Raw genomic sequence first — 109,475 nt, 5'->3', positions numbered from 1 at the left:
TGTATATCTGTATATATAAGTTATATAAGTATAGATGTGATTTTTTAAAGTTAATATAGTTGAAATCTTAGCAATTTAATTAAAGAATCATTATTAGTCTAGATCTCTTGCAGGAAAAAGAAAGAATTATAATTCAGTTGAATTGTTTTACAAACACTTTTTAGCTTCTCCCTATTTGGGGCAGTTATGCTCACCCTTACACTACTCCTTAGTGTCCCAAGGTCAGTGGTTTGGTTCTGGTGGGGTTGTCAGCAACTGTAGTCCTGCCCTAGGAAGAACAGGATGTTCATATTGATGGCTCCATCTTCCTCACCCTAGGATCCACCATGCAGGATCATTTTTCTACATTTGATAACACGCTTTTACTCCATTTCCTTTCTTTGTTGGTTTGCAGCTCCATGAGATATCTGGAATTATACTGTATGGTGCATTTTCCACGTACTGGATACTGTTCCGTTGTTCTCTTAGATACCTCTTAACCCAGTTTTGTCCAGATCTGCATTTTGTTGCTGATCATGGCTGAAGCTGTTTATAGTTACCAGAGCCAAGTCTGTGCCACATCTCTTTCCATCCCATAGCTGAATTCCTCTGTACCACATCCTGTGTTTTAAGGCACAACTCTCTTAAGGACCCTGCTGTCTGACCTGGCCTGTCTGTGTCTCTTCATACTACGTCCTCATGTTAGTCTTGTAAGTATCTCAGTATACATTGAGTAACCACTTTTTACAGCTCTCTGCATAAAACTATCCTTGTTCAAAGACAAATCAAAGTAAAACAATTAGCAGTATTGAACTGGTCGGTTGGAGGAATCACAGACACAGCTGTTCCAATTGAAACAAAGATATATTCAGACAAAGCACAGCTGACAAGCCTCAGGACGTGTGAAGCCTTTCAAATTAAGTGTTCATGACCTGTTGGTGGTAGTGGTACTGCTGTATTGCAGAGCTCTAAGACTGCAGCTTCCAAAGCTTTTAAAAAGGCACTGACTCTTGTTCCTGTACCCTGTGTACTGCTCTTAATGCCGTCAAAAGGTACAAGTCATTAACACCCTGGCAATATTCCCATGTGTCAGAAAAGAAGGAAGATCTTGTTGCTGAAGTCTGGTGTCTGTGATCTGTCTGTTGTGTGATCAGCAATACTCATTTAAAGAGGACTAGTGTCTCCACGCTTGCTGAAATGGTGAGTTTCAGTTGCCAAGTGTGTGACCGTGTGGCTGAAGAGTGGCCAAACAGCCACCCTTTGGAGCAGCAAGCAGTGCCTCTGCAGGGTAAAAAGGAATGCATGAAAACAGGAGATGCACCTCACCAGACAGAAAATTAGCCTCTTTGCCAAAGGCATGGTTTGGATACAGAGGACTCTCTGCCTGTGCATCTGGTGCAGCCTACACTGCCGTGCTGGTGGATGGGAAGAGACCACTGACTTTGTGAACTGAGCAGAACATGTTCATGGTGTGGGGATCTTGGATCCTTGGTGGCAGGGCTCCATGAGGAATAGTTTGATTATTACTGGTTGTAGCTACTGAAAAGATAATGACTATGAGGGTGTGTTATTAGAGAGTGGAATGTCAATTTGCTCTCTGAGCTTGCTTATAGCTTTCTTATTTCTTCTACCTGGTCCTCAGATAGCGAAGGGATGGAGTTGTTCCACAAAATACTTTCTTGACTTTCTGCCACAGTGTAATATGTATAGATTAAATACATGCAGAAAAGAATTGAAACAGTAAATAGAGCCATTAAAACAATGTTTATTGACATTATTTAGAAAGATTTAAAAAATTTGTTTTAATTAGCAGTATTTGGAATCGAAGTCTTGCCTTTCTTTAGCATGATCATGATGATTAATTCTTTACCTTTTCTTAGGTAGGTCATGATACAGTGGAATTATACAGGATGATTTATGGTAGCAGAACATGCATTTTGATGTAGTGGGTCTGACACTCTGGCCCACAGCTGATGACACAGCAGATACCTGAAGGGGTATGGATCTACTGTCAGTTGTGATCCTTTGTAATCCAGTTGCAGCCAATGAAAATCGACTGTGAAAATAGACACAGACCAATGTTTCACCTGTTGGCAGTGTTGGTAGGAATGATCCTCTCCTGAAGATCTGTAGGAGTCAGCAGGAGCACAGTAAACCCCAGAGACTTCTGTAAAACTCTACAATGCTATCTGTTAGTCCTAAATTATGTTGTGCTGAATGGATCATTTCTGCAATTAGGTTTATATTGCAGAGAGTCGGCATTAAATAAATGAGTGAGGTGTAGCACTCTGTAACTGCAGACAGCTATTTTTGAAGATGTCTTCAGCGGGGCCTAAATTAAGCTTGACCTATTTGTCATCTTCACTTGTTTGAGACAGACATTTACCATGCTCCTTTGCATACAGTTTGAATACCCTTTCTGAATAAGAAAGCCTGGCAGTCAATTAGAGCTTTGCCTTGAGTGACCTGACCACTGACTTTCAGAAAGATTAAATGATGATGCAATATAGTGATATTTTATTGAAAAATAATTATAGAATGGATGGAAATAGATGTTCCTGAGATGAAAGAGTAATGGACAAGGAAAAATATCATGTTCCAGCTAATCAACAGTGAACTAACTTCTCCTATTCCTGTTCTCAGTAAGAAGTCACTGCTGCGAGACACTCTGGTGAAAATCAGTGGTAAAACCCTTTTTTTACCAATAGGAAAATCATTTTATGTTCAGATTTCACTAGGTGGAACTGAGTGGACTTGACAGAGCAAAAGTCTGGGACAACTGTTTAAAAGGTTGAGTAAACTCAAAAAAAGGACAATAATTGAATACTATTCTGCTATATCACTATATATATATAAATCACTATACAGTGTGGAGTATTTGAATATCTGATTGGGCTACTTCTCTGCAATTTCATTTATTGAGACATGAGACTGTCCATACTGACAAAAAGGGTATTATTAGTATTCCTAAGAATGCATTTTCTGAACCACATGACTTTTACATTGCATCTAGCACTGAGGTCACACAGAGAATCAGGATGAATTGCTATAGAACCTGGGGGTCAGGTAATCCCCAGGTGGTATTATGAGGGAGGTATCCTTGCAGATTTTTCTTACCAATAAGAAACATAGAAAAACAGGTAATATTGCTGAAATATAGAGCTATAACAACAAACACTTACCATACTGATACTATCCTGGCGAGTACTCAGGGAAGACTTTGTTGAAGCTGCCACTATAGAGGCGTTTGGGAAGCTGTCCAGGACAGAAGCTGACTCTGCCCTAATGCAGGAAGCCTGAAAAATACATATAGCATCTAATCAAATTGAGTTTTCTTAGAATTAGTAGCAGGAAAAAGATAATCCCCACATAATCAAAGCTATGCCCATATTTTTAACCTAATTTTTTATCACTTTCTCTTTCAATTGCTTCATGCACTCCTGCTTGTTTCTGTCAGCCTGTGAAGAGAAGATAGTATACTAATATGTGGGAGAGAGATTAATTTCCTCAGGCTATTTTTCAAGATTTGTTATTTGATTTTGTGTATTCCTCTGTAGCTGCACTGTTCTTTTGTATACCTCAGAAAGATCTAGAAGATATTCTTAGTTCTTCAGCCAAGCATGTTTGGCAACAAGCTGCATCTTTGTGTTTAAAAATGAAGAGGGTTACCCATCTTTTTTGAAGTGTTTGATTGTTACCCCTCTCTTGTCTCATTTCTGTTTTTCAAGACTGCACATTGCAAATGTTCACTGTTTACTGTTTCAAAGAGACAAGCTGAATGCACTGCATTCAAATAAACTTAAAAATAAAATATTGAAGGGTATCCTAAAACACGTTTCAACATAATCTGTAAAAGAAAGCCCAGTGAATTTTGTACTGTAATCTGTAATTCTGTAATCATCACTGCAGCACATACTGCTGGTTTTTTCCTAAAGCAAATTATATCCATCCTCTTCACTAAAATGTGTTAAGTGCTTGACAGTAATTATTCTACATGTTTGCTTCATTAGCAAGTAAAATATTAAGTCTTAAATACCCTTAATGGTAGGGATTGACGTCCTGTAGCTTTGACTCATTTGTATGTTTTTAAAAAGCCTTCAAATTTCTTGGTATTTCAGTACTAGTCTTTCATATTTGAGAAAGTTTTTTTTTTTTTTTTCCCATTCAGTTTTACAGGAAGGTGAAGGTTGTTACTGTGTGTCACTGGGGCAGAGTAGATGGAGGAGGAGGAGACAATCATGGGAAATGTTTTGAATTTTCATTATTGTGTTGGAGAGTTTTGTTTGGATGAGAAAAGGCAGCTGTATTTTTTGCAATGTATCAGAGAATGTAGTGATAATTTGCATCCCTGTACAGCTTTCCATTTAAGGCTCTGAAGTGCTTTATGGACATCAATTAACTAAATCTTTTAGCACCCAAACTAGGTAAATATTAAGATCCTCATCTTATGGATGCAAAAGCTATGCAGGGACAGATGAGCTAGCAGTATCTTTATTCTTTTACTCATAAATCAGAACAGTAGTGGAAGGTTTTGTTGAGTGAAACTGCATGTCACAGATGAGAACAACAAGTTCTTGAAAATTGTTGCAGACCTATTTCACTTCAGGATGTAAGATCAAAGTTTCCTGGAATTTTGACTTGTATTTTAGCAATTACATCCTCTTTATTTTCTCAAAAGAAGATACTGTCTTATATCTAAGAATATTATTATAGTTATTGTCTGGAAAAATAAGCTTTTCTATGTGCTCCTGAAGAGATCAAATCCAGTTTCTGTGAGATTGGCTCACTTTCTGGTCCTACTACTTACACCACGGTTGATAATTTATTTAAAAAATAAAATCTGGAAGCAGAAATGTAGTGATATAAAGATGCCTTTTCACCTCATCCCTAGCTGCTGTTGATGCAACTGATTGCATGGATGTCCTAGTACTACCTGAAAAAAAACTGAAACTGAAAAAAAACCCAAACAGCAAAAGGGCAGAAATGAGAGTGGTGAATGAGGATGTGCAGATTCATTTCTACAGAAAAGGACTCAAGTTGAACATGAGCCAGCAATGTGCCCTTGTGGCATAGAAGGTGAATGAGGTGCATTATGGGCAGTTTTGACAGCAGGTCAGGGAAGGTGATCCTTCCCCTCTGCTAAGCACTATGGAGGCCATACCTGGAGTGCTGCATCCAGTGCTGCACTCCCTGTGCTGGAGAGACATGGACATTCTGGAGAGAGCCCAACAAAGAGAGGCAGACAAAGGGCCCCAAAGATGATGAAAGGACAGGAGCATCTCACGTAGGATAAAAGGCTGAGGGAGTTGGGCTGTCAACATGTAGAAGAGGAGGGTCTTATCAAAGTGCATAAAGGAGGACAGAGCCAGGCTCTTTTCAGTGGTGGGAAATGGTACAATACACTATTGAATAAAATAGATAAAAGATATACAGATAATGAAATGAAATGTGCTATTTAGGAGGATTGTCTAACAGCAGTCATTAAACCAGTCTTTTTTTCCTTAGCTTGTTATAGTCTAAACAATGGTTTGTAAAGAATATTAGGAATGGGGAAAAAAAATCTGCAAAATGTAAAATCAAGAATGATGCCACAATTTGGTCTTATATTGCTCATAATATATTTTATGACACTGAAAATAAACTGATAAACAAAGGAGCGTGGAATTGGTAACATATCAGAGGGCTGAGAAAAATTGCTCATAACCTGCTAAAACAATGACCCCAAAATGAACACTTCTCATATTTAATTTTATTTATTCTATAAGGGAATTTATTTATTAGATAGGGGAAAATGAGAAAGTAAGCTGTGTCTCTGTATTAAGGATTTTCAATGTATTAGTAACATATTTTGTATTAACGCTGGTTCCTTTTGTATTACTTTCATGACTTGTTTTTCTGTGTGTGTGTGTGTGTGTGTATTTCTCAGAGATGGCATTAGGGCCACTTGGAAACATTCAGCTTTAGTGATCCTGTAGAAATGTGCTCTCTGCAGGGAGCTTTGGATTGCACACAAGTGTGTAGACTTTCTGTCTTCCAGCTGAGCTTATCGGAAAGTGTCATCCATTGCTATACAGTACTACCTAGCTTTTTTCATTGATGAATTTTATGTTATTTGATCAGTTTCTCTGTATCCTTGGGATTAGAAAATTCATGTGAGGATTCTTTTTTTCTCGTTGTGCAGTAAAACCATCTATTTTACATGATGCCTGGAACAGGCTAGTAAAATTTGATCTTTGTGTAGTTTCAATCTCTTATCTTGGAAATTCCCAACTACTGGGGTATAGTTCCCTTCTTCACACACACACATCTCCTTCCTTATTTAGGTGCACTTTGTTTACTCAAATTTTTTATACCATAATTAATTTCAGAGCTGTATGATCAAAATCTTTCTGTGTAATTCTTCTTTCTAAAAGTTTGGGATGTTTATTTGTTCACTTACTTACGGAAAATATGTTGCTGTTTCAAAAAATGCTTGTTTTGTTCTCTGTTACTTCAAAAGTTGCAGGTGTTCCAAGGTGTCATCAGATGCTCTCCAAAACCTACTGACAGTCATGCTTACTAAAATATCAGAATTTTTATTCACAAAACTTAAGGGCATAACTAAGTTTTTTTAGAATACAATGAGGCATGAAATGTTATTTATGCCTTCTACAAAAGTATGTTAGGTATACAAATGCTAACTCTCCAGTTGTTTTGTATATAATTTTGCTTGCTAATGCTGACAGAAATGTCTTTGTTGGCTTTCTATAAATTTGCATTAGCTTGTTAGCATGCTCCTCAGGTCCAAATGTAATAATGTCTTATAAACATATTTAGACTTCTGTATTTCCTTTTTGATTATGGACAGTGTCATTTGCTTCCTGACTGTTAGACTTTTTATTTAATATGCATTCGCCTGAAACATTCCATGAAAAATGTGTTGAATGTGAATTTTAATATATTTCAGAGACTTAATAGATATTAATAGAGCAATAATACAGTAGCAGACACAGACCAGATTACAGCTTGTAAATTACAGCCAGTGTACTGAGGGCAAACACTATTAGGAAAACATAATTTGAACATTAAAGAGATTGTGTTTGTAATCAGGACATCTGCCAAAACCATATCCAAAACGTAGAGGTCCTCTAGAACACTTCTTTTGCAGCTTGCATCTGTACAACCTGATGTCTTCCTCTGTCCAATTGAATTAAGTATTCTAAAGTACAGCCAGGATAATTGCTACAGGAATACCAGATACAGATGCAACTTAAGTGGTGGTAATGTTTGCAAAATGTGGTCTGCCGACAGGCTTGCATGTGGAACTCTTTATCTACAATGGCCAATGGAGTGATTCCTGTCCCATGTAGGGCCTCACAGAGAATCAAGAGAACTGGGTTGTTGCTTTGCTGTTTTCAATCTCTTCCTGAGACTACATTGGCTTGTGAATCACCTGGATAAAAACAGATATGAGCTTTCTGTTGCTTGAAGAGGAAAGTGGTCTTCCTAGCTGGAGACTAAGTGTGGCTGAACATCAGAAGGAGAATCATTGCATTTTATATTTTGCCAAGGTTTCTGACAGTTTGTCTGCTTTAACATTTCTGTTAAGCAAAGCAATCAGATCTTCCCAAGTGTTTCACTGGTCCCTGTCATGAAATGACAGTTTTCCCAACACTGTCAACATCTCCAAACACTTAAAAAACCCCCAAACCTGGGACCTAATTCCATGTTGCTGAAGAATTTTGAAAAATTATTCTGGAAAGAAAGGGTGAAACTTGAAATGCAAGATTATTTTGCATTGGACAAAGTGCCTGAAATTGATGAAAAACAAGGTATTTTGTATCTGTTCTGTCTTTGGTTTGTGTAATGCAACAGATTTGCATCAGTTCCGTTGGTAGATTTTGACATGATATCTATCAGTGGGGAACAATTTCTTTGAACTAAAAAAAATTGCTTCATAGGAGCGGGAATTTCAGATTATTAACAGGTCATAGATGGTAAATGACAGGCACCACTTTTATAAAGATCCATTTTCAAAGAAGTGACTGAGAACAGAAAGGCCAATTAGAAAGCTATGGACCAGTCATCTAGCTAGAACATCATCACAAGCTCAACAGCTGTTTCATGTCTAGCTCTGCAAGTCATCAGGGACTTAGCCATTGATTTTCTTGGCAAACTGCTGCAATTCTTGACTTTGCTCTCTACGTGATTCAAACTCTAATCATGTATTGGTTTATTTGTGTGAATCCTGCCTCTGTTCATGCAGCATCTTTCTGCAGTGGCTCTTAGGCACCTCCTGCTGTGTTTTCTTTTATATTTTGTTTCTGTTGCTTTCTAACACTGGCTGTTGTAGAGTGCTTGTAATCATTTTCACCAAAAGTGAACTGTCTGCTCAGCTGTCTTTTAGGGGCTCCACATGCTTATCACAAACCAGGTCTTCCCCACCTTGAGGAGTAAAGGGCAAGACCATTTTCAAGTTGTGTGATGCTGATGGACTTCAGCATTTCCAAAGAACTTACCCCTTTTTTGGCAATGACCATGCTAAACTAGTTTTACAATTTTACGTTGCACCAAAGAGCCATCCAGGACCTTTTGGCCCAAAGTATTCATAACTCCACATTTTACTTGATTGACAATATGAAGGCATTTAAATAACCAGTTGCCAAATATTCTTGCCCAACAGTAGTCTTGATCACGGGTAGAAGGGGACAGTAGAGGAAGTGCCACAGTTTTACTTCAGGGTGTTTTCTGTAGATATTCTGCTGTATTTTGTCTTTGGGTTTTGTTACAGGCTCCCACTCTAGTTTCATGCTATTCAACCTATTCATGAACCCAATTTTTAAAGTTTATATAGAGATCATGGCAACTTACCAGAGTGTGAAGCTGTCACTCCATCCATGCTCTGGCTCTGCCTGATTTATAGAGACAGCTTTTCATTATGCTGTACACACACCGTGACCAGAGCAGAAATTCTAGTGGTGCATTGAAGCTGAATGTTTGGTTTGGAAGTGACAAAAGAAGGGTTCTCTGTTGTTCAGGCACCACAAAAAAAGGAAGATTTCATATCCTTGAGGGTGCTGGACAAGGAGCATCATATTTGCTTTTACCCTACCTCAGCAGGAAGTACTCAGGAGACTCAGATGCCAGAACAGCAGACCTGAATAAGGTCTTCTTCTGATGCCTGGAGCCTCCAGGTTGTCAGGCTCCATTCCCAGACTTCAGTTATCATGCATTCGTTATCACCCATACAATTTCCTATATGCTGGAAGCACCAGTATCTCTACAGAAAAAAATACGCCGTGAATCACTTTAAGGCTTTGCAGCCCTTTCAGGTTCCCCTACATTAATATTTGTGTGTGAAGCTAACTCATGCAGTAAATTAGGCAACTCTTAATTAAATTAGAGTGACCTGAGAGAAAAAAAAATAGAACCTCAGGAAACTTTCTTAAAGGAAGTGTTTTTAATGGCTCAAAATCTTCAAACTGCTGTGGAGCATGGCTGGAAAATCAATTTGGAGTTTCATTTGTTTCTCTTCTCAGAAATGACACAGCTTTGGCAGTTGTGCTCCAACATTAATGATTTAAGGGACTCAACCTTGCTTTATGAATAGAATTCAATCCAGCCTTAAGGCTGGTTGGCAATTACTGCAATAGGCATCTGCATGACATGCCTTAAAACTCTATAAACATTGCAAAAATGTGGTGAAGGGTGGAGTTTGTAGGGATACAACAAACTCAAAAGGAATTCCTAATGGCAAAACTGCATGCTAATCTTTATCTAAGCACATAGGTCATGTAGTGCAGGACAAGATGTTGGTAATATTTGTCTCACACTAAGAAGGCACCATATCAGGCAATGCAGGATAAATTAATATTCTTGAAGTAATCAGACTGAAAGTGTTGGTGTCCCATAAAGTCCAGCCTAAAATTAAGTGAATTTTCTGAGGACAGTGGTGGAAGTTGACTACTACAATTATTTGGGTTTTTGATGCGGTGGGAGAAAAATCAAACTCTTGAAGACCTGGAGCAAAATCAAGGAGTTTAAACATAAAATACTGAAGGATCCATTCCTGATCTTAGCAGTTATTGTTCTCCCAAAATTTTAGGAAAGTGATGTTCTTGATTAATATAAAATGATAAAATGGTACAAAATTATCCTACTAAGTTTTGATAATCTTGTTTGTATAGGCAAAGAACAGAAGAAATATGCCAACTTTTTGTTCTCGCTGCCATCTAACAGGTTCTGGAGGAATTTTTCTTGTCTGTTAGTGCAAATCTGCTCTGGATCCTTTTAATTTCCTTCCCATGTATTCTTATAGGAAGTGTTAGATATTGTCTTTGTAACAGAAGTGTTGGACTGAGATGGTGCTATCTTTCTAACATTCCCCTGAAATATTTATCTGTTGGCTGTCTGAATTGTAGCTTGTCTTCACATTTTATTAGTGAATGCTTGTCACTTAAAAAGGCAGAGTAAGATGGAAAGAAGTGAAAAGTTTCAACAGGAATGGTAAAATAGAAGCATCTGTAGACAGTTTTCTGATCTTTATGTCATGAGACCATTTCTCAAGCCATTTCAGAAATTTTTTAATCAGTGTTTCAAATACTCAAATTCTCATTTTAAAGAAGGCCTTCTATCTTCTAACTATGCATATAGTTATGTTGGAAGAAAACTCTGGATTACTTGCATGTGTTGACTCTCATTAATGCAGAATAGGAGGCCCTGATCTCTTGTAGATCAAAGTATCTGGAAAATAATAGCTTTAGCAATATCCATTTTCATAAAAGCAGTGATATATATAATTATATCCTGCAGCTTGTTTGCTAGTGCAATTCGTGCAAAACACATTTTCCTCTCTTTCTTTCTCTTAGCTAATCATTAGAATAACCAAAAATAAGGCTGGAAAGGATTTTGGGATTGGACTTTTGCCCTGGGGTAGGATCAGTTAAGCTTGTTAAACTTCTCACAGATTATTGTGTGTAACTAATTATTATTTTTACTTTTTTTACAAGTTTCAAAGGTCAGCCATTTACCAGTCTCTAAATGAGCAAAACCTCAGTAGTTCTGAGACAGAGAAAGAACCAGATAGACCTGCTACCTTTATAATTTATATTTTCTGTCTAGCTCTGGTTGAACTGGTGTTAGTAATTCATGGACTAATGGTTTTGGTAATTCACTTGACAGCTAGCAGTTTTGCTCTATTCTCAGGAAGACTCAGGCTACTGTGTTGAGGGTTACCCAGTTGCTGCTGACTATTGTTACTTAATATTTGCAATTACACTGATTTTATCAAAATCTGTGAGGTAGTCATGTGATCAAGTCGCATTGAAACAAAATCTCACAAAATTTAAAATCTTTCTAGGTGATTCAGCCCACTCTTTCACCATTGTTATCATTAAGATTTTTTTTTTTTTTGTGGTCTAAGTTGAGCTTTTTAATTTAAAAGTCTAGTTTAGATTCTTTATTTGTTATCCTTTTTTAAAATGAATGCTGTTTTCTATTTGAAAAACCTTTTATATTCTCTTTCTGTGTTCTTTTGGGTCATCTTTAGGCTGAGAAGTTTGATTTAATTTTTTCTTAGAACCCACTGTCTGAGAATAAGAATGTATTTAAGTCTTTCTTTCCTTATGAGTTTTGCCATTGGTTTCTCTGGAAAAAAAGAAGTACAGAATACTACCAAATTGTTACACTTTGGATATTAAATAGCCCTTGAAATTGATTTTAAACATTAAATAGTTGTTTAAAAAAAACCCCTTCTTACACATCCTTGTAGAGATTATCATGTAAGAGGTAGAGGCCTAAGTTTCTGATAAGTAATTAAAAAAAAAAAAAAAGGGAGAAAGTTAGTGGTCATAATCTTTAGTTTCTGAAGTAATCTTAGCCTGTCTGTTTCACTTTGCTTATAGGCTAGATCTTGCTTTCAGAGCTGTGATCTGCTGTAATGACATGATGTACACACTGTTGTTCCTGGTTGGTGCACTTGTCTCTTTTCATTAGCAGATTTTTTTCTAGATAGTCTGACACAGAGTTATTGTTTATTTTCACAAGCATCATTTCAATACTGTTGCAGATAATTATGGCTTCATGACTTTAGATAGTGCTGCTAATGACCTCTAATTATAGTAGCTACAGCAATGTGTTAGTTGGCCTTGCATGTTGTGTTCTGGCATGGTTGGATTGCTCACAAACTGTAAGAATGATTCTGAAAACTTTTAAACAAGGTTAACAATCTTTTTAAGGTTAAACAGTGTAAAACTGTTTTGTATGTGAAGTCTGACACAGGGTGATGTTTAACATCAAAATATGTGCTTGCTACTTCTGTTCTGTAGTAAACTGGTACACAGTTCTGAGGCAGCTTATGCAGCTGCAGAACCTGTTTAACTGATGGACTGTTGGGTACAAATCATCCTTAAATTGATTAGCTCATGGTCATTACAGTGAAAAAGAGCATTACCATATGATCAGTGCTTTCCACAACCCAGCAATCTAAATGAAGATCAAAGCTCAGGAAACTAAAAGTCTATGAAAAGCGAGATGAAATGCAATGTGCCATGTTAAATATTTGAAAACTCTTTTGTCAAATGATTATTGATGAAATAATAAGATCAGAGCTGGAATTCGTCACACAAAATCAGTTTTAAGTAGTCATGGGAAAGTATCTTACTGTCACAAGGTGAAACTAGAGCTATGGTTGATATGGGGAGTGGGCTACAGATTTAAACACTGATGAAATTAGGATGATAAAAGGTATACAAAAAATTAATAAATATGGGACAACATATTGAAAACCAGCTAAGTGTCAAGAATGGGAAAATAATTAGATATTACAGGGAATGGCATAGGCCAGCACAGGTTGTTAGCACAGGAGCTTGAGACAAATGGTAAGTGAGAAATGGAAAAATAAATCAGAGGAGTAAGAACAAGGTAAGGCAAAGTAAATGGGAATGTTGAGAAAAGCAATGGCATGAAACTTGGCAGAGGATTGTGAACTGTGGAAGTTGATGTATATAATCAGTGTACATTCCTTTGCACCACATAATCAGTTTAAGTACACAGATTATCAGGTTTTTTTACTATTTACTCTCATTTATCAATCGTGTTGTTTTTCAGTAGTTTGATGGAGTTTTTCTAATTTGTTTTGGTGATCTAGATCACACCAACTAAGCAATTAAACTTTTAAGCTTTTACTATGAATCAGAAAATTGTTCACTTATGCTAGAAAATGCTATGTATACTCTAAAATATGAAGTAGTGTGAGTCCTGTCCCTATAGGTCCTCAGATGTGTCAGAACCCAAACCTAAAAGAATTAGATTATACCTGGCTTGAAAGCACTTCTCTTTCTTTCTTTTTTTTTCTTTCTTTTTTTTTTCTTTTTTTTTTTTTTCTGGTTTCCTGCAAAGAACTTCAATTTATTAGGTCTTACCCATGGAAATATTCCAATAAATTGTCATCAGATTTCCTTTCCTCTGCTCTTCAGACAATATGTCTGATTTCAGTGAGGGTTTGCATCTCCCAATTAATAGCTCAATTCCTTTAGGACTCTTCAGAGTTACCTGCTTTTGGTGCATTTTTTTGTGCTACTCCTACTGATTCTAAACCCTTTTCACTGTCTCTTCAGTTTGACCCAGCTCTCCTAATTGCCCCTGCAAAGCACTGTGTGGCTGAAGACATGTAAGCAAGCTCATCAGTGCAAAGCATTCATTCATCTGTACCCCACCAAGTGTGCTTTGTTGCACCCCTTTGACCCAAAATTCTCCTGTTTCTCATGCTATTGGGTTTTAGCCAGTAGCAGGTTGCAGCTGTACTGTCATGTTCTATACTTCTAATGTGCCAATACTAAATGCTGGGTTTTGCATGGATATGATTTGCTCTCTTGGAGATTTTTTTCAATAATCATAATCACATAATAATCAAGACTCTCTTGGAGTCTTTTTTTTTAGTAATCATGGTCACTATGTCAGTATCATTTTGATCCAAGTCCAGTAGTGTACTCAGAAAACAGTCAAACATTGCTTTTCCTTTTCTGCATGTTATTTGTTCCAAGAAAATATAGTTTAAGTAGTGTAAAATTGTTTCTTAGGTGCTATTGTGACATTTACTCCATATGTAGAAGGGTAAAACTCCTCTTCCATTATTAGTCCTCTACACTCACACTCTTCCCAGCAGCTCCTATGGATAGTTAGGAAAGTAATAATAAAAATAACAATAGCAACAAAAACAATAATCCTTTTCAATTTGGGCATTAAAAATTCAGCCAGAATGAATTCAATGTTTCTGACTGACACTGTTAATTTTTGTGTCCTGTCTGACTATTGACTTTTTAAAATATGTAAATACTCCTTCACAGATGTCCCTACTACTATAGCATTTCTATATAATTAGTTCATCTTCAGTATTCTCATGCATCACGTATTGAACTTTTTACCAACTTTTTTGAGTTATGTTATTATCACATAGAGCCAAGCATTTAAGACCACCACCTTATTTTTAGGCTCTTGAAAAATATTTGAAAGGATGATCTTGAACTGATTATCTCTTTTTATAGACCTGCTTAACAAATTTTTTTGGCACTGTAATTCACTGTTTCCTGTTAGATGTTTATCAACTTTTATGCTAAATTTTATTTAAAAATGTTATCTTTAGTTTAATGACTTAATCCCTTAAATATTTTTTAACATATTATGTTGTTCTTCTTCACATCTGTTGGCTTTTTAAAAAAAGCTGTTCTTATTGAATTTCATTTCAGTTGTGAACAAATTGTTTTTGTTGTGCAGTGAGACATTTCTTTCTTTGTAGGCTCATCTACCCCAAACATTCCCAAGTAACAGTAAGTTAAACCCACTCTGTCTATTGCTGTTTTCTGTATTATGCCTTGAATAACTTGATGGTACCTGTCCTCCTTGTCTTGTCCTAGTCAAGACACAAGAAGCACCTCAGAAAATTGCTCTCAGAGAGATCTAAGGCTTGAACTGCCTTGTAGATTTGCTTTTTGCCTTGAGTGACTCTTGCACCTTCTTACTTCTCATTGCACTGTAGTCCCTTCCCACAGCCCAAAAACTTATAATTTTATTGTCCTCTACCCTGACTGTAGTTCCTGTTGCATGTTAGTTTGCCACATTAGTTTACTTATTTTTAGATTGTTCCAGTATACACTTAGCATAATATGCATGGCCAAAAAACTTGTGGAAGGATGTTTTCCACCTGTGATTTTTATGTAAAAATGACATTTTGCTGGCTGTCCAACTTGGGATATGAGCCAACAATGGAGATACCATCCCTTGAGTTAGTTGTGTTTATTGCTCCCATAATAATTCTGTGATTACATGGTTTTTTTTCCTTCCAGGTCAGTTGCCAACTAAAAGAATTTAGTTCACCAGGAAGATGGTAACTTATAGAAAGTGGATAAATAGAAGGATCAAGAAAATCTTTGGGGGACTGTGAGAAAGCTCTAGAAGATTGTGACAACTGAGATCTGAGACCCAGGAGTCAGCTGACAATACTGAGTCAAGGTAGGCAGACAAGCTCAGGTTCAGGGGGCATTTTAGCACAAATGAAATGATTTTTTATGGCTGCTTAAGTGAAGCTTCTGTTAAAGCCTTGGCAACAGCCCAAAGTAAGTCTGTGTTGAAGAGATTTAACTGCAGTTGGAACAAATAATCCTTATGCAACAACTGAGTCAGTGCTGAGGAAGGAGTGCGTGTTTTTCACTTGTGTATACAAGAAAGAAGGGAAAAATCTCTCATCTTTTGCACATCCAGGAAAAGCATTCAGGATGTCAATACCGTGTTGTTTATCTTGAATTTCACTTGCAGTGCTGCTTCTGTATGGTGAAACACTCATAAGAAGTTTACAATTGCTTTCTTGAGATCATAAACTCTGAACCTGCAAGTTTTGTTTGCCAGAAGGCAAACTAGTTTGCCAGTTTAAATCCCTCTGACACATGGTGTGTTTCTGCCAGTGTTCTTCAGGCAAGCATTCTCTTGCATTGTGAGGTCTGTGCAATAGAGATAAGCCCAGCCTCACGCTCCTGACCAAGCTTGAAAAGACATTTTTTCATCAGGAAAGAAGGGATGATTCTAAATTGTAATCCAGACTGCATCTCAGTCTGGAAGCTTGAACCTATCTTCAGTTTACATCTAACTGACCCTTGCAATAGCCAAAAAGATTTATGTTTCTTCAGGACAAGTCAGGTCAATGGTTCATTTGGCTGGCTTTTCTTTTGAGAGCCCCTGACCATAAGAGGCATCTGTAGCTCACAACAAAGCTTCTCTTGCACGTGTGACCTTTTTGACCACTATCAAAATGTCCCTGCCACTGGTCAGTGCCTCTGGTGCTTTGTTTCTGAATGTTTTGTTGTGAACTGGTTATTGAACTTCTGCCACTGCCAAGAGATCTGTCCTTGTGAAACTGGTGACACAGATGGATGTCTGTCACCTGTGCACCGGGGAAACATTGAGCCCAGCAGGCCATGAGGGATCAGAGTGCTCAAATGTGCTGTGACAGCTGTGGAGTGTGATGGCTGTGGCCCTGCTCTCTGGCTGACAGGATGAGGAACTCTGCAGTATATAAGAGAGATTTTTCTGCCTGCACAAACAAAATCCTGAGACACAAGCTTTGTACTGCCTTGGAACTTAAGACTTGAATTTCTTTGTCTATCCTTTTATTAGTATTAACATAAAGCAGTGTCATTAATGTGGTTTGCATTTCATGTGTGTACATGGCATCACCTTGCCAAGACCCACAAGTAAGTTTTATAGCAACATCTAAGTATTTCATTTTTGAAATCTGAAGAACTTCTAGTGAAATTAATCACAGCATAGCCTTCTAAATTTGATATAATTTGATATTAATCAGATTTAGTAAGCAAGAGGATGAATCAAGGCATTGCTAATAGAATACAGAATCTTTAGACTACGATCTGAAAATCAGTGTTACTTAGAGATTAGTGAGGTGGTTTCTGAGAATTGAACCTGACAATATCTTTGCAGTGTCTCTGGCAATACCTGGAGTGCATACATTCTGCAGTTCACTCTACTAAGTCTTCATTATTCATATTCAGTGACTGGTATGAAAACTCTGCATGAAAATGAGTGCATAAGGTGGGATGGTGCACCCAGCTATGTGGTGGAACAACTGAAATGCTGAACCTCAGAGCACTTTGCAGGGGGCATAGGTTAGTCTGTGACTGCAGATAAGATATCTCCAAATTAGCTCAGGAAGTGGTTGCAAGAATGGTTGCACTAACATGTCATCTTTGCTGCTGATCACAGTTTGTAGTGCCCTGGGCAGATGGGAACTTCACAGAATTTTTTGCAGTTCTTCCATGGATGAAAGGAGATTTTCTTGGGCATCAGCTTAAGGACTTCTGTAGACATTCTAACAGTTTTGGAAATAACCAAGGATAGCATGTAGAAAGATCGCAAAAGAGTGAAAACTAAGGTTCTTGTCTGTGAATATATTTTTACTATTTTGGTTTCTACAGGCATTCAACCATCACCACAGTACCTAAATAACTTCCAGCAATATCTTAACATGTGCAAATAGTCTCAGTCAGGAGTAGCTTTTCCTTCTTTCATATTCTTTTCAACTTGAAACTTCAGGACATATTTCTTTAAGGAAAAAAAAAATGGTATGTGGTGTGTGTAAAAAGTGTACATAATTTTTTTCTTTCATATCATATATACATGAATGTGTAGACATAAAATACTACATCTCTCTATTACAAAGACTATGTCTTGTAGGTTACTCTATTTTATATATATTTATATATTGCCTTTTTAGAGCAAATAATGAGGGGATGATTCTGCAGATTTTGAGAAGGAGATTCTGTTTAAGGTAGTGATCAAATGTAATGAAAAATTTAATATATGGAGCAAAGACAGCACCGAAGCAAATGTCTACTTATTTTCATGACCAGTATGTCAGCTGAGGCTGCAGGCTGGGGAGCCCAGAGAGTGGTGGTGAACAGAGTTATATCCAGTTGGCAGCTTGTCACAAGTGGTGTTCCCCAGGGATCAGTGTTGGGGCCAGTCCTGTGTAATTTCTTTATCAATGATGTGGATGAGGGGATCCAGTCAGTCAGTTTGCAGATGAACTAAGTTGGGCAGGAGTGCTGATCTGCTGGAGGGTGAGGAGGCTCTACAGAGGGATCTGAACCGGCTGGGGTGATGGGAAAAGACCAATTGTGTGAGGTTCAACAAGGTGAAGTGCTGGATTCTGCACTTGGGTCAGAACCCCATTGAACACTGCAGGCTGGGGAAAAAGCAGCTGGAAGCCTGCGTGGTGGAAAAGGACCTGGGGGTGCTGCTTGACATCCAGCTGAACATGAGCCAGTGTGTGCCCAGGTGGCCAATGGCATCCTGGCCTGTATCAGTAGTGTGGCCAGGGCAGTGATTGTTCCCCTGTGTTCAGCACTGGTGAGGCCACACCTTCAGTGCTGTGTCCAGTTCTGGGCCACTCACTTCAAAAAAGACATTGAGGTGATGGAACAGGTCCAGAGAAGGGCAACAGAGCTGATGAAGCGTCTGGAGCACGAGTCCTGTGAGGAACATCTGAGGGAGTTGGGGGTGTTTAGCCTGGAGAAAAGGAGGGTCAGGGGGGTTCTTATCACCCTTTACAGCTGCCTGAAAGGAGATTGTAGCCGGCTGGGGTTGTCTTCTTCTCCTGGTAACAAACAACAGGATGAGAGGAAAGAGTCCCAGTTGCATCAGGGGAGGATTGGACATTAAGAAAATGTTTTCATTAAAAGGGTTGCCAAGCATTGGAACAGGGTGCCCAGGAAATGATTGAGTCACTATCCCTGGAGGTATTTAAAAGACTTGTAGATGTGACACTAAGGGAGATGGTTTAGTGGTGGACTTGGCAGTGTTGGGATAATAGTTGGACTCAGTAGTCTTAAAGGATTTATCCAACATAAATGTGTGCTCTGTGATTCTGTCATGTACATGGATACCTAACTTCTTTCATGGATGTTTGTTCAGGATGTGAATGAAAAAGCAAAGAATGACTAATCCTGGGCGGTTTCAGTATGTGTATGCTTTGTGTGTCTGTACCTAACAGAGGCAATACTAGCGAAAAAACCAAAAACTGCAGGGGTTGGAAAATGGCCAAGCATGAGGACACTTGTCAACTGCTTGTGGTGTTGTGGAGGGGAGATTCTAAAATCCAGCACTTTCCTAGAAGGCATACTAGTCTTCTCTATCTGTGTGTAGTTTTCTATGTCCTCTATTTCATGCAACAAATGCCCAGTGTAATAGGAATCCAATCCCAGCTACCTCCAATTTTGTTAAAAAATTCAGTTGTAGAAGACTGGAGCCAGGAATGGATACAAAGGGCACAAACCAACTTCTGCTTTTATGTCCTTTCCTAAAATCTTATTTCAAAGAAATCAGAATTGTATTTGACACATGAAGGAGAATTTATCTTCTTTCCCAATGCTATCCTCTGCCAGCAAAACCATAGTTTAAGTATCATCATGTGAGTGAATTTGCACAACTAACACCTTTGAAAAGATGTTGGGTTGTTTCTCACCAATATCTTGTTCTCTTCTACACTTAAACTTTAAAGGTAAGATGTGGGTATTTATCTCACTTCTCTTTTGGGCTCTTTAGAAAATATGAGAGGATAGATTTTTGTACGATCTGATCCTCAGATGAGCCTGATAGGCTCAGCTGCCAGAGTTTAGTTACTGTCTCAAATAAGTCACCTATTGAGGTAGAATGTGTAGAAGTGCCCATTTTCTCAGATTACTGAAATTCTTGCTTTGCTTGTTTGCATACTCCATCTAGACCTTGTTGTGGAAGAAAGCCTGAAAATGTGAAACAAACAGCTGGATAAATTAGAAAATATACTATTTATTTTTAATTCAAAATACTTTCAAACAAAAAAATTCTACCTTGCTGAAGGGCCTGATCCATTGGCTTTACATACTTCAAGGGTGTCACACTGAATGTGTGTTCAGATACATGACTTGAAAACTTTATGTGAAAAGCGTTGTAATAGTGAGATGGCCAAGATGGTTCTGTAGCTGCATGTGGCCTATGGTGCCAGGTTTATATCGTGCAAAGACTGGGCTGACATGGAGTTCTTGAACTCCAGTTTGGTTTGTGGATGTGGAATCAGGGAAGGAAACATAGGCTGTGAAAAGATTCTTTCCAAGCTGGCCAAGAAAGTCACCCTTTGGGTCTGAGATACTTGAATGTGTCCTGTGAGGATTTTTAAACATATAAAGGGTTTGACATGTAATTGAAAGAGGAGAAAGACTGGTCATCTCCCATCAGAAAATATGCTTTCCCCATGTTGCCTAACTCCTCCTTTTGGCAATGCATATTCTCACTGCTTCAATTTGCATTTCAGTAATGTTTCTGTCCCTGTATAGAAGCACTTCTCAGGCAAAGCTGGAAGCTGCTTCTGATAGTAGTCGGCAAGCTTTGTGCTTTTTATTTGGGAAGAGGCCAAAGGTAGTGATGATTCTGCTGTGGTAAGAGCCAGTTTCTAGGGAGATGAAAAACCTCAGTCTCCAATGAATGGTCAGCTCAGTTTTTGGTCAGATGTCTGCTCCCCTTGTCCGGCTCCTGGAGGAGAGCAGACAGACAAAGTGAGCAGAATCCTTACTCCTTTCCTTAGAAGGAAGGGCAGGAAGGTGCAGAAGCATCCCAGTACCTGTAGTCCCTTGTGCCTGTCCTGCCTCGTGTCACCCTGCAGTAACAAGGATGTTTGGTCAATTTTTACAATGCTAAGACTTGAAAGGATGGAGTATGGATCACAAAGCAGGAACTGAAGGTATGAAACTTGGGGAAAAGGTGGTGGTCAGGCTCTTTTTGCCTGGAAATTACTTGGAATGAGAATAAGGCTCCCTAGAAAAGGCTGGAAGTAAGCAACTGCCACTCCCATCTTCAAGGAAAAAAAAATCTGGGGCACTACAGGCTGGTCAGTGTCACTCTGATCCCTGGCAGCATGAGGGCATGAATTACTGTGGAAACTGTTTCCAGACACTTGAAAGACAAGAAGGTGGTTAGGGAAGTAAACATGGATTTATAAAGGAGAAATTCTACCTGACCCAACCTGATGGTCTTCTGTGGTGATCTGGCTGGCTTGTGGATGAGGGGAAAGCAGCACTGTTGTTTGTCTTGACTTTAACAAGGCTTCTGACATTGTTCACTAGCATCCTTAAGACAAAATGGTGATGGATAGTTGAGGTAATCAGACAGTGCAGCACATTGGAAACTGGGCTCAGAAGGCAGCTGTCGCACACAGTCCAGCTGGAAGCTGGTCACTAGTGGAGCATTCTAAGGGTCAAAACTGGGTCCAGAACTGTTTAAAGCTTCACTAACCACCTGAGGGATGTGACAAAGTACACCCTCAGCAAATTTGCAGATGATAGACCAGAGGGATGCGTTCCTACTCAGAATTGCAACAGGCTGGGGAAATAGACAGGAACCTCATGAAGTTCTACAAAGGTAAAAGCAAAGTCCTGCATCTGGAGATGGGTAACAGCATGCATCAGCTGTGTTGGAGGCTGACTGGCTGAAAAATAACTTTGCAGAAAAGGGCCTTGGGGTTCTGTTGGACACCAAGCTGAATATGAGTCCGTAATGTGCCCTTACAGCAAAAGAGACCAACAATAACCTGAGTAGGAGGAGTTTTGGCAGCAGGTCGAAGGAGGTGGCTCTTGCCCTTTACTCAGCACTGGTGAGACACATCTCCAGTATTTGTCCAGGTCTGGGCTCCCCCATACAAGAGAGAAATTGACACACTGGGGAGTAAGAAAGGGAAGTAAGAAAGGTTGAGTCAAACTCTTCTCAGTGATGACAAGAAAAAGATACAAGAGACAATGGGCAAAAAAATAAAATGCAGGGAATTCCACTCAAATCTAAGGGGAAAAAAATAATTTATGGTTAACTGCAGACTGGAACCAGGTTGGCCAGAGGGGCCATCTTTGGTGATAGTCAAAACTCAGCACAACATCCTGTGCCCCCTGCTGTAGGTGACTGCATTGACCTAGATGACTCTGTAGATATTTTCTTCCCACCTCTCTACCATTTCTGTGATCTTTTCAATCAATATGTGGAGTCAGCTGTCCCAATTGTCAAAGAAAAGTCTGAAAATCCCATACAAAAACATCTTGCTATTTCAATGTCAGTGATATTTTTTGTGTGAGGGTAACTCATATTTTTTTAACCTTTGGGGTTGTCACTAAAAACTAAGTATAGATGTGCTTTGATGATGAAGCCTGGCAACTTAGAAATGGTTTCTTTTCTTCAAGTATAAATAAAGATAGAACCTTACCAACTGTTTAGCTGGCTGTTGAAACTCCTTAGTTTCTGGGAGTTGGTATACACATGAGAACATTTTGCTTGGGAGATCCACTAAATGCCTGAACTTCTAGGACATTTAAACCTTGGTGAATGTACCTAAAGAAAAAAATTAGCCTTCACATTACTCATGCAAGATGGGGCTCTAAACGGGCTATTGCTCTGTTGAAAATGAATTTTGCTATCAGTTTTTGGCAGTTTTCATAAAATCACACCTCCATGTTGCTGTTTTCTTATGAAGAAAAGTTCAGAGAATGACACAGAAATTACCCCTAGATGACTATATCAGTTGCAATAAATACATGTCCATGATGGTCAGTGCTTTGGTTTGACTTTTTAGACTGTGTTTCTGTCCTCAGGTAGGACAGTATAGCAGACCTCAGAGCCAGTCCTCTCATGAGCTGTATTTCCCAGAAGATACCTAAATCTTGTTCTTAATTATGCATTTTGGCAGTAGGAGCACAATTTCCATTGAATTCAACACAGATCAGCACAACATATTTTAAAACCTCCTAATGCAATTAGAATTGTATTAAGGTTGTAAAATCCATTGTCAGGACACAGGAGCTAAAGAAAGTGCCAGCAGCAGGAACAGGTTGTGAGAGCAGTGACATGTGACATCTTTTCTTCCTGCTGTCACTCCTTGCATCCCTAACTACTAGCATCTCAATTATTTAGCGTCACATGCCAAATACTGATAGAGTGTTGCAAGAAACTGTGGAGGTAAAGTTTGGAATCCTCATTATAACAAGAATGGTTAGGCAAGCTTTCTGTATTTTTGCCTGCAGCATTATTTGTCCTGAATAATGTCTGTCATCTTTCCTCTTGGCGATGCTGTCATTGTATGATTAGGCATTGAAACCCACTGATTACAGCAAATAATGTGGAAAAGCTCCCAGATATATGCCAGTCTTCATTTCACTATAAATAATGAGTAGTCAGGAAGTAGAAATGTTTATTTTGTTGTTTCTTCCTGCCTCTCAAAGAGCCTGTTTCATTGGATTCTGATTAATGTTTCTAAGTCTGGAGCCAAGAATAAATCAAGAAGAAAGATCATAACTGGAGGGATGCCAATCTGTCCACAGGTAATTTGTCTATTCTGTTAACAAAGGTGATTATGGTCATGACTAGTAATGGCATTCTAAGTGATCTTTTCCACTTGAACAGACAACTTAATTAACTTAGAATATTCTGAACCCAAGTAAGTGGTGGATATGTCATCAGAAAACTACGCTTTAGTGTTTCCTGAGGCACCATATCATGTCAGAGCAGGATTTAGCCATGTTCTGAGACAGTGTCCCATTTAGAAAAGCGTGAATTTGCACATGGTTATTCTGCTCTTAGGGATCTCACCTAAACTTTAGGCTACGTAGATTAATGACCTTGAGAACCTCTATCTTCTCTGGTTCATCAGAAGAGTGATATTGCCTCCCTATAGACCTACAAAATCTTCTTGATCATACTCTCACCCTTTAAAACCTCCACTGTTCCTCAAGTACTTTTTTTCCCCAACACATAATCCTTTAAATACAAGCTCTCTCTTCATTTACATACTCCACCAAAGGCCTTTGTGCTCTCTTTTCTCGCCCATCGCTCTTTAAGCAGCTGTCATTAAGTTAAATTTACATACACTCCATCATTCATAGCTCCTTAACTTGCAGCATGTGTTTGCAGCAGCAGATGGAAGTAGGAAGAAAAATCACCTGTGCTGCCAGTTTCATTTCCCAAGGTAGAGAGTGGCTATAGATCGGAGTGGAATAAGGAGGCTTAACAGGAGAATGCACACTAACTTTGCTGTATGGTGGAGGATGCTTAAACAGCTCTAAATAAGCTGTACTTCTTGAGTTCTGGTCCGTGATCAGTCCCAGGGACAGCTTCCTTTGTTGCTCTGCGTCAGTCGGCTCTCATGGGCAGTTTGTGCAGGACTGGGGATAGTCATTAGCCAGAAACAACACTGAAATGGACACGAAGACAATCTCTGCCTTTCTGCAATGGACAGTCTTGCCCCATAAAATTTAAAATGAGTTTTTCTTAAAATCTGTAAAGAAAAATATTCCGTATACCACAAAACTCCTGGATTCTGCTTCAGTTATGGATCTTGCATCTTGCTCCATAATTATTGCCCTTTGTCATTCCTTTGGAATGACAAAGCTTCCCTTCTGGATTCCTGTTTGTGAATAGGTGACATGGGTGCTTGACATAGCACAGAGCTCACTGGATGATGTGATGAAGAACCTGACTTACACATGGATGTTCGGGGCCCAGGCTGCCCAGAGAATCCTGCTCCCTGACATTCCCTTACAATCCTGTGCTGCTCCTGCTGTTGTGTCAGCACAACTGATCACACAGCTGACTGGAGAACAGTTTTGGGCTGGATCCTTTCCATACTCTGGGTCTCTGACAACCTTGTTAGCAGTTGTGTCGGCAAGTGGCTTGGGGGGAAGAGCTATTCAGCCAACAATACTGCAGGAGATAAAGGTTGACCTGGCCTTTAATAGGCAAAAACAAAGCAAAGGAGACCATTGTCAGTACACAGAACATTGTGAGAGATGAAAAGTCTTTTGGCAGAAGGAAAGTGACGCTGGCAGTTTGAGTTATGCATGCAGAGTATGCATACACGAGGTAAGAAACAGTGAGTTTGGAAGTATAGAACATGGAAGACCTGTATTGTTGATGGAATTTGTGGGATTTATTTATCCCTTCAAAGCCAGGCATGGGATCCCCTCAGCCCACATGTGCTACTTCCCAAAACCAGTACTGACTGCTTCAGTACCTGGCCAGAGTAAGAGCTACCCATATGCAAATGTTTGTAGCAACTGTGTTTACTAATGTCTAAATCGTGGCAGGGTTCAATGAATGAAGACATGTCACACTAAAATGTATGCATAAAGGGGCATGAGATTGTTGGACAGAGAGAAGTTTTACCTCTCATTCAGCCAAGAAATCGCTCACAGGCCAGTCAAGTACAACAAATAGTAATTGTTCCCTTACAGAAACATCTCCTTTGTTTCCCTTAGTTTTAATCCTCCTTTTGTTGTCTGTTGGGTAAGACAGAATGAAATAAATTTGATAGGCATCCAGAATCAGGGTGGAATATGGATGCAGCTGGAGAACCTCAAAAGAGAGGCTGGCTGAAAAAATTGTTAAGGTTAAGATGCTTCAACAGGAAAATGATTTAAAATTAGTCAGGAATACAAATAGTCAGCTTTTCAGATGTGATCAGAATAGTGGCAGACTCTTTAATTTCTTCACTTTTATAGTTTATAAAGTTTTGAAAATGCATTGTTTATTTTGTAGATTGAAAATAAATCACCTTGGAAATAAAGTGTATTTCACTTTACCCTGCTTTGCACGTGATTTTAAGGTTACTGATTAACACAAGGCATTTCTCATCCACAGGTGAGGTTACTCTTTAAGTCAAAACTCTGGAATGCCCAAAGAAACACCCAGTTCCCTTATATATCTCTCCAGAGTCAGGAACCTGCCAGCAACTAAGGCAGGTTGGCACAGAACCATGTGAGCCTGTTGAAGGGCTGACACTGGAACAGCTGGATCTGGGAGAAGTGTCAGCCAGGGACTAGGAAGGCTGCCCAGCATGTGGCAGGCCAGCAAAGACCACCTTCATCTCCTTTCTCTGGGCAATGTGAAACTCTTTGTTGTGTCACTACATCCAGAACATCTATCCCATAGCTCTAGTAGGTGGTGTGCCAGTGCAGAGCAATGCCAGGAGACTTCTCTTGCTAATGTGGGTGAAAGTGGATGTAACACTGCCCTGCAGAGCAGAGCTGGCAGCTGGAATGAGTCAGAGCAGTCAGTTTTAGCCTCCTAGAACAGGCAGCAGTGCTTAGTTCTGCCTTCCTTGATGCCCTTTGCTGACTTAATGTCTTCAGCATCTGATAAAGTGTGAAGAGAATTAGATTATTTCTCACTCTTGCACATTGAGACATTTTAAGAGGAAGTCATTATTCAGGCACATATCTGCAGTTTGCAGTTTTCCTGTCCCCAGTGTCTTGAAGGGTGGGGCAGATGTGTTCACTGCCTACCTGTAACATTCCCAGTGAAGGAGCAAGGAGATCGAGGGTTCGCTGAGAGGACACTGAGAAGAATCAGAGTATTTCCAAGTGTAGAAGAGAACTTGACCAAGTGTTAAACGCATTGGCCCAGGAAGCTGGTTTTGGATGAGTCAGCAGTGTTTGCTGAAGGAGTCCTTCTGAAGTTCCAGAAAGTTTTCTCAGGATTTGATGTAATAATCGATCTCTTATGAGGGCAATGGTAGAAATTTGATTTCCAGATGCCTTATGGTGTCTATGAATTAGGCCATTAGCCTGCTACTCCAAATTTCCTCCTGCCATTTGTAAGTAGCACAGAACAACAGGGTCTAATGTAATATGATATGGAATGTTTTGAAGCAGATTTAAATGTAAAATGGAAAATTAAGTGATGGCCCTGCGTGTAAGGGCTGATGTAATAGGAAAAAAAAAAGTATTCTTCTTGCCTAATGAATTTACTGGAAAATATATTGCCAGTTATGCTCAGCTCTCTCTGCTAAAAGCCACCAAATAAGAGATGTGGTTATTTAAAGAGCTGCCAGTGCAGGCAGAGGGAAAGAAAGGAATGGAAAATAAGAGCCACCTTCGATACATTAAAAAGTGGAAATAAAAAGAAGGCTGTTACTGACAGAGAATGACTGCTAGAGAAGCCATGTTTCAAATATCATCTTTACACAGGTGACTCTTCAGAGGTTTCTGGCAGGTGCTTCATGGCCTCAGTTAGCACTTCACTAACACTGAAAAGGTAAAAAGATATTTGAAACTCTGGTATTCTGTTGTCGAGATCCTTCACATCAAAACCATTGAACAAAAATGAGGTTGGAATTTGATTTGTTTCTTTTCAAACTGTGCTTCTGAATCTTATGCATGTCTGTTGATAGTATTTGCAAGATGAGATGAACCAGAGGTTTTTCCCCAGAAAAAAATTCTGCAGTTTTTTACCAGCATTGAATGAGGTTTTCCTGGAAAATAATGTACATAATATCTTGAAAAGGAGACTTATCTCCAGTAACTGTCACCCTGTAAAGATGAACTGAGCTCATAAGAAATGTATAAGTGAGGGGCAAGAAGCAGTGCACAATCTGCTCAGCATTGCCCCTCTGTTGCCCAAGCTCTCCATTAGAGCTGTGTTATTAATCTCATGGGAGTTTTATTGATAAAGGATAGATTTCTGAATCAAATCAATGTACATTTAGTCCTCAACCCTGACCTCGTATTAATTCTATATGTGCTACGTTAGTGAGCTTTTTGGTGTAACCACTAGGTTTGATGGGTTAGGCAGGTTTGATGGGTTAGGGAGGTTTGATTATTCTTGTTCAGGGCATTAAGCACAATATGAAAGACCAGCTATGAAAACTAAGCACAAGGACAGAATTGGATATGGTTGATCTAGTTTTACTTGCTGAGTGACATTTCCAGGATAAAAAAAAACCAATATTATAGTTTAAAGATACCATTATGAAGTTGCTGCAGCTTGAAAATGAAGCAACCCTCAATGCAATAAGTAGGCACTGTGGCATTCAGTAAAATGAAGAAGTCTTTTGCCTTTAACCTTACAGCTAAAATCAGCATCCTTGGATGCTGTGTGAATTCAGCTTTTTCATAGAAACAGCAAGGGCCTTTGACTCAACTTCTGGAAAGTTTCATGATCCTTATATTTATAGAGGAAACTGTGGTCCTTTAATGACTGTCTTACTCCTCTAGAAATAGTCTGAGCTTTTTCTAAATTTCTAAATTTCTTCTCTTGCACAGTAGTCTTGGGGTTTTTTTATTCACCTCAGTCTGTCTCAGTCCTTGGGAACCAAGTCTATTTGACAACTGTCTGTCATTGTAGGAGGTAGACCTTTACCTAAATGAATTTGGAATTCTTTTATGTAATACTTGGGAAATGAAAATTTGCTGTAATACAATATGGTGACATGCAGAAAAAATGGTTCACTTGCTTCAGTTTTGTAGGAGGTCCTAGGTTGAGTAACTAATCTCAAAAACAGCACTTAGATTGCTTTTAAAAGTCTCCTTTTTCAAATATTTCATGATTGTGAGAGACATTTATTTATTTCTGCTCGATTCATTCCAGCTCTGAGTAGCAGACTTGTCTGGATGAATAACACTTTGACCATGGCTGAGAGCCTGTTTTCTAACTCATTAATAGCTTGGCAGCATTACCAATTTAGCTACCATCACCTGCTCTTCAAGGAGTTGTTCTGTCTGTGAAGAGCTGCTTTCCAGTGGAAGTGTGCAGAAAATCCAGGTCAGCTGTTGGAAACTTAATGCAGCCATGTCAGTGCAGTGCAGCACCTGTGCTAATAAACCCCATCACTGAGCAGGTCTCTGTAGGGTAGGAGCAACACAGTTTTGATATTCCACTGCCTTCTCTAATCCTGGATCTCTTGTGGATTTTGTTTGGACAGATGGAACTGCCCCACATAGCACAGGAGGAAAGGCTGCTTCTCCAGAGGTGTGGGCTAAGTGGGGACCTACATGCAGATGTGTGTGCAAAGGTGATCCCTGGGTTCCTGTCTCCTGGCTGCTTCTGCTCCTAAGGACTCCTGTTAAGGAGGAAGGATGTGAGCAGACTGACAAGAAGCTGCTCCCATTAACTTTGATGGGAATAGTCCTGAAAAGAAGCTGCTGTTGACTAGTGCACTCCAGATGCTAGCAGTCCCTGTATATTCCTTAGTGCAGAGACATGCCAGGTTTAATTAATTATGCTGGAACAGTAGAGACCAGGATGCAGTAGAAGCAGCATGTGTGTGTATGTCAAACTGCTAATGACACCCCTGCCTACACTTCATATTGAAACAGTTCCAAGTCCTGTCAGAAAGATGAGGTACACAGTAATTGACAGTGAAAAAAGCCATGTGAAATTTAAGCAGCCATCATTAAAGCTTGCATCTAAAAAGCAAAATGAGATTACTGTGGGACTAGCTATTGAGTTGAGAGTTATGAATTTGAACTAATATCTGGCTTGCTTGGATCCTTGCAGTGCTCTCTCAATCTGCAGATGAAAGATGGGAAATAGTTTATAATTCAGTATGGCAGTGCAGACAGATGAGACATTGATAGAGACCCATTAGTCTAAAAAAAAGAAGGAAGGGAACTGGACCCAAATAAAACAAATGCATACCTCTCTTCAGAGTTGTCTCAGTAAGGTAGAGTTATTTCCAGATGCTTCACAGTGCCTGAAGTACCATGTTTTCATGTTCTAATTCTCTGTATCTTGGAGAGTGGAGTTTTTCTTACCTGATTTCAACTCAGATTTTTTTTTTTTTTGTACTTACTTGTTCAATTGATCTATCTGAGGAGACATTAATCCAGAAGTTTACAGGTAGTTTGATTCTATTAATTGATCTTTTCAGCTTTACAACAGCAATAAAAAATATTCTCCAATACTCCCCTGTATCTGCCCATTTCTGCCAGTGGGGAATAGGAATATGCCACCTCCATCAGCCCAGCTCCTGCTCTGCCTAGAAGGACTGAAAAATCCCCAAGTCATGGGAACGTAGGAAACTGAACCTAAGGAGAAATGCCAGGCTACAGAAGTGATTGAAATGTCTTATATGTGCATATTACAGGCTCTGTGGAGAAGCATTTGCTGTCCTTTGGAGGCAGTTTGATCACCTCCATATGGACTGTTGAAAATGTCACAGCCTGCAATTTAGCTCACTAAGAAATACAAGATGTTTTCTTCCTTCTCTCCTGTAGATCTTTCTATCACCTGCCATCTTCCTCAGCCACTTCAAGAAACTGCAAAATTAGGAATGACAAAACACGCAAAAATGAATCATAGGTAGAAGTGACAGCTCAGAAATATCAAAATGTGCTGTAGGTGGGATTTGATTTAAAATGGAACATGAAAAAAGAGCAGGAATTCTTTGGAAAGAAAGAAGTGGTATGCAGAAAGTAGAAATATGAAGCCTCTGAAAATCCTAGAGAGAAAAGAAATGCCAAAAAATCAAGCAGCCAAGCACAGTACGGATCTGTGTAATTAAACAGAGAGATGTGTTAGGAATTGTTGATCCAATTTGCACCTAAGCATTGACTTCTGTTGAAGCCAGACCTGTCCAGGTGTCTGGTGATTTCCATCTATGTAAGTCTAGGATCAATTACTGTGGTTCACATTTGTTTCCACTGTAAAGGTTTATGTGCCTTTGGTGGCTTAGAATTCACAAGAAAAGACAGAATGATGCTTTGTTTGCGTTGTTGCAATAGCTGAAGTTGAGTCAACTATTTGAAATATCATTTTCCTGGGTTACCTTCTCTTTCTTTATGAACAAAATGTTTTGGGATTTTTCTTAACCACGCCTGCAATTCCTTACAGTGAAGTCTGTGATTTGCATGTGATTTGCATGTAGGCCCAGAGATTGCTGAAGGATGCTGCTGCTAACAGGTAAGGAGGACACACAAACCAGCAGTGACATGGTTGGGAGTTCTGGAGTACACAGCCTTGAACCTGCGTCTCTGGGGAGAAACTGCAATGGAAATCACAAAATTTCTCGGGCACCAAAATGCTTCTACACACCTCTTCATGGTCCTGGGACCACGGTAAGCTGTGGCACACTGTGCCTCCTACCTTTAATTCTGTTTGCCAGATAATGCATTCAAATCATTAAGATCTCTGGGACATTTGGGATTAAACAAATGTTTTTCTTGTCACCCTGGTGCCATTAAGACAAAGGATTGCAGAAAAGTGGGAAAGGAGGTTTTTAAATCTTTGATTTCCAGGGGCTTCATCTCAGGACAACAGAGCCAAAGTCAGTTCTTCAGTTCTGGAGAGATCAGAGCCAGGGAAGTATGAATTATTTCAATATTTCGAGGGATTTTCCCATCTGTATGACTTTGTAAGTAAATTTTCTTCTCTTTTTTGATCTTAGAGTGATCACAAACCTAGAGAATAGACAGCCTTTGGCTGGTCTGAGGCAAGAGTTCTCTGAATTGCTTCTGTACTCTCATGCATGCTTCTGATTCTGAGAAACATCAGGGCAGGCTTAGAGAAACTCTCTAAGGGGATACCAAAGCTTCCAGGGAAAATGTAGATCTTTTCCAGCTCTGTTGGATCTACATCATGGAACTTGAGCCAAAACCCAGTGTAATTTTACACTCCAGGACTTGTCTGAACCTGCATTCCCCTTGACTGCAGGCCAGCATTTCCCTTCTGTAAGGAAAAGAAGGAGAGTTGCTTGAAAAGGGATTTTAAAGCATGATGGGTCTTTTGCAAGCACAAAACAAGACACAGTGACTAAAAAATTGGTCATGCACCATTCTGTTTTAAACTGTGTTTTTCCATTTGCAAGGAAGGAGGGATAGGCTCAGATAAAAGGTGAAAATATTATATGCTTTTTATTGCATGTCTTCTTCCTATGCACTGTATTGGTTTTTATCCCCTGAGGTATTAAAAGGGAAGGTTGTGAAAATAATTTCAAAGAAATCAAAGAGCACCCAAAATACTCATAAACAAAACCAGTTATTCTGTATGTATTCAAGCTGATGTATGGCCTAACTCCTGATCTTGCAGTCTAATGCTTGCCTGTGTTGAAAAATGAAATTTCTGAAAACAAATTTCTCAGCACTAGCCAAAGAAATGGATGATTTGTCTATGCTTTCTACCAAAACCCTGATAACACAATCGCACCCATATAGCTCAGACAGAAGGAGATTGCTCCAAGGGATTAAGCACTATCCCAGAAATGCTTCCCCTTCACTTTATCCAAAAACTACAGTCTCCTAGACAGACTCAGAGGGGATAACAGGCAAGAAGTGTGAGGAGAAGCTCTCAAAAAAGGTGACAGATCTCCAGTGAAGACATGGAGATATAATAGAGGGGTCAGAGACAGAAGTATTTGGACAGAATGTTAGAATATCTATGCAGGTCATAAAGGATTGCATGTGGGGAGAAATGTTTTTAAAACCCTTTTTTTCAACGTGATCTTCTGCTCCTGGAACATTCCCCTTGTGGGTGCCACCACAGGCAACTGCCCAGAAGCTCAGAAACACGGACTTGCATGTGCAGTAAGACCATGTGAAAAAGATTGAACAAGTCCTGAACATAGGTCATGAAAAATACAGAGACTATCAATAATATATGATGAACAAGATAAGTGACCTACTGGCTATTCTTGGTTGTAATCTTCTGTTCATTTTGTCTCTGTTCAGGGTTATAAAGCTATCACATTCTTGCTTCTATTTGTCACATCCCCGCAGACAGGAAAGAGAGGTCACCTGGGAGGATTTCATGCAGCTTCTATGAGTCTGATACCCTGCTGATACTCTGGTGTGACTGGTGTGTCACTCCTGGTCTGCTCTAGTCTCTGTGCTGTTGGCTTGGTTTGGCCACCCCGCTCCTCATCCTAGCCCAGTCTTTGTGGCTTAGCTCTAGGTATGTGAGTGGGGTGCAGTGCCTTATACTGAAAGGGCTGTGCTGACCTCCTTAGTGCTGGCACTGTCAGCCTTTGCAGGCCCTAGTGAAAGAAATCCTCTCTAGGTCTACATACAATGCACTTCGATCATTAAACCCTGCACAGGCCCCAGTCACGGTCTGTCTTGGTGAGATTTCAAATTTAAATACAGCAATTAACTAAACCCGTCAGGCAGTAGCTACCCCCCTATGTTTTTCTTCTTCCCTTTGTCCTTCTTTCCCTCTGCTATTATTCACAAAATTATCCAACCCAAAAGCTGAAAGAAAAAGACATCTTATGTGTTTACAGCCTGAGATAGACTTTGTTTTGTTTGACAGCATAATTCCCCTTTGGTGACCTCATTTGCACGTGTGACAACCTGTGTGAATCAGTCTATTCGAGCAACGATGCAGTGATAGGGATAGCACAGGCTTTGTGTGTAGGAGGGTGTAAAGAGATTGGTGTTAGTGACTGGCAGTGTAATGCACACCACAGGCAAACATCTAAGTCGTCCTCTAAGGGAGATCCTTGCAATCCTTCCATAACTCACATTTCCTGCAAGCTCTTTGTGAAGCAAGAGGTGTTAGCATTAATTCTGCTCGAATGTCAAACCTTTTTCTCATGGACAACGTCCCTCTCCTTCCACCATTCCTGCAGTACCTCACTATCTGAAGCTAGGGAAGGACATTCATGCTGAGATCAGGCCCTCTGTTGTAGCTGCATGCTGGTGAGTGGCATCTCCCTCCTTAGGGAGGCATTGTGCACGCCCTCATCAGAGTGTTAGGCACCCCAGCACAGCCTGGGTACAAAGCTCCTGGGTAAGAGATGGGATTGTAACAGAAGGAGATACTGATCTCTGGGCATATTTTGAAGATTATCTGCTGGATGAATTGACTGAGTTTTCTGGTTGTTCTTCCATCCATGCTGGCTATCTTGTTTGTCTGTACTTTGGCTAAAATTGTAATAGATTATCTAGAAGGGTTAGCATTTCTTCCTTCACAGAAGCTGGTGCAGCATGTCCTCTCCTGGAAGTGCTGCCTTCCACAGGTAGCACAAGCATGTGTGCTTTTAGAGCTTTATCCAGCAAGCCAGCTGTGCCACTGTAGCATTCCTTTTGTAAGCAACACCTCAATACCCACATCTCCAAAAGCAGAGACATGGAAGAAACCCTTTATGGGTGGGTAACCAGTGGTGATTTCCTCAGTCATGCCTGCCTTTTCTAAAATGGTCTTTGAAGTGGTTTTTTTGTTTTGTTTTGTTGTTGGCTTTTTTCCCCCAAAAGTACATGATTGTAATTAAGAGAGAAAAATGAGCTGTTAATCAGAAACAAACTATTTGCTCCAGCAGCTCAGATACACCTGGGGCTGTGATTGCCATGTGTGATACATCCATATTAAACAACATATGGGCAGGCTTTACTTTTCATGGTTGCCTTTATCATTAAAAATTAGTATGGTTCTTGCACAGATGGCTTCAGCCCAAGCTGAGTCTGGATGACTCAGTTGTCCACTACATCCTCAATTATGTTTGGTGCTGAAGAGGGAGGGTACTTAGCTTCAATCTGCAAGCAGGATATGCTGAGTACTTTTTGTGCCCTTTCACTGGATCTGCTCGTATAAAACAGAAATGCCAGTGATTAATATACTGAAGCAACTGTTTTGTAAAGGGTACTAGCCACTGATTTCAGAGGTTAATAGGAAGAAGCACATCAGATTCAACTGGGATTCACAGAGGTAATATAGTTTATGAATTTCTGGTAAAGCTCTTTTCTTCCCTTCCTTGAGTGTTCGAGATTCACAGAACATATCCAAGAACATGTGTCTACATTAAGTTTCTTCAGGGCATTGCCACAGTATGAAATCACAGCTGTACCTCTCAGCACTTGTATGTCCTCATGTATGTTTGCTGTGGCCTTTCAGGCACAAAAATCAATGCAATTCTGTTGACTTCAGGACCTTGTTAGGTCATATACTCACTTTTTTTGGCAGCAGCCTGTGCTTATCTCACATTCTGTTTAGGTCTCATTGTGGATTAATACCACCTGATGACTTAAGAAAGCAAATGTTAAAGGCAAACAGCAGCATTAGGGAAGCTTCTAACAGTGAGGTAAGGATAAAGTCAGAAATCAGCGAGAAGTATTGTTTTCTTGGGCATTTTATGCAATCATACCCCTAACCTCACCTTCAAAAGCTGCAGCCAACTCTCAATCATAATGCAATACTTTCTGGTATTGCAGGATTCCTTTGTTAAACTTCAAGACAGTAAAATCTTGGAGATTGAAAGTATTGTATTTAGAATTCAGATATCTTGCAGCAAAGAACAGGTGTAAATTAACCAAAGTGGTTAACAGATAATTCTTGCAGTGCAAATGAAGATAATAGTTGAAAGAAACATTAATTACTTGAAAAGGAAGGGAGATAATAGGTAAAATTCCTCCAGTTTTATGCTAGGTAGTTCAGGAGCTGGTTCATGAACAAAACTGCTACTATAAAGTTGGCAACTTCTAAAGGAGAAAGTGTGCTGAAAACTCAAAATTGGAACACTCTTAGATACTGAATTTTAATATACTGTTGCACATCTATGAGAGATCTTGAAAATGCATTGCATCTTCCAGAAATCCTGGTCCCATCACCACTGAATTTACCATAAAGTTATTCAAACCCTTTCCTAAAAACAAATAAATTCAGATGTCTGTAGGAGTAAAGCTCCAAAGTTCAGTAGGTGAGAGATGCTGGCTAAGAAGCCACAGCACATCAGGGCTGGTGTGCTAGAAACTTTGATATACAAGGAAGAGCTGACTGTAGGATGGGAGCAGGATTCCTTCAGCAAAATTTTACTTCATTCAAGCCTTGGAAGTCCTGCACTTCTAATCAGTTTCATTTTCTCTGACCTAATGTACACACACATGCACACACACCCCACTCCATTGCCCTTACCTTGAAATACCCTTAAAAATTAATAATATGCCTTATTCTGAATATGGAAAAATGTAAGGTCTTTAAAGAAATGAGATGTGATATTTAAACAAGGAGTTTACGTGAACCCCCAGTTGTATTTCAGAAGAATGAGTGCTTATAAGCAGTTTTCCATCTCTTAAGAGATTGGCTTCAGCTCAGAGACTGATTCTGACCTGTATTAATTTCATGAGATCCCTATTTCCTACCCATGCTGATGGCATCCCCACCTGGTTGGCTTCAGTGGTATCTGGGAGATGTCTTCTAAATAGCATCTGACAGAACAGATGTCATTTAATGTGAGTAAGAGCATTGGAATCTGGGTCTATCAAGGTTAGAATCTTGACTGAAACCTCTTGAAAATGGATTAGGCTTTCACAGTCGTTTTCTGTGTCATCACTGATTGTTTTCTGCCATGCTGCATTTCTCTTTTGTTGTCCACATTCCTCAGCTGCCCTACCCTCCAGGTTTACCATTCTTTGTCTTTGACTCCCTGTCCTAACTCCTTTTCCTTTCCAAGGAAATGATGAGTTCCTGAAGAGAGTTTACCTAGTTTCAAGACATTCAGGGAGATCTGAATCACTCTGAAATATCTCAAAAAGTTTCTCTTTAACTGAGCCATTTGCTATAATTATAATTTGAGGTGTCCTGATCTCTACTGTGGCTACCAGAAATAAATTTTATTGAGACAGGAGCAGATGAGGCACCTATAGCCTGACACAACATTCAGAGAAATACAGCTGATCTCCACAAGAAAACCTGATCCTCCAGCATTGAAGGCTCAATGTTCAAAGAAGCTTAAAACCTTTGTGAACTGCACATAGATTAAAGGAAAGTAAGTGATGTGATGGATGGCTTATTCCTTGGAGTATTCATTTTGGACAGTGCATTTCAAAGGTGCTTAATTCACTGAAAGCTGAGAATTCATCTTCTTATTCCTTTGGTCAGAAGGGGATATGAATATATTAAGATCAGTAGGATGACTGTCCTGGGTCAGACCATTTATCCATCCAACCCAAGTACCCTGCTACCAAAAGTACTTATGAACAAGCTTCTCAGGAAGAATAAGAAATGGCAAACACTTGTGAAACATCTTCCTGAATCTCTTTCAGGCCCCAAATTTTTCCACTTCAGAGATTTCCTGGTATTTCAATATATTTGTAATTGTTACTGTATTTCTCTTCCATGTACCTGTGCACTTTGAACCTGTGCCAATTTTTAGCATCCTTAAGTAATTTAGCAGCACATTCTGCAGTCTACCCTTTACTGTGTGAATAAGCAAAATATTGTGTTTGTACTGGACCTGGCTGATGTTATCCTTATTTGATGCTCTCCAGTTCTTGTACTAAAGGGCAGTGAACATCAATTCCTATCTATCCATGACACAATTATTTGTGTATACCACATCACCCCAGTTATCCCTTTTCCAGACTGCAGTGTTTAACCTTAGTTTAGCCTTAGCCATGACAATGCCCTTGATTATCCATCCTTGTTGCCTTTTGGTCAACCTTCTCTAAGGATGAAGTAACAAACAATAGATTTATACAGTCACAAAATAGTTACATTGTGTTGTGCATTACTTTTCTAAAAATGCCAGAAATCTGAGTTCCTCTATTCACTGTAGCTAGATATTGGAGTGTTGTTTTGATGGAGCAAGAGCCCCAGGACTTTTTGAGTGGTGGAAATCAGTTTAAAATCCATCATTCTTTGTGTGAAATTAGGATTATTCTTTCCATCTTCTATAATTTCTATCATCTTCTATAATTTTATTACACATCCTGTTTCTCAGTCTTGCTCTAAGACTTTGTACAGTCAGCCTGCAGTCTGATTTGTAAAGGTGCTGTCACCAACAAGGTTTTTTTGTTCCACTATTCAACTATTCAACTATTTCCAGGTTTTCTTATGAATGTGTTGAACAGTAGAGGTCTCAGCACAGACACATGAAAAATTCCTCTTGATTCTTCCCTCCATTTAAAAAACTGATGAGTTTTTTCTTTTTCATCTCTTATAACCATGCAAGACCTTCCCTCTAAGAGCTGCATTTGTTGAAGGTCTTTCTCAAAGCCTTCTGGAATTAAAAATAGGCTGTGTTGTTCAGATAACCCTGTCCCATACATAAGCTTGTTGGCATGATAGAAAAAGCAGGATTATGACCTTTTATATAAATCTTCACTGACTCTATCAGTATGGATTATTTATGGTACAATGCTTATGCAGTTGTCTGCTAACCCTTCATAGCTTCTCTTAGTTTGTCCAATGTGGACATCAGTCTGATATTCCTGTAATTCTCCTCTGGGACCTCTACATCACATATGTTATCCCCCAGTTCTAAATACCCAGACTGTTTAAAATGAAAGGTTGCACAAGTCTCCAGCAATTCAGCTATTTCATCCTTGAATTGCTTTAAAACTCATGAGTGATTACCATCTGGTCTTGGCAATGTGTTACTGTTCTTTATATCATTTTTTCCCCAACTCCTTCTGTAGTCACTTCAGTATCAGTTATGACCTAAACTAACCCAAGAGTCTCTCTTTACTCCTGGCTAGGCCAGGGCATAGAGCAGCTGATGCATTTTGGAAAGCAGGGATTGTGCTGCTGCTGTTTGCTTTGGGCTGGGCTATGGCTCGGTTATCCCATAATTGCATGTGTAAAGGATCTGTGTAGAGGAATGTGATAGTGTAGTAGTGAGATGGTCACTTGTCATCATTAATTGTCAGGGTGGCTGTGCTTGGAGCACTGTCTGCACAAAGCCAGGAGTGCCAGCACTGAGGTTACACCTACTTGCGCCCACAAGCATCTGCTGCTTTGCTACAAACCCACAGTTATTCCCTGGAAGTAGAGACACTAGGGAGCATTGCAGGTGCAGGTTAAGAAGCAGGAACTAAATGCTGTGTGGTGGTGGGGCCCGAGGAGTGAGCTCAGACAAAATCCTTCCTTCTTATGGCCCAACTGCAGCCTCCAGAGAGCTTGCAGCTTAAAACAGAACGCACAGGAGCAGGGCACCATATACAGCTCTTCATGAGAGCAGTCACAGATGGCTTTCTTTATGCTTAGAAGTACTTGGAAAACAAGAATTTAAGGTATGGATAACATTTTCTTTGTGTTATGCTGGTCTCAGTTTAGGCGGAGTCCTTGTGTTGCAGCAGCAGAAGTTGCATTTGGTCAGTCCTGGGGGATGAATCTGCACCAGGAGGTTCCACAGCTCTGTCTGCCTCCAACCCAGGGGAAAAAGGAAAGGCTGAAGAGAAGGGATACTGTAGAGCAGGGAGGGCTGCCTGTCTTCCCTGGGGGTCAGACTGGCCTGAGAGAATGTCTGCAAAGCATCTCTGCTTGCCAGCTGATTTCTTCCTGGGTCAGCAGAACCAAGCTTTGTGACTTTCAGGTTTCTTTTTTTTTCCCCTTTGCTTTCTAACAAAGCAGAATCTTTGAGTCAGTTCATACTGTTCCTTCAAGTTCCCTTTTTCCACTCTCTCTACAGTGAAAAGATTATAAACCTTTTCCTGTCAGCTTTCAGCTCTGTGTTGTTTCTGGCTCTCTAAGTTGCAAAGGCAGAAGGCACTAAAAGCATCAAAAGCAAATCCCTGGATATACAATTGTATAATTTATCAAGCTGAGCTCCGAGAGAGCGTCTTCTCTCTCCAAATAAGAGCAGAGTGTGAACTAAGACTTTTTGGTCAAGGAATAATAGTGGCTACTGGTAGATGACTTGCTGAAGTGAGTTTTCATCATCAAGACAAAACATAACAGTTGAGACAAGGCTTAATAAGAGGTGGGTTTTTTCCTTAATAACACATTACACTGAACTGATCTCTTGATGGTCCATTAGTCCCATCAGCTGAATTCATGTTTTAATGAGAATTGTTTAACAAGTGGGCTGTGCTCTGAATGGTACTGAAGTGTGTTTGCACTGTGGCAACGCCATATAATTTAAAATAAAAATCTGGTTTGGATGTATTGTTATCTTAAAACCCTAACCCTATCATATGTACATAGTTAACAGTGGAAGGACTGGTGAAAAATAGTATGAAATTTCAGGAAGATTTGTCTTAAGGTTACAGACTTAAAGGTAGAAAGAGAAAGAGAGAATGAGGTTTCAGAGAAGTGGAAAAATCATTATGAGAAATGACAGTAAGTTTGTTTAAGGGTCAGACCCATTTCCCTGCCTTCAGCCACCTGAGAGGTAGATGTGCAGTCTTCAGTGCTTTATCACTCTTGTCCATGGGAAAAATGTGTTTTCAACTCCCACCTCAAGAAAGAATGAACTGCCCTGTTAGAGGTGTTTCTGTTCTGTGTGGGTTGTGGAAGCTAGGCAAGTAACTTGGATGGCTAAATTTAGCAGACTTGAACTCCAGACCTAGTCTAGTCTTGAGTGAGGCTTTTAGGGTTCAGCTTTTGTAAAAGCAGCCATGCAATTCCGTATGTGGCAGTATGTGTGTGACATGCCACTGAATTGAAGGTACTTTTTTCACCTTGCAATTAATGCAAGTCCTTAAGTTTTCCTCTGTAAAGATGCTGCAAAGCTTGGCTTTGGATCTTCCCCTGATTCCAGCTTTCATGTCTTGGGGTAGCTGGGAGGATACTTGCTAAAATGCTAGTAGTTGTGCTCGCAGACATTCTGAATTCCACCTGGAATGCTGGATGTTTTCATGACTCTAAAACTGTTTCTGTTAATTTTTCTAATTTGTCCCATTATATAAAAATAATGATTCTTGAGTTGCAGGCGTGTTGCAAGGATTAATGGATTAATGCTTCAAAAATGTTATAGAAAAGGTAGGCATGTCTTAGGAAAGTGTTCAGTTGTTTTCTATTTTTAAAAAAAATTTAAAGATCTGATCGCCACATTAATTGAACCAACTAATTGAAACAATTCTGTATTGTAATTTGCAATACCCTAATAAATCTCTTTTGAGTTGGATCTCAAAGATTTATTTGTTTTGCTCTTTTCTTTGTCCTGCTCTCTTGATGAGCTCACAGCACAGCACATATTTAACACACATTCCAGCTTTTCTTGGGAGACTGGCCAGGAGTGGACTCACAATACTGATAAATAATAAGTATTTCCAAGCTCCTATTCCCAGATGCTGCTCGCAGAAGGACCAACAGTTAAATTCTTCCTTGCTCCCTTTCTAGACTAAAACTGGTACTCAGCATGCTCCAAGTTCAGCCCTCTTTTTTTAAACATCAAAATGCCTCTGATGCCCAAGGTTGTGAGAAGTAAACCTGCAGTTAAAAGAGATCAAATTTCAAGTATCTTATCTTTCTTTTTCTTACCTTTTCCCCACATCATGCACAAAAAAGTATGTTGGTCTCTTCCCATTGCCTCTCTCTTAAGCTTCTACAGAAGGAAAAGACTGAATGGCACCACAAGAGTGAAGAAAATGGTGCAGGGAAACTGAAAAAAAAAACCCAAAACAAATTAAAAAACTGTAGATGCAGTGAAAAGGGTGAGGGAGATTTTTTTCCCCTCACAGCCACATTTTTGCCCCCTTTATTCATATTTTCTATTATTCTTCACAACAACAGTTTTTGGACAACAGTTCATTAGGAAAGTGGTCACCTGACAGTTATTTCAGTATGGAAAACTGAGACTGCAATCTGCAGGTATACAAAACTTTGTGGTTGGATTCACACACACGTACTGTTCTGGCTCAGAAGTCATTGGTTTTCAGACTTCCTTTGTTCCCATCGTACCTTTCCTAACAGCTGATTTTGAGATAATTTGATGAATACTCAGATTCAGAGTGCTTAGGTCCCACCATAGGCTGGCATCACTTGTCTTTCTAATACACAGCTTGCTCTGAATGCTGCGTTGCAAATCCCAAATGCTACATTGTAAACTCATGCAAAGCATCTGAGGCCACAGAATAAATAATAGGTTTTGCTATAAACTGTATGTTGGGCAGTCTCTGTTGAGAGGGAGCTGACTTCTTTGTGCTTTAAAATTATGCTTAAAGCTTGCTGAAGTCCATGTTCCAAGCTACAGTTTAGTTAAAGGTCAGTTCCACAGCTGATTTGCAAATATTTAATCAAAATCTGGTTTTACTTTAAGGCTCTTTGTCATATTTCAAAACTGATCACTAGATGCAGTTTTAGTACAGATTCATGGTTTGGATTGCTATCAAGTGCATTTCTAACTCTTTAGAATTGCTCTATTTCAGCTGGGAGCCAACTCTTTACAACAGAACATTGACCTGAATTTCTAAAGTGACTTAGATGGAAATCGGTTTGGAAAAAAAGGTTTATTTAGTAACTGAAAAAGCTCACTCAGTGGCTCAGAGATCAGCTTCAACCACTTAGGCTAGAGAGATGTATGCCATATATGATTGCTTACCTAATATGACACAAACCATTATACATAAATTCCTGTTTGTCTTCCAGATTTGCTCATCTCTTTTGCTAAATCAGTCCATAAAGACACACTTTTTTGCATATTTTAGCAAAAGAAGCCTTCACTTCTTCTTGAAAAACAGAGAAGTAACTTGGAGTTTTCAGTCTTACAGGCTATTAGATTTCCTGATGTTTGCCCTTATAATTTCTGTCATGAAGAGTGGAGTTGGAGAGCACATGTACTGATTTCCCATAAGTGTGCTGTGGTTGAATTTTGGCTAAATTAGTTAGGAAGTCTGGAAAAAATGTGTTTTTAAAAAAGTTTTGTCATTACTTTCAGTCTCTGTATCTCAACACAGGTCTTCCTAAGTGGTGTCAAAATTTCGTGTTTTGTCCCAGGCTTAGAGCTTGGGGCGTGTAAGGAAGCAGCAGTTAGCAAGTACACGGAGTCTTTTTTAAGGAAGGTCTTTAACTTCCTTAATGTGGGACCTGCCAGGGCAATTCTCCTGTGGTTTCTGGATGCTTCCCTTTCCCAGGAGACCATTGGCCCAGGGCTCAGTGTAACTGTGATGGCAATGGGGACCTTCTAATTGCCTTGGTGAGTATGTGAAATTTGGAATAATACTAATACTGTTACCTTATTCCCCTTTCCATATCCATTGGAAAGTGTTTATTTTAATGAGATCGAGTCTAAAACGCAGGTTTTGGTTGTGTCAGTTTGGTATTTAAAGAGGACCACAAAAATGCAACACACAGCACAGACAAGCCCATAGGAAATAAAAAGCAGAAGAGCATAAGCTCTGTGGTAATGAAGAAAATTAAAATGTTTTTCTGAAAAGTAATGCTCTTTCTATGTAATAAATAATATAGTTTGTTTTTCTTTGCTTTCTGCCTCTCATTATGCAGTTATGAATTATAAAGAGAACTTTGTGGTCCCTCTGCATATTTCTAAGAACATATTCCTTTTGTCCATTAGGAAGAAGATAATAAATATACTGTCATGAGATAAATACTTCATATGGATTAGTGATTAATGCTCCTTACTGTAACTGGAATGGCTAGATGCCTACTAATGCACTTCCAAATATTCCCAAAGATGGCTGTGAAGACACTCTCCAGATTTACATTCAGAAGGTAATGACCCTACAGTAAAAGAAATCTAAATTGGACTGATGGAAATATATTGTCACTGAGTCTTAAATCCAAGTCACCTACTGGGTTTCTATTTAATTTCTGTTTGCTGGGTAATGAAGGATTGACTTCTAACATTCATTATAACAAGGCATTATAGTTATGAGTGAAAAAACTCTCTCATGCCAAAACCTTCTATTCAGCTGCATAATGCTTTTCCTTTGGGCTGAAGTTACTTATGTTTTGTTCTCCTTATGCTCTGTTCTCCTCACAGAAGTAATTTGTTTTTAAAAAGTATTACAATGCTGTTTTGTGGTGGTGAGAGAAATACGTTTAAAAATAAACAAACAAACACCCCCCCCAAAAAAAAAAAAAAGAAAAAGAAAAAAGAAAAAATATATTACCTTATTGCAGAATGTGATTCTCTGATCATTAAGAAATGACTTACAATTACAACTTCAAACTCACTGGGTTTCATCCCCAAGGAACACAGGTGATTGTTCTGTACTTGGGAAAGTTTCATTAGGTAGAAATATCAGCTGAGTCTTGCCAGTTCCACTTGCCTTTTCAAGGCAAACTGTGAGTCATTCTGCAGAAATATGTTCAGGGTATCTGTGAGTGTATGTGTTTGTGCAGGCACTGGGACACTCCACGTTCATAAAACACTGTGTGGTTAACGATGTGTTTTGTGTATGTAAATATATATCTAATTTCATGTAAAGCTGCACACCAGCACATACTATTTGTGACTTTTTGGAGTTCCATTGGAAAAAGTGGCCCTTGGTATTTATTCTCTTGCTTCTCCTTTCCTTACCATAGTTTATATTAGAAAAACGTATAAAGCAACATTCTGATGAATTTTCAAGCACACAGTTGAATATGAAAGTAATCCAGTGGAATGGAGCAGGTAAATAATTTATGAAATAAAGGAATTGTTTCAGTATTATTTTCATATTGCAGTGGATTTGAGACAAAATTTATTTAGAATATGAAAATGTAACATATGAGGAGAAGTAGAGCCATGAAGAAATTAATTCCATTCCTTGCTTTTGGAAAGTCACAGATGTCACTGTAGGAGCTGGGCCCTAGAACAACAGTTGTGTCAATGAAATTATTTGTAGTATCACGAGAAGAGACTGCTGATGTAATGGGTGAACAGGTGAGAGAAGAGTACTTGGAATTTCACTGGAATATCTTTCTGACAGGGATATTTTATTTCAAATTGCTCAGTATGTCTCTTGCTTATAAAGAGAGACTTTGAGGATTTTTCAAAATCAAATGCAGCAATAAAGCTTGCCCGACTTTTGAGTCTGTTCATGTCCCTTCATTCTTCTGCAGCTAACAATAACATACCATGATGACAATCACTGAGCTCTGGTTCTGCTCTGATAACTTTATACCAAGTCTCTGTGACCACATAATCATATGATTTCCTTTCTATTTGATGTGCACAGGAAATTGTGTTTGCAGGCTGGACCATACTTGGAATAAAGGGAAATTGTGTCACTTTTAGCCCTATTCTATCTTTTGGACGTTAAGCTAAACTCAGAAACCACAAGGATAGCTGGTCTCCATATTTTTTTGGCTCATCCCTTCCAAATCTGTTGTAATATTTGGGAATTTTAGAGTTAAAGAGCTCTGTTTGGCTATACAAGTGAAATAGGGGCAGGCCAGGTGTGGTTTGTCTTCAGGTCAGATGCTTCCAATGATGGTGATGATTGTCTGTGATCAGAAATAAATCTTCTAGGAATCAAATTGCATACCAGATAGATTTGTAAGTCAGTAGTAACTGGGGAAAATATTTTTCAATAAGTTCTTATGATTTTACAGGGAAAAGAGAGGGTACCATCACAAGAAACCAGTCCTTAGTAGTGAAGGCTGTTACCCAGGAGATAGGTGATAAACCTGTAGTAAAGAAGGCAGAATTTAGCAAGAACAGAGAGAGAGGGGAGTCAGAATTAGCAGCAGGATTTAAGGCACACACTGCAAAACCCATGTAAGATGCTACAAACCCCAAAAAATTGAATCTGTCAATTTTCCTCTGGCCAGTGTTCCTGACTGGAATTTGAGACTCATATCTAATCTTTTTAGTCTTCATCTCACTGTGCACCAAATATTTTGGCATGGCCCCTACCTCAACTTGGCCGAGCCCTGAAATGCACAATGACAAATAAGGGGGGTGGTCATATGATATGTTAAGGTACTTCACTGCATCGTTGATCTTTAGTGATCTAAGAGATCTGGGTTTATATCTCCTGAATACTTTGGGGTTTATAATTTTTCAACAGAAATATAAATCAGAGCCAAACTTCAGGGGTCAATACCTAGGGTTATAGGACTATTTTTCCTCCAAAAACTGAACCTTTCAGTCTGTTTCCCAGAACTTGGAGGACATGGCTGTAAGTCATCAAATCTGGATTTTTCTCAAAACTGGCAGTGTCCTAGGTTCCTACAGTCACTAGAAATAACCTCTTGCATCTCAAAAAAGAGAGCAGAAACATTATGATGGGAGATTAAATTATCTTGTATTTCTTTGGCAATTGAAATTCTTCAGGAAAATAAACCTTTCTCCTTTTAATTACCAATGTTTGAAATGCAGAGAAGTCCACAAAAAAAAAAAAAAAAAGAATACACCTTAGCTGCCATAATCCTCCACCCCAGTGCAAAGCAGACACTGGTTATCTGTGGTATAAATGGCTGAAAAGTGCAGTGAAATGTAACAAAAGCTGAAAAATCTATTTTTAAAGCTAGCACTCTGTTCAGAGTTTGCTCTTTCCCGCCTTGGTTTAATGACAGCTTTGCTTAACAATGGGTGACCCACGAAAATTAATATTGTATTATTGCCACTTATTATGCCTGAACTCCTCATGAAACCAGAGTCACACTCCTTCTGTCTTGCTCCAACAGAGTAGAGAATGTTATCAGACTTCTTTTTCCAGCTCTGAAATATCTAGGTGTGCTGAGAGTTACTGTTTTCCACCAAATCCCAAAACACTGATGAGAGCTAATGTGTTTCAGCCCATGTCCCAACACGATCAGTGAGAGCAGCCCACTCTGAAAATGCAGTCCTGGGCTAGCAAATTAGCTCTTACGGATTTTGCAAGAATACACTTAGCTTACCTTCTCCCCAGATGCCTAAATTTATACATTTCTCTGTGTTCTGGGATAAAGCAAAACACCCTCAAGTGTCTTCAGCATCATCTCCAATGGTCTTTGAAATCCTAACATCATAAATAGCAACACCAATAATGTGGGTCCAGATGATTTTTCTTTCTCTTTTGTGGAACTTGGAGAGCTGAAACAAGGTTTGCATTAATAAGAGGGGAAAAGAGTGCTGCACACAATTTGGGATCTGCTAAGGAGACCTCAGCCAGCTCTGGTTCAGCCAGCTCTGGGAATACTTGCCTGCTGCAGGGACAAGGAGGACAGGGCTGCACTGAGCAATGATACAAGGCTGACCTGCTACCACATTTGTCAGAGAGGCTCCAAATAACAGAAAGGTTTTTTATTTTTTCAGACTTCTCTATTTAAAGTGTGAAAATTTTCTATGGGAATAATTATACAGCTAATACAGACACATGGTGTCCTATAAAACTTGTGCTTATGGAAACATGCGCTTGTTGATCTCTCCCTCTCCCTACAGTAATTTTTGAATCAGCTCAAACTTGAGAAAGAAAAGGGTCTGGAAGACAACAAAGGAGGAAGGCCAGGAACCCTGATGCAAACACCATGCTGGTGAGTGCAGTGGGACCCCACAACCAGAATTCTTGGCCTTACACCTGTCCCAGCTCCAGGCAGGCTTTCAGCCATAACTTGTACCATCCTACAAAGCAATATCACTGAGCCTCAAGACTTCAACCTGCAGAAACCAGGCTTCTTCTTGCAGAATTTAATAACCTACATCTTTCCTGCAGGTATTCAAGCACAAAGTAACTCAAGGGAGGTAAGATATTTCTTCTTCTCTTTCTTCCTTTGCAGTAACACCCTCTAGTAGGGTGTATTGTGCCTGTCCCATCATGGGAATGAAAGGGAGGCTGTGCATGCTGCAGGTCCCCAAGACCATCATGGGGACTGCTTATGATTCAGCCTCTGCAGCTCTGATTCTGGTGTGAGAGGTGGATGTGGATACAGCTCTCCCTAAGGGCAGAGCCTCACTGTGGGTGCTTCCTCCAGACCACCAGCTCTGTGTGGGGATGATGTCCACGCCTAACTTTTCACAAAATTGATCTCAGTGACCTAGGAACTCAGGATAACAGGTGATACTTCTTCCCCAAGTGAAATTTGGCTTGACAGAATCCTTAGGCTTTCAGGCTACGCTGAAGGCAGTGCTCTGAAATGTGCAGCAAGTTATTTTTGCCCTGGCAGCTCTCTCCAGACATAGCAGGAGTATTTGAAGACAAAGAGCATAAAGCAGTAAAATATGCCAAATTTGAGTATTTCACCAAGATACTGATAAAACTGGCAGTATTGACAGGGTGTGTGCCAGTGGACTTACTGGCAAATGTGTGCAGATTTCTCTTTTTTTATAGTGAAATAGCCTCTTTTTCTTTTCCGTGAAACAGGGAGAAGTTGTTGGCCTTTTCAAACCACTAACATTTGGATTTATGAGCATGCCACCCATATTTTTGTGTGGGGTGGACTGCTATCTCAAGTCTTGCCACTGCTAAAATTAACTGCCATCTCAGGCCACGTAAGCTGCTTATGCCCAAATGTCAAGTCACTAGGGACATTTACAGGAAAGCAGATGTTAATGGGATATTTCTGAGAATAGGCATTATGTATGGAAAACACTGGAGCAAAGAAATGAAACTCTTCTGAGTACCCTAGGCACCAGCCAAAGCATTCTGTGATGGGAAGCTGGTGAGATGCTGAGCTGTACAGAGGGATTTGTGAGATAAGTCATTTCCTCATCCTGAACACTTTGCATTAGTTTCCATTCTCAGCACAAGGAGCATTTATTCCTTAGCTTGTTCAGCAAAGAGATTCTTGTCTCATCTGTCCCATCAACCCATCTGTAACAGAACCTTATGGCTGTGGCCATCTTGTTCAGATTCCAGAAAGAAAATTACTTTTTCCTACCTCAACCAAGAATTTAATGGGGGAAATACTGCATGAGAACAACTGTTTTGTGTTCCATAAGTAAAGCCTGGGACTAATCAGCCACTAACTTGATTTGCTGAGATCAGAAACAGGTGAGAAAGAAGGAAAATATAAGCTGTGCTTAAGATTAGTACTTTATATGTTTTACATTACAGGCTGACTATAAAAGCTAGTCAGCCAAGATTGGCTAGTCATGTGAAAGGAGGTCATTTGCCAAGCTTCACTGCTGTGTGCAAGCTATTTTAAAAGGGACTGTGGAAATCTGGGATCCCTCTTGCACATGCCCGGATCACTGAAATAGTCTTGCATGATAGTTCCTCTACTGTGTAAAATGTGTATTGGATTTGAGATCTGGCACCTCCTTTTCTCCTCTGAACTCCAAAACACACCTGAGCCATTCACCTCTCTCCCTTAGAATGCTCATCCATCCTTAGAAATGAATAAAACCAAAAATCTCTACCACAAACCCACCCAAAATCTCACCCTCTTTGACATTTGTAGAATAGATCACAAGTAGATTATTTGTTCCTTGTAATTTCCCCTTGCCTACCCCCTTCCCCCATCCCCAGTGTATCCTAATCAAAGTTAATGCATTCCAACTAACATCTGTGTTGCTGCAGGAATCACTTTGTGTGTCTGAGAAGCACATTTTCTAGGTAACCTTGAAAGCAAAAAGTCTGAGGGGTCTGCAGAAATACATAGGGATGTCCTGCTGAGGCAATTCCCTGGGGAGCACAGGCAGGTCTCCTAATTAGGGGAACCTGACTTAAATGGCAGCTGGCCAACTGCAACCCCAATTACTGGAACCACTTATGGAAACCTCGGGAGACATGATCAGGCTTTCAACAGCAGGTGATTTGGGGTAAGTACTGGATATTCAGCATTGCACACTGGGACTTTTTTTGGGTTTGATTGTTATGGCTTAAATTTAAATCTAGTATTAGTGCAATGAATTTTTTTCTCATAAAAATGTAAAGAGGTGAATTCTTCTCAACTTCACTGCTTCAGCTTTTACCTTCTTTAGTCTAAAAGCAGCAGATACAGAAAGGTATTGTCTTAATAAACTGACTGCCAAGTCCTTACCAGAGCTGGCCTTCTTAAAGCCACACTTTATAGCAGAGATGGACTGCAATTCCACCCATAAATCCAGCAATGAGCTGGATTACAGTGCTGATTTCACAATGTTTCTGTCAAAAGTGAACACTCTTAGAAGGCTGCAAGGAAGGCAGGAGCTGCAGACATTGCTCCAGAAATAAACAAACCCTGTTTATTCCAACTTCCAATTTTTATATTCTGCCATACTGGTAAGTATTTGCTGTCTAGCTGTCTTAAGTAAAGCCCAACCTTGTCATTACTGATCTCAAGAGTGTCTATGACATTATGACAATTTAATGCATACACATTTTCTCATGGTTTACTTCTCTTTCTTGTCAGCAATTATGAGCTGTCATTAAAAGCATGAGAAATGGTTACTGTGTTGTTAGAATTTTAAACAGAAAGATAATCTAAAGGGAATAAGGGGAAAGGGAGGGACATAAGAACTCAGAGAAGCAGTGCAGTAGAAGAGAACTGGAAAAAGGGTGAATTAGTGGAAGAATATAAAGAACAGGAAAATGTAGTTCCTGGTCTCCTGCTTTCAGTTTATTCCCTGGTACAGGGGGCCTGTGACAGTTTTCTAGTCACAGTTTAAGCAGCTGTTTTTGGGAAAGGGGAAGGAAACGCCCCGCTGGCAGGATTGCCAATATACAGTGAGCTAGATCATAACATTCTCAAAATCAGCTATGACCATGCCATGCAGGTTGACATGGATCTATATTTGTGGTACCTCAGCCATATATATCAGCTTTCAGTACATTAGCTGCTGCACTCAGTCACAATGTCCCATAATGATATAAATATCACTATATTGTAATACATGGGACATCACCGTTGCACATATGGTATTTCTCATTCTTGTTTGCTTGCTTAGAAAACTAAAAAGCCATAAATATAGTGGTACAATATTACCTATCACAACCTGCATCAGTATTTCAAGATTGTTGCCCAGTCAGCTGATGAGACTTCTCTGTTCTACTGAAGTCTGTGAGGAAAGCAGTCCTTCCATCCTGAGATGGGTAGGGACCATCAGTCTTTAGTAGGTTCCTATTTCTCTCCATGGCCCACAGAATCAATATAGTAAATTAGTTTAGTTTAAACCTAATTTTCAGGCAGCCACAGTTGCTTCAGGTAAAATGAATGCCCCCCTCCAAAGGTGTGAAATAGAGCGTGAAGAACTGAACAAGCACCAGGAAGGACTTCCCAGACCCAGCAGCAGGATCAGGATCCAGCTAGTGTGTCCAAGCTCTGGCATGGCCATTCAGAAGAGAGATTATTCATGGATGAGATGGAAGGACTGCTGAGTACCAAATACAGCAAGGAATGGATGGAACTGATATGCTTGATGGATATCATCACAGCAGTAGCATCTGCCAGCAAAGGATTTATGGCAACAGCTCTGTTATTTTTTTTTTCTATATCAGGGGAAAACTTTCTGGTAAAAAGGTTACTAAATTGATTGCTTGATTCTGGTTGTTATCAGAATTTGTTTGCCATAGTAAGCAAATTCTGCATCATCAGGCCAAAGACAGGGGAAAAGAAACTCCACTTAAGAAAGCTGAGAAGAGTCAAAAGCAATAAGGCCTGTCCTCTCTGGCACATATGCCTCCTGAAGCCTCTTTTTTCTGCCAGTGGGTTGGCTATTCTTTGTCACAGAAGCTTGTTCACTGAGACCATTCTCTGGGTTCTCACAGGATTTTGTGGAGAACAGGAAGAAACACATAGTCCTATGTTTATGGCATAGCAGAGAAGGAAATGGAAATGTCTGGTGTGATGTAAAATTAGATTCTAACAGAATGGTGGGCTTTCTTTTTCTTCTTGTAGTGCCCTGACCATTCCCATGTTATCAGCTGGGGGAAACATTACAACCATAACTATAAACAGACATGAGATTCCTAGCATTCAAATGTATCCATGTGTTGGTCTAAAAATGCTACATTCTGGGGCTGAGCCTGAACATGATTTTGTTTCTGCTAGGGAATATGCATTGAACATCCTTACATCCAGGGTATCAGGGAGAGACTCAACACCAGCTCTTTAGAGACTTGTGTGGAGGATTAAAAGGAAATTAGGAAAGATAATACACTGATGTGTCTTGAGAATACTCCAGACAATTAAAAGTATGAGCATGTCAAAGCAAATTCCTGTGCTCTCCTCCTCCAAGGAATACATTGTAAAAGCCGACATTCATCTTGATATTTGTCTCCTGTGGAAGTGAAGGAGGCAAAAGCTACAGAAAAGTAGTAGAAAAACTGGTAATGCAGTTAATAAAAGAGTGCAAGGATATCATCTAAAAAGAGGAATAGGAGGTTTTGCCTGATCCCAGGATATATTGCATACCTTCACATAAGGAGATAGCTACCAGAGGTAACTCATAAATACCATTGCTAAGTAAGTGTGAAATGGAGTCATGGGATATTACTAGTCTATGACATTTTCCTTATAAAAAAATATAAGGAAATCAAAATAGAAAAATGAGCAAGGAGGCAAAGGAATTCTTATTTTTGCTTTCACACTCAGGTTGAATCAGCCTACCATGTAATTCAGTATCAGAAGGAAACTCTATAAGCTAACAGCCCCCTCCATCTTTCATAATCATTTGATCAAATACGGCACTGCCTAATAGCAAGAAGATTGCAAGAAATTTTAATAACATCGGGTTATTGAAGCAGTGAAATACAGGAACATGACAGACCTCTCCTTGCAGGATGTTCAATTACTTTTATGTTACTGCTGACTCATGAAGGGAGGTCCTGGGCTTATCTTTCAGAAGTAAAAGCACAGAGCCAGTCCCCAGCAGATGTGTCACCAGAACAGCCCTTTCTTTTAATCTTTAATTTGTGTAGTATTTGCTAGGTTTCTTCCTCAAGCTTTTACTTTTTTTTTTTTTTCCCCAGAGAACTCTGAAGAGTGGCCTTTCAGCTTTTGTTATGGCTTACCAGTTTTCCATCACAAGCTGCAAGAAGCAATACCTGACCCAGGGTGTCAGAACAGACACAATACCTCAGCAGATGAGGATGGATTTTGAGGCTGAGAGTGTAAATATTTCTCACAGACCTGAGTTTTCTTTAGCAATGAGGAGGGGTGAAATAAGTTCCTGTCTCTGCCACAGCCGTTCAGAACAAGTAAGTGGAAGTATTCAGGCAGCACATCCAAGCTGATGCTAAATGGGTTAAAGTAACTGTGTCTAAAAGCCAATGATTAAAAACTCAAGTCTGAAATATTATGTACCAGAAAATGGTGGAGAGCTGTCTTGACCTTGATTGTGCTATGTGAATGTGTAATCCATCTTTCAAGTTGGGCAGCTGCTTGACTGATTCTTGAATCAAAGCAGACTGGATTGTGTAAACAAATATCTTTCTCATTTATATGCTGCTCATATGCTTTGAACAGAACATGGCTATTTCTTAATTTTTCAGCTAAGGATTTTAAATGGTAATATGACTGCTTTTGACACTTCTGGCCTCTCCTGCCAGTTCTATAGATTTTTATTTATTAGTTTTTACAACCCGCCTCAGAGGCAGGGTAACTGAGGTTCTGGTTAATAGATCCCTTGTGGTGGATTAGAGTGAAAAGACAGTGAATTACCTGTGTACATATGAGCCAGATTTATTTTAAAATAATCAGGATGCAGCAGGAACCTGACACCTCCCCTGCAGAAGGATTTTACACTGTCTGAAGCAACACTGTGGAAATGAGTTGGGGGGCACTTTGGGGGACTTTGATGTTTTGTGACCCCTTCTAATGACCCAACTTGGCCATGCTTTTCCTTGTGCCATTTGTGCCTTACTGGGAAGGAGAAAACCTTCTGGCTTCTATGTGAACACCCAACACCTCCCATGGTGGGGAGTTTTACACTGTCAGATGCAGTTGTGCCTTTCTGGGAGGGAGGAAATCGACATGAGAAAAAGCATTACCACACCTCTGAAGGATCTGCTGCTTACCTGCTTTTTCCCTTCTCTGGTAGGAAAACTGATGGCACTTTAAGGCATCAGTCCTGGGTTATCAGGGAAAAATTTATCACAAGGCTCAACCAGTTTATGTAAACAAAGTTCAGTCTATCACATAACTTCAGTGTGATTTAAAATCCAGGGCATAATCAAATGGTAAATCTAAGTATATTTTTTTTAATTCCAACAAAACACTTAGACAGGAGATAGAAGTAGAAGGATATTTTGCATTCATATGCCTTTTCTCACTCTCTAAGTGAATGAGCAGCTACCACCATATATCAGTGAGTAATTTTGTCTGAACCATAGGCTTTCAAAGAAGTGAAGTTGGAGTGCAGTTCATTAGCACTGAAATCCTAGTGACTCGTAAAATGCTGAAACCTAATAGGACCAAGATTTTAGCTAGAAGATATGAAAAAATGTTCCATTTTCCAAAGCTAGCCAAATCTGCTGGTGACCTAAAGCTGTGTAATAGTTTACAAAAAGAGTTTGGACCAAGGAGGTCCTGGTTACTACTTGTCCAGTGTCCTGGTTTATGACTCTGTCAAGTTTTGTGTGTATTTTTTTATTCCCTTCCTTCAGCCATGCTTTTTTCTGTCTTCTTCTGTGGCCCCTCTCATCTCTATTTATGTCATAGTCAAGCCAGTCCAGCAAATATAGGAAAGAAAATATCATTGTTCATTAAAAGTCATGTGAGTCCTAAAACATGTCAGACCAGGTGCTGATTGGCTCCATCCCCAGTTCTTCCCCTCTAGCTTCAGCTTGATTTTCACAATAAATAGAAAAATGAAGTTGTTTGTCTTTGCACTCCAGGTATTTTCATCTGGAGAGAAACAAGATGTAATTAAGAGCCAGCCAAGTGATATAAAATATTCCATAGGAAGATGCATGTCTTCATGTGCAAAGGAAGGCATAGATCTGTGCAAAAGATGACAAATACCAGCCATGGAAAAAAACCTACAGCTTTAAAACATGTTTTTAAACAGTGATAATGCAGGAAATCAAAATGGGATTGATATCAAGAATCAAGTCACACAAGGCTCGTATTTTAAACAGTTTTCTGTATGCCATCTCACAATGTCAGAAGCTTAATTAAGTTTGGCTTTAAATTATTCCAGCCTAAAAAAATAAATAAGTGATGGAATTGAACTGGCATGCCAGCGATTTAAAAGTAGCTTGTACACAGTCAAGGGCAAGGAGCTCATTGTTTAATTCAGTACCAAATCAGAGGGCTCACATTGTTTGGAAGCCCAAGAAAAAGAACAAAATCATCCCTGTTTTTCTGAAAACTCTATTCTATGAATTTATCTAATCACCTTCTCATATGGTCTCAGAATGCATGAAAATTTGTTCAGTGAGTTCTTATCACTTGCATGAGCTGCCTCAGAATTGCTGTATAAAGGATACTGCCTGCTTACTAGTAAAAAACTGTAAAAACTGTGACTCTTCAAGGGAAAGTAAAATCTAGTCCTCCTAAGATACCAGGTAAAATATTGCCTCAAATAAATTCTGTAGGAAAAGTGCCTGATGAGTTTAGTGCAAACAAGATTTCATCCATGTGTATTTCTTGTTATCATGGGAACCTTCCAAGAAATAATGGAAACTAATGAAAGTTTGGAGTGAGAGAATTCTCTTCTTAAAAAATTTCTTCTTAAAAATTAGTACTGAGACTACTTCCAACTTTTGTGCTTTATCAAAAATATAAATTAAAGATATAGTCAAGTGTGTAGGGCAAATAAGCCTTGACTGACGTCTCTGCAAAAGGTTGAAAAACAGCATGACATTTACATTTTTACTGTGTTCTAAATCCCAAACTGAGTGAATGTATTTGGACACTTTGTAGCTCTAGCTGCAATGGCTTTTCTGGAACAGAAATTGGACATTGCTCTTTTTATCTTTCTAGTTTCCACTCATTACCGTTATTCTTGCCGAAATATAGGCAAGAAAAGAACTGATTATGGCAAACTAACATTTCCAGATGCTGGCAAATATTGACTTCTGAAGAGCAATTTCTCCCCATCTCAGCATAGGTGTTTATCATATCAATTTCCATGTTCAGTACTTAGAGTTAATGAGATTAGATTATTTTCCTCACATAAGTATGCCTTAAAATCCTAATAGATCACTGGAGGCAAGATTCAAATCCTAACAGTGCTGGAATGGGGAATACAGAGACATCTGAGTAACATGCTGGAAGATGGAGGGCTAAAGGAGTTTGTAATTTTGTCTTAAAATATCATGATCATCAGAGGTCAGTGGGCCTTTATGTGTATAGAATGCAGCGTGCAAAAGTGCATTGCACAGGTGATTGTGAACAGATTTCTGCTCCTCAGAGACTTTTAGACCAGCCTGTGTACGCTCTATTTTGGCAAAACTGTGAAAGATGCATTCAGTTCTCCATCAGTTTGGATGCATAAGAGAGCTGTCTTTCACCAAGTGCTTCTTCCTCCAACACTTAAACTTTCAGGGTTGCCTGATCATGCATTGATTTATGCTTCTGTTCCCCTTTATCTTAAATGCAAGGTTTCTTATGCAGCTTCTCTATTCTACCTGTAAATGTGTGAGCTGCTATTTTTGACATGGCCATTCCAGATTCTTTTTGTTAATCATTGGTAAACCTGTCTCCTTATTTGTCAATTCCAAACACTAAATTTTTGATGCTACTGCTAGAAGAACGTGTATTCAGTCATTGCAGTTTTATTGTGTTTCCTTAGTTCTGTGGGAGAAGATTCCCTTAGATTTGGTCTTTTAGTTTAATTTGATGAAACCTTGACTCAATATTTCTTTTTGATTTCTCTTCTTTCCCTCAGTTAATTAACAGTATTCTCTTTGCTATGTCCAGTGAAGCTGATAAGAATGCCTGCATCCTGATTAAACTGAGGATATAAAAGGAGCCTTTTGGTGTCTAATTATAGCAAGTAAGAAAGAGGCAGAACTGATTTATGGGCTAGTGCATCATGTACTACACCTACTCTAATTCACTGGTTTTCTAAATGGCAGAATATGGAGGTAAAAAATCTACAGTACTTTTCCATTTTTTCTTTTTATTCCAACAAAACATGTAGCCAGGAGACAGAAGGTTATTTTTCATTAGTATGCCTTTTCTCATTTTAGGGAGAAAGGGAACCTTCTGAGAGCAGTATAAGGGTAATCCTCATTAAGACATTATTAACAAGGCATATTATTAGAACTGTTAAAGCCATTGCCCTTGATTATAAATGAGTAAATTGGTTAATGAGAACAGTAGTTAATTGGGGGTATTATTACCAAACAGGGAAATCATATGAAAGTTAAATACATCACAGTGATTCTTCTACACAATTAAACATCTATGAGAAAAGAGATTAAGGAGGAGAGTATAAGAAAGTAGCAGTCGTAAAGCAGAAGTATGTTTTAAAAAGTGAATTGGAAAAGTCTATTAAAACTGAATAAAAGTCAATGGTGCATATTTACCCTGCTGAAACTCATCTGAAGCTGCTTCTTGCAAGACGGAAAATCTCAAACTCCATCGGTGTGCTGAAAGTTTGTGTAATCACAGGGCCATCTGGTAGGGATAAGATTTGCCACCCTGCATTCGCCTTAAGATCCAGACATCACATCTGTCCTTCCCCAAGCTTCTCCTTTCACGTGTTTTATCCACTGTAACAACCAGGATTGTTTTGAGCAGCTCTTTGCTCTAAGGGTTAGATTTAACCTGTCTTTTGCAGTCTTAATTGAGCTTCCTTTTCCAGTTAGCTATGATGGAAATTACATGTCTTTCTGCCAATAAGCTGTTGTGAGGGAAAGCAATGTATATACAAGTTTTATCCAGGGATCTCAGGCAGAGCTACCTATAGCTGGTTGACCCAGGACCATGTCAGCTCCTGAGGACTTCCAAGGATGGAGAATTCATAACCTCCCAGGACAAGATGTTGCAGTGCTTCATCACTCTCAGTGATGTAAAAACATAAAAGAGTGATTCCTATGTTTTGATAAAACCTCCTGTGTTTTTGTCTGTGCCTGTTACCTCTTGTCCTGTTACTGGGCACCACTGAAAAAACCTGTCTCCCTCTTTATTTCACTCTCCCTTCAGGTATTTGTATGCATTAATGAGATACTCTTTGATCCTCACTTGAGCCTTCTCTTCCCTAGGTTAAACAGCCCTCCAGCCCTAACCATTCTGTGATTTCTTTTAGGCAGCTGAAATTTACCCTGATTGGTAACCCAATAATCACACCTGGCTTTGGAGGAGAAAAAGGTTCTATGGGGAAGGAAATTGCCTTATCCATTCTGCATTGAAACCATAGACATGGAGATAGGCATCCACACTATCCCAGAGCTCAGTGCCAGGCCCAGCTCAAGAGCAGGTAGAATCATGAAAGGCCTGGAAGAAATATTAGTGCCTCCCTTGAGGATGGCTTTCTTCACCAGGTAAATCCTATGGTTTGGATGATGGTTATTCAGCTGGGAGTGTAGCAAGGGCCATTCTCTGTGGCTGTATAGGTATAAACCAGCAAATAGTGTAAGTAAGCACCAATTCTGTACCTTTGCTATCATCTCTAGTCATGCTGTGTATTTGTAAGGTTGATCTGCAAGGAAATCAGTTCAGTCTAGGGCTGTAAGGAGCAGTACGACAGGCTTTTGTCTTTGGAGCTCCTCGCAGCTCCTTGGGTACACTGAGATTTTGTGCCAATGCCTTTGACTTTAAGGGGATGCAGGAGACTGCTGGGCCAGTTTGTCAACCAGCTGCCCTCAGCTTGTGTGCAGGGAGGGCTAACCCTGGAGATTAAGGGTAGGAGAATACAGCACAGGCAACACACTTCTCAACTTGTATTAGTCTCCATCTAAAGCAGGAAAGCTACACAATTCAAAGCCTTTCAGAGCTACTTTGGCAAACGCCTCGTTAGCAGATTGTGGAATGTTTAAGGTGTATGCATAGACCTAAAGTACTTGGTGTGACTCAGAGCTGGCCACTTGAGAGCACTGCTATAATTGTGGGGTGAACAGCCTGGGGCACAGGCTGTCATTTATAGTGGCATGTGCAATGGACTGCTTAGTTTCCAGATGAAATTGTAACACAAACACAGATGGAATGATAATGTCCCACCCACTCTAATTCTTCTTGAAATTCCTAATTAAGTATTTTCTCTTCCAGCTTTCCCCTTTATGAACAAAAAATTGTTCTCTGGAGTGTTGTTGGGGAGGGGAGGGAGGGAGGGGCTGGATGACTTCCAAGTGGCACCTGAGGAGTGGCTGTACATTGGCAAAACCTTACACTCAACCTATGAAGGACTGAGGTTTTTTTCAACTTGAGACCTGCTTTGGAAATTGAAGGCATGGAGGCATGGCAGGAGTGGGTGAAGAGGGAAGGGTATTAGATCCATACTGAACAGTGTTTTCCATTCAGTTGAAGAAAGTAAATCCACAGCATGCTGCCAATTTCCTGTCATTTGTTTGATGGTGGTGGCATCTGTGGAGCACCAAGCTGAGCATCCCATAGATCTCCTGCATAAAAAATGTGTGGGAAGTTGATGATACATGTCTTGTAACAAAACAACACATAAGGGCTGTGCATCACTGAAGTCTTTTTCTATCTCTTCATTTTTTAGTGTTACCCTGCAGCAGAGTTTGAGTTTGTTATCCTAAAGCTGCAAAACAATTTGGTTCTTATGTGAGATAGTAAAAACATCCTGCCAAAAACACATTGTGGTGGAAAAATTAAATATCAGATCATAGCTCTGTGAAAAGAGTAATGTGGATTATCCACAGATAAACTCCTAGGAATACTGTTTAGCTGGGGCACCTCTTCTCTTCTCTGATCTCATCTATCAGAGGTTGCTCTGGTGATAAGTGTTTCATTTCATATCTCACTTTAAAAAAGCAGTCAATCAACATTTGCTCTTCCCTTTTCCCACACTGCCATGAGTTAATGGAATGCTCTTTGTCTTACCTGATGTAAGAACACAAATCCTAGACCTGCTGCTCTTCTCCTAATCTCTCAGGGTCATCACAAGAGCTGGTCATGGTTATGCTCTGCTAGGCTGAAGGCCCAGGGGAGCTACTACATCTCCTTCTAATCCTTCATAACCAATTCCTTTTTAGCTTAAACAGCTCTCAGCTTTCCAACAGTTTTTTTAGTCCTTTGTTCCTCAATTGTTTTAGCTATGTCTAGGCTATTTTAAAGAGAGAGAATGAGTTTCTCTTTAGGCCTCTATTCTACCAAGAGAAGGTTAATATATTAACATGAAGCAAAGACCTGACAGTTTTGGCCAGGCACATCCATGGCCTTTTTCCACTCAGCATTTAAATGCATATGAACTTATTCTTTCTGTGCTGCAGTCAGTAGCATAAATCATTGTTGCTAAACTCTGCCCCCCACCCTGTCCCATAAAAACAAGCAAAAAAGTTATGGATTTTTAGTTCAAATTAATTTTCTATAAATTAATATAATTAATAATTCATTATATATGTTTTTACATGTAGTATATGTCTAAATATAAAACCTATTTAATATCTTTAGATGAAAATAAATATAGAATAGAATGCAACAAGTTTTTTAGCTAATTTAATTCTGGATTATACATGAGGTGCTGGAGCTCTGGCCCTGTAAGCCAAAGTCATGCTGGATTGCATCTCTTGCCTTAAGAGGGTAAACTTTTCCCATTCAAAACTATAAGCACTGTAAACACTGTTCTGATCCAAATCATGGTAAATTATAAGATTACAGAAGGCAGTATTTTTCAGTAAAATATCCATGGCTAGAATGAAGCTATATATTTTTTAAAAGTCTTGAAGTTACAGAAAGCAATAAAGAAAAAAAAAACCATTGCATTGAAAAAAATGGCCCCTCCTCTGAAGTGTGTTAGAAGAATGCCTAAGCACAGTGTATATCCCTGTATTCTGCTCAGAAAGCTGGTGGGTCTTGGAGTATTATGGGGTTTTTGGGGTACCAGCAAGTACTGTGTTAGTATACTAGAATTACATGCAAATGGAAATATGAGACACACATCCTTTCTAGATTAGTTTGTGTGGTTTTGTTTCCCATTTCAGTCTCACATTCAATTTCCTTTGTTGATGAAGTAATCAACAGTATGTCTCAGGGAAAATCAAAAGATAATGTTGGTGCTCTCTCCTGATTGTTTTTTTTTTTATAGGTTAGTTAGTTTAACCCAGGGTGAAAACTGTGAGGTACTGTATGTCTGAGATGGACATCCATTCTTAATGATTTCTCTAAAATGAATTGCTCAAATACATGTATCCAGATAATTCCCTGGTGGCCCCACCCTCGGCTAAAAGCACCCATTTAGGTAGCAGCAATTTTTTTTAGAGATGCAAAATTGTTCTAATTTTAGTCCTACAGTAAGCAGCAATACTGCTTAGCATGAGGTTTGTCCACAGGAGTTCTGTAACATTTCCCATTAGCAACTGTCTGCTCACTCCTGCAGAGCAGCTATTTGATGCTGAGGCTGCTATGACAGCTACTTGAACATATAAATAGAAACATGCTTCACAAATGTGACAGTATCACATGGCTGAATGCATGGAAATGCTGAAGTGGAAAAAATTTCTCTTACCCCGTAATTATGTGTGTGTTAGTATTACGTTTAGTGAAGTGGTAGGCCTGGTTAGACCCAATGAAGCATTTTTGACAAGCTTGGGTTTAAACCGTAGCTGTAATAAAAGGATTAAATTCAGGTTTGATGTAGATGGGTACCAGCACTCTATCCATGCACATAGCCAATGCATTTTGTCTTCAGCTCCGTGGCTGATCCATGAAGTCTCCTGGTGATCTCTGAGTAGATGTGACAACAGACTGGCTCAAGACAAATAGGCAGTAGATTGATCTCTGTGCTGTTTCATGGCACAGCAATGGGCTAGCTACTGCCAAGGTGGAAATTTCAGACAATTACCTGTTGTGCCTAGATCAGTTAGGCACTATTTGTGTGCCTCAATGTGTTGGTGAACTCACTCCTGGGTGGAGGAATCCTGGGCAATCCCAAAGATACTGTTAGTTCCAGAGATAGGTGAGGCAACTGGCCAAATGCCACATGGATAAATCTAAACAGTCTGCAAAATGCAGGTGCAGAAATGTCTTTGGAAATGCTTGACATAACTAGCAAGATTTAACTACCTAAGCAGCCTGAACTAATTTAGGGCAAGATCGGGGGTGACAGGAGGTTGGATTAGATGACTTTCATAGCCCCCTTCCAACCTAAACCATTGTCTAGTTCTGTGGTTATAGGTAGGACACTGTACATAGTAGGGAAGCTAGAAGAAGTTCTGTGCATAGTTTTAAGATAATAAATAGAAATGGGTCATTGATATACTGTAGTCATCATGTGGGACCACAGACCTGCTGGACTCTAAGAAATAATCAGAACAAATAGTGGTATCTCATCTTGATCCTGTAGAAGCTGCTCTTGCAAGAATGCTTGTAATCAAGACTCCCATCCAAACAGCAACTGGCCATCCTGTTTAAAAGATTTGATTGCCCAGATGACCAAAAATGTTTATGCAAAATATCTCAGTGAATAGATGGGGTGTTGTGGATTCCAAGTGCTTCTCAGAACCCACTCAAGGTTCTCATTGTGTGATTATGAATGAAAGAGTTAGGAAAGAACTGGTCAGATCCAAGTGGTTTTCTTGAGGGTTACCTTCTTTCCCACCAATATGGCATGTTTAATGTAATCTTTGCAAAGAACAACGTTGGTGGATTTTCTTTGAGATACTGGGGAAAAAATGTTGTCAGTCAAAAAACCACAACAAAAACCCCAACCAAAACTCAGTGGTAAATTGTGTGAATTTGTGACACTTGTTGTGTAGCAACAGAAAAAAATAGAATAGAAACTTGTCATAGCAGGTCCTGTTTTCTTCCCTTCAAAGCAGCTGTTCAGATGACAAAAATACTTAAAAGAATTTTTTCCCTTTCTGTTTTATTTCTTTTTGTCTTCTCCAGCCCAGATACCACAATAAGGTGTGTCTCTATGCTATGATGAAGACTGCAATCAGTATTTCTGTGTGCAAGAAGCTACATCCCAAGAGACCAGCAGCAGAATTTATTTTCTATCATACACACAGACACATGTATGACAATGAAATATTTCAAGGTGTTCTAAATATTTGCTCCTAAAAAAGACTGATGCCACATTCCTGCAATACAGTATCATATTCTGTAGGTGTTGCAGACAGATTATGCCAATCAAACACTGGAGGTAAGAATATTTATGTCATCCCTGCAAAGTCTATCTTGTCCCAAAGATAATAGCAAGACAGTTTTTCTTGCAATCCTAATAAATGTACCATTTTCTAGATAGGGCTTGACTTCATGCTGTCTTGAAAAAGGGATTGGCTTTGATTTTTTGAAATGCTATGCATGGCAAAGTATCCTTTCCCATTTGTGAGATATTATTATTAACCCTTGGAACCTTTGATTTCTACTTAATCTTCTGCTTCATGCCTTCAGTGATAGTGGAAATCATTATCAAATGCCATTTTGATATGTTACCTCATGGAATGAGTTGCTGAAGTCAACTGAACAGCAATAAACAGAATCAAGGCTGGTGTGCTTGCAGACCTGTATAACTTCACTTATGCCAGTACTATTAAATTTATCTATGTTCAACTTGAATTGAACCCACATCTTTATTTAACTTGCTAGCAGGTGATTTACATTCTCAGAGTCTGCTCCAATGCCAGCTGAAGTCAACAGCCTTCCCTGACTTCAAGGGGATTTAGATGAGGCTCCAGTTCTTGGATGTGTTGACAAAAAGGCAAAATATTAATGCTTTACTTTTTTTGGCAAAAATGATGGGTGCAAGACAGTAGAAAAGATTATTACATAGCCAATGACTCTTTCACTGACCAAAGATTTTCTTTCTGTGAAGCTGGAGCAAATGTGGTAATCGGGAGAGGTAGAGGGGGAATTGTTCCTCTCGACCAGGTTTTATGATTGCTTTTCCCCTTTTAAGAGGATTTATTTTTTTTTATCTGATTCTGAAACTTTAAAATTCTAATTTTAATTGACTGAGATTTACATTCACTAACAATTTGACCCAGAGGTTTTGGACCTTTCTGATTATCAGTAAAACAGAGTATATTGACTAGACCTGCAACACTCTTTGTTAATTGTAAGCTGCTTTCCCTGATTTACAGTGCACAGCAGGCAATTGGTTGTACCAACTCTCCAGGGCCCTGAACTTCTTTTTCTATCATGTAAAACCACCTGGAACACAAAATCAGTGATTCACAGGCTTCCAGCCTGTGAGTTCCTGCCCTGATACACAACCCTCTGTTGCTGATGGTCTTAGTTACAGGTGTGACAACAGGACTCCTGCCTCTTCGGAAACAGTCATGTTATTAAAGAAAAAGAAAAATAATGAGCTATGTATGATTTATCCACAGCATTATTTCTCCCTCAGTAGTCATTTTGCTATGGCTTTGTGTTTCCTTTTTCCAGGTCCTAATCAATGCACCAAATCTGTAATCACCAAAAAGCAGGTCTGGTCACATGGATTCGTATGATTGTCCTGACTCAAGATCACATTCTCATTACCAAGCTCTTGCTGAACAAAAGGAGATCATATAAATGCTCCATAATTCTATGGCATCCTTTGTCAAATATTTCAACTTGTCAGGTACATGATGCACAATGAACCATTTCCTTTGTTGTTTGTTCTGAATCTGGCTCCCACCAGCTCCATTTGGAGATCTGCAGTTCTTGTGGTAGACAACACTGCTCACAGTTGCTTTCTAATTACCATCTTCATACCAATCATAATTTTTCTGGATAATTTCCCCCAACTCAGAAGTCATAGCCTGCTCAACTGCTTCTTTTATGAAAGGTGTTTTCCATTTCAGATTATCCTTCAAGCTTTTCTTGGCACCTTTTCTAATTCTAATATAAATTTTCTGGCACAGGCAGATGTAAACTGCATATTTTTCAAATTGTATTCAAGCCATGCATCCATACAGTGTTACAGTAACACTGCCTATTGCACTCTCTATTTTTCTTACTAATGTCTGCAATTTTAACTTCTATTTATCCCTGACTGCTACTGACTGATACACTGATGTATTCATGGAACAATCTCACTTCTGAATATTAGTGCTAGGCTCAGAGCCCATCATTTAAGATGTGACATTAGAAGTACTTTTGTCCAGGGCTCATCCCTTTATGTTTATCTGTACAGAAAGCTATCAAGTGCCATGATCTAGCCAGGCACTCATTATTGTAAGTTGTGCACTTCTCCACAGACAGTTCATTTATCAATATTGTAACCAGGACTGGCTCCTACACACATCCCTCTGGTTTCTGCCCACCATCACATTTGTTTGTTCCACTTCTCTTATTTTTTAATGCTTATTAGAAATGCTCAGGAAATTAAATGTGAGGAAATCTACCGAAGGTGCTTTAGAAGGACAGGTACACCACGTCATTCAATTCACTCTATTCAACTCCTCCTGACTTCTTCAAATAACTCCACCAAGCCAGCAGGGTAAGGCATAGCCTTAAAGAAAAGCATGTGGACCCTTCCCTAATTGGACACATTTATCCAGGTGTCTGTTCTTTGTGATATTAGAATGATATTGAAGCCAAGAATAGGCATCAGGATTCCCTGTTTGGACTTCCATGGTTCTCTCTGAAGCTGTTTTTTGGTCAGTATCATATTTGACATCTTCAGCTGTGTAAGGCAGGTTTAAGAACATTATCCACCACTTTCAGTAATCAAACTATTTAGCTGGTGAGCTCTTTCAGAGTTATTAGCTGAGCCCCATCTTCATCCTGAAAACTGGCTACTTTTGTCCATTTTTCTCAAGGACAAAACTAACCTAACCTATTTTACAGTCAATTCACTATCACACGGATTTTGTAATGAGGTTTCCCACAAAAAAGGTCCAAGCAGGGGAATTGTTCCATTTTTTTCTGGTTTGTGTATTGACACTAAGGTGCTGTTTAGTTTCTTGGCTATTGTTTCACAGAGACTGAGCATTCTTTTCATATCCTGATCATTCACAGACCCAAAAGACTCTTAAGTGAGCCTGTTTTCCTGACATGCTTCAGGTTATACTATTGTACTTTTGCAAAAACTAGGAGAGCAAAGTGATAGGATTTAAATTTCCATGAGAAGTAATGGATAATAAACAACATAAAAAATATTCTGTGGTGTTTTGGTAACTCCTTTCTTCTTAAAAATGCAGCTACTCATGATCAAAGACCATTTGTACTTTCTGTCTCCTGCTCATTTTAGTTTTCTTCCTCTCTTTGTCCAGATAGATATTAATGAAATATTTGCCACCTAATTTTCCTGCTAAACTTAAGATGACTATCTGGGACTGTATACCTTATAAATCAGGTGTTGTTCAGGGAGTAAAAAAATTATATATTAACTAATCTTACACTAGGGGAAATCTTGAGTTCAGAGGGACAGCTGCACAATTCAAATATTTATCATCATATATTGCCAAGACCAAATCATACCAGAGTGCCTTCATGGAACAGTGATACACTCTTTCAAAGACCATGAAAATGTTGAGTACTTTCTTCTGTGATTTTTCATGAGTAGGATTCAAATGTTTATTTACCAGCTGAGATCAGCCTAATGTTCCTTGAAAATGCGAGTGACATTAGAAAAGATCTAGGAGAAACTCAGCTTATTCCTGTTTCACTACGATTCTTTTACTCTAAGTAGATTATCATAAAGTGATATTGGCAATTGCCAAGGCAATTGCACAGGGTTCAACTCTCCCCATCAGCTGAGCAGATGTAATTAGGTTTAAAACCTAGGTGCATTAGTCTAATTTAATACAATACAGAAATGTACAATCAGTTATACATCATATCATCTCAGCACGGTGTCAAATCAATATCTGTTTTCAGCAAGAAAAATGTGCAGGTTGTGCTGGAGATATGACTAATGGGAATGCTATTTGGAGTGTTTGGAGTGCAGTTTGCACTGTAAGGAATGATGACAATTGGTTTCATCTGGAGTAATTACAGCTCAGTGGCCACCAGTTAAGCAATTACTCAAAGGAAATCCTCTTGAGGGAGGAGTATCTCAGCTTTGACAAGAAAACACAACCAATTCCACATGTGTGGTAGAAAAAACATCTATTCTTCCAAAATATATAAAAAACAATGTAAACAGAAGAATGGGTATTTCACAAAGACGCACAGAAATTCATGTTTTCTGTGTGAAAAAAATTCCTAAATCTCACAGTGTTAGATTTGGTCTCGCTGAAACCATGAACTTCTTGAAAAGATAAGGAGAGAGGAAAGGCAGTTTTGAGAGAGTGCTCGGTCATCTGCGTTTCTAATGCACTGTGTCTGCTTTGGATAAGGTGTGCATGCAGTGACTGTGATTTATGACATACACTTCATGAAGCACTGTGGGAATGTTGTCTCCTGAACAGTTCTGACATACAGGAAGGCCATTTTAAGCATAAAAACCCGTACTTATTTCAAGAACATGCGTAGACTATGAATTCAGGACATTCCCAGGGTGGCAATAGAGGTGTTTTGCATGTGATACTTCAGAGTGCAAGTCCAGAAAGCGAGGAAGTAGGAGAAGGATAGTAATAATTAGAGATATGTTTGAGAAAGTTCTCTATTATCGAAATCCCTTGTTATGGAGTAAGGAGGTAAGATGAGGAAAGAGAACGTCTGAAAAAGAGAGAGAAATGTAGTACCAGGCGGTGTTCCCAAGACTCTTCCTGGAATAAAAGACCACCTCCCATTTTGGTCTTCTACAGACATAAGCAGAAGCCCTGATTCCAGTCCATCAAATCTCTGCAGAACTGCACTAAGGAATTAACTGTTCAATAAAGCCCTATTTGCATTGTATCTTTTAACAAAACCTATTGTTGACAAAGCTTACAAAGCAAAGACATTACTTTTTTTTTTCTTTTAGTTTTCCCAAGACTACCTAGAAGTAAAATGACAGATATGGCACTGCATAAATAACTGCTGATGTTTCTTCTACTTGTAATCCAGGTGAGGATCAATTCACAAAAAAGGAAAAAAGCTATCTTTTGTGAAGTGCTTTTAATAGCTATGGAGAAATTAAATACTTGACACAAAGAGACATAAGGGTATTTTATTGCTGAATATTAGTACCTACTGTGTGCATTATAGAGCTGTGAAATGCAGACTTTTCAGACAAGTCTTGGAAGTTTCCAGACGTTATTACAGCATGGCTTATTGCAAACTTCATCCCCTCCTCTGGGGATGGCAGAGGACTCCGACATGGGGTGGCTTCTGAACTACTTAGTCAAACCTGCCATTGATGAAGCTTCGTTTCTCCCTAGATAGCTCTGAGGTATTGTCTCCATCCAAAAAATAATTTTACATTTGTGTAGAACTTTTTAAACTGCAGAATCTTCTATTTATTTATTTATTTTATATGAAGAGAATTTTAACTCTCGCAAAAAAAAAGTATGACACATATTTTCAGTAGAGTTGAAATCTATGTTGAAGAATAATTGCTAAGATTAGCCTGTGTATTCAAGCTCCCAGAAAATAAAGAGCATTTTATCACATATATCTATTATAACTAAATCATGGCTGTTATATATAGAATACAGTACCTAATATCCATCTAACTACAGATTAAATCTAACTACCATGGCATTTTTCATTGGCTGAATGACATTTTTAATAGAGATCATAATTTTGGCACTGATGGCAGTAGTAATTTCTTCAGTAAATCACAATGCACTCTCTAAGTAGAAAGAGCTTTGCAATTTCCCAATAAATGGAAAAATAATTTTGCAGGATCAGTAAAGGTAGCAATAATTATTGTAAGGCTTATTGTAGTTATTGCAAAGAACCTCAATTGTTCAACATAGCCAATCAGAATTAAAACAGCATAAGAGTAGAATCCATAACAAACATAAGTGCAGCACAGTTAAAAGAACAACTTTTTTATTGCTAAAAAGCAGGAAAGCACAGAAAGGGATGAAGTGATGGTTTCAGAAGCAATGAAATGCAGAATGTCAGGTCACATCATCATGATAGAGGTGTGAATAATTTTTTCCAAGGTCCGCTTAGAATTAGGCTGTAATTGGTAAACGCAAAAGGGTTTTAAAATTTTTTTTTAATTAAAAAGGCCACTGATATCCCAATACACAGAGACATTAAAATGTTCCAGTAGCTGATCCCAGCTGTATGTGTAAGTGCACAGTCTGTTTATTGTTCTCCACATTGTTGCTTACTTTGAAGGCAACATGGAACCACACCAGGAATAATGGAAGATATAAACAATATTTAGCCATAAAGCAGTGCATATTAATATAGTATGAAAATTTATATTCTAAACAATCTCCTAGTCCATATACTGCATAATACAAAAAGGGAAGCTGTATATGGCTCATTATACAGCCTTGAATGTGTACTATGAAAATTTAAATTATCTCTTGCATTTTTGCCAAATGTGCTTTTGAATTGCGTGGCAGTTTTCATTTTGTCATCCTTGAGTGCATAGAAATATTAAGGAATTTCTCTGCAAAGTGGTTATCTCCAAACCCCTGCAAATTAAGAGCCTGAAAATATTGATCATATATTAGAAGCTGTTTTCATATTTCATGTACGGAAATCTGTATTTTGGAATAAACTAACATTCTGCCTTCCCTCCAAAGTTGTTTCGTATCTCTAGAGTTTTATTTTGCAATCCAACCATAAATGCAGGACTAGGAAGAATATTTTTCTTTTGTGATAAACTTGGACATCTTTACAAAAATGATGCTGAATATCAATTCTTTTGAGGCAGCACTTCAAATAAGTTCGTTTCAGTTGTACACAGATTTTAATAAACTGAAAAAAAAAGTAAATATAATTTAAAATTTTAAAAATTAATTTTATGACAATGGAATTATTTAGATTAGGGCATCACATATACATTGGAAAAAAATTAGATGGTATGAAACAATGTTTTATAAATGTTCCTTATTGGGTTTTGGGGTTTTTCTTTGTTTGTTTGGTTTTTGGGATTTTTTTTTGTTTGGTTTGGGGTTTTTGTTTTGTTTTGGTTTTTTTTTTTTTTTTTTTTTTTTTTTTTTCAGGTGGTTGTCCCTGTGTCCCTGTGGCGAGGACTTTGTAAATTTTTAAACTATTGTTGAAATCTAAGAACTAGCAATTCAGGATGACAGTGTAATATCCTTCAAAGAGCCCAGGCAGCAGGTAAGAGAGTTTTCAAATGTAAAGTGCTGCTCAGGATGACTTTATGTTTTCTTTGTCTATACACTCTTGCTTTCAACATTATAATCAGGAATGAAACCATCTGTCTTACTAGAATAAACCCATAGTGAATTGAAGGTGTTCTGGTGTTAAAACTGACTCACAGTAGAGCTGGTAAACCCAACCTCTACACTTTGTGTGGATAACTGACTCTCTCCTAGCATAACTTTTTACCATTTTTTAAAAGTCACTCCCACTAACTCCCACATTCTCACTTTCAGCTCTCTGCCCTTCCAATTTGCTTGATGTGACTGTGGGTAGTGACCTGCCTTTAAGCAGGATCAATGAAATTAAGCTGGTAAAAAAAAGAAATGCAGGAATGTTCACTGGGGCAATGAGAGCCCTGCCCTCCAGAGCTAGACCTGCCTGCAGGCACCTGGCAAGGGCTGATTGGGAAGACAAGATTCTGTACTGACCAGTGTCCCTGGAGCTCCAGCAGTGGAGCCCAGCTGGCATCCCCAGCACCCTCAGCTTTGCCCAGCCCATGCAAACTTCTGCTCCTTTGACTTTGACAGGCAGCTGAGAATGCCTCTGAAGCTCTCTGGCTGTTGGCTTTTGCAGGGAAAGCTACAAGGGTCATGTTGGTGCTTTCATGTTTCCACCCAGTTGCTAGCTCTGAAATGCTGCTATGCCAAAAGTGCACAATTGTGCCTTAGACAACATATATTTTAGACTAAGCCATCACAGTGAGCATGTCACTCAGTGTAAGTACTGAAAATGCCCTCCAGCCTTTAAAATGTTCTGTAACTGCTGTTACCAGCAGTCCAGACTTCTCTTTGATAGTAGCTGAAATTATGAATACTTTTACATTAGTTAATGTCAATCTCTGCTGGTTAATACATGATTTAACTACTGGCACATTGTTCCAGGTAGCAGCACACTGTGACAGGTCAGTGAAACTTTAAAAGCAGTCAAGAAGGATAGTTATCCAGGGAGTAATTAGCTGATTTTGTTTTGGTGATAAACATGTTTAATTGAATAAATAAAAGAGGACAGACATGATCTCACTTGTTTCTCTCCAAGGAACAGTATAAAGGTTGTTTGGTGCTGGGCACTACAGAATGAATCTATGAGAAAAGTAACACCTTGGCCACAGAACACTCACATACTAGGGAGAAAATACTGTGAGTGAATCACCTATTTAATCTAGCAAGCAAGGGTACAGAAAAAAAAACCATGAAGCTAAAGGACAGCAAATTCAAACTAAAAACAAGACATAGGTTGTTCTGGTAGGAGTGATTGACACAAACTATCTAGTGAAGTGATAGATGCTCCATCTTTCAATGACTTCCAGAACAGGCATGTTCTCTGAAGGCGTGTCATTTTTTGGCAATGACAAGTTACTCACAGGGCAGTTTAAAGAGCAGTAGCTGATGAGCTAAAGATCCCCTCTGGCCTCAAACTCTCTAAACATGGTACACTTCCACAGATCTTACAGGCAAGGCACAAAATACAAAGATGCTACAGCTTTCTTTTGCCAGCTACAGGAGAGGAGAGAAACAATAAGGGCCACAGTGCAAACTGAAGCCTGAGAGAAGTGAAACTCCTGTGCAGGTATGTCTGAAACAAAAAAAAAGGCCGTGGGATGTAAATAGATTATAGTCTCAGGGTGCAAAGAGCATGTATGAGCTTCTCTGTGATGCCTTACACGAGATCCCCCATTAGCTTAAGTGTACATTAATTCAGATGCAATATGCATAAACCTGAGCAAATCTACAAAGCTGCAACATGGAAACAGCTGGTTACTCTTTCATTGCAATGAACCTCTTCCATATGGGATGCTGGGGATCTGGGATGAAAATTAAAAACAATGCTGTAAAATGTTGTACTGGTACTTGTGCACCTGCAGTCCTGAAGGCACATTTGGCAGGTGCCTGTCTTCATATCCCCATTTTGCTGGCTAATTCCCTAATTTTTCAAAGTGTAAGGCTCTGACAATCACACTACATATTCATGTGGTGTGTAGGAAAAGTCTTTAGCACTGGGATCTAAATGTGCATCATTTCAAGGCCTTGACTCATGACCTAACCACACTGCAGGGTTGGTCACATCACCTTCATCTAAGGGAAAATACTGATTTCCAGCCTTGTCCTTGCACCCACATAGCTCCTCTGTCTGTTTTGGGAGGATGTGTGGGGAGTTTCTGGCGTGTGCTGGATTTTTATGCTTCCACAGAGAGACAAAGGTGAAACAGGAAAGAGGTGGTACTGTCTGATTTTCTCCTTGAAACAGGAAAATGTAGATATGGAAACATCTGCAAAAACACAGGAAAATGTGTAGCTTCACCTCTAAACAGTTTTTTTTTTGCAAAAAAAATTTTACAGGATATCTGGGTGAAAGTGAGGGGGCAGAGAAAGGCTCAAGGGACTTTGTCTCAAGGGACAATTCACAAATTCCCCAAATCACCAAGGTTTTAGTCCAGCAGTAAGATTTGTTTGCAGTTTCATTCCCAACACCCCCTCCCTTTCTTTCTTTTTCTTTTTATTTTTAACATAGCGTTTGTAACATGCTATTTTGCTTGTACTGCTAAAATCATGTGTCCTCAATCCTTTTTTTTTTTTTTTCTTTCTAAACAGGAGAAAATGTGATCATTATCTTGCAAAGGCTCAAGTCTGTCATTTCCTTGGCACTGCCATTACACTGATGGTATCAGTTGAAGGGAACAAGCTACTCTGAGCTATTACAGATTCATCATTAGTGTAGAATCCTATTGATTTTCCACATCTTTTTTCTAAGGCTGAGCTACATGGACAACCTATAATATAATCACTGACCATCAAGTTTAAATTGGAATTGCTATAGCTTGTTTGTCAGTTGTCTCAAAGTGGAATGAATAGCAGAAAATATTTGCAAATACTCAGTATGTTTGAATGCTAAAAATTTTTTTGTTGTTGTTTCATGGTGGATAGGCATTTTCAGATTGGTGTTTTTCAAGTGGGAGTTAGAGATACACAGTTGTTTTGGTTTTTTTTTCTGCTAGACATTCAAAAAGCAATATCCTAAGATATTCTATTTTATTCTGCCCTTAACATCCAGCCTCGATTACCTGCAGGTGGCCCAGAAGGTGTTATTTAGGTATTAGTTGGGTGTTTTCCTCCAGTTTCCATCTCTTTTCCTTTACATTGGTATCAAAGGTCTGCTCAGTGTTAAGTATGTCTCTTTTTTCAGCTTTATTATGATGAAATGTGGCTCAGTGACTCAGTATGCTCTATGGCTTCTTGGATTAGCCAAGTTCTGAGTGGATTGTTCTTTGAATGTTGCCTGCAGATTCATGAGTACATCCTTCTCTGGGATAATCTACTTAATCTTCTTTTTTACCATCAAGGGGAGTGTAATTACAACAAAGGTTGTTGTGACAGATGTGGGTATTATAAACAGGCTATCAGTGCTTTCTGAATGACTCAGGCATTAGTTTCCTTCCTACCAAACACCAATGGAATGTTCCCTGTATCTCTGTATTGTAAATTAGAATCTTGGTATAGGTTGTCATTCATTCTAACACGGTATTTTAGCCAAGTACCAATAACTGTACATTGCAATGTATGATCCCTCCTCCCTTCCTCTGTCTGCTCATTTGTTTCTGCCTCCCTTCCCCTGATTTACTTGCCACTGGGAGCCTTTATTTATTTTCAAATGGAAATCTGTCTAGATTTGCTCTTACCATGTACATCATCCAATCTTTCATTTACTGCCTCTTTATGCATTTCTGGGCACAGTTTTATTTTTCTATTAATAGAGAACTGTCTAGAACTTTTGCTCCTTTTTCTTTGTGTGTTAATGTAGCTGTTCAAATCACACAGCCCATGGCTCACTTCTCCTCAGAGTCCACTTTTTTATTATTACAAATGTGTAGTGAAATTGAAGAAGCAATCTGCCTTGCAGTACGTTTTACACTTACATGAACATGCAGACTGAAGACATTTTATTCCTAGAGGTGCCACTTTCTTGTAATTCATTTCATGCTAAATAAAATGAAGAGCTACCCATTTTACCTCTGACTTGGAAACTGAAAAACACAAGAAAGCTCCAAAATGAAATAAAATCTCCATTGACATTTAAATGTCTTTAAGGGAAGAAAATAAAAGTAAGTATAAATTTTTTAAATCCAAACGGAGCTAGAGGAACCCAATGTCCATGTATGCTTTAAAGTTATTCTGCCAAATCTAGTCCTCTTTTTTATCCTTGTCCCATTGAGTATGCTCTATAGTGCCACTATAGTATGGAAAGTATTCATCAATATTCTTGCATATAAAGGCAACACTCCTAATGCTTTGGAATTCTCTCTTTTTATTTTCTCACTCAGAAATTCAAAGTCTGCCGTCTGGGCTAGTATCCTAGTACACTTGGTTGTCAAGCAGAATGAGAAAGATGTGTTCCTGCCAGCACCTGAATGCACAGTACCTGAGCCCTCAGTGAGACCTTGGAGATTGAAAACAGCCTTCATAGGTAACTGATGATCCAGCCAAGGGATAGACAAAATTTGATCCAGCCAAGGGAAAGACAACATTTGAGACACTGCTTTCCATGTCTCCTGTCTCTGGGTTTGGACTCCCAGTTCCCAGGCACAGCCCCAGAACTTGGAGGGTTTGACAGACAAACTTTTACCCCTGGCTGGAAGGCATTACCTGTCTAACAGAGCTGACAGCACACAGGTGCCCCATCCTTCAGACTAACTCCATCCTCTCTGCCCAGCAGTTCCACCTGTGACATCAGGTTGGACACTGAAGCTGCTGAGATGCAGAAGTGTGTGCCATGCTGCTGATGCTGAGGCACAGCTGGAGATGCAGAAACACATGTGGACAGCCCTGGGCTGGAACACCTTCAGCTTCTACAGCTTGTAGGCCTGAGCCTGGGAGTCCTCCTGTTCAGTACATAACTGGGACATGGGAGTGCCAAGGAGAATCCAGCCTCTGACTCCTTAAAAACTGTAGTGCACAGCTTTCTGTCCCTGTATGAACCTGGACCGTGGAGAAGTGAATCTGAGAGCACAAACCAAACAGTGACTTCTCTCTACCTTAAGCTGCACAGTTACTTTGCAAGTATTACCTGATCTTAAAAAGCAGACTGAAACTTAGTGGGAGCTTCTCCTGCATTTCTTTCAGGCATGTCTGTGTATGTTGGCAGGAAATGCAAAGGATCTGCCAAGTAAAGAATTCCCTAGCTCTCCCTCTAGCCCCATCCCAACCTTTGCAGGGTAATGGTCCTTGCAGGAAGCAATTTTGTAAAGGTCTTTTCACAATGTGGAGAAATAGGCTATTTCACACAGCTCCTGCCATCCCAATCCAGTGCAATGGGATCGCTCAGGCCCTCCTGTATAAGTGCAGACATGGAAATGTGGGCTGAGTCTCTTTTTGATTACTTGTTTTTATTGCAACAGATTTTATGGGAAATGTAAACATTATGGACTCCATCCCAAACTAAATCATGCTCCAAGCAGTCTCGCAGCACTGGTGATAGTCTGATGCCATACACTTCCCCATGATCAGGAACAGCCTTTATCAGGCAAAAGAATACCTCTTTCCCTGTGGGTCAGGGGGCATGGGACATGCCATTCTCTCAGGGACCAGAAATAAGGGGATACAGCTCCTGGTTCCAGTCAGATGCTACAAGAACTGATTGTATATCTTGTTCCTAGCAGCAGCTTTGTGAGTGAATTGGTGAGTAAGATTTGTTTGCAGTTATATAGGAAAAATGTGAGCAACAGTCTTGACTGGAGAAGAAAGACCTGCATTTGCAAGGTAATTTATTTAGGATAAATCACATCAGTGACTCCAGCCTCCTTCAGTGCAGCTGTTTACATGAAGTGCCACCAAAACAAGAAACAGGAAGGAAGGACAACCTGAAAAGAGCGAGGTGAACAATTTTCTTTTCCAGTGGCTGCTGTTGCTGGGTTGGCTACATAAGTGACTGTTTGGCTGTGCAGTCTGTTAGAATGAAACTCATCTCAGATCCAAGCATTTTTTCCACATTTTGGGTTCATATTTACATTTGTTAAGGTTAATAGACCTGACAATTTCTTCATGTTCTCACCAGGGAGCAGTCACTGACAAACCGTGGGAGAGACTGAAACAATATTCTCCACAGAAAGGAAAATCTGTGCCTCACACATTCCTCCCTAGTTACAGTCCTCAGTGGTGAAAATCAGTGTAGTGCCCCTGAATTTACCTCAGCGATGCCAGTTTACACCACTTATAGATCTGACCACTTATCCTTGTTACTTATCTTCCTCAGTGTTCCAGCAATTGCAGTGGAGCCTTAGCATTTCCTAAACCCACTTTTTTCTTTTCTTCTAGAATATTTTGGCTAACTCTCCTGGGGCTACAAAGCCCCAGGTTCAAGTGTTCTATCTTGCCTTTTAGATGCCATCTGCAAAAAGATATTTTTTAAAAGCACGGTTTAAAAGTAGACATCAGGCAAGAGGTGTCTTTGCCCACTTGTAATATTGCATGCCTTTAAAAAGAAAATAGTAGAGGAAGCCAGTTCTCTCCTTCAGGAGAGAGCTGAATTGAATTTTTAAGGTTAGTACATAATCTGGGGAAGTATGAATCTGCATTTTTCCTATTGGTATCAGAGCTCTTAGGATATCTGAGGCAGGGACATTACTCCCTCTCCTTTCAGCTGTTTTTCCCTTCCCAGACTCCATGGAGAACTATCCAGGCAGACTTCAAAATTCAAGAACACAACTAAGACCTAAGCAGTTACCTCTTGAGCTGAGCTGAAGTAAGTGGTCATATGCCTGCTCCTAAACTAAAATAAACGTGGGCTAAAATGTATTAGCTAAATGCAACAATTTAAGGTAAAAAATCTGATTTACATTTAAAGCAGTGTAAGTGGGGGTATAGGCAGGTCCTGTGACTTAGCTGACATGTAGTACCCTGCCACTGAGGGAACCAAATCCAGTGCACGAGTCAACATAGAAAATAATCCCTTTTATCCTTATTTCAGGTTCAGTACAAGGAGGCAGGAACTGAAAATTAGTAAAAGTGTTTAAAAGTCCCTGCTTTCCAGACTAGGTTTTAGGAAGACTAATCCACAAAGCTCACCTGTATTTTATAAGATGGTTTCATTGCATTCCTTTGTGCTCTTGCCTTTAATGAAGTCTGGCTCAATTACCACCGTGCTCACCAGTGAAATATCTCCCACCACAATGCCTTAACTTTAGAGATCTCCATAATAAACATCCCCCAAAAGTAGAGGATAGCATGACATGGTCAAATTCTTGCTCTTAGCAGCCTTGTGGGGAGAAGGGTGAGTTGGCCTTGGTCAGCACCTGCTATTAGCTTCTGTGACAGGTAATACTCATCTTTCTGTGGGAGTCCAACAACAAAAGCTGCACATGGCCAAGTACTAATCATAGCTGTTTATTTGCAGATCATCCTTCCTTGCATCAAACCTATCTCATTTCTCTGCCTCCAGCTCCACCCCATGTATCCTCTGGCATTTTGGAAGCCCGGGAACAGAAATACTATGGCTTGCCATCAGTGCATCTTTGTAATCTGATGTCATATCTTGTTTGCCATGTGGTTTTTGTTTCATCAGGAAGTTCTAGTGCACATCCTGTCTGAAAAGTTTTAATTTAGTCCTTTGTCGGACAGATCTCATATGGTGACTAATGCAGGAAGAAAGACTGGGTTAAAGTCAAATAATGTCTCAAAGATTTGGCCCCAAGTGAAATAATGCTAAATAGAAATGCAAATAGGAAAAGTAGACTGGGGGAGAGAAAAGGTGCTGGCTTGCATACAGCTTTTCTTCAGAGATAAATAAATTCGGAACATTTTTAGATACAGGCTGAATAGAGCATAATGCTGTATTTGTCCTCAGCTTTTATCACAACTGAGAAGAGTGAAAAATTGCCTCATCTGTAAGGGCTTGGAATATAATGAGCAAGAATGAGCTTCTCTGTCAGTCCTAATAGCTTTCTCTTGGAACAGATAGCTGCAGTGGGGGAGATGTCACTTCTTCCTGCAGTAACCAAATAGCACTGGCAAACCACAAGTTTGCCACTGCAAACCACTGAGTTGCATTGCAATTCAGCTGGCTAGTAAGAAGTACAGACCCCTTCCATGGGACACTCTGGAGCGTCAGTTACAGGCACATAAATACAGCTACAGATGCACGTGGAGAAACACACACATAAATGCATACAGAGAAGAGAAAAAGGCTAAGAAACATGTACCCTCCAAACTGTTGTGCTCCATAATTTTAAATATATGACATAAAACTTTATTGCAACTAAACTTTGCATGGAGTAATACCAATTTTTTTTTTAATATCTCTCTACACTACAACTATACATACATCTAAAAACTGAACATATATGTAACAACTACATATATGGAGTACATATTCACATATGGACCATATATGCATTCACAAATTCATTCGGAACAGCACTGAAGAGGTTATTTTAAGTCCCTAAGATCACAAGGTTTATTTAACATCTAAACTTAAAGAACAGTAGTTCATGTTCTTACATACCACTAGATGGTGACTTGTGTAATGAGTTGTTGACTTTTATCCTACAGTACATTTTTCTTTATTGGAATGAAACAGAATCACATTACTGAACCAGAATCACAACATTACTGTCTGCATTGTTAATAATTTAGCCTAAAATACATTTCCATAAACATCACACTGGTTACAGAGGGTCTAAGGCAAAGCTATGGAAAGAAAAGGTGAACATGGTTCCTGCTAAACTTTATTTGGGATTTTTTAATATCTTTGTACAATTCAAAACTTTTGTTTTGTTAATAGGAGCTGCAGGATGTCACGTACAAATGATTAAGCTACAATTCAGATGTCTCCTGAGACAAAAAAGCATCCAATTACAATTATGTAATGCCATGTGCATCAGCTTGTATAAACAGTAAGCTTTCACACATCAAGCAAAACTGCCTCCCCCCACGTGTGCTGTGTTCCCACTCAGTGCAACCTCTCATTTTAGCTATCTGCTATTAAAAGGCTACTTCAGAATCATACTTGGCACCTTTCCCTGCATGGCTGCAGCTACCACATCAAACAAAAGCGCTTTGTTTGGCAGCTGTAGTCTTGTTCTTCAGCTGGGCAGGGGATCAGAGTCTTATCAATAACAGGCTGTACCAAAGACTCACTCACCACTTTTGTCCAGTGACACTTGTTGCTATTAATATCCTTTATTTGGCATAAGTGAGGACAGCCTTTAGCCGCAGATAAGTGGTGAAAGTTCAATGCTATCAATGCACTGAATAAGGAAAAGTAATATTTCTCTTTCTCCCCTTAATGCATCATTGAGAGTGGAAGTTATTTAGAGCTGAGCTTGTCTTTTTTGTGTTGCATATTTCACAAAACTTTCTTCAAAAAGGCGACCTATCTCCAGTTGTTTCACCCATGCTGCCAATCTTTGTCAATAGCAATCCAAGTAATAGTAATAATAAAAATAATTCACTGCAATAAGACCCAGCTTCTTGTAGTTTCATTGTTATTTAACAGACTGTGATCTATACATTATGGCTTTCAAAAACAGCTGAAGAATGAGATTGTCTTGAGGACCTTGGATCCTGAAAATCTGACTCCTTTAAGGAGACTTAAAAATCTACAAATATTAATCATTTTTGGCTTATACAATAGACCCCCTTTCTGTACATGATTAGCGAATGGTCTGTAATGATTATTCTTGTAATTCATAGCTGGAGTGAGAGCAGGTATCCCCTTGCTTTATCTGTAGTGTCCTGATGGATGACTGCACTACACGGGTCTTCCTCTCTCCACCAAATCAAATTTTCTTTTCTTATCAAGCAAACTTCAACCTGTGAACTAGCAGTTGTTTTCTGTGAGCATTTACACAAGCTAAAATTTTCTTGTGCAAAGGGAAAGCCAGACCAGATCTTGGCTGAATCAAAATGTGCCTGAAGTACCACAAAGGCATCTAAACATCATTCTGGTCTTCACCTCCCTCCACTATTGATTGATCTGTTATAGCAAGGCCTTGTGCGTGGCTGGACTTCTAGCATTTCTGGTACAGTGTTTATTAATGCCTAGCCAAGATGAAACATTTCTGAAACAAGATTAGCATCAAGTATTTACACCATTAGGATTTACAAGCAGAGGGTTAGCTCTAGAAATAGCTCGATCAAAAGATATCAGAGCAGGCAGCTATTCATGGGAAATTATTTGCAAGGGACACATTCTCCCCTCTTCAGTTGTGCTTAGTGTTTTCTTCCCACCATCAGATTCACTCTCCAGTTCAAAGCTTAAATGAGGAAAATACATAATTGCTTCCTAGAGTACAGCTCTGTTTATTTTCTGCTACCTCTCTGCTTGCAAAACTGCCTATTGATTTCTTAACGTGTGTATTTCTGTCCTAATGACTAATGACTAAGCCTTAAGCTGTGCCAGCCCCAGCAAAACAGGTTGTGTCAGTGCCACACTGAAGTGGACATAAGAGGAATTTTATTTTTTTTTAATTTAATTGACATAACCTCTGATCATGTCAATTAAATTACTGTCTGCATTGTTAATAATTTAGCCTAAAATACATTTCCATGCTAAGCTGAGACTGCTTTTATGTTCAGCTCTGTGGGGACAAAAGGGATGGGAAAAGTCCTGGAAGAGCAGAAGCTTTTTTATGCTGAGTCCATAAACTATTGGTCCAAGATATTTATACTATTTATATCCGTTGGAATATCCTAAATATGAAAATTGTTTTTAAATCTAGCTTTCTACCCTGACAGAGTGTGTGTTTGAGAGATCCAACAGTCTTGTTTTTCATTCTGAGAAAACAACAGCCAGTATCCTGGCTTTCAGAATGGATACACAGCCAAGCCTTCTGAGTGCAATGCAGCTAATTTGCAGTGTCCTGCTGGGAGCCTGGTGACACTGTAACCTGAACCTTTGATGTGACCAAAACTGGCCTCACACAGGGTACATTTCTTTTGAAGCAAACACACAAAAAACAATAACAAAACCAAAACCCAATCCCAACCCAAAAGCAAGAAAAAATGTTGGATAAGGGGAAAACAAAAATAAAATGGTGACTATTCCTTATCTAGTTTGAAACAAGAGCTTTTTCTAGACCCTAATCTATATTCTACCTCTCTTTTCACTACAGCTTGTCAGATGACTTTTGAAATGCAAGTAAAAAATTGGTAGTTCAAAAAAATTGCTCCCATTAAACTATTTTAGAGGGTTATAATCTAGTAAAAAATATGTGCTAAATCTAGCTTGCTTTTACTTGCTAAAGGGATTTTGGAAGAGTGATATGCTGTAGCAAACTATACATGCACATGCCTTGTAACTGGTATCAGCTGAAGAGTTAATCCTTATAGAAAATATACATAACATTGACTAGAACTCCTGTGATTTTCTGTTTTCCTGTTGAATAAAGTATCTGGGAACCACGAATGTGATACATTGCTGCTACTAATGCTGTAGCCTGTCCCTTTGTTTAATTACTGCAATTAATCTTAATCTGTCTTTGTTTGGCAACAGCTAGGTTAGGAAGAACCAGCTGAATGCTTTTCAAAGAGACCACTGTTTTGATCACTAAATTCAGTCTTTTCTTTGGCAGATGAAAATATCCTACATTTTATTGCAATCTGAGTAAGTGCTGTATGGTTCCCCAAAATACAATTGTGTATTACTAAGAGAGTGGGAAAAATATTTGCTGCAAAGGGATTTTTTTTTGTATACACAGTTGAAAAAATGAAATTCAGTGTATTGAGAACATTTTGCCCTGTTCTGTCTATAAAAATGACAGCTGTGTTTCACATTGTATGAACCACTCACACAAGCATTTAATTCACTCATTGTAAATTGAGCTACATAAAAATGATGTAATAATTAGGTCTGAAACAGATGGAAGTCCTACTTTAGATAATAAACTCACTAAAATAGCATTTGCTTGCTTCCTTCAATTCTATACATTTTAGTCTGTAAAGATGTACTTCTGATCAGATGACAGTAGCTGAAAATAATAGAATAGGCAAGGTTTGCAGAAAATTTTCTGACACAGAAGATCTTCATTTTTTTTCAGCACTGCATTTTTTTAAGCATTGCTGTATATATGTAGAATACTGTATATGATTTCTGGGTTGTGATTCTAGGAAAATACAGTGAAGGAGTAGCAATCTCATTGAAACAAGCTTAAATTTTTCCACGGAGTGTCAGTGAGTATAACTTTACCCCATACAGGCTGAAGGATTGTGAGCTGCTGTGGTCTTAGCTGGGCAAAGATCAGCCCTATGGGCCATTGGGTCTTTAGCCACCTTTGATCATGTGAAGAACAAGACCAACACACACAGGGAGGATGGAACACACCGGCCAGATAGTCACACATACAAAGGTAAGTTCTCTGTTTCAAATGGGCCTCCAGCACCCCTGTAAGAAGAAAAGGGTTTTTTGCTTTGTTTCCAGTGCTCATTTTTGCAAGAGCCCAATTAAGCAAAGTTTCTGCTGTTTTCAGATTCTCTGGACACAAACAAGAAATGGAATCCCATCTGCCATAGGAGAACTTCCCCTGGGAGAAAACTGGAACCTAATGCAGGATTGTGCAGAGCAGGCATTGCCTCATGAGTGACCAAGTAAACTCAGCTTCTGCAGGTTCCAGTGACAGCCTTGGTAAGAAAATACTGGATGTGTGACAGGTATTGGAAACTATGCAGAATAAAATTGGTCATTTCTGTGTGCCAAACTGTAGGGATATAGGGACATGCCAATGTTTGTGACAGCATTGCATGGCAGTGGACAGTGTGCTCAGATCATGGGATCTGGATGATTTTTTTTCTGAGTGAATGCATGCCTGACCTCTGTTCCAAAATATTTTAAACAGGAAGAAACTACCTGGATTTTCTGACCCTCTGCTTGTCTATTTTTCTTCAGCATGGGAAAGACATGGACCTGTTACAGCAGGTCCAGAGGAGGGCCACAGAGATTATCAAGTGGCTGGAGCACCTCTTCTATGAAGACAGGCTGAGAGAGTTGGAGTTGTTCAGCCTGGAAAAGGGAAAGCTCCAGTGAGACATGATACCTTCCAGTAGCTAAAGGGGGTCTGCAAGAAAGATGGGTGAAAAACTTTTTATCTGGGCCTATTGTGATAGAACAGGGAACAATGGTTTTAAACCCTGATGGAGGGTCGATTCAGACTAGCTATAAGTAATGAGTTTTTCACAATGAGTGTGATAAAACACTGGAGCAAGGTTGCTCATGTGGTAGATGCCCCATCTGTGGAAAAATTCATGGTCAGGTTAGATGGGGCTCTGAGCAACCTGATTAGTTGAAAATGTCCCTGTTCACTGCAGAGGGTTTGTATGAGATGACCTTAAAAGTTCCTCCCAACCTAAACTATTCTATGATTTTATCTCTGTCCTACTGATGGCCAGTTGTGTCTCACACAGTTTCGCTTGCTGTGAGGTGACCTTTTAATGTTTACACATTGTGCTGCTTACAGCCACAGTAACACAACTCAGTGAAGAGTTGGGGAAAACTGAAAGGGTTTCATGGATTTGTTTGGAAAATATATCAGCGTCTGTAAAATCAGTGTGATAAGATTTTATGTTAATGAATGATTTGGTGTTGGCTGGTTCATGCAGGTAAGGATGAAGAAATCCCTCTTTGCACCTATAATCCCAGTCCATGAACAAGGAGTTCTCTGCTCCAGGGAGTGCAGTCATGTTTCAGACCATTGCTCAGACTCTATGAATGAGAGCAGATTAAAGAAACAGTCAGCATTAATACCCCTGAATTTAATCAGCACAGAGTCACCCAGCTGTGTCTGGGCAGCCATCACTTGCTCCCTGGAGGCCCAGTCCAGCACTAGGAGTACATGTGCTTGTGTTTTGCAAACAAGCTTCAGTCTGTGCTTGCATGTCCTCCACAGCGATGCAAGTCTAAATCACATAGATTCATAGAAAATTACTCCATGAGTGATTAGTTCAAATCTAAGGATTTTAAAAGTGAGATATGGTGGTTTTGTTCACTTGAGGAAACATTCAGCATTTATTTATTATGAACAAACACCAGCAGATTATAATTACTATTTTCTTTTCTTATTACTCTGGCAATCGAAAACACTACAGAGAAAACCTGTCTTTGGCCCAAAGAGCTTACAAGCCAAGCAAAAGGGAAGAGATAGCAGATAAAAGTGACGGAGGTGTCCAAGTTGTCTCAGAAGTGAAATTAATAAATAGATGGCTTATTTTAATTTTGTTGTTAAAAAATAAGGAAGGAAATAAAATATCAAGATTGAACATAGTGTTGCATCTGACTCAAAAAGTGAGCTTGTTATAAGTGCCTGAGAAAATGGAAAGGAAATGAGGAGCTGGGTTTTTCACAGAGCTGTTATAAATTCCAGCGTTGGTCCCTCCCTTATCCAATGACTCACAAATAGGCATCTTCTGTCGAGACTGTTGTCTCCCAGGAGGAGAAGAGCACAAACACACTGTGAGGCTTTGTACTGTTTTAAGTTTGGGACAAGGGTGTTATTCATGAGAGGGGCTGAAATCAGACATCCAGGTCATGCCAAAGAAGTTTTCACGCATCCTGTGTGCTAGTCCATAGCACTTCTGCTATATTTGTGATGCTTGCTCTGTAGAAAAAAGTATTTTGTGTAAGCTTCAAAAAACAGTTTTCTTTACTGCTGCCCTTTATCTTCACCTGTCAGTCATGCTGCTAAGTGCAGGCAGAATCTTGTTTAGCATACTGCAGAGATGTGTCCCTTTGTTCGGTTTACAGATTCTGCACCAAGGACTTGTTTGTTATTTGGCATTATTAAGCAGCTGATTTTGCAGGAGTACATTTGAGCCATGGATTGTTTGCCAGCAGTTTGTAATAAGCCAAGAATGAGCAACAACATATAATCAAATCCATTATGACTACATTAAGATTACAGTAGAGAAAGGAAATTGAACAAACAAAAGTATTGCAAAAGTACAGCTATGAACAATGAAGATATCTGAGCAATGTTGTAAGCACTTATTACTACTTACATAAGGTCCACATGTCTGTGTACTCTCAAGCCTGAGACTGAACAGACTTTCCTTTTAAGGCTGTGCTCAGATAAGGTCAAACTCTGTTAACATGGAATCATATCAACTACAAATTTGTTTCTCAGCAGCTCTCAGAAAAACTGAAACCATCCTTAAGTGGCCAAACTCTCCCTTCAGTCCTGAAAACTTTTATTATTGAAGAAACAAGAGAAATGCAGGTAAGATGATAAAATTCCAGAGGAATATATCAACCTTAGGGAAACTAAATATTTAATATAGACACATTTAAAATTTAAAAGAAAATAGTAAATACAATACATAATGGAAAAACAGTATTTAAGACTTATTAATGCAGATACATTTGTCAATGCAGAAAACAAATAATAAAGTAGGTGTAGTGACAGTTCAGGCCTGAATGGTCGCCTTCTTCTTGATGTAGGGAGGGAATGGAAGGCAGAAAAAGTAAATATGGTCCGCTAGCAGGGAGGAGGTAGAGCACCAGACTCTACAGAAGGCGACTGGGAATAGTTTTGTAAGTCAAATGTGTTTTCCAGTTCTCCCTTATATGACATTTGCTGTGGGAGAGGCGTTGGAGGTGGCTGACAACAGCAGCCGTGTGCCCTGCACAGCCACACGCTGCTGGCCAGCCCACGCACTGCCAGCAGCTCTGACTTGCCACAGTGCACACAGGAGGGGCACCTGCAGCAAGGTCCACCCAGCCAGAGAGGCATCCTGGCTACAGAAAAGCCTCCCTTTTAAGGGAATGGTCTCATGCAAGAACTGTTACTGCATGACAGACCAGAAGTCTGTTTTTCCCTGCCAGCATCTTTTGATGAAAATTTTAATAGCAGATTTCGGATTATTTGGCTATTAAGTGGATTGAGACTTAGCTCAATCAGCTACTCTGCCATTAAGATCAGTGGCTTTCCTGGGATTGAATTTATCTGGAAAAGAATTATTCACTGTGTTCTCAGAAGGAAGGATTGTATTTCAGTATTTTGGTAGAGAAGACTGCTGAGGCATAACAAGAACACAGAGAAAGAAAATATATAGCATGCTGTGCAAATGATATGGTCCTTCTTTCTTCTCTGCATAATTCAGTCCTTGCCAGATTTTAGCAGACAGGCTGCACTCAGTTTGCCTTTCAGAGCTGATGACTGGAAATGCCAGCTCTCCCCTATTTCCCTGCAATAGGGGAAACATGCATCTCCAAACAGAGCAAATGACTCCCTCACAAGGGGGATTCTGAGTAGCTAGAAATCATTACTTTTCCCCCAGGTCTCCCCTCTGATCATTTTGTCATTTAAGCCTAGCACTATAGGATTAAAGTAGGAACTATCTGCAGGATGTAGAGGTGAATTAAGTTTATTGAGACTAAAGAGATGATGTCTTTTGGTCAGTACATTTACACTATAGTAAAGCTGGTGGGAAGCAGTTGTGGATCTGTCCCACTAGGACAGATCTGGGGTAGGAAGGGGGAGAGGGAATTTCTACCCTCTCTCTGCAGAGCTTTGTGCTCTCATGTATTTAGGCAGTAAAAATTAGTTGGAGGGGGATTCTTATTCTTCTTAGGCACAGCCCTCTTGATTACTGCCAGCAATAACACTGTCTTCTGGGAATTAAGTCAACGCCTTTGAAAATTAAATCATGGGGAGGGTTGCTGGTTTTCCAGCAGTTCAAGATCTGAAATGCCTTTCAGGCTTCACAGAAAGAAAACCACTGAGCTTTTCTTCATACTCAGAGAATGGCACAATTGTGACCTTTTTCAGTTCAGTGTAAACCATGAGAAGATCAGCTAAGAGGATAGAGCTGAGTTGCCTTGGAGAGAGGATTTGTTGGTAAACTCTGCAAAGCGAAGGGAACGTGATCAGCGGTCTCATGGGCCAGCAACTGGCCCCAAAGGGAGCTGGTGGACTTTTGGCTATCTGCAACCCAAAGTGCTGCTTGGCCACACAAAATCTGTAGCCAGAACAAGGCCAACACAGCAGCATAGCACCTGTCCAGTGTATGCCTGAGCCATATTTTAAGTCTGGGTCTGAGCTCTATTCACCCATTAAAAAGTATCTGGGCACAAGTCCTCCGTGCAGAGCAGAGATGAAGATGCTGGACAAGTAAAGCCCAGGACTGCGCCATCCCCTGCCTCAGTGCAATCAGGACATGAGCAGCAGCCAAAGCTGTCATCACTTCTTCCATGCCTGTGGAGGCACTGGGTATCTGGTGTCTGGTGCCTAGAGAGACCCAGCTTTAGTGGCTGCAGAAACACACAGACGAGCTAAAGGCATTATGACAAATGGGGTCTGGAGATTATGGGGTTTCTGCTCAGGCACTAGCCCACACTGCTGTGCTCTGTGACTCCTTTACCATGTATTCATATAATATTTGTATTCTTGATGATCTATAAATTAGATTAAAAGCAGATAGATAAAGCCTGCTGTATAGGACCAGGATGCTGAGGAATGTGTGCCAGTATCCTGCTCTGGGATCAGGTGCTCTGAAAGAAAGGCTCACAAGGCTCAGTAAGAGAATTAATAAACTCTTCCCTGGTCCCTTCTTAGAGACTTTGTTCAGATTCAGCTTGACTGCATTTAGAGGCATTCAAAATTCCTTCTTTTTTTTCAAAGGGGAATTTTCATATAGCATTAAAAGAGCAATTGGTTAATGAAGCATTTTTATGAAGAAAAATAGTTTGTGCTTATGTATGTACATTTTTTGTAAATATGAAAATACAGCATCCACCTACATGTATTTACCTTGGCATTGGCACATACACATACCAAGTATTTGCTCTGTTTCCCCATAATTTAATATGGACATCTCTAAATATCCCTTTCTTGGTATGCCCTCTCTTCCCCTCTCTCATATCACTTCAATAAAAAGCCAAAATCCACAGGAATATAATAATGCTGTACAGACATCTGAAATGTGAAAAGAAGTGAGAGAAAAACAGTTTCCCTTACACGAAACTGTGAGGGATAAAATGAAGGTTCATCAGCTCTGTGTAAAGAAGCAGAGATTCAGGTCAGGTATAAACCTTCTCCAGTGCTAAAGCAGATCAGGTTCTGGAATTAACCACCTGAAAAGATCACTGAGTCACATCAAAGGAGAGATTATGGAGCTGGAGGCTGTGGAAATTGCATTGGCATTAGGATGCAGTGACAGAGCCCCGGTAAGGCTGGCTCAGCTGCCTGACCCTGCCACCTCCACCGGGGGTCAGTTTTTATTTCATGCACAATTTAATGTGACTTTTGCCTTATCTGCATGTAACAAGCTTGTTGTGCAGCTCCTGGTGTCCCTTGAGTGAAGTCTCAGGCTATGGCTAAACTTATCCAGCCTCCAACTGATGGGGAGAGATGACTCTGCCCCAGCTGCCCGGGCTTTGCACTCTCTGGGAGCCATGGAGGGCCAGGAGAGCTCCCTTGTGGGCAGGACTGGCAGCAGTGGAAGGAGGAGTAACAGGTCTGGCCCACACCTGCAGCAGGTGAGACGTGAGACCAGCAGTGTCACCCAGAGCTGTGCCCCGTACCACTGCTGCTTGTGTTGACCACCAGCTAATGAGCTGGAGAGAGCAAATAGCAGAGACATGTGGAAACCAGCTGGCTTGGCATGGCTGCGAGCACATCGAGCACAAACACTGATCTGTCCCTGCCATTTCCAGACTGACCAGGTCACCAGGTGCCAGCAGCCAGTGCCAGTGGGAGGAGGATTCTTGCTCCACCACCAGCAGCCAGAGCTGGGCTGGGGACAGGGAGTCTGTGTGCAAGCAGACAGTGCCAAGCCTGCACGTGTTTATGTGCTATGTATTTATTATAACCTCTGCTCCTCTTACTGTAATTTCCTTCCAAATTTTTTTTCTGCTGTGTCTTTCTCATTTCCATGATAGTACCATATTCCCCTGTGACACTGGCAGGTGCTCATCACCAGGATCAAGAGGAAAAAGGTCCCTGGTCATGGTAATGGTACACAGTCATCCTACCTGAGCTGTAGTGAGATGTCTTTTACTTGCCCGGCCTTTTTTCAAGAAAAAACTGACTTAACTGAATCACAAACTCACAGAGTGGGTCAGGTTGGAAAGGACCAAAGTGGGGTCATTTGGTCCAACCTCCCTGCTCAGGTAGGGTTGTCCTAGAGCAGATGGCACAGGATTGTGTCCAGATGGTTCTTGTGTCTCTCCAGTGGGAGACACTCCACACCCTCTCTGGTCAACCCCCCTGAAGGTTCATGGCCCCCTCCAATACTGGGTCAGGGTGCACTCAAGTATCAGTGACAGACAGACAGACTGTGTTATGCAGCAGTTTGGAAGCAGTTTGGAATTAAAAAACCCCAACCCATGCTGAGTTTATCTGTCATGAGGATGCACAAGGGCAATGTGTATGGCTCCTTCTGGGTGCCAAGCTGGGAAGGATACTCTGAGGGGTTACAGCCAGGCACTGGACAGGCTGCAATGACAGAGCTGTGCCTGGGTGCAGTCAGCATCACTCTGACACAAGCTGAAACTTGGCACTTCATCCTGGCTGCTCTCAGTGACACTGTCCCATCCCCTGTGTAAGGCAGCATGGCTGGAACTGTTTCTAGACTGATGTCAATGAAGCTTTTCCAAACTCAGTCCCAAGGACTATGAGTCGTTAAACCAGAGATCTTAAACAACTCTCTTTTTCAAATCCAGTAAGTATTTTACTATGGAGGTGAACAGAAAGGCAGGCCTTGCAGGCTGACTACATCTGAAATGGAGGCTTGTTATGAAGGTAGTGGGTTCCTAATCTGTGTGTCAGGTTGCTTCAGGCTTGTTTCTGAGAGAGCCACCAGTGTGTATACAGTCGACAAGGAGGGCATAGAAGGCTGTAATCTGTGGTTTGCAGTAATCATGTGTTCTGTGCATTGCCAGGTGCTGTCCTTCTGCTTAGGGATGTGTTGCTATTACTGAAGCTGGTCTCCCAGGCTGGACACTCAGCAGCTCTAATCCTGGAGAGATATCCGTGTTCAGCTTGCCTTGCATTTGCATGAACAATCATTGTTATATCAAAAGAAGATAAATTGCTAGGTAGAAAATTATTTGAAAGGCATTTCAAAATAGTTTTCTGGGAAGAAGGCTGTGCTAAAAACAAATACCTATTTATGTATATGCATAGTGTGAGGATTATCACATAAGGAAAATAGGATATAATGCAGCTAAGTGTGTGTAATGCTTCTCCACATCTCCACACACTACTGTGGGAATTAAGTTCCTTTCCCCTCTAAACTCCTCTCTGTTCTGGCAGGAGAGGGTCTGGAAGGCAGCTGCCTGCCTCTACTAAATGAATTGCACAACAGCCATTGCCTACATCCCCCTAGTCTGCAGAGACTTTCTATGTTCATATTTTCAGTTTTCAGTCCTATAAAAAAACCACTTTAAAGCCCAAAGACAGTTGACTTGCCACAGAAATTACAACCTCCCTTGGATATAGCTGCATGCCTTTCCTATTTATCCTACCTTGCCTAAGGGGAGTATCTCTTGCTAGTGAAGAACAGGCCTGAGTCTGTTACTAATATCATTTACTAGACTAATGTGCAGTTCTCCTGCTAAAGAAAACCCAAAGTCACACAATCTCCTGGAAAACAAAAAGAATATTTAATGTATTTATAGATCTCTCATCATTACTAATTATAGGTTGTTGCCTTCTGCTCAGACTCAACGCAGTGTGCACAAACATTAAAGTGAAACAAGCATGCAGTATCTTGCATGCTTGTTTGGTTAAAAGGTTGTTTTCAAAAGCTGAAACAAGTATATGTTCTATGTGTGAATATGGAGCAGAACAAATATGGAGCAGAACAGTACATCATAATATCAAGAGATTCCAACCAAGAACCCCCAGAGTATTACCTGAATAAAATACCTCATTATATTATGCTTGAAAACACTTTCAGTGCCTGTAACTACAGATCTGTGTCTGCCAAGTTTTCCTGCATTTGAGGAGTAATTAAATTATTCCCACCTTCCTGGAGATAGATTTGCAAGTCAGATAAATTACAGCAAAAAGCAGGTAATTAGACTGATGAATGTTGTCATTTGCAATGGTATTTATTTAATCTACAATCTTCTACTTATAGCTGACTGGACATTAAGAAGGGGGATGTGGCCTCACAGGCTATTTAAAAGCATTTGGTCCATGTGCCTGAGGAGGTCTAAATTGATGTAACAACTTTCCATTATATTTCCTTCATATTTCTTGCTGTCATGCTTTGCATCAGCTCCTTGCATGCCTCCCATTTTCATTAAGCAGTGCCTGAATCACTTTCCCTGTTCCCTGCTATATGATTTTTCTGTCTCCCATTCTCTAGCCAAATCCCCTTCATTTTTTGCTTCCTGTGATTTGAAAGTGTCTCATCTCATGTTCTGTGCCGGAAGGTGAGTTTGGATAGGAAGCCACAGGTCACAAAGCTTGGATAATTCACATACAAATATATTTGCACTAAAGGTTAGACACTTGCATCATCCACTTTGCTAGCCTGGGGTGTCAGATAGCTAATGTGTGCAGTAGCTAAATAGCAGCTTGATGTTTTTTTAAAGGTTACATTGCTTTTAGCTTATCTGCATTATGCTGGGCATGGTGTTACTGGCATTTCATGACACCAGCCTTACCTTTATTCTGACAACAATACAGAAATACCCAGAAGCTACAACATGATATAAGCCCTTCACGATGGTTATGCTTAAGGTAGCCTTACAGAAAAATGCAGATTTAACTTCTGTCAGAAAAATAAACTTTTCTGAGCGCTATGGTATAAAAGTGAGCTCTCTTCTCATTCTCTTCTACATCTTAGCAGTCATTTAGTTCAGTTTGAAAAATCGAATGAGATAATCATAAGATTTTTATGTCATATTTTATTAAATCCTGTTTATTGAACTGAAAGAAAACAATACAGAAGGTAGAACACTTCTTCATCTGTAAACTAGAGGAGAGGAAAAAAACAGTTTCTCTTTTTACCCAAATGGATAAAGAAGAAAAAAAGTCCAACATGCCCCCTCACCCTCATCTTAACTCCCTAAAACACAAAATTAATAAAAGGGAAAGAGCCAGAGGGTAGATGAGCATCTGTCTCTTTTCTACGTCTGTTGCGGGGGGAAAAATTGCTCTTTTGACTTAGAATAATATCTGGTTTGGTAACAATTTTGGAGGTTGGAGAAATTACCAACAGACTTTGATTCAAGCCAGCACTTTGAACCGCATCTGGAAGGCAGCTGAATGCCTGGTAAATCTAATGAGTTGAACATTTTTGTGCTTCTAAACTAAGCTGCTTTTATCCATGTGGCAATGACAACTTCAGATTACACTAGTGGGACGCTGCAATCTGCAGGGTTCAGGAAATGCTGTACCAGGGCTTTCAGCCCATCCTTCCTGCTCCACAGATTATGGGTCATTTGAGAACCAAGGAGATCTGTGGAGATGAAGCAGAGAAATTTGGCATTAATGTGTCACTACACATGAGAGAACAATTGTTTGTTTTGATTCTGTACAAAATCCCAGCCCAGATGATGAGAGCATTTCCTCCCCTGGAATTCACCAAGACTTTTGGAAGGGAAAACACAGCAAAGGACACTACTGAACAAGATCAAACATGTAGCAGTCAAATAAACCAAAATTTTGATTGAGATGGCAGATGGAGTGAGGTACCAACATGGTGGTTTTTACTGAAAAATGGATTTAAAAGTAAGCATTTCCTGCATCAGGATTTGAATGTGAGGTTGAGAAAGAGCATCCAAAACTACATGAAGATGAGACTACAAGAAGATTTATTCATTATAAGAGTTAAGTCAGGTAGCTGGACCCGAAAGGAAATTGTAGGAAATGTTCACTCTACAGAAGTAGAGAATCTCCTGTGGGGGTCCTGTTGGCCAACAAGCTGAGCCCATCCCCATTGTGCTGCTGCAGCCACAAAGTCAAATCAGATCCTGGGCTCTATCCTCAGGGACATTGTGAGCTGAAAGGGAGACATGATCATCCCACTCCATTCAGTGGAGAGCATTTCAATGTCTAAGGAAGGTTTATTTTACTGTAGAATTGAAGAAGAGAATAATAAAGAAACACATAGTCATGGCTTAAAATAGATAAGAGAAAGGTTTAGGTTAGACATCAAGAGAAGTACCAAGCCTGCTGTATGACACTGACTTATGAAATTGCTCCTTACAAAATGTGGCAACAGGTGCTGCAAAGAAATCTAAGGGAAGAAAGACTTAGGAGTTAATACCACTAAATATATTTGTCTGGCTATGCCTGTTTGGGTTCAGAGAGAAAAGACATGAGTGGTTCTTCCCATCCCTTAACCTATTGTCTAGTACCAGTACAGTAAGAGGGATGCAGCTATCCTGCAGTACTGGGTGCCAGGTTAACCAGGGACAAGCTGAAGTCTATGAAGATTTCCCTTTAATGTCACTGGGAAGGTTTTTCCACTGGTGCTAGGAAACAGCTTGCTTTACATTTCAGCCCCATTTGTGAAGCTGTTGCTTGGATGTTAAATAAAAATATGGTACCTTATAAAAAAATAGCTCTCTGTTTTCTATTTAGAACATTTTATATTGTCAGAATAGCATGAGGAATATATTGCCAGAAAAGGGAAGAAAAAAGCCCAAGAACCCTCAAGGTGTATCACATTATGTCTTTTGGTAAATAACAATGGTTTATCCTTTGACAAGGAATATTCATTCACCTTCTTCTCTGCAATTTTTTGTTGTTGTTGTTGAGTGAGTGGGCAGGCTGTGATAAGGGGTACTTAATTTGACATTGCATGTATTTGTGACCTACAAAACTTGATATAGACCAAAAAGAGTGGGCAGAGGATGGAAACTGAGAGCTGGCTTAGCAGCTGAATATAGACCTAAGAGCCAAGAAATCCTCAGTACTAATTGTACTGCCACTACTGATTTATGGAGTGTCCTTGGGCGCTGTTAAAACTTAGTAAGGGATTTGAGGTGGAAGAGAGCTATGTGTTTCTATTAAGATGGCATAATGAGGCTTTAATTAGGGAAAAATTGGCTACTTCTCTGCTGAGATGGAATAACTATTGTAGATGTGAATATATAAATACTCTGCTGAAGCTGAAAAGGAAGTTACTGGTTCCTCTGACATGAAATCTTGAGAATGGGCCATAGAACAGTTCCAGCATCACAACAGAGATTGTATATAGCTTTTTATGTGCCAGTGTCACAATCAAATGTAAATCCACTTTAATTAATTTTAATTTGTAATTAATTCTGATTGAAAAGATTGTTTTCATTCTGGGGCAATTAATATAAGCCAATATGTACTCAAGATGGGTGGAAACTTGGCCATATTTCCTTCCCACAGGAGCATTAAGCCAGTTTTGACATTTTTATACATTTTTAATTAAATCACTATGATCTTTGCAGGCCAGTGTTTGCTCCAACAGTATTTTTAAGCTTGAAATTCAAAGGTAGATTATTTTAACAAATGTGCACAAAGATTAAAAATTGAATCCCATCAGTGTTGAGACTGCATTGTCTTTTATCTCTGTTTTGAGTAAAACAGATGGTTCATATTGCAAATGATGCATGAATAGGACTTCCCCAATGTGATGCAAATGGATCCGTGAAACTGGCATTGTGTGGAGGAAAAGAGGCTGATGTTAGTAGAAACTTCTTGGACAAACACCAGTAATGAATATGTTCTTTGATTATGTTTCACCATCCGTTAAAAAGTAAAGAAAAAATAATCAGAGAGAAAGATGTCCTTTCAGAGACTGATAGTTTAAGGGACAATAAACCAGTCAGCAAGCCAGTGCCTGGCGCTGCTGCTGCTTCCCATGGCCACCTTTGGCAAGTGCAGTCGCTCGGGGTCTCTGGGTCAGCCTCTGCAACACGAGGGTTACGGCCTCCCGCTGTTTATCATCTTTCTGATGTGTTCAAGCCGTGCATGTTTGGGGCAGACATTTCCCCCCAGTGGCTGGCACAACCACTGGACACTGCTGTATTCCAGAAATTGGAAACAAGTAACAGTGAGGTGGGAAAAATGTTTCCCTGGGCTTGAATGACCTTCCATGTGCACTGGATTGTATGGAATAGATATTATAACATAAAAAAGCCATTTCATTTGAGCAGAGTTTCTCATCTCACTGTTCTCAACATAGTATTTTCTTGAAATACCTCATTACTACTTTAAGCAAATGAGGATCAGGTCTAAATTCCTCTTTAAGCCCCCAATTTAGAACAGGCCTTAATGAGCTTTCAGTCCATTCCTGCAACTGTCAGTATACGTGTTTCAGTGATTAAAACTAAATACATGCCCAGGCTGGTGTAATGCTGACCAGATTTACATAATCTTTACAATTAGTGATTCTTACAGTTTTTGAGGAAAATTCAGATCTATCACAGGAAACTAGTATGCAAAAATGGTTTGTATTATCCTTAATTATGGTATTGACAGTGCCCAACAGCCTTGTTTTAAAATGGAGCACCCCAATCACCATGTTACCAGCTTCTCTATTTTTTGTGTGTTTTATTTAATTTACTTCTGTTATCATAGATCACAGAATGGTGTTGTTTCTGGAAAATAGTTGAATAAGTTATTTATTTGGGTGTTTGGGCCTGGTAGCCGAAAGGTTTTATAAGTTTATGAAATGTCTGGGAAAGCAGCTGCAACAGGTTGAGCTGAAGGATGGGAAAAACATGTTCATAAGAAATAAGAACCCTTGCTTGTCCTTCTATTTGCACATCAGTCTGTCTTGCAGATTTTGATCACTTGGGTTCATTTCCATGTGTCTATTGCACCTACTCCACAGGCACCCCAACATGGTCAATATGTGGTCTTGCTGTTAAGAGCCATAATTGATTGCCAATTACCCCCTGGAAAACTTTCATTTTCCCTATTCAAAATTCACCTTGTCGAAGAACAGTAACCCTCTGTTTCTGCACAGCTTCCCACTTGATGAATCTCATCCTTGTTTTCTCTGTTGCTCTTGATACAGAGCACACAGGTGGAAAGACCCAAGATGGACCCTACCAGGAAGAATCTGAGAGACCCTGGGAAAGAAAGGTGATGTCCAGAACCACCAGTGGGGAAGGCTTGGGCTGAGAAAGGATTGTGACAGAGCATGTGGAAAAGGAAGGTATGGAAATTTGAAATTCTAAGAACACACAGAAGTTTGGAATGCCATGAAAATTTGCCTTGTTTTAGTTGTTGAATATTATATAATGTCCTCTCCTTGCAGGAGTACCCAATTCCATCATTAGTTATGGTTTTTATGGCATACTGGGCACTCTTGTGCATATTTGCTTCAGAGCTGATCAGCCTGGAAGACATGACTGAGGTTTGCTCCTTGCCTAATAGAAAAGTCTGATCTTGAACAGGTCTATCTGGCCACTGTAGCGAGTGATGCAGGCAATCCTCATAAAATGAAACGTTCAATATTCTGTGTGTAGAATCACATCCATTTTCACAACATCTGGAATGATTCCCCTGACTTTTCAGGGTTCTTTAGCTTAAATGTTCCGTGAAGTCTGTGTACAACTAACAGTTGTTGCTTTTTTTCTGGAGTGAGAAGAGAATGTACAGTTTTGCATCCATTCGTGTGGCTTCTGGGACTTTTTCTGCTTTTAACATTCTCTGGCAATGCTTCATCCTGAGTCTGTCTTTGGCGGCAGCCACAGTACTGAGGGGCCATGCAGGCAGAATAAATAACAAGGCAGTGCTGAGAGGCTTTCCTTGATAAAAATTGCTGTAGGCTGGGCAGAGAGGGCATATTTTTTTAGCAAAGAAAAGGCCCCCATGGCTGCTGCTGTAGGAAACGGATCCATTATTGTCACTCTCTGTTCTGAGAAGGGACAGAAGAACTTTTTGATTTTCTTTGGTTTTTCTTGTATAGTCTGCCACAGCAGCCAGCATTAGCAAAACCAGACCTGTGCTCATCTTTTCAAAATATCACTTTTATTTCTGAATACTGATTACTCAGGCAGACTGCAAGGCAGAGCTGTGAGAGTTTCATAAGCAGGGCACCAGATTGTTGTACTGAAGTGGTAATGACACGAAAAATGGAGGCAGGGCACAAGCAATCCACTTAAGGGACCTGGAAAAGCTGTGAAGAAAAGGATTGAGGCTGAAAGACATATTTTAGACAAAGGAAGTTTTTTACTCAGCACTTGTTAGACAACATCTATAATACTGTGTCCAGCTTTGCCTCCTGTAACACCAGAAAGGCACTGATGAGCCAGAGCAAGATCAGCAGAGATGATCAGGGCAGGAGCACTTGCCTTTTGAGGAGAGGTTCAGAGAGGTGAGCTTCTTCCATCAGGAGATGTGATGGCTTTGGAAGGACTTAACAACAGGAGCCTGATGAGCACAAGGAAGTCACGGAAAAGATGGAAGCAAGCTATTAGTATTTGGGCACAACAGGGGAGCACAGACAGATTCTCATGAGATTTAAGGAGAAGAATTTTCACTGCAAGGACAGCCAGGCAGGAAAGCAAGGAGGATGCTCCTCTCTCTAGGAGGATTTTCAAGATCCAGCTGGATAAACCCTCAAGCAATGTGGTCTGAAGCTTGCCTTGTTTTACACCGGGGCTTGAGCCAAAGACCTGCTGACCCTTTCCACCTGAGTTACTCTGTAATCCTGATTACCATCCCCTCCATCCTACTAAATATAATGGCTGCTCTGCACAGCTCACGACACCTCAGTCATCACCCAAAACAGCCACTACATGAACTCCTAACCTCAAGAAAAAATGCACAAGCCTCCAAGCTCCACAATCCTTACAATATTATACGGTGTTTAAGAAAAAGACCTTGAAATGTTGACCTCAATGTCTTCAGCAGAGTTACAGCAGTTCAGGGCCCTGGAGACCATGAAACAATGGTTTCAACTCAGGAATGTTCCCTACATGTGTTATATGAAGCCTGAAACCTCCTGCTCTCAGGCCATCAGCATAAGTTAGTGTTGGGTGCTCTACATGGGTCTAGCAAAGTCAAAGACTGGAGTACCAGGAGAAGTTTAAGATGTTCTTTTCTTTCAGACTGTGACAGAGATGTTGTTAATCTTTTTCTCATGCCCTCTGGTTTGCTGTCATTATACAGGTCTGATGGTTCTCTGATTTGAACCTCTCACTGTAATTAAAGAAGTAAATATAAACCACAGGGCTGGTGCTTTGTAACAGTGTTAGAGAGGAGTAAACAACAGCTACCAGTTAGAACTTAGCACTTGACAAAACACACAATGGAAGGTAAAGAAATTACAGAAAAAAAGGTCTGCCAGGTTTAGCATTATACGGACTTTTTGAGTCATTGTACAAGCAGATGAAGTAATAAAAGGCCACCTTTGCAAAGTGAAAATAGGACCATTCATAACTTCAATAGACAAAAAAAGAAAGAAATTGACAATAGATATTTATATTCTGTATTTGGAGAAAATACAGACAAATTGGTGAAAAGCAGGTCATAAGCCTATGCCACTTCAAATGTTTTCCAGTCTGTTGAAAAGTAAGAAAAATGTTACCATGTCTTTAAGAAGAATGTTTATAAATCACCAGACTTGGATGACTTGCATGAAAAAGTACAGCCATTTGCTTCAATCCTTTGATGATGGTACAGTAAAAAGAAAAAATGGGCTAATATGGGCAATCTGATGTATGTCCCTTGCAAAACAAGAGGAAAATTAGCAAGATTTAATTAATGAAGATGTAAATAGAAGTAAAAGGTGTGAATACCATTTCATGACAGTTAATACGATGCTGTTAAAAAACAAATCTTGTCAATACAGCCTGATTTTACTATGAATTATGTGTTTGGCTGATAATTACTGTCATGTAGACATAAAAGATTTCTATGGTTTAATGTGTACTGTTTGCTGGCATAGAATAATCTGAGCTTTTCAAAAATGAGCAACTGCATGGCAAGGTTGCAAAAATGAGCAATTAGTGTCAATAAAGCTTGGATAAGATGAATTTAGAACTTGCTAAATGGCAGATTGCAAAGCTGTTGCTAACATAAAATTTTCTCTGAATGAGTATGCTTCTAGTGGCATCCCATGGTGGTATGTACTAGAAACAGTGTTGACCAACCCATTTCATCAGTGATCTGGAATTAAATGCAACATTCCTGTTGATTAAAAGCAAACCTGTGAATATCACATATGCTGCTGGAATAGAAATTATAATGACATGACAACTATATGAAATGGTGCAGGGAGTTTAGGTGTATGAGTGTAATCAAATAAAGCTTTTTAATATGGCTGAGACTGTATCTGCAGAGTTGTGGAAGCAGTATTGATGAGGAGAGTCTCAGAGTTGCCACAGTGCAAGCAGAGTTCCCCCTGTGATGCTCTGGCAATACAAGCAAAATAATGCTCAGCTACATAAATATGATATAAACAAGTAGGAGCAGGGAAGTGATTCCACTGGAACAGAAATATTGCATGAAGTCCTGATGCAGGCATCTTGAAAAACATTTTGGAAAATGAAAATGTGCAGAGATGATTTGAGGCCTGATGAGTTTGAGAAAATGGTTTATTTGCAGAGGGTTTGATCTATTTATTGTGAAGTAGCTTGACAGCAGCTGAAGTAGGGAAAAAAAGGAAGGCAGGGGACGGTGAATACTTGATCAAGTGAGAATATTTCAGTAAGAAACAAAAACAGGGTTATTAAGCTCAGATTTTGGAAGCCAGAAGGGGTTGTAAGACAAGAAGATCCACCATTTTTTTAAACATTGGGGTAAGAATCTTTGAAAAAAAAATTAAAAGGGATGGTGAATCTGTTTCTGAATCTTCACCTCTATTGAAAAATAGGTTTTAGACAGACAGAGTTCACTTGGTGTGGTAGAAGAAAAACTCCTTAAGCATTAAGTTGATTAAACAGACAAGAGTCACTCTGAGATCTTCCCTGCTGTTGCCACTTAGGTCTCTCAGAGATGTCCAAGGATGGGCGTGTGAGGGTAATTTTATGTTTGTGATTATGTTTTTGTTTTAAATGCCTATGAAGTTCACCCCCACCTGTATGGCTGTCTGTGTTCTAGCAACACTGGTCATACTCATTCTCTTTGTTGCATGTTGAATGGTTATCACAGTCGTTCTGAAATGAGAACTGTCTGTGTCTGTCCCCAAGTTCCCTTCAGGCAGGGAAGAAACACGAGGAAAATGTCCTGCCAACAGAACTTTGTTTTCTGAAACTTGTAAGTAAGAAACAATTCGTGAAGGAGCTGTGAGCCACTTTTTTTTCTCTCTGAAAGGATCCCTTTCCATTTTATTGAGACTGGTCTTATTACAGCCATCTCCAGCTGGCAGGAAAGTTATGTATGTACTCAATAACAGCAAACATCAATGAAATGAGCCTTTAGAGCCCCTTACTGTGCTTGAATCACCTTTATTGATGCAGTGGGATGCAAACTGCATTTCCAATAGCTGTAGCTGATGGACCTCAGGACCAGATGGAGGAAACTGCCTGCAACTGGGGAGAGCAAATTTAAACTGCTCCTGAGTGCCCCAAAATAACCTCTCAAGCAGTCATGGTTACCAGAGCAAAGGCAGAGCCAGCACTGCTACAGACATCACCCAGCCAAAAGTGCTCTTCCAGAGAGGCACTTCATCTGCCTGAATGAAACAGGGGTGGGAGTCACTCACCTAAATGTAGGTCACCTGGGCTGAGTGGTGACCAGGAGAGGTCAGTGCTGAATGGGCACCAAAGTGTGATTCAGGCCACCCTAAAATAGACATCTAAATTAAGGCTCCACAGAAATGTCTTCTCTCTCTCTTGGCTGCACAGGGAGTTTTCTAAGTGGCTCAGCTACAGACTGCTCTGCTGCAGATGTCTGCCTTCATTAACTTTTAGGGTCTTACGACCAACTCAATTTCTGCCACCTGTCAGCACAAGGAAAGGGCCCTGATGGGCCACAGCCACACTTGCTGTGTACACAAGAAGGAGCAGATGTGGTTTCATTTTGTTCCACATGCAAAAAAGGGCACATTCACACTGCCTGGTGAGCTCTTGCTGCAAGCACTGCAGGGAGGCAGTCTGGGCTCTGGCCATCCAGTCTGTGTTAGCAATCTTTGGACATTGCTTATAAATGAGTGAAAGTGATTTCTCAGCTTTTTCCTTGCTCATTACAAATGAGGATGGATCCAACATTGATATCAAAAGGTGACATGCTTATTCCACTTTCCAGCTGAGGGCAAACCAAAAAAAGCCAGTTCAAACTTTGCATCAGTGACATGTGGATAATATGGTGGTGTAGTTTTTCTGTGTTTTCTGATTATAAATGGCAATCTGAAGTTAAGGTAGGGCTTCACATTCCTAGAACCAAAGTGCCACCAGTGGCTGCAGGAGGTGTAATGGGCTGGGTCCTGCTGCAGCTCAATGCTAGGAGGTGAAAACAGCATTACTGGAAAATTTGCACAGAACTCTGGGACTTCCTGCCTCCTGTGGGATGCAGTGCTGTTTTTGAAAGCTATAAAACTACTCAAGTGACTTGAAAACATTATTTCATTCACTGGGAAAAATATCATCTCTGTCAGAGATGGACTGTGAAGCAGTATAACAAAAGCAAAGATTAGTCCAAGATTCCTGGCATTTTTTTGAGTTGGATATAATTTTACTTGTGTGAGACCATTTCCCTGCAAATGGAAGACTGCAGTTACAATGTGATGGAAAAGAGGAGGGGAATTAGTAGACTAACAGAGAATAGTCTGATACCAAAGAGAAGCCTCTGACCTGTAGATTTACACAGTTCAAATAAATGAGAAACTGGCTGGTAAGCCTCTTAAAATGCCAACAGTGCTTGAAATAGGCTAACAAGCAAGTTGCCGTGTGAAAAATGGCACTGCAGGTGACATCAGAAGAAGCTCTTTGAGCAACTTCAAAAAACCCAGACCACCATGAAGTTTTATGTGAAAGAGGACCTTAAATTTCTAATACACATAACATGTCTTAAAATAAGTATTTTTACCTTTCCAATATACATCTTCTGTCTTTCATTGTGGTTCTTGCTTTCACCTCTTGTCTAAGACCAATTTAAGAGTCAGTAGTAAATATCAGTTTTCCATTTTTGCATGTCACATGGGCCAGAAGGCACTGAGCACTGTGCCTAAAAATATTTTCAGAGACTAGACATAGAGAATGTGTGATGGAAAGAACCTGAGGACATGCATTATTTCTGTAGTGAAATAAAGCCTGCAGTAGTACTAGCAGGGGGAAGCATCCTGGTGGTGGTACCAAATAAAATGGGACAAATATGTATGGCAAGCACAGTATGTCTCAACCCACACTCTGTCAAGTGAGATCCAGTCAGCAGGCAAAGGAGGGTACACAGAGGCAAATCAGAATCTGTTCCAGTGAAAGTGGATATTGGGCTGGGCCTTGTTACGTGCAAGCACACCTGATTTAGCAAAACTGCACTATTGTGAATTGTGGGAATTGCTAATGCAACCAAGGTGAATGGCCTTTAGCATTTGTGTTTCTCCCAAATGCATTTGCTGGAGCCAAGATGCTGCTTGTGCATCTGCCGTGCTGCTTCCCTTTGTGGTGGAATTGTTTCACTCTGTTCATGCTCCCAAAGCCCTGCTCTACCCATTTGCCCTCAGCATTGCTCTCTCTCCCCCCCAGGTTTTGCAGTATCATTGTTCTGATGTCCCCAGTATGATCATACCCGACATTATCCTGTCTGTTTTTTCTTCCTGACAGCCACTCACAGGAAATTCTCATCTGAAGGAGGATTTGTGAAGACACCGTTGCCTCTGTGTGTTGTCTCTGACTTGTTCCCTTTTTGCAGTTCCTGTCATAGCTCTTTGCTGCTCAGTCTCAGTTCTCTGATGAATCTAATCTGCTTCCCCCTGCTCCTTGACTGAAGATACCTCCACAGCTGTTACTCAGCACATAGCAAGGGAGTCAACTCCATCTTATCACTCTCTTTTAAAAGCAAGAGCCTTGTGTAGAATGTTTTCTTTCTTGGGGGTTGGACTAGATGATCTCCATAGGTCTCTTCTAACTCTAACAATTCTGTGATTCTGTGTTTCCTCCCTTTTAAGTCACTCCTTCCTTTGCAATTTGAGGTGGGCTCTTCATTTCTCAGCCCAGCTTTGGACCCTGTGGTGTGGGGAGAACCACCATCTCTGTCACCTTTCACTCAGACACCAAAGTCACCTTTTTAAATCTGTTCTCTGTATTGGTCAAACAGTAAATACCTTTAATGTGACTGTATGTGTGTGTCCATTCACACTGAGGTAAGAGCTTGGAGGCAGCACTCAGAAGATTCAGCAATCTGCCCCCACATCTCTCTCTTTCCTGCACAAGGCTTCATGAAGTCCCACATTTTTCTACAGATCTACCCCTTATCTGTGATTTCTCTCAAGTCAGCTGGACTGTGTGTCCAGCTTCTCAATTTAAAACCAATTTGCTTCATCAAAGAGTTTATTAGCATGAGTCAAGAAAACTCCTTCAACACCTTCAGACTATTTGTCATTGAAGACATCTCTTTTTTCCTTCTAAAAAGGAGATGCTACAAATACATTTTCATCTCCTAATACCACAGCCCTTTCTTGGCAATTTCTTCCTCAGAGTCAGTGGAATTTTTCAGTGTGGATGTGAAGGGATAGCCACACTCCTCAGAGTTATATGGCCCCTAGCCAAGATGTGCAAATTCCCCTCCCAGCTCTGCTAGAATGCTGACACATTCATTACAGACCTTGGAGTTGAACAGCAAGGGGCAAAAAACCTGCTTAGTGAGGTGCTCTGTGAACACATTTTTCCCTGCAATGAAGCAGAGAACAGGCTGAAATGTGAACTGATCCTCACCATTTGTACTAGGGCTTACAGTGTAGTTGGACTTTATTTTTAGCACTTTACCACTTTTTTCAGCCATTTATTATTCATTTCACTTCTTGAGAGGCCAGTCTTGCTCATCACTCCATGAACTTTCAGGTAGTCAATGACTTCAGCTCATGCCTTTCCCTGCTTTGAATATATATGGTCCAATACACCTGACTACTGCTGGCAGACTCCCAAAGTTTCATTTGCTAGAAAATAAGCTTAATGCCCATTATTTTATCCCCAAGATACGTCAAGTTTCCAGACAGCTTTCAAATTTGAGATTAGGAGGCATAAACAAGCCAGTTGATTAATTACAAGAGGTGTTTTATGCATTAGATTCCATTTTTCAGCTGCTAAGTAAGAGGGAAAACTTCCTCATCTGCCAAAAGAGTGCCTGTTTACTCATGTGGCTACTTTGCATGGGAGCAGGCTGCTCTCTCTTTGAAATTGCTGTTAACAAAGAGGAAAGATTTCTAATTTGAGGAAACAATGAAGAATGAACAGAATGAGGCTACCACCCCCACTGTCCTTGCTGGTGTTCTTCACCTCTGGATCCTGGATGAACAGAAAATGAATCAACATGCCTTTCACATGTTGCTCTTTATTTCTCTCTATTCAATTTGATGGAGGCTGACAAAACCCCAGCATCAAATGAGCACAGCCAGAGCTCATCTTCACCAGAGGGACATTGGGAAAACCTGTCTCCTGCTTTCCATGAAGGCACACTCACCTATAGCAACACCAGTGATTCCCAGGATCTGTGTTGTTCCCTTGCTGCCTTTGCAATGGTTTCTCACCCCCAGGCTGCTCAACGTGCCCACACCTGTGGCAAACTCAGCCTAACCATGGCATTAGAAAGGGCATCATAGGAGCCCTTCAGTGTCTGCCAGGTTTGTGTCAGAGATGCCAGGGTCCTTGTCTCTCCCCACAGACTTGGGGCTCCACAACTCCTGATAGTACTGACTTCATGGGACCGGGACACCTTTCCTTTCCATGCAGAAATGCTGCCTTTGCAGGTGCAGTCTGTGGCTGCTGCCCTTCCTCCATCTCACCAGCAAAGTTCCCCCTCTCTTGAGGTAACCCCAGCCCCAGACTGAGAGATACAGAAGGAGAAGGGAGGAGTAGGCCTACAAAGGTTTTATCTCTGGCACCTCTCTAACAGCATCCTATTAATTTCAGCAACTTCTTCCGACATTTCCCCATGGACAGAAGTTTTTAGTTGGCTTGTAACAAGATAATTTTTTCACTAAGTGAAATTGGTCTTGCTACCAGAAACAGAAGCAGTGGCAAATGACATCTGTTAATTCCTATCCCTGCATCATTCCCAAGTGGTTAAAAGCTCTGAGTGCAGAAGACAGCAGGGAAGGGGGAAGGGCAACTAAGTGATGCCACAAAAAATGAAAGCTATCTTGAAAGAGAACATTAGAGTATAATTGAAAGCAGCTGCACTTTTTAGTTTAATGCCCATCCTAGATACAAAGTGAAAACAGCAGCTACAACTGTAATGAAATAAAGGCTTAAAACAGTCCTAATTAAGAGTGAGATCTCACATATCACAGACCTGGTCTTCTCCTGGCTTCTGGAGAAAAGAACGAGGGTCACTTGGCCCTTGTCAATGTCATATCCTGACATTTCTAAAAAGTTATAGCAATATACCATTCAAACACTACAATAGCTATGAAAGGTGACTGAAAATGCTATGAATGTTAAAAGTTGGAGATCTCAGAACAGATTAACAGTCTATGCATAATAATGGTCCCACTATTATAAGTAGAAAACTCAAGTACCTGAAAATTAATGAAGTAAATAAAATTATAAATCAAAGAAGAGATTGCAATAAAACACATTCTCCCCTCCACCACCCCACCCTGCTCTGCTGACAAAAATGCCTGAAATCCATGCACACTGAAAAAATGCTATGTCCTCTAAAGCAAGGCAATAAGCTTGACATGGAAGACTGTGGAAATGAAGACAGCACATCCATATTTCAAGTGTTTTCATGACTGATGATGACAGATCCTTTCCTAGCTGTGAGTGGTATAAGAGGGAACTAATTTTCTTTAGCTTTTCTCAGGCATACAGAAAATAAAGCAGTGAAGCATAGATAATATGGTTTGGCAAGTCACTTCTCTGGGTATTCAGTAGGACAGATCTTTAGCTTGCATATATCAGCATAGGATCATTGCCTTCATATTAATTTAACATCTGCCCCACTTTATTAATGTTCGGTTGCCGTTCTTTCTTAATGGACATTCATACATATCCTAACAAAGAAATCCCCAAAAGAGCTGTCTTAAATAAATGGAGCAAAACAATTTACCCCAATAGTGGAAAAAATATTGGAATGCTATACAAAAATTCCAAAACAATGTGAGTAATTCAGCCTGGGATTTGTTTGAAAGAAAAATGAAGATTCAGGGCAAGGTTAAATGTATTTCTGCCAGGACATGGCTGCCCGTTCTTGTACCTCCAGCCTCTATGCTTGTATGTTTCTGTCTACTAAACTAAATTCAGTACTAGTATCCAAAATCCCACCCCAATGCAAGGACTGCCTGAATTAGGTTAACTATTGTGGGGCAAGCATGTGTTGAATCCTTTACTTGGATTCTTCTATCAATCATAACTATTTATTTGTTCAGTATTCTGTCCAAATATATTCTAAATATAAAATACACTGTTTGGTGTTGACATATGAGGAATGGCAGGGGGGAGCGTGGGGGTTGTCTTTCTTCTCAGTCAGCAACTACTAGCTCAACATATTTTTGACCATCTGATTGCTTCTCCTTGGACCCGAGAGTATTTCCTCCCACAGGCATTGAAATCTGTACATTTGGAAGCCATAGCAATTGGAATAAACCCTTTTATTGTTTCTTTGGATATTGAAGCTTGCCTCAAAGGTCCACATCTCTCTCTCCTGTTTATTACCTACTTAACCATTGGCTGTTTCTTTGGCTCCCTGTCCTTCAGTCCACTGGTAATTCATCTGCTCTTAATGAGGTGTCAAAAATGATTGATAATGCCTTTGTAATTATCTCTGCCTGCTCTTTAAGAACATTCAGGTGAGACTATCTGTCCTTGCTCATAAGTGAGCACTTCGTTTGTCACCATCATTTTCTTTGTTCTTTTTCACCAGCCCAAACAACTGCTTCCTTGTTTTCTCACTTTCTCACCAACTGAATCAAAAGTCAGCTTCAAATGCAAAGCAACAAATTCTGTATTTGCATGTATCTTGCTTGTGAAGTCTCAGTGAGATCAGTGATAAGTGCAAGATACAAATCAGAGCACATGTTAGCCTTAGAGAAATGTGCTCCTGTATGCTTCAATCTACTCCTTCTGGTTAATACATTTGGATCCCAAATTGGCTTTTATTCCTGTGTTTTAATCTGATGTGCCAGTCTGGGGGCCAAGTTTCTGTATTAGAAGACAGATTTTACTCTTTGATGCGGGTAGCCTCTGAAGGCTTTTGGTTGAACTCCATGCCCAAAGCAGATGGCAAAGTCAGTTGTACAACCCAGGACCTTAATTTGGTGTGGATGGATGCTCTAGAGCACATATATTGCAATGAAATGATAAAATTATTTGCTTTTGAGGTACACAGGGACATTTCATCCATTTATTCAGATTACGGTGCCTTGGAAATCATTACAAATTAAGACAGAGGAATGACCAGGACTGTTAACTGTTAAACTGATAAAGCCTGTTTTCACTGCAAAATTAGTGTAAAATAAATGCTGACAATGAATGTCAGGAAATTTATTGTGAATTTTGTCTTCTTAGGAAAGATTAAGTGCATTCTAACAAACACAAATTAATTTCTTTCAGGTACCCTTGATTGCAGGTAAGAACCATATGACTGCACCTTTTTTTCTACTGAGTTTTTAGGAGTGTAAAATTGAAGGCAATGAAACTGAACAGCAAAAGGTATATAACATAATTTTAAAAGCATCAGGTCTAGGTTTTAGAAACTCATTATAATTGTTCCTACAGACTTTGGTGCACAGAAGCACCTATCCAATATATTTATATATATATACACATCAAGGCACGTATAGTGAGCTCTTCATCCTGATATTAGAGAGGAGGCTTCACTGAGCATATTTAGGGTACTCCTCAAGAAGGCTGGTCTCACCCAATATTAGACATCTAAAACAAAGACATTTATAATAAGTTACTCCCTGCAGTCTCCCTCCAGTCAATGGAAAAAACAAGGCATGGCTCATCTGTCACTTAGCCATCACCTTCAGAAGAGGAGGAATCATGCTCTGAAGTGTGTCTTTTTTTCTCCCACTTGGGAGATAACTCCACTTTGGCCAAAGGATCCCTTCAGAGTTTTCTTCCTCTGAATTCCCTTGCATTTGATGAAAAATTTGGCCTGGTCATATAGAGATAGGTTTCTCCACAGTTGTTTCAGAAGTGTGCTTAGGGTCAGAAGAGAGATTTGGACAAGAGACTAATGGTTATGGTTTTATTGCCTTACTTGTGGAATAGGAGAGTTTAAACTGGTGTGAGATGAGAGCACAGCTCCTAGCACCCTTGCTGCCATTCTGAAAGAGAATCAGTACTAGAGCATGTCCTGCTGTTTCCTCTGGCTCAAGCCTAATGAAATGTGCACTAAGGTTTATTAAACTGATCCTTCCATCTGTTCCTTTTAAGATCTGTTTTTGCAGTTCTGAGTGCTACAAAGAAGGGCTACAGTTTCACTGGCATCATTATTTTTTTATTAAGTTCACCCACATCACGCAGTAATTGGGTTTCCTGATTTGGAATCCTGAAGGTTCTCCATATTCGTTCAACCTACCCATCATATTAATGTCTGTACCAACACATCTTCTCCAGCCACTGGCACACATCATTATGACCCTGAACTTTAGCCCTAGGCATGTCCCCTTCTATCCCAATCCAGTTATCCTGGCACAGATGGATTTTGCAGCTATTCTAACTACCCAGTCAGTTAGAAAAGATCTAATGTTGGCGCCAACGAGAATTTTGTACATCCCACTTTTTGTCCCCAAACTGGAGAAAGCACACTAAACTACCCTTGCTGGCTGGGAGGATGACATCCCGAAAACAGGATGCTGCTATGCACATTGCTCTGCACAAGCAGTGGGACCAGCCCAAAGTGAACAGCTTCCAGTCTGGGTAATTTTTGTGATCAGAGTGATGAGCTCTATACAGTTATCCATGCTGGAAACATAAACATGCATATACAAGGCACTGACAAGATTATTTTTCAACACATCAAGCATCTTGTCTAAAAGAAAGCCAGCATGCTTTATTGACATGAAGCCCGGCCTGGAAACATGTTTATTCAGGACAGACATTTTAAATCCCATTTGAAATGGGATTTAAAATGTCTGTCCTGAATAAACACCACAATCACATGGTAGTTTTTCTTTTCTTCTTTTCTTTCCTTTCCTTTCCTTTCCTTTCCTTTCCTTTCCTTTCCTTTCCTTTCCTTTCCTTTCCTTTCCTTTCCTTTCCTTTCCTTTCCTTTCCTTTCCTTTCCTTTCCTTTCCTTTCCTTTCCTTTCCTTTCCTTTTCTTTTCTTTTCTTTTCTTTTCTTTTCTTTTCTTTTCTTTTCTTTTCTTTTCTTTTCTTTTCTTTTCTTCTTTTCACAGTGGGGGGTTTGTTGTTTTTTTTTTTTAAGTGCATAAATATTCAAATTTACATTAAAACTTTTAAACTACTTAGCTTAATGCTTAACTACTTTAATGCTTTCTTTATTCACTTCGGGTTTTGCTCTTGAAGCAGACATCTTGGGATGCAAAACATCTTTTCTTGTGTATTTGAAGAGATTTAGATAAATCTGAGACTGAGCATGAAGAGCCAGTACAGATTAAATTGGTGTTTGTTAGGTCTTCAATAAAGGCAACAATGTTCTGGAGCATCTCACTCCTGAAGGCCAAACTGTGACCAAGGAAATGCCCGGCAAGAAGCAAAAATAACACATTCATAAACAGCACAGTGAATTCCCCTGCACATACCTTACTCACTCAGCCCAAAGCAGCTACAAACTACCTTGTGTTTGGCACTGGTCACAGCACCCACACAGTGACTGCAGGTCCCCTGCAGGATGGCAGCTAATGAGGTGCTGATAATGCTGATAATGCACCACCTCACCGAACTGGAGATTTCAGTCTCCCCACTGGAAACACCTGTGTGGGGAAGGTGGTTGCACAAGGCACAGCTCTGATCCCTCCTCTGGGCATGCCCTTGGCCCCCATTCCTGGCACTCCCCTGGCCAGGGAATTATTACC

At 39.8% G+C, this 109,475-nt stretch overlaps 2 long non-coding RNA genes across 2 annotated transcripts; one reads left to right on the top strand and one right to left on the bottom strand.

Moving 5' to 3' along the window:
• Positions 1–10,588: 10,588 nt before the first annotated feature.
• LOC135297458 (uncharacterized) lies at positions 10,589–26,471 on the bottom strand. The gene is made up of 3 exons (XR_010359465.1): positions 26,313–26,471; positions 22,244–22,368; positions 10,589–10,701 (listed from the first exon to the last, which is right to left on the bottom strand). It is a non-coding gene; the product is annotated as an uncharacterized LOC135297458 (long non-coding RNA).
• Positions 26,472–46,882: 20,411 nt separating this feature from the next.
• On the top strand, positions 46,883–108,252 carry LOC135297454 (uncharacterized). The gene is made up of 13 exons (XR_010359461.1): positions 46,883–47,068; positions 47,688–49,087; positions 52,218–52,445; positions 62,206–62,461; positions 63,706–63,883; positions 67,157–67,239; positions 69,306–69,423; positions 70,910–71,034; positions 73,784–76,200; positions 81,652–81,802; positions 81,923–82,040; positions 84,572–84,661; positions 95,400–108,252. It is a non-coding gene; the product is annotated as an uncharacterized LOC135297454 (long non-coding RNA).
• Positions 108,253–109,475: the final 1,223 nt, after the last annotated feature.

The sequence above is a fragment of the Passer domesticus genome, chromosome 1 (genome assembly GCF_036417665.1).
Source record: "Passer domesticus isolate bPasDom1 chromosome 1, bPasDom1.hap1, whole genome shotgun sequence".
Taxonomy (NCBI): domain Eukaryota; kingdom Metazoa; phylum Chordata; class Aves; order Passeriformes; family Passeridae; genus Passer; species Passer domesticus.
This window is presented reverse-complemented; position numbering and strand designations above follow the sequence as displayed.